The sequence below is a fragment of the Castor canadensis genome, chromosome 11 (genome assembly GCF_047511655.1).
Source record: "Castor canadensis chromosome 11, mCasCan1.hap1v2, whole genome shotgun sequence".
Classification (NCBI taxonomy): domain Eukaryota; kingdom Metazoa; phylum Chordata; class Mammalia; order Rodentia; family Castoridae; genus Castor; species Castor canadensis.
This window is the reverse complement of record NC_133396.1, coordinates 19,955,963-20,081,364: the sequence shown is the minus strand read 5'-3', so window position 1 is coordinate 20,081,364 and position 125,402 is coordinate 19,955,963. Positions and strand designations below refer to the sequence as shown.

The 125,402-nt window shown below is 44.6% G+C and overlaps 7 protein-coding genes and 1 long non-coding RNA gene across 10 annotated transcripts; 7 read left to right on the top strand and 1 right to left on the bottom strand.

The window, feature by feature from the left end:
* The first annotated feature begins 3,736 nt into the window (after window positions 1–3,736).
* Window positions 3,737–8,163, top strand: Krt13 (keratin 13). Its single transcript, XM_020152068.2, has 8 exons — window positions 3,737–4,262; window positions 5,286–5,368; window positions 5,538–5,694; window positions 5,882–6,043; window positions 6,145–6,270; window positions 6,363–6,583; window positions 7,288–7,313; window positions 7,748–8,163. Exons 1-8 carry the CDS (start codon window positions 3,816–3,818, stop codon window positions 7,894–7,896), a joined length of 1,371 nt encoding a protein of 456 aa, XP_020007657.2. The 5' UTR covers window positions 3,737–3,815; the 3' UTR covers window positions 7,897–8,163.
* Window positions 8,164–18,485: 10,322 nt separating this feature from the next.
* Krt36 (keratin 36) lies at window positions 18,486–22,284 on the top strand. Its single transcript, XM_020152062.2, has 7 exons — window positions 18,486–19,010; window positions 19,653–19,735; window positions 20,003–20,159; window positions 20,648–20,809; window positions 20,894–21,019; window positions 21,182–21,402; window positions 21,858–22,284. Exons 1-7 carry the CDS (start codon window positions 18,552–18,554, stop codon window positions 22,051–22,053), a joined length of 1,404 nt encoding a protein of 467 aa, XP_020007651.2. The 5' UTR covers window positions 18,486–18,551; the 3' UTR covers window positions 22,054–22,284.
* Window positions 22,285–29,796: 7,512 nt separating this feature from the next.
* On the top strand, window positions 29,797–33,475 carry Krt35 (keratin 35). The gene is made up of 7 exons (XM_020152063.2): window positions 29,797–30,267; window positions 31,070–31,152; window positions 31,320–31,476; window positions 31,589–31,750; window positions 31,996–32,121; window positions 32,598–32,818; window positions 33,036–33,475. Exons 1-7 carry the CDS (start codon window positions 29,797–29,799, stop codon window positions 33,181–33,183), a joined length of 1,368 nt encoding a protein of 455 aa, XP_020007652.1. The 3' UTR covers window positions 33,184–33,475.
* A 5,620-nt stretch (window positions 33,476–39,095) lies between these two features.
* Window positions 39,096–45,426, top strand: Krt32 (keratin 32). The gene is made up of 7 exons (XM_020152065.2): window positions 39,096–39,617; window positions 40,253–40,335; window positions 40,503–40,659; window positions 41,918–42,079; window positions 42,162–42,287; window positions 42,968–43,188; window positions 44,971–45,426. The coding sequence occupies exons 1-7, from the start codon at window positions 39,147–39,149 to the stop codon at window positions 45,098–45,100; spliced, it is 1,350 nt and encodes a 449-aa protein (XP_020007654.2). The 5' UTR covers window positions 39,096–39,146; the 3' UTR covers window positions 45,101–45,426.
* Window positions 42,069–79,590, bottom strand: LOC141413726 (uncharacterized). Of its 3 annotated transcripts, none has more exons than XR_012438558.1 (3): window positions 77,904–79,590; window positions 42,938–43,084; window positions 42,069–42,462 (listed from the first exon to the last, which is right to left on the bottom strand). It is a non-coding gene; the product is annotated as an uncharacterized lncRNA (long non-coding RNA). The 3 variants fall into 3 exon arrangements; XR_012438557.1 differs by having other exon boundaries at window positions 42,069–42,441; window positions 77,904–79,586; XR_012438559.1 differs by having other exon boundaries at window positions 42,069–42,337; window positions 77,904–79,586.
* Window positions 79,591–80,549: 959 nt separating this feature from the next.
* Window positions 80,550–84,336, top strand: LOC141413725 (keratin, type I cuticular Ha3-I-like). The gene is made up of 7 exons (XM_074045706.1): window positions 80,550–80,970; window positions 81,162–81,244; window positions 81,561–81,717; window positions 82,468–82,629; window positions 82,721–82,846; window positions 83,018–83,238; window positions 83,871–84,336. The coding sequence occupies exons 1-7, from the start codon at window positions 80,623–80,625 to the stop codon at window positions 84,031–84,033; spliced, it is 1,260 nt and encodes a 419-aa protein (XP_073901807.1). The 5' UTR covers window positions 80,550–80,622; the 3' UTR covers window positions 84,034–84,336.
* Window positions 84,337–93,100: 8,764 nt separating this feature from the next.
* On the top strand, window positions 93,101–96,999 carry LOC141413724 (keratin, type I cuticular Ha4). Its single transcript, XM_074045705.1, has 7 exons — window positions 93,101–93,508; window positions 93,612–93,694; window positions 94,372–94,528; window positions 95,343–95,504; window positions 95,596–95,721; window positions 95,893–96,113; window positions 96,534–96,999. The coding sequence occupies exons 1-7, from the start codon at window positions 93,161–93,163 to the stop codon at window positions 96,619–96,621; spliced, it is 1,185 nt and encodes a 394-aa protein (XP_073901806.1). The 5' UTR covers window positions 93,101–93,160; the 3' UTR covers window positions 96,622–96,999.
* An 8,780-nt stretch (window positions 97,000–105,779) lies between these two features.
* LOC141413723 (keratin, type I cuticular Ha3-II) lies at window positions 105,780–111,691 on the top strand. The gene is made up of 7 exons (XM_074045704.1): window positions 105,780–106,200; window positions 107,683–107,765; window positions 108,703–108,859; window positions 110,058–110,219; window positions 110,311–110,436; window positions 110,608–110,828; window positions 111,237–111,691. Exons 1-7 carry the CDS (start codon window positions 105,853–105,855, stop codon window positions 111,352–111,354), a joined length of 1,215 nt encoding a protein of 404 aa, XP_073901805.1. The 5' UTR covers window positions 105,780–105,852; the 3' UTR covers window positions 111,355–111,691.
* Window positions 111,692–125,402: the final 13,711 nt, after the last annotated feature.

The following is a 125,402-nucleotide window of genomic DNA, read 5'->3' as shown; positions in this document are numbered from 1 at the left end:
GGGAGGGGGGTGAGAGGGAGAGACGATGCGGGCAAGGTGACTAATGCACAATGTAAGTCTAATCGAATTCTTTCCCTGTGTAATGAGATATATATAAAGAAAGTGGTTTGCAGGCAGTAAAGATGCAGACCCTGGAGCCAGATGGCTTTGACACACCATTGAGTTTCTGAGTTTAGTCAGTGGATTTAACTTCTCTGGCCTCAGTTTCCTCATCTGAAAGAAGGTATGATATTATAGTAAGATCATGTCTGCAGAATGTTCAACGTAGCACTCAATGAACGTTAGCTAGTGCTATTTTTATCATCTTTGAACATAAATAGAATATGTATAGAGTAAAATCAAACTGCTTTTCTTCCCTCTCTCTACTTACCCTCAACACAGAACTCTTCTGTGATCTGACGTATAGGTTTTCCTGCACATTTAAGAAATTCTCTGACACCACCTGAGTATCCTGCAAGTCAGCTCAATTCTGACACTAACCAGAATTAGTGTAGACCTTATTAAGGGTTCAGTTCCATAAGCTTGTCCCCCGATTCAGATGCCAATTGTAAGCAGTAGCACCCCAGGGTACCCACAACTTCTGTCCTACTTGGCTATAAGGCACAGGTGCCAGGTATGACCCCCTTCAAAAAGCCCACAGATCCAAGAAAACAGTGTGCTTATTGTCAATTTATTACAAAAGATATTTTAAAGGTTATGAATAAGCAACCAGAGGATCCTGCATACATAGGTGAGGTTTGGAAGGGTCCCACGTGCAGGATCTGCTGTCCCCATAGAAGCTCTCTGAACCCCATAGTTTAGGGATTTGCGAGGAGGTTTCATCATGCAGGCATGATCATTGCTCAATCTCCAGCCCCTCTCTTCTTTCTAGAGGATGGGGTGAGTGGGTAGGGCTGAAAGTCATTCTGGTAACCAACTTCTATCCATGAACACTCTAAGAATCACCTCAGTAGAGCAAAGATACTCTTGTCACCAGGAAATTGTGAGGAGATTTCTTAGCACCCCTATAATAGCTCAGGAAAGTACTAAAGATTTTAGGAGCTCTATGCTAGGAACATGGGACAAAGATGAACAAAATGTCCTATTTTACTATAAATCACAATATCACAGAACAAGATACTCAGACAGCACGTACCTGTGTTCATGGCAAGGCTGTCAATCCACCATAAGGTGGGGTAGAGAGAGACAGATTTAAACCTTGGACTTCAAGACGTCCTTGGGCAAGTGATTTACCTTCCCTGAACGTCAGTTGCCTCATCTAAAAAATGGGGCTAATAAAACCCCCTCCATTTCTGGAAGACTAAACGACCATGTGTTTACATGAATACAGAAACATGAATACAGTTATCTCTCTTCTTCCCTGGAACTATAACCGGAGAGGGGACTGAATTTGCTGTTATTTTGCCCCAAAGCAAAGCAAAAAGCACTGTTCCCATGAGGCCCAGTATGGGGAGAGGGAAAACTGGGTTCCTGGGATGGATCTGTCCCTAGTTTCCTCCAGGAGGCTCCAGCATGTGTCCCCAAGCTCTGTTGGCTTTAGAGGTCACCATGGATCAGAGGAAGGCATTCCTGTGGCAAGGAATCCTTGCTCAGGAGGGAGGAGCCATGCCCTGACCCTGCAAAGAAAGGCATGTCATGACCACGTTGTGTTTGTTCTGCCGGGGTTTTGGAGGATCTATGGCATTGTTATTCTGAGAGGCGTTGGCCCCACCTACTTGACAGCCCCAGGAGGATTGGGGCACTGTCACCCCTGGCTTGGCAGGTTCCATTAATCACCTTCTTGTCAGTTTTGATCCTCCACTGAGAGAGCCAGAACTCCTGCTATGGGCTGAATCACACCTTTTCAGAGAGAGAGCTGAGCCATCAACTTGGGGCAGGAGGGCCAGGCAGGGTCAGGGGTCAGCTTGAATCCTGACCTCACTGTGGTATGCATTTGAGCACCCCAGCACACCCTGGCTCTCCCTAGAATTGCCACCTGCCTGCTGGGTGAACCCAGGCTGGCTTCCATACCTAAAACACAAAGGGTGACAAAGTCCTGACTCAAATCTTTTTCTTTTGCTCTTGCTGAATCAGGGAGGGGGTGTTCCAGGACAACCTCATGCCTGTGCCACCCCACCACAGCTCCTGGACTGGTACTGTCCAGACCTTAGTGGCTGCTATGGGCTAGAACATTGCTCCTGAGAGGCCATTCATGGCAACTGTGGTCCTTTGGTGTGTGGGGGCTGGGAGCATCAGGCAGGGGTCCTCCTGTCAGCCCTGGATACTTTTCTTCTAAAGTGGGCTCTGAGTGGCCACCTCAAAGCCTTTTCTTCTGTCTGAATGGTGAGGCATTTTCTGGTAGTGTTACTACACAGTTCCTGAGTTTCTCAGCCACACTCTGGGTCTGGGCCCTCCTTTAGTCAAACGACAAATGTCACACAAGAGGGCCCCACTCAGGCACTATTAAAGCTTTTCCCAATTTGAATGGGCCTCTGAAGCAATTAATATGATTGATTTTAACCCATGCATTGGGTTAATCCAGGGCTTCTCAACCCCCCACCATGGACCTTTTGATAACTCTTCATTAGAATGACTGTTCTGTGTATTTAGTAGTGTTCTTGGTCTTTACACAATCTATTCTAGAAGTACCCCCCACCCCAGTTGTGACAACCAAAATATCTCTAGACATTGTCAAGTGTGTCTTGGGAAGCAAAGCAGCCCCTGGCAGAGAACCTCAGAACTTACCTCTAGTGACAGAAGTTGGAGGGTTGGTTATGTCAGAAGTGTGGGTAATTACTGGAAAAGGTACAAAGGATTACCTCTTCCATCTTATGGAGCTCTGGAAAGTTCTGGGTGGTGGTTACACAGGGGCAGGCATAGGCAAAATTCATCAAGTTGGGCACTTAGGATTTATGTACTTCATTATATTAAAAATATACCTAAAAATGAGTCTTCATGCCAGGCACAACCAGATTGGGGTTCAGTTCTGTTCCTTCCCTCAAGGCTTGGTTTTCTTATGTGTAAAGTGAGGATAATATGGACTCACCTCATGTGATGCTACAAAAATTAAATAAGATAGAGAGTGTAAAGTACTGCAGCTAGTGCCTGCATGTGGAAGGGCTCTGGGAATATTAACTATTACAATGTACAGGGTCACTTCTTCTTGTGCCTCTGTTTCCTCGGCTATGTTTGGTCCTTCAGGACCTGGAAGGTCTCTTGCCACAGTCTTAAAGCCATTTATTTCTCTATCTAAACATGTTCAAGACAGTTGAATCTGTAAGACCAACAACACTAGCTATCAGAACTATTGGATGCACTGGCATAGATGAAGTACTAAGAGATTCTATAACAGAAAAGAAGAAGATTCTATAACAGAAAGAAGAGAGGCTGAGGGCTATGGCGACTTCACAAAACACAAGGCCACTTTACAGTCCCCTTTCTTCCCTGGCAGACCATTGCAGCTCACTCCCCATTCTAATACCGGGTGGGGCTGACAGCCTGGGAGTGAGTTCCTTGCATGCAGAGGTGAAGCAGAATTCATTTGTCAAAAGGTAGTCTCAAGCAGAACACTGTTCCCTCTGAATCATCCCTTTTGTTAAGGATTTAAAAAAAATCCACCCCAAAAGGCACAACCCACCCTTGAGAGCAGAGATAACTGGGCTTGTGGGAATTGAAGTGCAGTTGGCACCAAGTCAGAGGGTGGGGAAGGGAGGAGAGAGGATGTCCCACCTCCACAGAGGGTGCATAAAAGGCATCCACACCAGGGAAGAGCCACAGTCCTCGGCTCAGGCCAAACCAAGCTCCTATCCGCACCTACTCTCACTCTTGCTCCCACCATGAGCTGTCGCCTGCAGAGCTCCTCCACCAGCTATGGAGGTGGTTTTGGGGGTGGCTCTTGCCAGCTTGGAGGAGGCCGCAGTATCTCTACCTGTTCTAGCCGTTTTGTCTCTGGAGGATCTGCTGGAGGCTATGGGGGTGGCATGAGCTGTGGCTTTGGTGGAAGCTTTGGTGGTGGCTTTGGTGGTGGCTTTGGTGGAGGTTTTGGCAGTGGTTTTGGCGACTTTGGTGGTGGCGATGGCAGCCTCCTCTCTGGCAACGAGAAGGTGACCATGCAGAACCTCAATGACCGCCTGGCTGTCTACCTGGAAAAGGTGCGTGCTCTGGAGCAGGCCAACACAGAGCTGGAGGTGAAGATCCGTGACTGGCATTTGAAGCAGAGTCCAACTAGTCCAGAGCGGGACTATAGCACCTACTACAAGACCATTTCTGAACTCCGGGAGAAGGTGAGCCTGTGGATGCTAAGAAGGGTTCCTTAGTGCAGGGCGGAGTCTCCAAGTCCAGGCCATGCAATGTCTCAGGGACCAGGTGTGAATGGAATTCACATCCTTGTTACAGAGGACAGTTGTCATCTTGCACTACCAAGGGTGTACTCCTGATGGGCTTTTTCATGTTATGCCTTCTCAAGTGCGACTTCTCCATGGTTCATGTTCATTGAGGCTATTATGCGTGTCAAAAAGTTTTATGGCTCCTTGGACAATTATGTTATTGGCGACTTAACTGCTATAATTTTCACCTGCTGAGATATTTGGAATCTTGGCAGTTTTAAAAACCACTATGAATGGCAAAAATCAACAGATAAAAAGAGGCATTGTCATTTATTGTTCTGGAAATAATTGTTTATTTTGGAGGGAGAGCATTTAAACTCTTATTCTCAATTGGTGATGACTAAGTGGGGAAGAAGGAGGCAGATGTTTTGGCAGTGCAGAGCCAGGATGCCCTCAGTGAGGCCTATCTACCATACGGTGACACCAGCTTGTCAGAACAGAGATCCACCAGCCTGGGCTTAGCCCCAGTTTCAAGTGCTTTACACTGTACTATTTGGACAAGAAATTCAAATGAATTGCTAGAGCTGTCATGAGAGAGAGCTAGCTGGGAGGCTGGTTCTAGGGATGTTAGAAGAGATGTGGAGTCACGCTGTATTCCTTCTGACCTGAAGGAGTAGATTCTCAAGACAGTGGCTCAGAGAGGTGGCCGGTCTGAGGCTGATGAGATCTGACTACTCAAAGATGTACCGAGCGGGGTGCATCCTCTGAAATGCACATCCTGGATTTTCCCCATCATGACCAGATGTAGAATGCCAAGTTCACAGGAGCCGGCCTCACTTCTCCCTTTATAGAGAAGGAACCAAGGCTCAGAGAGAAGTGTTTTGTCCCAGCTCAAGGACAGTGAAGAGGCAGAGTCTTGTCCATGTTTTGCTCCCCAAGCACATGGGCCCTTCAGAGGTTACATTCTTCTGTGTATTGCAGATCCTGGCAGCCACCATTGACAACAATCGGGTCCTGCTGGAGATTGATAATGCCAGGCTGGCTGCAGATGACTTCAGGCTCAAGTGAGTTTATTTTCCTCATTGTCTTATTTTAGACCAATGTTCATCTGACTGGGGACACTGCAACATTCAGGACTGAAGGTCTTGGAGAAGTAGTAGCACCCAGTTCAGGGGAAGGGGTGGTATCTAATATCATTTATGTCTTACTTAAATTTTATTTTTAATGTTTCAGGTATGAGAACGAGCTGGCCCTGCGCCAGGGTGTGGAAGCCGACATCAATGGCCTGCGCAGGGTGCTGGATGAGCTGACCCTGTCCAAGACTGACCTGGAGATGCAGATTGAGAGCCTGAATGAGGAGCTGGCCTATATGAAGAAGAACCATGAGGAGGTGAGAGGGGATGCCAGTCCTGCCATGGGATGAGTCACCTCCAGTGATAAAGGGCAACTTCTGCTGCAGCCTGATGTAGCCCTCCACCATAGGATATAGAAGCACTTCCCAAGGCACTCTGCCAGCACTAAGAGCCAAGGAGTGGGAGGATGAGGAACATCACACATGTTCCCTTTCCTCCCTACAGGAGATGAAGGAGTTCAGCAACCAGGTGGTAGGCCAGGTCAACGTAGAGATGGATGCCACCCCAGGCATTGACCTGACCCGTGTGCTGGCTGAGATGAGGGAGCAGTACGAGATCATGGCAGAGAAGAACCGCCGGGATGCTGAGGAATGGTTCCAGAGCAAGGTACCGGCTCTCTTACCACATGTAGCCAGATGGTGTCAGGCAGACATGGTCTCTTGGTTGGGAGTTTGTAGCTGACGGCCTTCTTCCTGCTTGACTTTCAGAGTGTGGAGCTGAACAAGGAGGTGTCCTCTAATGCTGCCATGATTCAGACCAGCAAGACAGAGATCACAGAGCTTAGGCGGACACTTCAGGGCCTGGAGATTGAGCTGCAGTCTCAGCTGAGCATGGTACCCCTCTGCCTTTGGCCAGCAGCCCCTACCTCTAGGTCTCTCCCTCTAGCCTGACTCCCATTGTAATGTTTTCCTTTTTGTCCCACTAGAAAGCCGGGCTGGAAAGCACCTTGGCGGAGACAGAGTGCCGCTACGCCCTGCAGCTGCAGCAGATCCAGGAGCTCATCACCAGCCTTGAGGCCCAGCTGAGTGAGCTCCGCAGTGAGATGGAGTGCCAAAACCAGGAGTACAACATGCTTTTGGACATCAAGACTCGGCTGGAGCAGGAGATCGCCACCTACCGCAGCCTGCTCGAGGGCCAGGACGCCAGGTAGGTTCTGCAGTTGCTCTCTTGAGACATCCGCAGTGGATGTCAGAGCAGGCAGGGCCTTGGAGGTCAGAGAGGGGATGAATTCCTGTCTGTATATAGCTTGGAAGATCTGGGGTCAGAGCTCCCCTCTTTTCTCCAATCAAAGGGCCTTTCTGCAGCACGCTGCAGGCTTGGCACCTTTGAACTTTCGAATTCAGGCCTCTGTTTGGATTGGCAGAAAAAGGGGTATGGAGGGAACATCTTAGTACTGGAAAACTATTAGCTCTGATGCAGTCCTGCCAAGCAAAGACTTTAAGATGGCGATTTGTGCTGGGGGTGTAGTTTAGTGTAGAGTGGTTGCCTAGCCTGTAAGGGGTTCTGGGTTCGATATCCAGTATCAACCAAGTCTTTTTTATTGGGCTCAAGGGTGGTTCAGGAACTGAGTAAACCAGAGAGAGGATAAAACTGCTGGCTAATACCCTGAATCTTGGGACTAATATCTCGTTTTGAGGGATTTTAGACAAACAAATGGATAGGCAGGACAGGCAGACAGGCAGGCAGGTCTGTGGACACTTGGTACTTCTGTCCCTTGGACTGGAGGCACTATTAGGGGAAGAATCCAACCAGGGCTCCAAATAAAGATCTGAGCCAGTCTATCAGAGGGACGGTGAAGCAGCTGTCCTCGGTCACCGTCTGATCACTGCTCTCTCTCTCCTCCCTTCCAGGATGACAGGCTTCACCTCCTCTGGAGGTAAGGAGATTGCTTTATGGGAGGCGGGTTGTGTTCCTGATGGGGGTGGACAGTGGGGCATTGCTGGCTCCCAAGTGTAGGGATAGAGGAAGTTGAGGTGGAAGTGGTCACTTGCTTAACCATTTTCTTTTCTTTTCTTTTTTAAATTGTTTTATTATTCATATGTGCATACAAGGCTTGGGTCATTTCTCCCCCATGCCCCCACCCCCTCCCTTACCACCCACTCCACCCCCCATTTTCTTTGCAAAATAGATGTCTCTGCCCCATAGAGTCCCTGGGTTGTCTTGGAGAAAGTCACTACTGGGGATAATAACAAAATCCCCATCAACATACCTCCTAACTAATTAAGAGTTTGTGAGCCCTCCCAGGGATCTTGATCTGGCTGGGGTGGGTTTTCTCCAGCTTGAGCACCTCTTGTCTCTTCTGTGTCCCAGGAAACATCAGTTATAGCAGCACCACCACTATTGGCGGCACCACCTCTACTGCCAACGCCAACGCCAACACCAAAACCAATGGCAACGCCTCCGTCTCTGCCTCTGCCTCTGTCTCTGGTCGCCGCATTTCAGATGTTCACAGGTCTTAACTCTGCCTGGTATCCCTCCCTTTGCTTCAGCAGCTGTGGGAGGAGTGAGCTGCTGGTGCCCTGAAGGAGAGAGAGGGACTGCAGGATGGGAGGCCCAGTCCCTCTGCTCCCAGGACTCCCTGGCCCTGACATCTCTGAAGGTGGACCCTCCCTGCTCTTCTTTTCTGATGGAATTCCTCTCCTCTCCCACCTATTTTTTGGTTTCTTCACTTCTCTATGAAAAAGAACAGATCATTCAATAAAGTTTTCTGCCTTTTTGCAAACGTATTTTTGCTTCTGGCTTGGTTTCTGAGGGTGACTCCAGCTGAGGCTCTGATTTGGGGCTGTGGGTAGACACAGATGGGCTAAGCAGCTAGTCCAGACTCTGATAGGTCAAGGGCTTCCCAAGTAAAAAGGACAGGAGGCACATGGGTCCCCGAGCATACAAAGGCAACAACAGCAAACATAGAGGACACAGTGGTTTCCAGGTAATGGAGCCCAGCAAACATGAATGAATGGAACTTACCAGAAGCAAAGCAGGGGCCAGTAAGCCAGTTCAACAGCCCTATAGGATAGCTAGCAATAGAGGCAGCAAGGGGGTTATAATGGAGTGGGAGATGGGGAAACTTGGGGGGAAGGTAAAGAAGACTCTGGACAGGCTACACAGGCCAATCAAGGGGTGTTTTAGAGGAAAGGAGTTGGGGACATGTTTCCCAGCTGCTGCCTCCATGCTTTTTTTGTATAGGGTGCTTCCTTTTAGGCTGATGGCTCTATTTTGGCCAGAGCAGCCAGTTTTGCTGTCCTTTCTGGCTCACCACAAAGTTCTGCAACTCCAAACATCTCAGGGAACCAACTCATGACTCACCCAGGTGTCTCAGCTGGCATTGATTTCCCTTACCTCCTCTACACTCTCTGCTGTCTCCTGCCTGAGGTCTGGCTCAGAGTTGTAGCTTCCTCTGGCTTTGCTAACCCCTTGCACCCTGACTTGTCCCATGGATTCTGCACAGACATCTTTTCCTTACTCCACTCTCCCCTTGGGCCATCTTGAACATGTCCATGGTTCCAGTTGTTTGGATGTTTGATGGCTCCCAAGCCATCAAACAGGGCCCAACAGGGCTTTCTCAACAACAGACTCACCTGTCCCACCTTGTGCAGGCATCACTTCCTAAACTCTATATATTCAGGGGAACTCCTGTCACCCTCCCTATGCTTACTCTAGAGGACACAGAGATTCAATCCAGAAGCCAGGTATCATCTTGGCCTCTTTTCTCTCTCAGACCCTCCACGAGTCCTTCCCATGGACATTGTTTCAGCTATAATGTCCTCCCTGGCCCTAACAAGCTGGGAAGGTTGCCACAGTCTACTTGCTGGCTTCCCTGCCTCCAGTTTGACCTTGCCCTTCATCCAGGCTCCACGTTGTAGCTGGGGTGATTGCTTGAAACTCAGTCTCCCTTCAGTTTAGAGTGGTCCTGTGGCTCCCCATTTGCTACTGAGGACAGCCCAGATTGCTCACTGCCCACAGGCCAGGTAATCTAATCTTTTCCTGCCTCTCCAGTGAGCCCCAAAGTCCTGCCATCACAAACTACTCTTGGTGAAGCAGCCACATGGCTGGACATCTGGGGACCTTGTTCCACGAGTGATCTCATTCTAATCCTTCCTTTTCCTTTTCCTCTCAATACTTCCATGTTTGTGTTATTGCAGATTTCCAGGTTTTTAGTCAAAACTCAGACTGAGATGGGCACCCCTCCTTCATGGTATGGTGTGCGGTACACCTGGTGCTCACCTGCGTGTACCTACCTGACAACGCACTACAAGGGGCAGGGCTGGGTCTTCCCATCTTGGGACCTAGCAACCTGCTGGAGCATTGGGCTCAGCCAATGGTTGTCAAGGGAAGAGATGAACAAATAAGTTGGCTCTGGCACCATTTGAGCGTTGTTACAGGTTTTAGGACATAGGGTAGGAGGAGATCTGGCACCCTTGCCATCACCCCATCCTTTCCTCTCCCCACTCCCCACCATGTAGCTTATTCTCTAACTCCTCCCTAAGCCTGTTTGTGGGCTACAGTCACTTTAAGTGGCTTATGCACCCCAGGGTCTCCCAGACATGCTGGACCTAGCTTGCCAAGTCAGAAGAAAGGTGTCTGTTCTCCACTTATTCCAGAACCCACCTGGCCCCCCGCCCCCCAATAGACCAAGGTGGGGCTCAGTTCAACCTCGCATACCCTGAACTCTGCTAGGAGCTAACGGATTGTAGAAAAACAGGATGTTTATTATCTTCTGTGTACCAGGCACTGTAATGGGTCCAGGAGAAAGAGACAGATAAAAACCACTCTCTGTCTTTAAGGAGTTCTCAAACTAATAGGAACTAATAGCACTTCATCTTCTGCTAAGTGCTACCGCCCCTGTAGGTTGTTAAAGTCAACTGCTTAGAAAGGTCCCTGACACACAGTAAGTGCTCAATGAATAATACCTCTGGCCATGACCTTTCTGCTTCTCTCTCTCTCTTTTTTTTTTTTACCTTGAGTTCCTTGAGGGCAGGGAGTGTCACAGTCATCCACATCCTCATGCCTAGTATGTTATAGGAGATAAATGACCATATTGAATGGAGGAATGAGGGAATGAATAAAGTAAGCACTGGGAAACTAAAGAGATAAGTAAGTACACTGTACAAGGAAAGGAGCCCCTACCAGACAGAGAGGGCTGGGTCCCCAAAGCTGAGCTACTCATGCCTGGTCTAAGACAGCCTGGGGTTCTGATTCCAGGTCTTGCTGGGCCCAGGGCAGCCTCTGTCCCTGAGTCATAGGTCAAGGTTATTTAGGGCTACCCTTACCCCCTTCCTGAGCTGGTGTTGGGCTCACAAGGGTGTGAAAGAAGTTGTTCAAGTGGAGCAGTGACATGAGCTTGACTTTAGATCTGGTGGGGACTCTGATCTTGGAGCATTTTACCTGTATCCCAGGGAGGTTATTGAGAAGTTGTTCCCATCTGAGGACCTCGGTGGCCTCATCAGGATTCCTGCAAAATCAGGGCAGGTCAGGTCAGGTCAAGAGCAGGCACTTTTGTCCAAGTCAATCCAGGAGCCTTCCTGAGCTGGAGAGGAAGGTCGCTCCAGCTCTCTGGTCTGAGAAGTGGGAGTGGAGAATTCTGCCTTTCTGCCTAGGACTCCATCTATCCCCTTAGTCATCTGCAGGGGTGGCATTTGAGGGAGGGTGGAGTATTAGACCTGGGTCCATAGTTCCCCTCGCTAGAGTTTATCTCAAGTGCTCGGTACACCCTAGGCTCATATCACTGCTTCCTGCAGCTGTGAGCAAACAGCTCTGTTCCCTTGGTGTCTGATTCATCTAGCTCTGTGTCAGTGATTGTGAATGAGTGCATGTTAATGCAAGAGACCTGGGGAGAGAGGGGATAAGAGTAGAGGGGGAAAAGACAAAGCACTCAACACCGCACATTCTACCAAGCTCCTTCACAGACTTTATTTCATTTCAACTTTACAATAATCTCGTAAATTGGCACTGTGTTGTGCCCATTTGACGTATAGAAACACTGAGGCCCACACCTATTAAGTGACCCACCTAGGGTGACAGCTGGAATCCAAGATGCTAGTTGGTCCTTCGTCAAAGATCGTATGTTCAGCTCCTGGAATCTGGGGGAAGAAATGAGGCTCTCTCTCAGGCTCCAATGCTTAGGGGAAAGGAACTGAACACGGGATGTTCCCGTGGTGTCTGGGCGCCTCAGCACTGTCAGGTTTCAGAGGGAAGAGCATGACATGCAGTAGATGCTGCATCAAGGTGGCTAAATACCCTGCTACTTATAAAGCTCCCGGAGTCTCTTCACCTTGAGCAAAAGGCACCTCCCATTCCGCAAGGCTCCGCCCCGACTTAATGGGCCAGTGCACTTTTGCCCTTCCCATAGGGTTGTCTATCCTACCCAGGTCCTGTAGGGGGCAGACTCATGCCAGAAAGCAGGCCACCTGCTGGGTCCCAGGCTGGAGGGACAGGCTCCTAGAACACGGTCCCAAGAGGCCTCCATCTCCAATGTTGGGCAGAAAATTTGGGCACTTTGGGAACAGGGCATGACTGAGGGCAGAGATCCAGGCCTGAGACTCCTTTGGTGACTGTTACCTCTCTCTGGTTTGGGTGACAGCTTTGGGAATCCAAAAAGACCCAGAATATAAGAAAGGGTATCTCATTGTCCCAAACCAGAGAAACCTATGGGTAGACTAGGAAGCAGTGTCACAGTAGGGCTATGGTTGACAGGGGGTGACAAGGTACTGTTCCAGTATCTTCCATGTCACTGTCAGAGTCTGTGTGTCTCAGGAGCTGCCTGGGAACCTGCATCCTTTGGATGGTGTTCCTGGGGCTGTTGGTGTCTGGGGTAGAGCAGGACATGTAGGGTGTACCCTTTGAGTAACTCCTAGGGGCTCTGGGAGAGCTGGGGACACTTGTCTCCTTCCACAGAGTTTTGGAGGGGACAATGAGTAGGTGGCACTACTGAGACTCATATAGGCACCTGTTGGGGTGGACATTTGGGGGAGTTGGCAAGGACGGGGCATTCACTTGCTGGTCTACTTTTATGAACAGAAATAATAGCCCTATGTCTTCTTTCATCCAAGCATCTCGGAGCAGCTTGAAAGTAAAACCCACAGCACAGAGCACGGTTAATGACAGCCTGGAGCCTAAGGCCTGGCCACAGATATGCTGTTGTTAGCAAGAAGAGCATTAGATCGGCGGCATACCAGCCTCTGTAAATGCAGACTACTGAATCCAATCAAACAGGGTGTTTAGGGAATTTGTTTTGTGGTTCAGTTAAATGATCCTTGAATCAAGGGGACGCGGGACACTGAGGTACCAGTTCCCAGTGGGCCTGACGGTGCGTTTCCCACAAACCACAGGTTCTATAAGCAATAAGGGAGAGAAAGGATGCTCTGGAATTCTCCAGACCATAAAAGCTGGGTAAGGGATGTGAGGGACTTAGTGGCTCTGAGCAGGAGGCCCTGGACTCTTCCAGATGGGAGCTGTCAGTGAGTGCAGATGTGCAGAAAGAGCTGGCCCATTGGGCAAGAGGGCTGTGGGCCCTGGGATATGAAGGCAGAATTTGGCTGCAAGAGGACTGGAGAGGTATGACTTCGGACTGGAACATGGTGGTTTTCTGGGTACCTACCATGGCAATAGCCATTTGGTGCAGAATCTCAAGGTCTTGGGTAATTGCCAAAACCAGGGAGAGAGAAAAAAACACGTTTGTATTTTGGAGGAGATGAGATTTCTAGAGTATTCTGGGCCTGGCAAAGGGGGAGTTTCCAGGCCTAATCAGGGTAAGGTCAAGGCTGTGGGGTTCAGGACCATGCTAGGGGCAGGCTGTGGGGGAGCTGAACACCCATGAGCCTTGTTGAGTCTAGAGTTTTGGGAGGAATGACTGTTGAGGGCTCTGGCCATTCTTCACCAGCTGTCTTGAAGATCCTTGTGGTAAGGCAGCCAGGGAGTGGGGGAATGGCCTCCTTGGTCATTTAGTGGTATTCAGGCTATCCTGAGCCTGGTAAGGCCTGGTGACAGTGGACATAGGTGGAGGTTTGGAGCACCTGGCAGAGCGGGAAATGGAAGAGAGAGACTGGCAAACCCTGCTTAGGAAGGTCTGAGTCACCCTGCTGAAGGCAGCTGGGATCAGGGTGGAAAGTCATCCAGATGGTCAGGACCAGAGGGAGGACAACTTATTTTCTGTAGCTTCAAGTACTGCTCACTGGGCCTAGAAAGGCAAAAATGGCAGCTGCTGAGTCCAGGGTATAAAGGAACCGAAAGGCATGTTCTTCCAAGGGAAGCCTGATATACCTGTCTCCAGTATTATGCAGTGACACACAGTGACAAGCCACAAGAGAGGAGGAAAGGGACAACTGCATGTCACTTGGTCAAGGCTCTCAAACAGTGATCTTTCTCACTGATGGCTGTCACACAGCTGAATCGATATTGCAGATAGATACTAATATAAATGTGTTCCAAAATTACACGTATTTTTAGCTGTTAAGTCTGGCAATCCTGTCCTCCTCAGGTCTGTGAGTGACCTTGAGTCTTTTACCACCAAAACTGAGTGACACCTTTCTTGGATCCTTTGGAAAAATTAAATCAGTAGTTAGAAATATCTTAATTGTAAGTCTTTTTTTTTAGTTCCCATGCCTGTTCCTGCATGTCTGGACTAGAATCTGACATAAGCTGACAGCAGATTTGTCAGGAGCTGTGGAAATGGTTATTTGACAGAATATATAGTAACTGGGCTTTTCTGGGGAGGGGCCAAGAATCCCAGGTGCTTTGTGGCTTGAACAAATTGAATTCTTTGTTACAAGGTAAAAGAAGCTGTGTGGGGGAAAATCAGCTGTGGGTCCTCAGAATACTGGGTGGGTCCTGGGTAGGATCTGAAGGCATTTCTTACATGCCTTGTATCCTGGGAAATTCTCTAGGATCTGTGCGTGACCTCAAGGCTGACATGAGCACTATGAGAAGGCTGAAGCAACAGGCTGCAAGAGATGCCACTGGCCTTCTTGAGTGATCTAGTGCCCACTGGCAGGTGGCCTGGTCTGCTTCCTCTGCTGCTTTTTGGGGTTTGTTGGTGATGGTGGATAGCACATTCTGTCCAAAGTCCAGAAAGGCAGAGAAAGAGAGACCCTGCTTGGACATTTCCTCCTTGGACATATTGTGACAGGCCATCCTGTGCTCTCTGCATTGAAGGGGCTGCTCAGAGCTGGGCAGTAGTGGATTTAGGCTTGATGTCTTGGATCTTGGTCCATGCAGAACTTTGGCTTTCTGATAGAAGCTTATTTAAAGGTGGGCAAAGACATAGCTACAGACACAGCAGGTAATCTTGAACTTGATGGCCTTCCAATATGTGCTTGGGAAAAGCCAGTCTTTTCTGTTCACACAGCAGCATTTCCTCTCCTTCTCTGTCATGGTGGACAGAGAATATCCTTTGAGCACTCTAACTGGCACATGTGCCTGCAAGTGGAGTGGGAGCTTTGGGGGGAACTTCTAGAGTAAGGGTAACAGGACAGACAGAGAAACCTGGCCAAGGGGACTACTGCACCTCTGGACACAGTCCTGGTTACTGCCTCTTTGAGAAGTTGTCTTTTGTTGGACATCCATGTTAGGCTGCAACAATCAGTATCCCATTAAACCAGGGCAAGTAGTTTGTGCCCTGAAAATATCACTTGACCTTGGTTCATACTTCTGTGGGTTCTCTGAGCAGTTTTGATCCTTGAAATCTGTGAAATAATTTCCAGTTTATCAAGTGCTTTTTTGCTGTAGTTTTTACAATATTGTGGACTTTGACATGAGCTCCATTCACTTGTTTGGAAGACTGAGGCTCAGAGGAACTGAGTAGCTTGGACCCAGGGCTCTTGTCCCTGTGTTCTCTAAGTTCCTTCTGCAAAGTGAAGTCTTTGGTTCAGTTGGCAGAGATGTGATTTCAGCCTGAACATACGGGGATGTCTACTTGGTGTTCAATGACAGTGCACTTCTGAAAGGGCCCTTCTTGGAAGTAGCCCTGGAAGGTAAATCAATGTGGTCATTCTACACACACCATTGTTCTTGTGGGCTGAGATGTTAGAGGCAAAAGGAGAGCCTGAAATCCTTGGGTGTTTTGAAAGAAAAGAAAACTCAATCATGAAATAAGTTTAATCTCCTTAGCTCCTCTTTATTCTGTAGTTGAGTGACACAGAAAGGTCGAGGTTATAGAGGATGGTGAATGAGTCACAGTTACATTCAAACAACTCCTGGGCCCCGTGGGCTGTATGTGGGCACCAAATCCTATCATGTCTGAGCTAGAAGAAACCCCAGCTCATCGTCCAGGCCCTCCTTTGTTCAGGCGAGGCAGTCTGAGGCCCACAGTGGATAGGGCTCATACTGGGAACTGGTACAGAGCTGGACCTAGAGGCCAGGTCTTCTGACCCTTAGGCCAGTACACTTTTGATTGACATTAGAAAGAATGGTCTCAGAATAGGATCCTATTTTGAGCTAAAACCTGATGAACGTCTCCTTCCATTCCTCCTGGTTTACTCAACACTGAATACTGGTTGTTCTATGGAGCTGGGTTATCATGGGAGGAGATGTTTTCCTAGAGCTCTCCTGGGAGATGACTGACCTGTGAGCCTGGTTCTCTACTGTGAATCGAGTATTTGTTCCTATAGGCCTCACTTCTTCCTGTGATGTTACAGCTGCCAGGGTTGGAGAAGGCAGAATTCCTCCCTCAAATCCCCTCCATACTTCACTCCTGGAGGTGGCCATGGAACCTACAACACAGATAAGGCAGGGGACTGAGTGTGACTGAAAACCCATCTCCTTTGTCTAGCTTGTCACCTGCTCACAGTTAGTTTTCTAGATTGCTTTCCCTACAGCCCTGGCCCATGTTGGCCTTGCTGATGCATAGATGAGAATGGCAAGACCATTGGTGCAGCAGACACCTTACTTAGTTGCCCTGAGAGAAATCAAGAACCACAATACAGGGACTGAAAAAGAAAATTAAAGAAAACAGAAAAGATTAGATGCCAATCAGCTAGAGACTCCAAATAGAGAACCATGCTACTGCCCTCAAGTCAATTTTGCAGGACAGGTACTCTGTGTCACACATGGGGCAAATTGGGACTTGGGTATATGAAGGACTTGTTTGGGTGGCCCCAAAAGAGGCAGCAGACTCTGTGCTAGTTGTCCTGGAAAACAAAGTGGAAGACTTAAAGGAGATAAGTTCGGAGCCCAGGCTCTGTCCTGATAATCCAGTGATTCTCAACTGGAGGCTATTTTTCCACCCTCCCCTTCCTGGGGGCTTTGGAACTGTCCAGACATTTTTGGTTATCACAACCAGGGCAAGGAGTTGCTACTGGCATTAGATGGTGGAGGCCAGGAATATTGCCAAACATTTTGCAAGGCACATAGCAGCCCCAAACAACTTGGAATTACCCAGCCCACAGTGTCAACAGTGCTGGGTCGAGAAGCCCTGCAACAGGATAATCCTAGGCCCTACAGGAAAGCTGGGAGACCGGCAGCAGTGAGGAAGTCATTGTTGAGGCAGCTGGAGCTCTGGAGAAGAGGATGTCCCTGCTCCCCCTCTCCCAGGAGGGGATACATGGAGCTGCCCCTGGGAAGACTGCTCTCAGTCACCTTAGTGTCCATCACATTGGGCGAGGTGTGTCTGCTACAGTCAATCCTCCTCCTTGAGTAATTTCACAGGGAAGCTTATAAAGTATTTTAAGAGGTTGGGAATTACAACTTCAGAAGCACATAAATGCTTCCATAAACGCCAGCCTTGCAAACCAAACATCTGAGAGAAAAATGAGCAGGTTCCCCAAGCCTTGGGAAACTCCATGTTTCAAGGTGGAAGAACCTAGTTTATCTTTGGTCCTTAACTCTCAGCTTGCTTAAGTATCTATCTGGCAGTATTTGGTTTCTTTCTTCTTATACCTTCTTTGACACTGGCCATCTCTGTGCCCTGTTGAGGTCTGAGCAGACTAGTTCAGAAAGCTGAGGGCCACAAAGCAAACTGCCTTCCAGCCCCAGCCATTGGTCCAAACACATGGATCCATAGTGGCAGAAGACTCTCCATGTGATGAGCACATGGACTGTCTAAGGATTGACTATGGGATACCTTCTTCCCCCCACTGCCACCATACTGAACCTGGTGGGTGCAAAGGCCTCAGCAACCCCACTGAAGTGCCCACACCTATGATCCTATGCTGGCCCCATCATACACTATCATCAAAGACTGTCCTTATAGCCTAACCAACACTTCTATAGCACCCAGTGGCTTTCAAAATGTTTTTACTTGTGTCTTGTTTGATCCTCCTTATATTTGTGTGAAGCAGGCAGGACAGGGTGATGATTTGTACGGTTCCATTAAGTACACTGAAGATCCCAGAGAAGAAGGGATATGCTCAGTGTCATAGGACAAACAGAGGTAGGATTTGAACATCAGCCTCCTATTTCTTAATTCTGATCTCAGTTGTGCAGGGAAGCAGTGGGGCAAAAGCGTAGGATTTGGAGTTTGAGAGCTCTGGTTTCAGATCCAAGCTTTTCTACTCACTTCCTGATCACCTTGAGCAAGCTTTTAAACCACTGTGAGCCTCAGTTTCCACACTGGTAAAATGAAGTCACTGTTAGCCACCCCCCAGGATTATTTTAAGGTGTAAATGAAAGATGTATGTATTAGCCTGGCACACAATAAGTGCATCAAGAATTTCAGTTCCCTTTGCTCCCTTTTCTCTGCCCAGTGGCCCAGGCATAGATGAGCAGCTCTGAAGGTGGGGATAGGGTATGGGGGTAACAGATTGGGCTCCTCAGGGGAAGGCAGGTAGGGAGGGCAGGAACCAAATGTCATGTATGAGGCCACTCCCAGTTTATGGGATCTGGGGCGAAGACTCTTTGAAGTGGCAATAAAATTCAGTCTGCTAGGAAATAACAACAGCTGAGAGTCCTGACTTAGCAAACCAAATTCAACATTTTTTTTTAACAAGGAAAGGAATTCTGGATGGGTAGCAAAAATCACATTCTAATGAGATTAGTTTTCTGGGGATAGGAAAGGGCTTTCCCAAGAGCCAAAGATGTGTAACATGCCAACACCCCATGGAAAGTATATATAAGTGTTCCAGAGAGGCCTGGAGAGTACAGAACTCAAGCTCCTTGTTAAGCTGCAACCTTCCTCACTAGCATCATGGCCACCCAGATCTGCACTCCGACCTTCTCCACTGGGTCTGTCAAGGGTCTTTGCAGCACGGCAGGTGGCTTCTCCCGGGTGTCCTCCATCCGCTCTGTGGGCTCCTGCAGGATCCCTGGTCTGGCTGGTGCTGCGGGATCCATCTCTTCCTTTAGGACAGGCCTCTCTGGCCTTGGGAGTTACTTGCCTAGCCCCTACCTGTCTGCTGGGAACCAGTCCTCTGCCTTTGTTGGGAGCGGCAGCTGGTTCGGCGAGGGCTCCTTCAATGGCAATGAGAAGGAGACCATGCAGTTCCTCAATGACCGCCTGGCCAACTACCTGGAGAAGGTGCGCCAGCTAGAGCGGGAGAACGCTGAGCTGGAGAGCCGCATCCGTGAGTGGTATGAGAGTCAGATCCCATACATCTGCCCGGACTACCAGTCCTACTTCAAGACCATTGAGGACTTCCAGCAGAAGGTAATAGGGACCTGGCACCTCTCCAGCTGAGCAGCCCAACTCCTGGGAGGCATCTATGTCATCCCCAAACCTTTCCAGATGGGACTGCAGTTTATAGGGATTTTTTTTTCTGTAAGGGTGAGCTTTTCTCTCTAGGGCCTTGGATTCCTGGGGAACCCAGCTTCCTTTGCTGGTCTCTCACATGTACCCTGTTGCTGGCCATTCTTCACTTCCCCTCACTGTCTCAGCTTAGGGAGGGAAGGGACATGGACCAAGCCCTGGGTACAACATTGTGCCTTACACTTTTCCATTTGGAGAGATAGGAATTATTGGACCCATCTAATAGATAGGGAGGTTGAATTTTGAGAGGCTTAACAACTTGTCCAAAATCGCTTAGCTGACCTCATGTCTGCTTTACTCTTGTATATCCTTCTGGGCCACCCTGGAGGAGACAGATGTCAGGATTGATGGTTACTGATGGCTTTGTAATGTCCCTCCTGTGGCCAATGCTCCCTCTAGGCCTGGGATCCAGGTTCTGGGCAGGGAACCAGAATGTGCTGCCTGTACTTGGAAGCATGGCCTCTGTGAGCTGGGTCATCCCCTTTCTGTCACCCTCACACTGCTGGGCCTTCTCCAGCTCATGGGAAGCCTCTTGTTCTGCAGATCCTGCTGACCAAATCTGAGAACGCCAGGCTGGTTCTGCAAATTGACAATGCCAAGTTGGCTGCTGACGACTTCAGGACTAAGTGAGTGAGTGGCTCAACCAGGGGAGGCTTGCTGTGCTGCCTGGCCTCTGTCCCCCATCTTTGGGTGCTAGTGAGGTGGGAATAAGACCAGATGGACCTATAAATGGGAAGATGTGGCATAGGCCCTGGATCCCTTCCGGGTCAAGGGAAAAGACTACTATGCTTCTGACCCTGAATCAACCATTACAGCTGGCAGAAGAGAACTGGGGCTCCCTGCCTGGGTTTGGCTTCCCTTGCTGCAGATTTGGCAGGGCTCTGTGTTTGCAGGTATGAGACGGAGCTGTCCCTGAGGCAGCTGGTGGAGGCCGATATCAATGGCCTACGCAGGATCCTGGATGAGCTGACCCTGTGCAAGGCTGACCTGGAGGCACAGGTGGAGTCCCTGAAGGAGGAGCTGCTGTGCCTTAAGAAGAACCACGAGGAGGTGAGGCTGGTGCCACCTGACCTTCAATGGTTCCTGGGCAGCTTAGGAGTCCCTGCTGGCCTTTGGGCCTATTGTTTGCTAGGAAGTGGATGAAACACTTTGCATTTCCTTTCATTCCTACAGTAATCCAGAGTTAGATACTATTACAAGCTCCATTTTACAGACAAGAAGACTGAGGCACACAGAACTTAAGTCATTTGCCTGTGGTCACACAGTGTCCATACCTTCCTCATGACACTAAAACTCCATTTAGGCTACAGTGACCGATAACAGTTCTATTTGCCAGGTGTTTGTACCATCTCATTTAAATCTCCCAGCTCCCGAGGAGGTAGGTACATGCTCATGGGGAGAACTGGGCTCAGCGAAGTTAAGTATCCTCTCTAATAGCACACGCTGGCATGGAGGGAGGAGAGTTTGAACTCAGATCAGGTGAATTCCCAAACAGGCATTCTTTTCACAACTTTAGCCATCTCACTTCCTAACTGTAGGAAGTCAATTCACTCCGTTGCCAACTTGGGGACCGTCTGAATGTGGAGGTAGATGCTGCCCCACCGGTGGACCTCAACAAGATATTGGATGACATGAGATGTCAGTATGAGACTCTGGTAGAGAATAACCGCAGAGACGTGGAGTCCTGGTTCAACACCCAGGTTGGCTGCAGCTCTAGGGGGTGGGGTGGCCCCAAGGAGCTTTACTTGGTCTCACGATGCTCTGCATCTCCTCTTATACTATAGACTGAGGAGCTGAGCCAGCAGGTGGTGTCCAGCTCGGAGCAGCTGCAGTGCTGCCAGACAGAGATCATTGAGCTGAGGCGCACGGTCAATGGCCTGGAAATTGAGCTGCAGGCCCAGCAGAGCATGGTAGGTGGCCTCTGCCTGAGTGACTGGCCATAGCTCATGGCGGACCCCCTGACTTCCCATCCTCAGCATGTGGCCTGATCACAGCCACATGCAGATACCCAGGGTTGGGATAGGGTCTGGGGTGGGATTCCTTCTGCTTGACAGCTTTTTTTCCCATTGCAGCGGAATTCCTTGGAATCCACGCTGGCAGAGACAGAGGCCCGCTACAGCTCCCAGCTGGGCCAGATGCAGTGCCTGATCAGCAATGTGGAGTCCCAGCTGGCTGAGATCCGCTGTGACCTGGAGAGGCAGAATCAGGAGTACCAGGTGCTGCTGGATGTCAAGGCCCGGCTGGAATCAGAGATTGCCACCTACCGCCGGCTGCTGGAGGGTGAAGACTGCAAGTGAGTGGCCAGCCGACCCTGAGAGCCGGGCTGGGGGATGGGCTCCACTCAACCCTCAATGTGTCAGGCTCTGAAGTGGTTTTAGCAAAGATGAAGGTGATGGTGACAAAGCTGCGGTAGATTTCTTCTGATCTTTCTGGGTCCCAGTGAACATGCCAACCCAACCCCCCCCATACCCCCTTTGAACCATTTTTTTGTTGTTATTTATTTTTGTGGGGGATTCAACTGAGGGTGTTGAGCAAGATAGGCAAGTGCTCTACAACAGAGCTAACCTCCCACCCCTTGGACCATTGGAAGTTCTTAGTCTTCTGTTTCTCAGGGATTTCAGAGGCACTGAAATGGTTTGAGGCTATTTGTTTTCATTACCTACCCAATAGCTCACTAAATCTGTTTACCATACATCTAAGTCCAGTGATCCAATGCCAAGTTCACCCTGAATGTTTTATTTTCTGCAGGCTTCCTGCCCACCCTTGTGCCACGGAATGTAAACCTGCTGTGAGAGTTCCTTATGTCTCCTCTGTGCCCTGTGTCCCAACTGGGCCCTGCACCCCAGCTCCCCAAGTTAGCACTCAGATCCGTACCATCACTGAAGAGATCAGAGATGGGAAAGTCATCTCTTCCAGGGAGCATGTGACGCCTCATCCGCTGTGAGCAGCCATGAGGCTCTCTGGGCAGTGCCTGAGCCACAGGAAGGAGGACACCCCTATGGCTCCTGGTTACTAAATGATCCCACCCTTCTGTAGAAGGGCCCTCCGCTTAGCAGGTTTTTCTACCAAAGTTCTTCTTCTATTGTGCTTCTGGTCTTAGCTGCACTTTTCATGCTATGCAAAACCAGGTTCCCCTGGAAATGTACCCAATAAAGTGTGTTCTCTTGGATAGCAATCTTGGCCCTGGCTGGTTCTGTTGGATCTTATGTGGTTAGTAGTGGGGTGTTTGAACAGGGGATGCAGTGAAGTTGCTGGGTTTGGTTTCAGGGCTGTCTTTTCTGGCTCTGAGTGGTAGGAAGTAACAGTGATTCAACATATTTAACAGAACCTAGGGATTCCCTAGGCCCTGCTCAACCAGAACAGACACTGACGCCATTGGGACAGGTGCTGACAACAGCTTCCCTCTCAGCCCTGCCTGAGGGTGCCCACTTAGGGCACCTGAGAAGAGTCAAAGTCTCCCTATCTAGTCCTCCTCAGTATCCCTGTCTCGATTGGGTGGTTACCTCTTCTCTTTCCACCTTCTCCTCCCTTTCCTAGTCCCTATCTTCTTGCTGCATGACACTGGGGATTGTTCAGGAGAGGGACCAACCAGACAGGGAAAAATTCCAGGCAGCTAGTCAGAGCCACCCACACCAGGGAGTGGCATTAGGATGAGCTGGAAGGGAAGGCAGAGGGCCAGGTGAAGTGAAGGGTGCCAGGGACAGTGCAGTGCAGGGGCTCAAACATAGAGTGTGGGAAGGGACCAGCCAGACCTTGAGCAAGGTTCAGAGTGCCTGGATTCTAGCCAGGCACCAGTGGCTCATGCCTGTTATCCTAGTTACCTGGGAGGATGAGATTGGGAGGATTGTGGTTTCCGGGCAGCTGGGCCAAATGGTCTTGAGACTCCATCTCTAAAACAACCAGAGCAAAATGGACTGGAAATGTGGCTTAAGCAGTAGAGTGCCTGCTTTGCAAGCTCAAAGCCTTGAGTTCAAACCTCAGTCCCACCAAATAAAGAAGAAAGAAAATAAAGAAGGAATGCCCTGAATTCTACTGCTGAGCTATGTAAGTCCGGCTGTGGGGGCCTAACCAGGCTAGGCCCTGGATACCCTGCTGGTCAGAGAAGCATGGCCTGTGAGAATTTTGAGGGCCCCACACTGCCCCTTTGTCCCTCAACTCATTGTTCAGTTGACAGCACAGGTTCAGAGAGGGAAGTGACTTGCCCTAAATCACACAGTGATGAGAGCTGGCCATTATCCAGCTATTCTGTCTTTGCCTCTGGTTCATACTTGAGGCTAATTCCTCCATGAGAAGACCCTGCCCTGCCTGTGTCACCAGGTAAATTGGTGCTAAACCCAAACACTTAACCTCCTACTGCACAAGCCAGAGGTGCGGCAAAGGCATCTCCGACCCCAGGGGAAAGATGTGCACAGGCAGAACCAAAGCACACTGCTCACTGCCTGGCTCTGCTGCTCTGCAGTGGGTGCCCAGTTATGTAATTTTATTTTTCTGGCTCAGTGGTTCCATCGCAAAACGGAGTTGCCAAGAGGCAGTACTGGACAATGTGTGTGCATCCCCCAAAATGTGGTAGCTATTAGTGTTGGTGTCAATAAAGACGAGGAGTCCCTTGATGGAGTGGGGAACAGGAAGCCCAATGGGTGGGCCAAGCACTTTGCTTTGGGGTGGAAGGATGTGGGTGTGGGAGGTGCTATAAACGGCATGCTTCACACTGGACAGTGAACCTAAAACCTCTGCTTCAGTGGACCCAGAGGGCTAGTCCATATAATTCTTACCCCTGCCTTGTTCCCTCTCTTCTTCACCCATTTTGCTGCCTGAGGTCTGCACCCTTGGCTGTGGTCCATAGCTGAAGGGATGGGGTGGAAGGGCGGGCATGTGCACAGAGCATCACGCTCCTGTGTGGAAATAGCCAGAGGTCAAGGAATGGATTGAGCCTTCTGTTTGGGAAGCAGCCTTACCACTGTCTCTGAGCAGACAGATCACATGGTAGAGTTGTGACCTGACAGGTAATCATGCCACCAATGCCTTGCTTCCTACAGGGCTTTCTTTTTCCTTTTTTTCTTCTTTGTTCCCAGACAGGATCTCTTTATGTAGCTGGTTTCAAACTCACAATCCTCCTATCTCTACCTCCTGAGTGCTGGGATTACAGATGTGCACCACCATGTCCAGCTCAGTACACTTTTTATAATCACTCTACAGGTTGTAGAGGGTACTCACAGGCTCATTTCATGCATACGACAGTCCTATGTGCTTTTGGGCATTCTATTTATACATCTTTACTTTGATTTTTATTGTATTAGCCAAGCACCAGCATCAGTATAGGAATATCTCCTATGCTTAGCCTCACACTCCCTTTTAACTGAGCTCCAACTGGGGCCACTGAGTGATGTGCAAGGCAGAATACAACACTACTATGCAGTAGGTACTGACACATCCAAAGTCACACAGTGAGTCAGGCATGGTGACACAGGCTTGCAATCCCAACACTCAGGAGACTGAAGCAGGAGGGTCAAGACTTCAAGGCTAGTCGGAGCCACACAGCAAGTTTCAGGCCAGCCTAGGTTACAAAGGGAGCCCTGTTTCAAAGACAAAGAAAAAAACCCAAAACAATGACAATAAAAGATAAAGTCACACAGTGAGTGACAGTCCTAGAACACTTTCTCAGATCTTTTGAGTCTAATTCTATTATTCTTGAGAGAGAGAAGAAGAAGAAGAAAGAAGAAGAAGAAGAAGAAGAAGAAGAAGAAGAAGAAGAAGAAGAAGAAGAAGAAGAAGAAGAAGAAGAAGAAGAGGAAGAAGAGGAAGAAGAAGAGGAAGAAGAGGAAGAAGAGGAAGAAGAAGAGGAAGAAGAGGAAGAAGAGGAAGAAGAGGAAGAAGAGGAAGAAGAAGAAGAAGAGGAAGAAGAGGAAGAAGAGGAAGAAGAAGAAGAAGAAGAAGAAGAAGAAGAGGAAGAAGAGGAAGAAGAAGAAGAAGAAGAAGAAGAAGGAGGAGGAGGAGGAGGAGGAGGAGGAGGAGGAGGAGGAGGAGGAAGAAGAAGAAGAAGAAGAAGAAGAAGAAGAAGAAGAAGAAGAAGAAGAAGAAGAAGAAGAAGAAGAAGAAGAAGAAGAAGAAGAAGGAGAGAGATGATGTGAAACATCATATTTTCCCTAGAGTGGTTTCAAGGCAGTTGATCTCTTTTGTACGTTCTAGATTTATCTGGCCATCTTCCTCGTTTACACATATTCATGTTTCAATGAGGAGGTAATGTGCCCCACTCATAGCAAATACTGTGCCAGACAATGCCAGGCTCGGCTAGGGAGAAGTAGAGGCATTGGAAACAGTTGGGTGTTTTCATGCTTCTCAGGCCCTGAATTTACACTAGTGGGCAACAGGAACAGTTACCACAGAGGTCCCATCCAGGTATGGAGACCTCCACCCCACACTCCCAGGATGAGCTCCAGGGATGAGGGTAACAGGTGTGGAGCAGGGTTTGGGGTTCTTAGGAAGGGGGAAGATTGTTGAAAGTTGGGATGACAGGGAAGACTTTAGGGCAGATTTGTATTTGATGTAAGTCTTTAAGGATGAGCAGAAAAAGGAAGAAGGAGGGCAAAGAGTATTTTAGGGCATGACTGAGTGTATCCATGGCTTGTGATGGTGACATTAGGGACCCTATCTAAGCAGAGTGCAGAGATCCTGGAAGAAAAATTATTAAGTTGCTATAATGAAACACCCTGAAAGCTGTTGATTAATAGGGGGTAGGGGGTAGGGGGTAAGGGTAAGGAAGTAATAGAAGGGGTTAATCTGGTTAAAGTACAATATATTCATGGGTGAAACACCATGGTGAAACCCCTTCAAACAAGGAAAATATACATTTAAAAAATGAAAGACTAGAATGAAGAGTAGGCTCTCATGGGGGATGTGAGGGGGAAGGGTAAATGGAGAGGGCAAAGGAGGGGGAACAAGGTAGATGTACTTTTTATACTTGTATGAAAATAGAATGATGAAACTTGTTGAGATTATTTTAAGTAGTGGTGAGGGGGGTGAGAGAGAATGATGGAGGGGATGAATCTAACCAAGGTGTATTGTAAGCATATATGGAAATGGGACAATGAAACCTCTCTGTACAACTAATATATCCTAATAAAAATGTTTAAAAAAGATAATTGGTAAACAATGTTTTTGATGATAAGTGATTCTAAGTAGGTATTTTGTTCTTTTGAAATGAATGCTAAGAGTGAAACAATTTATAGGACACTTTACAGCTTAAAAAATTACTTGTATTTTTTTTTGTGCTACTGGGGTTTGAATTCAGGGCCCCATACTTGTAAGGTAGGGGCTCTACCAACTTGAGCCACTCCCTTTCTGTGGCTCAACCCAAAGCTCAGTTCTGTGTTGGGTATTTTTGAGATACAGTCTTGTGTTTGCCCAGGCTGGCTTCAAACTGTGATCCTCCTGATCTCTGCCTCCTGTGTAGTTAGGATTTCAGGCATGAGCCACCAGTGCCTGGCACTTATATGTTTTTTTTAAAAACTGAATTATCTAAAACATCTTATCAAGAATTTGTAGCACACCTTTAGGACTAAATTGGCTCAAAGGACATATTTCCTTTGGGCAGTTGGCTTTTGTCCTCTTCCAGAGGGCCTGGCTTGTTTGGGTAGGTGCAGTTCCCTGCAGAGATGCCTAATTCCTTCCCATCTTGGAATCTCTACCTCTTTATTTCTAAAAAGTAGGATTCCTAAGGCTGACTGTTTTTCTCCCTTCCTACTTACTTTTTTGTCTTTCTTTCTTCTTTCTCTCCCTTTCTATGCTCCCTTACTCTTATAATCCTTTCTTTCTTTCCTAAATTAACACAGTTGAACATGAGCAAATCATTTATCCCACTCATTCATTCATTCATTCATTCATTACTCATTCTGAGACATATAGGAGCCCAGGACTATGCTTGTCTCTATAGGGGATATGGCTAATACCCAAGTCAATCTCTACCCAGTGCTCTGGGAAGATGAGACTGAAATGCAAGACAATCAGAGACAGCAGCCAATGGAGGGCCAAGAGATCCTCCACCAGTCACTACTATGGGTGCTCAGCATTAGGAGGGCATAGGAGGGCTAAAGCAGGGAGCAGGCTCCAGGGAGAAGGGCTGCTGGGACTGGACCCCAGAGGCAGTGGAGTAGGCCCAAGGTCTGAAGCCAGAAGGCCCGGGCTGTTGTCTCTCTGAAAGCCCTTGTGGATCTTGGATAAATCATTCATTGAGTCCTCCTGTGGAAGTCAGCACTCTTCTATTCATGTCTGTGTTACCTGGGGAGCTTCAAGGAGAGAGCATACCTTGAAAAAGGGCTGGTTCTGCTGACTGCTGTTCACTGGCTGTGTGACCTCAGGCAGACTCCTGAAACATTCCAGGTCTCAGTTTACTTGTCTAATAAATGGGGCTATCAGTGATGCTGATCTCATGAGGTTGTTGTGAGGACTAAATGAGAGAATGCATGGAGAAAGTGAGCACAGGACCCAGCAGGTGCCAAGTGCTCAGTGAAGGATGGTTGGTCCCATTGACTGTTCGGGAGAGCATTCAAATCTGAATCACATTTGGTCCCCTTCTGGGCAGCACAGGTGCAAAAGACTGCCTGGGAATCCACGTGACCCTGGGGCTATGCAGAAAGCACAGGGTTTTCCAGGCTTCCTTCTATGGCTTCTCTGGGCTGATGGCTCCAGGGTGGCCCTTGCTGAACCTAGAGCCTGTTCCCAGGAGACTGTGGATTAGTAGGGCGAGGTGGAGCCCATCATCCACACGGGTGGGAAACAAACATCCAAGGAGACTCAGCCTGGCCCTCAGCTCAGCTGCATGCTTTGCACTGAGGCATCGATCCCCAGGGAGGAGAGGTTGAGACAGCCAATGGGATGCTAAATTGTGCTGGGTGGGTGCTGTCATGTAGAAAGGGCATAGTGACTAATCGGAGCTCTATATCTGGAGGCCCCAAATCCACGCACCTGGCTCATGGGACGGTGACCTGTGTGCTCAGAGCTCATCCACGCTCTGTAATGACAGCTGCTTGGCGTCGCCAGTCCCAGTACAAGACCACACTTGTACCAGGACCAGCAATCACAGCAGCTGCCGCTATGAGTGCTTACCAAGAGCAGGTGTTGTTGGAGATTCATCAAACATATTATGTAACCTGCGGGAACAGGTATATTATGTTCTTCCCAGTTTATGAAGAGGAAACAGAGACCCAGAGAAGTGAAAGAAGTTGGTTTGTGGTGGGGCTGGGAATTGAACTCACAAGTTCAGAAGTAACCATAATGCTGTGCTGCTTCTCCTGGGACACCAAATGGTGCAGGCCATCGCCTGGGGGAGTCCACCCTGACTCTCTCTGTTCTCCATGGACCCCATCGTGTCCAGGAGCCTGGGATAGGATTCCAGGTTTTGCTAGTCACCAGCTGGGAGCACTAAGCAAGTTCTCGTCATCTCTGCCAAAGCTTCAAAGTAGGGACCATAAGCCCAGGATCACAGAGCAATTCTGGGGATTAAGTGAGACCACACCTGGGGAAACACTGAGTGTCATGCCTGGGTCACTGCTGGTGCTCAGCTCACCATCATTTTCCTTATGGAATGATAATCAGTGTCCCTATGAGAGTAAGTAGGACCCCAAATCGCAGGGCAAACCAGGAGGCAAGCCCCACAGGGTCTCACCTGATGAGGAGACCCACCACCAGCTCTACCTCCCCTATCACTCAGCCCTCAGTCTGTCTTCCAGGTGTCACTTGCTTTCAGATTGGATTTGTTAGATGTGTCATCAAGCTTTCCAGGCATTGGCTCACCCAGCTCCCACAGTAGAGACAAGCCTGAGAAGGCCAGGCTCTTTGTGCCTACTGAAGAAGCCTGGGAATCAAGGACACACCCTTACCTCCCCCTTCCTCAGGCAACCAGAAGGAAAGTCTTCTCAATTTTCCATCCATTGCTGGGGAAGTCATGCTCTCCTAGACATGACCTGTTCATGTCACCAAGAACAAGTGTCCAATGAGCTGATTGGTCATTTTGGCTGGAGCTGAAGCTACATAACCTGAATGAACTTCCAGGCAAGGGAGGGGGTAGGGGAGTGTCCATCAAAGCTCTGCTGTACTGAGAGTGACCAGATGTCCCATTTTGTCAAGGATTCAGAGTTCCTTATAATCAAAATCAGAACAGTCTTGGGGACACTGGAAGAGTTGGTCACTATGGCCATATCTTCTGAGTCAATTCAAGAGCCTTTTATATCTGTGCAGGGCTGTAAGACCACTGCCTTCCTGCTACCTTCAGGCCTGATGTTCCCTGGAGCCAGCCCATCAAAGGAGACAAAGCAAGGCAGTAGCTGGGCTCCCACGCCTGCTTAACGAGGAGGCTGAGGTCTTGGCTCTGATGACAGGCGGCTTTGAAGAACCGACAGAGAGACTTAGTCTTCCCAGGGACATGGGGTGGTGGGGGTGAGTCTCCGTGTAGTCACCAGTCCAACGGGGCTTCTATTTTATGAGGCCATGAAATGTTCAGGGGAAGCTAAATAACAGGTTAATGAGGGGTTTTGATAGAAAGCGGTATTAACTTTAATGAGGAGAAAACACTTTGTAAGGGCCAACCAACACCCTCTGGGGCAGAGGTATAAAGCCTGGCAGAGGAGCGGCTTCTCCACGTTGGGGTTTCTAGTCTCTGAGATCTACCACTTGCATCTGGGCTGTTGCAGCAATGGCTTCCAAATGCCTCAAGGCCAGCTTCTCCTCTGGATCCCTCAAGAGCCCAGGTGGGGCTAGAAGTGGTTCAACACGTGTGTCCGAGATGTACTCCAGCAGCTCTTGCAAGCTCCCGAGTCTCTCCCGAGGGGCTCGGAGTTTCTCTGTGTGCTCATTAGGGCTGGGCAGAAGTGGCTACCGGGCCTCCAGCTGCCTCCCTGCTCTCTGCCTCCCCAATGGGAGCTTTGCTACCAGCTACAGTGTGGGTGGAGGCTGGTTTGGGGAGGGCATCCTCACCGGCAATGAGAAGGAGACTATGCAGTCCCTGAACGACCGCCTGGCCAGCTACCTGGAGAAGGTGCACCAGCTGGAGCAGGAGAATGCCAGCCTGGAGAGCCGCATCCGTGAATGGTGTGAGCAACAAGTGCCCTACATGTGTCCTGACTACCAGTCCTACTTCCGGACCATTGAGGAGCTCCAGAAGAAGGTGAGAGGTTCAGAGTGGCTTTGGTTGCCCAGAAGCCTGTAGTCACCAGCTTTGCATTGAAAGCCAGGACCTGTGTAGTGGTAGCCCTGCTCCCCTGGGACATGTTCTGTGGCCTCTTTTGTTCCTCCCAATAACCATATGAGGGAAGTGTCATCAGCCCATCACACAGATGAGAACATAGAGATTCAGGTTGGTTAAATGACCCAGGTGGCAATTAGTAGAGCCAGAGCTTGAATTTGGGATGTGTGAACCAACAGCTGGTGTGATCTTTGGTACCCTTGTCTGCTTTTATGAGTTTTAATTTCCTCATTTTCAAAGGTAAGTGGATTGGATTTGATGTGATTATTACAGATTAATTTTCCTATCAGTGACTCGGAGAAGTTTCTTTCTTGCCCATCCCACATCTCCTGAAAGTCACAGCTGGATCCTGAAAGGGTCCATTTATGATCAGAGAATCATAGGGTATTCTGATGACAATGATATGCTTCAGGTTTCCAGCAGGTCTGGGAGACAGAAAGGCAGGAAAACACCTCATTCCACCATCTGGGCCTTTTCTGCAGCATGTCCACATCCTGTGTTCTGGGCCCAGGTTACAGGTCACAGACAGACCACAGCGGGAGGGCCCTTAGAGATTTCACAGTCTCATCCCTCCAGCTGCCTGCAATCTCTTATGGAGCCTCAAACTTTCAGCAGCCCAGGATGAGCCACTACACCCGTCTAGGGGCAGTTCCTGCTAGATCTGGTGTGCTTTCACCAGCAGAATGCCCATGCTTATACTGAGATCACTTCTTTATGTCCCCAGACACTGTGCAGCAAGTCTGAGAATGCTAGGCTGGTGGTGCAGATTGACAACGCCAAGCTGGCTGCAGATGACTTCAGGACCAAGTGAGTGGTCCTGCTCACTCTTGGTTGGGGGCTGGCCTCAGGGTCTCGGCTACATTCAATCACTGAGGCACAAAGGCAAGGTTCATAGTACCAGGCCAGTCTTTGTTGGGTCCTGACTTATATACAAAATGAAATGCTGCTGCAGACAACTTGTTCTGTGCCTGCAGGTATGAAACAGAGGTGTCCCTGCGGCAGCTGGTGGAAGCTGATATCAATGGCTTGCGTAGGATCTTGGATGACCTGACCCTGTGTAAGGCAGACCTTGAGGCACAGGTGGAGGCCCTGAAGGAGGAGCTACTTTGCCTCAAGAAGAACCATGAGGAGGTAAGTGTGGGGGAGGAGTTGAGCATGGGGCAGAGGTAAGCATGTGGGAGGAGGTGAACACAGGGGATGCAATCAACTGGAAAGTTAATGCTGACCCTGGTCTGTGTCACAGGAAGTGAACTCACTGCGTTGCCAGCTTGGTGATCGGCTCAACGTCGAGGTAGATGCCGCTCCTCCTGTTGACTTGAACCGTGTTCTGGATGAAATGAGGTGCCAGTATGAGACTCTGGTGGAGAATAACCGCAGGGATGCTGAGGACTGGTTTGACAACCAGGTAGGTACCTGGAAGCAGGCAGTGCAACAGAGGCACATGTCTGTTGCATGGGAGTGACCCTGGGGCACTAGTCTCTATTTTGACCTCACTGTGCAACCTTGGCCAGGTTTCTAAGCAACAAGTGTGAAATGATCTGGGTGATCTGGAAGGCCCTTCTTGAATGATGATTCTAAATAGCCCCTGTAGACGTTTGAAACTGAGATCCCAGGGTTTCTGACCAGGGCTTGTGTGTATGTGTGTTTCAGACTGAGGAGCTAAACCAGCAGGTGGTGTCCAGCTCAGAGCAGCTGCAGTCCTGCCAGGCAGAGATCATGGAGCTGAGACGCACTGTCAATGCCCTGGAGATCGAGCTGCAGGCCCAGCAGAGCATGGTGAGCTCTAAGGTTGGGGAGGAGCTTCTTCTTGACCAAGCCTAGAAATGCACATCCCTCCAGCTTCCGTGTTCTGACCAGAGGCAGGATCCAGGGGTTCAAGTTCTTGATCAGCAGTGCAGAGAAGAGGAATGAGGGACAAGCCCCAATCACAAACTCCCTAGTGTCAAAAGACAAGAGATCTGTAGTACCCGACATGTTTTGGCAGTAGCTCCTCCACTTGTGTAAACAGATCCATTTTCTGAGTAACTGTCAGCTACTCAAAGATGCCATTTAACAGGGAGATACTCTATGGATCGAAGAGGCTGGTTGGGCCATCTCAAATGAGATGTCTGACTGTGGTTTGTTCCAGCTTAAAGTGATGCTCTGAGCTCCTGTTCTGGGATTCTGAAGCCTACTGAGACCCAGATGGATCTTATTTGCTCTTTTTCTGACCTCTAAACTCCTTCTTCCTTCCATAACCCTTGCCCTCTCAGAGAGATGCTTTGGACACCACCCTGGCAGAGACGGAGGCCCGCTACAGCTCCCAGCTGTCCCAGATGCAGTGCCTGATCAGCAGTGTGGAGTCCCAACTGGGTGAGATCCGGGCTGACCTGGAGCGTCAGAACCAGGAGTACCAGGTGTTGCTGGATGTCCGGGCCCGGCTGGAGTGCGAGATCAACACGTACCGGGGCTTGCTGGAGAGCGAGGACAGCAAGTGAGTATCACTGTATTTTCTCTCCTCTTCTGAACAGTCTCCATAGTTCTGGGATGGGGGGGGCACTACATGGTGTTCGTCCTGGGGTCTCCATTTCTCTTTCGGTAAGGGGGCAGGATTCGGTGATTTTCAAGTTGGCACATTCTGGGATGTGTTCAGAGTTATCAAAAATAACACCTGGAAAACCATAGTAACCTGACTCTTTTTGGTCTCCTAGGCTCCCATGCAACCCGTGTGCCCCTGACTACTCACCCTCTAAGTCAAGCCTCCCCTGTCTTCCTGCTGCTTCCTGTGGTCCTGGTGCAGCCCGCACAGCCTGCAGCCCCCGCCCTGTTTGTGTGCCCTGCCCAGGGGGCCGGTTCTGAGAGTAGCTGACCCAGAAGGTTTTACAGTCCCTTATCTCTATGGAGAGCCCAGACCCAGGCCCAGGCCCTGATAGGGCTCACTACAAATACATGCCTTAAAGTTTCTTAGAGCTGTCACTGAGGCTGGCTACCCAAAGGCCTCAACACTTATCATTTCAATGGGCACAAGATCTCTGTTCTGAGGATGATTCCTGGGTCGGGCTTCCTTTCTGGGTGTGTTCCAGTAGGTTCTGAAGTGCAATGCAGGGTGTCTGTTGGTAGAACAATAAAGGGTGTTTGTTCTGGCTCTGGATGACTGACTCACATTGTTCCTGTGTTGGTTTGTGTCCTGCTGGGTTCAGGGAGTGAGAGTGTTGGGCAGATGAACATGGGATGTTTGGCCAAGGGTGACTTTGGGGATGACAGGGTCCTTATGACCCTGATCAGGGTAGCTAGAAGCCTATAGCTTATAGCCAGCCTAATTTTTGGCTGGCTTCCCTGATGAAGACCTTTCTCTAAGATTTCAACGTGGTGACAGGTGTTACCAGACCTTTCTACTCTCCCTCTTAGTATGCATGGCCACCCTTGGGATTCCAGCACAGGACTGGTAAAAGTAAGATCTGTTTAAAGGGAAGCTTTTTAGGTCCTCATCAGTGCCTCACATCCAGGATACTTTTACGGGTACATTCTTATCACCTCCCCTCTTCCCTTTGCAGTCCTTTCATAAAGCCCTTCTGATTCAGCAGCAATCCTTAGCAATGCATGTCCTACCACACACATGAGATGGAGAGTGAGCTGGCCTTTGGGACTTAACTCAGATGCTCTTGCCCTTAGGAAGCTTCTGCACATTCTCCTGTGTTCTTGGCATCCGATGAGGCATACAACAAGTCAAATGGATATGGGAGCTCTAGCATCTTGGCCTCAAGGCTCTCATTCATGCCCAGAATATCTTCCTTAGCAGGCTAGGCAAGCACCAAGTTCTACCAATCCCAATGCAAAAGGGACAGGGGTGAAGGTAGCAATTTCTAAGCTAGAGAGAAGGACATGTGCTCTTCAAAGATGTCAAGAGTACCTGCTAAGAAGCCTGAGTGATATTTAGAGGGCTGTCATAATGCAAAGGTGGGGAACAGACTGGTGAAAGGATGCTAATGAGGCAAGCCCAAGACCTGCCCCTTCTGTATGTCTGTAGAGTTTACCCTGATTCAACTGTTGATTCTTCCCCTTTTAGCCCCCTGTACAAGAGGCCTTTGGCCTCTGTCAACTCCCTGCTTCTGGCAATCTGACCACCCTAGCTTTGGTTTTCTGGGAACACTTTGGCTGATTTTGCAAAGGTTTAGTCTTCCAGTGGTCTCAGGATTATTCATTTCATTCAACAAACCTTCACTGAGCACAGTGTGTTAGATACCAGGGGAAGGATTGGATCATGTGGGAGGGAGGCCTTGGGATGGCATAGTAAGGACACTCACTTTTTCTGTCCCTTTCCACTTCAGTGGTGGGAGGAGGCTAAGACATTAGTGTAAGGAATGTGGGCTCAGGGCATGGGGTCAGATGGATCTGGGTTCAAATTCCAGCCCCATCTGTTACTGTATGTAGGAGCACTACTAGGCCAAAGTCCCTTTCTCAATCTCAGTTTACTACTGAGAAAAATAGAGAACATGACACCTACTATGCTGTAAACCCCTGATACTTGGCTGAGCATACAAAGGGCATTTGGAAAACTGTCAACATTTACTCTTTCTTCTAGTTGGATGACTGGATTACAGTGAGACTGGGACTTCACTTCTGAGGTTTCCTTCCAGGCAGCAATGCCCAGTCAAATCAGCCAGCTATGGTGGATATGCCAGTTATGTGATTTGTCATTTAATTCCAGCTCTGAACTGGAGTCATGGGGATGTTATGACAGTACTAGATGCTCTCTTGAGCACATGGCTCCAAGAGAAGTCTGTTTTGTATAAGTCACACTCTTCTTCTTTATGGTACTCTTGGTGGCACAAGCCACCATTCCATTCCAAGTCCCTCCTAGATAGAGCTAACCAGATTGTGGGCCACCTTGCCTCTAATTATTATTTACTTCATTTGCTTGTGCTTATAAAATGGTAACACTGTTTTCACCCAGCTAGTTCTCAGCCTTGTCTGCATACTGGAATGACCTGGAGAACTTTAAAAAACACTCATAGCCAGGTGCCAGTGGCTCATGCCTATAATCCTAGCTACTTGAGAGACTGAGATTGGGAAGATCATGATTTGAGGCCAGCCCAGGCGAACATGGGCTCTTTCATCTGTTCCTTTCAGCATGACTGAGAACTGCTGGAGATTTTCAGGGGAACTGTTGTCAAGTCAGAGAAACCTCAGGAAAGTGGAGCAAAAAACTACCAAGTCCATAAGAAAGAGTTAAGTGTAGCCAGGTGCTGGTGGCTCACACCTGTAATCCTAGCTACTTGGGAGGCTGAGATCTGGAGGAGCATGGTTTGAGGCTACCCAGGCAAATAGTTTGCAAGACCCCCATCTTCAAAATAACTAGAAAAAAATGAACTGGAGTCATGTTCAAGCAGTACAGCACCTACTTTGTAAGTGTGAAGCCCTGAGTTCAAACCTCAGTTCCACCAAAATGACAACAACAATAACAGAAAAAAAATGTCATGCCTTCTTTGACCCCCAGAAACTCTGCTTTGGTTGGTCTGGGATGTGGTCCAGTATGGAGATTTTTGAAAGCTGTGTAGATGACATTCATATGCAGCCAGGGTTGCATGATGATTCTCTAGATAGAGGGCCCTTGGGCAACACAACTGGGAGTACAGGGGGCTCAGGGCAGCTCTGAAACAGACCTTAGCACTACCAGGTCTGATCTTTAGTTTTGACTATACCTTAGTTCTGCCCTTCCTCACACCTTTAATTTCAAACATTTGAGCTGAATTTTTAATTTTCATATTTTTATATTCTAAGAAATTAAAAGTTCTCTGTTTATTCCTCTGTTATGACATTCAGTTCTTGTTTCATGAATATAACTGGTATACATATCTCTGAGGTTGTTATTAAAAAATATGCATAATTCTGGATTCTGCATTGTTTCTGTTTCCCCATTTTCCCTTTTCATTGTTTTGTTTGATCTCTGTTTTTAATGTTGGAAGTTTCCTTCAAATGTCTAGTGATCTTTTTGTACGTATTTAATGATGAGACACTAAAAACTGATAGAAGCTACCACGCATATGAGCAGGTTGACAAACTGGCATTTTGGATGAGAGAACTACCTAAATTCAGTTTTTCTAAGTCTTTTCTCTGGGGATATTGTTTTTTCAAAGGAGGAGCATCTGATTTTCTGCAGGAGAATTGGGGGTGGGACAGGGTAGAAACAGTCTTGGGACAGGTCCCGACAGACAACCTTGCTACCCTGTTTAAATAGGCCCTTTGCCATGGACCTACCAGCCTCACGCTCTCCCCAGCATTTCTTACTTGTTTCTCCCACTTCAGTAGCTTTCTCTGCATCACCTTCATCTCTTTTCTCTCTGAACAAATTTGCCTAGTAATTTGCTTTGGACTTAGAGAAGTTGAGGTACAGTGAACAAATGTTAGAATCATCTGAAAAGTGACTACGCCCTACTTGCTCTGTGACTACCTTTCCTGCCTCTCCACCAGAGCCTGAGAGATGCCCCCTAGATCTGGCATATTGGCTGTAACTGTGATCTTCTGGGTTTTTTTTTTTTTTTGGTGGAACTGGGGTTTGAACTCAGGGCTTCATGATTGCAAAGCAGGCTCTCTACCGCTTGAGCCACACCTCCAGTCCAACTGTGATCTTCTGTAGCTTTGAACATAGCGGCATCCTGCATAATGTAAAACCCTGCTTATGCCAAGCTTAAATTAAAAAAAAATATTTTGAGATAGGGTCTCACTATGCAGCCTCTAGTGAGGCAAGATCCTCTCCTCCACCTCCTGAGTGCTGGGATCACCAGCATCAGGCCAAGCACTTGAACTAAGTAGATTTTACTGAGGGTTTTCTGGTGACACTCTCCCATCATCTTGGTGTCTCTCCACCTCATTTTTTCCTTCTACGATTTTTCTGGGATCTTTAAATTCTTCTCTCCTTTTCCCTCTGATGTTTTGCCAGCCAAAATCATCACTTGGGGTCCCACCTTTTATCTCAAGAAATATTTTCAAGTAAAGATCATTTTCTTCCACAAGAGGAATTCCAGTGGCTACTGTTAACATACATACTTGTCTACCTCAGTGGTTTCCAAAATCACTTGGAGGTCCTGCTATACCCAGATTGCTGGGCCCCATTTTCAGAGTTGCTGACTCAGTAGGTCTGGAGTAGGCCTGAAAAATAATATTTCTAATATGTTCTTGAGTGATGTTGATGCTGCTGGTCTTAGGACTCCACTTTGAGAAGCACTGCTACAATCTATTATAATAATATTTTCCTTATGGTTTTTGAAGGGTGATGAGGAATAAATGGGCAAATGAATGCCAGGTACCCAGCATGGTGCCTGGCACTTGTGTACATCCAATGATTGCTAGTTATGATTGTGAAGGGTGGCTTGTTCCACGTGGCTGGCATCGCTACCACACACACATTCCATCTGGTGCCTCTGTCTTCTCCAAACAGTCCATTCAGACAAACCTCCTGGAATTATGGTTGTTATTGGAAACCAAACCCAGAGATAACTTAATCTAACCTTTTCAATTTTAAAGAAGCTGAGGCTCAGAGAGGCAAAGCGACTGTCTCAAGGTCACAGCACAAATTAGAAGGTGGACTTCTCTTAAGCAATGGGTGGTGCTTTCCTTTGTCTACCTCTTTATCAACACTTCTGGGAATATAACCTGAATACTTAATATTCTAACATTATATGGAGAAGAGTGTGAGTAAAAAAGTGGCTACATTACACACACACATATTAAACATTCATTGTGTAAGCAACCAGGGCTGAGGACTCTGGTCTAGCATGCTGCTTTAAGGAAATGCCCAAGGCTCCTATAACTGGGGACACCTGATGCTGATCTCCTGGCTTAGCTCATCCCAGGGCTGCAGAGTGTCCCTTTTCAAAGGAACTAATTCACACTGCTTCCACTCTCTGGAGTCACAAAGTAAGCCCTCCCTGTCTACCTCTGCAGGAAGTGAAAGCAGAGCCAGTTTCAGCCTGTTCAACCTCAGTCTCAACAGACAACAGTCAAACACTTGACAACTGTGTCCATGGCTCAGCAATCATTGAGTGGAGGCTCCAGAAGTGGTCAAGATAGAGCATCTGCCTCCTGGAGGTGTTCATGACATTGAATTGCTTTTCCAAGAGGAGGGGCCTAACCTTTCCCTTTCTCAGTTACATCCAACTGAAAAGATGTTTGGATTCCTAAACTTTCCATGCCTTAAGTTCATTCTCTCCTCGCTGATCTGATTTTCATGGGAGGATGATAATATGTTTATTCCTTTAGCCTTAAAGGGTTTCTTTCCTATCCCTCTAGATTTATGACACTGCCAGTATCAGGGCAGCTTCTATCACCCACACATTTCCGCATTAAGGGGCCAGGGCTCTTCCCACAGGAATGCCCTCATTAAAAAGGGGCAGCCACCTTTCTGTAGACCTGAAGGCTTCCTCAGGGTAGGTGCAAGTGGGGGCTCAGTGGGCAAGGCCAATGGTGACACAGAGCAGGCTACTAGCCACTCCCTGATAATGAGGGCCCAGGCATGGAGCAGATCCTTTGAACATGTGTCCTGATACTCTATCCTGGTGGCCAATGACAGAAGCCCAGAGTCCTGCTTTAGCCAAATGATAAGTTTGGCCTCTTTTATGAGGATAGGAACTCCTTATTGGAAACCAAATTACAAATTAATTAGCAGCTTCCTCTGCGACTGAGTGTAAACACCCCCTCCTCCCCTCCTCCATAATGACTTTCTAGTGCAAGCCCCCTCACTCCAAGGGTATAAAAAGGCCTGGGCAGGATGGAGTCTATAGACATCCAGAGAGCTGCAGCTGAGGAAGAAGGGCCTCCCCAACATGACATCCAACTGCTGTGTCACCAATACCTCACCAATCTCTGTTAAGGGTTGCTCCCGGCCTTCCTCTGTCTGCTCCAGCAGTGTGAGCTGCAGGCCTGAGTTGTGCCTAGGTTATGTCTGCCAGCCTATGGCATCCTGCATGCCTTCCATCTGCGTGCCTACCTACCGGCCAGCCAGCGGCCTCTCCAAGGCCTACCTGTCCAGCTCATGCCGGCCCAGCAGTTGCCGGCCAGCCAGTTCCATGGCTACCTGCAGCTTGTTCTGCGAGGGCTCCTTCAATGGTAACGAGAAGGAGACCATGCAGTCCCTGAATGACCGCCTGGCCAGCTACCTGGAGAAAGTGCGCCAGCTGGAGCAGGAGAATGCCAGCCTGGAGAGCAAGATCCAAGAGACCTGCCAGTCGCAGGTGCTCACCATGTGTCCTGACTACCAGTCCTACTTCCAGACCATTGAGGAACTCCAGCAGAAGGTGAGGGTGAGCAGCGAACAGACTTGCTGGGGAGGCATCTGGAAGAGCCAGTACTCCAGATTTGAACTGCTTTACTATATGAAACCATGTTCAGGGAAAAGAGACCTTTCTAGGGCATAGGATTATCTCATAATTTGGGTATTCAGTCAGAGCCCTTACATGCAGGAAGAGCCCTGGGATCTAGTCTGAGTTCTACCATTGAGTCACTGCATGACTTTGCGAAGTCCCTTCCCATTCTCTAGGCCTCAGTTTCCTCATCTGTAGAATGGGGGTTATAATGGCCATATCTAATAGGATTCTAAGATGATTCATGAGAAAATGCAGGTTAAGCACTTGAAACAACATTTATAGCTGAGTGTCAGTAAATGTCACATGAGTGACTTTAGACAGAATGGAGTTCTTTCTTTCTGTATCGCCCTGCATCCAAAATGGGGCATTTAAATTTATGGAGACCAAAGTGCTTAAAAAATGACTCTCAAGTTCTCTAAGGACAACTAGAGTTCCAGTGGGGAGGGGCTTCCTCAAAGAAGGCTGCAGGGCTGTGAGCCCTGACTTCACTACTGTCTTCCCCTTACTGGGTTCTTTTCCCTTCTTTTCATCCTGGGCTAACCCACTCCGTGTGCCTTGATCCACAGGTTCTGTGCACCAAGGCAGAGAATGCCAGAATGATCGTGCACATTGATAATGCCAAACTGGCAGCTGATGACTTCAGGACCAAGTGAGCTTGGCTAGGGAACCAGGGGGTAGGGGGATTTTCTCCCCATATACCTTGGGTTTGCTTTCCATTACCTTCACAAAAAGTTGGAAAGTGCCTGCAGTTCAAGGCCTTCCCTGGGTACTGTCTACAGTTTCTCCCCTCAAGTTGTTGGTTCTGACCTTGTGCAGGTATGAAACGGAGCTGGCCCTGCGGCAGCTGGTGGAGGCCGACACCAATGGTCTGCGTAGGATCCTGGATGATCTGACCCTGAGCAAGGCTGACCTGGAGGCACAGGTGGAGTCTCTGAAGGAGGAGCTGTTGTACCTCAAGAGGAACCATGAGGAGGTGAGACCAGAAGTCAAGTTGAGGTGGCCATAGAGGCAGAATGGGAAGAATGTAGGGGCTTGGGGTTGGGTAGATGTGGATTAAAATTGCTAGGCCTGCCACATATTATTTCTGTGACTTTACCCAATTTATATAACCTTTCTGAGTCCCCATCCTCTATAGTATGGGGCTAACACTATCACAAGGGATATTTTGAGGATTTAGTGAATATGACATGGATTACGGATTTGATACAGGCTATCGGCATGGAACACCTGTTTCTTGGTAGGTGCTCAGAAATGTAGCTCCTGCCACATGCTGGCTCATAGTGACTTCATTTGTCTTTTTCCTCTGTCATATCAGAGGTAGAGTGGTACTGTGAAGCCAGGGGCAGGTTATATTCTAAACTCACAACCAAAGTCCTGTCTGACTTTGCTGGGGTAACTGCTGGGGGTTGGGAGTCCCTCTCTTCCAAGAGAGTGTTAGACTGCAGTGGTTTTTGTCTCTTTTCTGTCCCAACCCTCACTCATTTTGTTTGCATGTAAGATTATGTAGCTGGACCACAGGGAAGCCCTTCACTTCCTCTTTCCTTATCTCCTACAGGTCCTTGTAGGGAAAAGTCCTCTATCCTGTGCACCTGTAGGCTGCAAAACCCACCCAAATCATGAGTTTTTCTTTTCCTCCTTCCCTGGGAGGACTTCCCTACTTGGGATTTGAACGAACAAGTGGATCCTGGCTGGGTTTCTTTAGGCTCAAGTGTAAAGTAACAATCTGTCACCATGCACTCACTCACAGAGGCACCCTAGGGCACCTGACTCATCCCACTTAAACCAGGGAGCTGGGAACCGCGTCAAGAAGCCACTAATGAGGCATTATCACATACTTGGGCCACCTCAGTGACAACTTTCTCTTGCTGGCGGGAGGCCCTAGTTTTAACTTAGGTTTTGACCTAACGGATGCCAGGCTCCACTACTTTCCTTCCCAGATGAACAGGGCTGGGAGGATGATGGGGAAACCAGGGACATGGGTTTCTCGTTTTAGCCCAAATGAATCAAATGAACCTTGCCGCTGCTCTTGTCAGGGTGAGAAGAGGTGTCACGGGTTGTCTGGCTGGAACTGGAAGACCATTAAGATACTGCAGGGTGGATTGCAGTCCTTGAAGGGCCCCTCTAATGCTGATGTTGAGATCTTCAGTAGTTTTTTTGTACCTTTTCATGTCTTCCCAGGGAGGTGAGTTGGCTCTGTGTGACTTTTCACACTTGTCCTTGTGCCTTTTCAGGAAGTCGGTGTCCTCCGACACCAGCTTGGTGACCGCCTTAACATTGAGGTGGATGCTGCGCCCCCTGTGGACCTGACTAGGATGCTGGAGGAGATGAGATGTCAGTATGAGACCATGGTGGAGACCAACCACAGGGATGTAGAGGAATGGTTTAACATGCAGGTGGGTGTACCTCTCACAGGGGCCTGGGCTCCTCAGTGTCCCGGAGAAGATGCTCCCAGCTTTGTCTTTTCCCCTATTGCAGATGGAGGAGCTTAACAAGCAGGTGGCCACAAGCTCTGAGCAGCTTCAGAGCTACCAGTCAGACATCATAGATCTGAGACGAACGGTCAACACGCTGGAGATTGAGCTGCAGGCCCAGCACAGCCTGGTGAGGATTGCTGCTGGGTGACTCAACCCAGCTCAGGATCCCGGGCAGCACTGGGTGTGGGTGCAGGCATGCAGGAAGGAGGAAGAAGAGGGGTGGATTCAGCCATCAGTATCCTTCCTTCCTCTTGGAGGGAGCTTTCTCTCAAGACCCATTTCTGAGACAAAAGGGCACGCACCTGGTCAAATGTGGGTTAGGGGGACACTGTCGAACGTGACTCCCCTAGAAGGCCTGTTTTCTGTTTAGCCTGCCCTTCCAACTCCTGGTTCTCAAAATCACCCATAGATATTTAAAAAGTCCTGATACCTAGGTTCCTCAACAGGACCAGAGTCTCTGGCAATGGAGCCTGGGTATTTTAAAAAACAACCACTGTTCTAGATGATGCCATAGGGAAGGCACTTAGTAAGCCTCAAATCCAAAGCCGGAAGCCAGCCTACAGTTTCAGGGTATCAGGGTATCAGGGTATCAGATTTAGGACTTGGGTTCAAACTCTGGTTCCATCATAAACCTTCTGTTTAACCTTGAACAAGTCATTTGACTTTTCTGGGCTCCCAGTCCTGTGGTGACTTAGGTAGATGGGTAATTCCCAACACCACATTAAGACTTTAGTTCTTCTTGGTTTTGTCTGAACCAGGCTGTGGAAAATAGCTTACCTGTCATGTTATATCTTTCCTTTGCCTTAGAGGGACTCTCTGGAAAACACGCTGACAGAGACGGAGGCCCGCTACACCTCCCAGCTGGGCCAGATGCAGTGCCTGATCAGCAACGTGGAGTCCCAGCTGGCTGACATCCGCTGTGACCTGGAACGGCAGAACCAGGAGTATAAGGTGCTGTTGGATGTCAAAGCCCGGCTGGAGTGTGAGATCAACACATATCGGGGCCTGCTGGAGAGCGAGGACAGCAAGTATGTGGGCTCTGGAGAGGCTCTGGAGAGATTCATGTCAGGGTTGGGGGAGGTTATAGGAAGCAAGGGCAATAGGTAGCTGAATGTGATTGAGCTGTGGTGGGCAGCAGGACAGGAACAGTCAGTTGGGGCCCATTTATGAACAACTACAGAGGTCATGCTACTGGTGGCAGGGGCTTTATTTTATAGGCAAGTGGAAGGCCTTTCGTTTTTTGAGGAGGGAATGATAGAATCTGCTTTACCACTCATCTTCCCATTAGCTGGTATGTATCTAGAATACAGAGACTACAGGATGTATTTGACTTGTGCACTTGGCACAGAGTAGTGCTCAGTAAATATTTCTTGACTGAGTCAATTAAAAACTCAAAGTGGCTTTTTGGGAAGATCACCCTGAGAGCAGTGGGAAGAATGAGGTTGAGGGGGACCTGGGAAGGGACACTGCTCAGGAGGCCCTGGCCCTGGCCTATGTAAGCAATGGGGAGGGCCTGATCAGAACAGAGGAGACATTAGCCTCAACACTGGGCAGACAGGATCAGCAGGACTTGCTGGTTATCTGACACAGAAGATGGTGAGGCTGATTCCTCTTGTAGCAAATTTCTACATTTAGCCTTGCTTTGCTGTCATTCAGAATCTTATCCCCTAGGGCATTTATTGAAAAGTCAGACTTCTATAAGGACCAGACTTCTACAAGGACCCTCATGATGAGGGTCACGTGGGGACTGTGGAAACCAGGGAGCTTGTGTGGCCTCCAGGGAGGGAAGGGCAGTGCTGCCCCTCACAGTCAGTTGTACTGAGTAAGACGCAGGTCTAGTGCTGCTGGGTCTTCTGAATCAGAGAAGCAGGCAATCTGGATTTTTAAAAAGGTGAACTCTTCTGATTTTTAATTCAAAAAATTAAAAAAAAAAAAGGAGTTCTAGGCAAATTAAACACATTTTAAGCTGTGTGTGATCCTCAGGCTTCCTGTTGCATCTCTGCACTGTTTGGGCTCTGTCCAACATTCAGTGTGTGGTTTCTGGTTTTGAGCCCTGGCCTGTCAGTCTCTGAAGTCATCCTGTTTCCTTTTGCCATGTGATCATTCCACACTCATTTATTATTTCTTCTTATTCAACACATTATTACCAAGTGTCAGGTACGCAGGGTAGGTGCATGCACACACACTTAGTTACTGATGTCACAATAGAATAATTAGTGACCACTATGGAAGGAGGTATGTGGTGCCATTGTGGGTTTGGCCCAGAGATGGGGAGAGGCTTTAGGGAGGATATGATAATTGAGTCGAGCTCTTAAGGGACAGAAAGAATTAATCAGGTAAGGGGTGAGGAAGAGTGACTTAGAAACAGGAGACATGGCATAAGTTTTGTGACCCGAGTAGTGTGGTCCACTGAGGAACTAGTAGAAGGCTTGAGCTCAGAGAGCACCAGTGCTATGAGGTGAGGCTGGGGTAAGAGGTGGGAGCAGGGCCATGCAGGGCCAGATAAGGAAGCTGCTCCTCATGCAGCACAAGTGGGAGCCGCGGAAGGTCTTATGCAGGACAAGGACATGATAATATTGGTGTCTATAGGAGATTACTCTGCTCCCTAAACTGACAGTTGTTAGGAGAGGCCAAAGTGGAGGTATTGAGGTAACAGAGGCAAAGATGATGGAGGTCAGGACAAGGCAGACTGGGTAGGGAAAGTACATAGTGGATCCATCTGAGAGGTGTCTAGGGGTAAGAATTGGTAAGATATGCTGCTTAGTTGGGCTTCTCCACTAATCCTGCCCCACTGTGACTTTCTCCTGCAGGCTGCCCTGTAATCCATGTTCCACTCCCTCCTGCCCACCTTGTGTGCAGTCTGCAGGTGTGCCGCGCTCTGTCTATGTGCCTCGCACTGTCTGTGTGCCTTGCTCACCCTGTCCCCCTGGCCGCTACTGAAGTCCCTCAGCTTTTCTCAGAGTGTGGGTCCTGGAGTCTCCTCAGGTCAAGCCTGATCATAGTTCAGTGAGCACTAAAAGAGCAGAACCAGCCTCAACCAGCAAGGATACCCTGAGAAGGAGTAGGAAGTGGACCATCTGCAACACCTTCTGAGACTACAGGGCACCCTCGCCCCCATTGCTTCAAAACTTCCTCCTCTGTTTCCATGGGCAAATGGTTCTTTTTAGTGATGCTTCTGGTTGTCTATGTTGCCTCAAAGAACACGTGTTCTTAGTTAACTGGAAAATAAAGCCTCATTCAATGGCCCTGCCAGTGTGTCTTTATTTATTGCTTTCACTGGTGTATTCATAAGCCAATTCTACTCAATTGGGCTCAAGAGGAAGGTGCCCAGATTTTATATTAATTTTTAATGCTTCTTCTGTTTCCACACAGGCTCAAGAGGTGTTCACTAAAAAGGCCTGTATGGGATAACCCAGTTAAAACTAGACAATTAGTCCAGGGCCAAGTAATAAAGGAATAAAGAGAGATGGGAGATAGATGATTATGACAAAACCTAGGCCAAACTACTGTAATTGAGAAAAATACCTACTCCTAAATCTCATTATAGCTGGGACACTGGGATCATTCATTCAAGAAATCCTCACCAGTGCCTACTAGGTTCAGGTTCTGCATTAGAGGCCGGCTAACCAAATGATGGTCCCCAGACACCCTGCTAATAGTGCCTCATTTAACCCTGGTGACAATCTATGAACAAGGTACCATTATTTTGTACATTTTATAAATGAGGAAATTGAGTCTCACAGGGCTTAAGAGGCTTACCCAAGAGTTAAGCAGCTAGTAAGTGGTAGACCCAGGGCTCAAATGGAAAGCTTTTAGGCTCCAGAGATGCTTACACTCAGAATGTTCACTATTTACAAACTACCGCTGGCTGCAGGGGATACCAAAAAATGCACGTGATCCTCACCATCCAGGAGGGGGAGCTAAGACCAGTGCATGTAAGGCCCCACTCCTTCCTCAGTAAGAGCCCAAAAATAATAGTTCCAGGAACAACAATAATAATGGCTGCCACCTACTGCATTCTTATAATGCCCCCAAATACTGTGTTAAACATCTTACAAAAATTAACACATGTAGCTTTCATGATCAGCTTGTTAGATTGGCACTGTATCCATTTTAGACATAGGAAACTGAGGCACAGAAAGTGATTAAGTCAGATGTCAAGGATTACATGCAAGGACAAAGATTTAACCCAAGTCTACCTGCACAGCAGCACTGCTTTAACCATCGTGTTACACTGCCAAGTTCCTACTAACAAAGATTGGGAGAAAGTGTTAGTTTGAGGATCCCAAAAGGCTTCTTGCAGCTGGTGGCATTTGAGAAAGGTTGTGGAGGGAGCATAAGTAGGTAGATATGTGTGTGGGGTCTGCAGGGGAGCATCTGCCACACTTGGGAGGCCTTGAGTGGGCTCCTGGGTGAGAGATTGATGGGAATGAATCTCAAGCACGAGGAGGCACCAGGCTGTGGGGGGCCTTGGGCACCCCACAAGAGCCTGGATTCTCTCCCTAAGGCAGTGGGTGGGCTGCTGCAGGATATGAGCCCAAGGATGACATGACTCAAGTGGTATTTTAGAAAGATTCATCAAGATGCAGACAGGATAGCTGGAAGGCAGGAGGAAAGCTGACCGACAGTCTATGGAAGAAGCCAGTAGGTTTCCACCAAGGCAATGGTGGTGGCGTGGAAAAACAGGGCTCAATTTGAGAGAACAGGTGAAGGACCTGCCTTGACAATGGACTGGCATGGCAGGTAAAGAGGAAAGAGCTTGGAATACTTTTCTGAACCTCACCCTCCAAACACACAACTCTTCCTTAATGAGCTGAGTGATGTTTCTATCAAGTATCTGCCCTCTGACTTTGCCAAGAAATGATGAGCCACGGATTGGATCCTGAAACTGCCCAGGGGCTCTCTGGACAAGATCCCTCATGCCTGCCCGGAAGACAAGGCCATTAGCTTGACAGTGGAGACACAAAAATTCTTCTCAGCCAGTTGTGGTTACTGGTTGGTGAGTGGGTAAAATTTTAATGTGCTGTGGTGCCAAGGGAGAGGGGCTTCTGGCTAATTGGATTTCTTCCTAACTGTGAGCAAACTGGTAATCTTTTCTGTGCTTGGTAGATTCTTAGCTAGAATAGACCAAATCTTTGGTTCTAGAATCCTAGGTATGTCCAAAACAACTACATATGGCTATTTGTATTATATTTTAATTAAGCACAATTAAAATAAATCAATTCACCAGTTGCACTAACTCTATGTGGCTATGTGCACATTGTCTTAATTGGTACCAACTAGGATAATACAGATATGGAATATTTCCGACATCAAAAAAAGAGCTATTGGACTAGCTGCCCTAGTCTGCCAGACCAGTAGGAGCCTTCCAGATGATGTGGCCCAGGCTCTTATATTTTACAGATGAAGAGTCAAAGACCCAAGGGGAAGGAAAGATGTGCTCACAGACTCACAACCAACAGGTGCAAATTGAAGCCAAGTCTTTTGATGCCAAGCCCAACAGGTCTCTCTAAGCTCTTTATGCTTTCTGCAAATACCCGAGGCTTATTATTATTTCATGGCAATAAATATTTCCCTGTTCTCATTCCTTATTTCCCTAAGGAAATGGAGACAGTTTATCTGAGATGCTGAAACTCTTCCCTGGGAATATAGTTGCTTTTAAAAATAACTAGCAACCACCCAACTCAGAATCTCCATGACCTTTTGACATTTGGCACAGGGTAAGAGCAGACCTTAGGCTGTGGGCAAGAGCTGAGTAGGAGCAATTGGATAGGAGTCATATAGGTAAGCCAGGAGTCCAGGTCTCTAGACCCTTTGGAGACTTCTGTGGGCTTCTTTTCCCCCCAGCACACATTGTCCAATCCAACTTGGCCCAGCACTACACCTGAATATCACTGCAACTTGCACTGCAACTTGTCTGACCACCCAAATACCTGTTAAAGCTTTTTGTATAAAACTAAGCCCTGTAGTACAGGGCTAGGAGTACTCCCAGTACTGGAGACAGATGACCAGCATCTTCCATGTCTGGGTGGTACTTTAAGGGGACTATCCTTCTGCCCAGCCTGCCCCTTACTGATGTGTGAAGAAGCCATGGGTGCGGGCTTTGGAAAATATTTATGTCCCACTAGCACCAGGACTTCTTGGAGTGTTCCATACATGTACATTCTCAGAGGAACCCTGTCTTCATATCAAAGCATTTGGATTTAATTAACCCTGGTTTATAGGGAAATGTAGGCAGAGCCATGGTTAAGTAATGAAAACTCTGGTATATTTGATGTTGAGGTGAAACTCCCACAGGTATCAGGGATCCTCCCACAGTAGGACTGGGAAAGAAAGGATGTGGTTTTCAAGACACAACTTTCTCTAATGTCATGAAAGAGTCTGGGCCTGGTTCCTGCCACTCACTGCTCTACAGCAAGGCTTCTCTTCTGATGGTGAGACTGACAGCTGTCAGAAGCACTGCTCTTCTGGGAAGCTGACAATTCCTGCGAGAAAGACCAGCAATAGGCACAGTGGCTGGGAGACAGGATCGTTTGCAGACCCTGAATTGCAGTGAATGATTTATTTCCTCCCCTCTGTATTAAGAAAATATTTCTAATATGGTCAAAAAAGAATATGATTCTTCCAGGCTATCACTGGAAAAATCACTAATAATAAAACAATTCTCTTGCCCAGTATGGTGGTACATGCCTGCATGTGGTTTCCCTTAGCTATAACAATTAGACAAACACAAAGAGCATCATGGCACAATGAAAAAGATCAGTGGTTTGTCTTTAGAAACCCTGGGCTAGACTCGTAGTTCTGGTATTTACATGCTGTGTGATTCTGGCAGGTCTTTTAGTCTCTGTGTATCTTAGCCTCCTTCCCTTCAGAAATGGGAATAATTCTACCTGTTGTTGGGACGTAATGCCTGCAACAATGCCTATAGATTGTTAAGTGCTCAATAAATGGTAGTTAAGGAAAATTTGCTTAGGAAACAAACTACTTCTCTTCTTATTTCCCCAATGACAATGGCAGCTGAGTCACTTTTTGGAGCCATTCTGAAGCCCACATTTCAAAAACAAGAGCACAGAAGACTTGCTTTGCTTCAGAAAATCTGAACGGCCTCACAGTCTTGGCCTAAATGTCCTGGTGGAGAGGAGGCCCCAGTATTGAAGTCTGGTGTCCAGTCCTGGAGTTTGTTTATGTGATTCCCAGGTGCTCGCCCTGTGCCTCTGCCCTCGGGCTCCAGGAACATCTCCTGTGTGCTCTGAAGGATCCAATTTTTAGGCTTCATTCATTGTTTTGTGTAGAGGAAGGGGCAGCAAATGGCAGCCCACTGTCAAATCCAGCTGCTGACTGTTCTGGTGAATAAAGTTTTACGGAACACAGGCCCTCCCCTTCGTTTCTGGATTGTCTATGTCTGCTCTGTGTCACCATGGCAGAGTTGTGTAGTTGCAGTGCAGAGAGATAATATGACCTGCAAAGTCTAAAATATTACTAGCTGACTCCTTAACAGAAAAGGTTTGGCCATCTTGTAGAGGAAACAGAATGTGCCAAAGTTGGGAGCACACCGCCTAATCTAGTCTGAGTTGCTCTGTGCCTCTGTGGACTTCACAGCCTCAATCTGGTCTCTGGAGCATGGAAAGGCTGAATGGGCATACTAAGTGCCCTTTAGTTCTAATAACCTGACATCCCCCCATTCTATTGTTCAGACTTTCCAGGCATTCCCACGCAGAGATCAGAGGCCCCTGTGCCCAGGGAACTCTGCCTGTTTGGCAACAGAGCCCTGCTGCATCATAAAGCCAGTGTCATTAGAGATAGTCATATGGTCACTCAGGGAGCGAACTGAGCTTTCTGATGAGGTATCTTTCAAAGAGATAACCCAGAACATCTCTTTCAGCAGTGAAGGACATAACAGGGAATCTGAAGTAGTAACCCCCCCCCACCTTTTTTTTTTTTTTTTTAATGTGTGCTGGAGCTACTTACCTGGGGTCTGAAAAACTGCTGGTGGGTTGTTCTGATGGCAGCCAAACTGAGGATTTATGGGGGAGTAGGGAGCTTATGTGTTACGCCTATTTCCATGACAGCTCTGGGCATGGAAGCACTCTCACACCTGGGCACTTTTAACCATTCTGCAAATTGCTTTTCTGGGGCCCACCTGAAAGAGAGGAGCCCATGGAGTAGCCCTCTCCTTGAGCCTATAGATTCTGCCAGTCAAAGCCAATATCCCAGCATCCTGACCAGAGAAGAACAAATGTAGAGCAAAGTAGAGTGGCTGTGACTGCTCATCTGGCAGATCCAGAATGTACTAGGCTTTTGTCAACTGGTGGGGGCTGTGACTGCTCATCATGGCAGATCCAGAATGTACTAGGCTTTTGCCAACTGGTGGGGGCTGACATAGGCAGGTGCTGGAGGGTGCGAGTCTGGGCCAGGTGAACTGGAGGCCCAGGAGGGGTCCCTGAGAGAGGAATTGCTGCGTTTTAAAAAGAACCATGAGAAGGAATAAACATCTAGGAAGAGGGAGAGGCCAATTTAAGGTCGGCCAGGAAGAGCAATAAGGTTTCCTGGACTTGTGCTTGGGTGCTGTCCCCACTGGGCAGAGTCATCTTTCCCTCAGCTGATCTTGCCCCTGCTCTGAATTAAAGACCATGGACCTAGAATCTTGCAAAGGCAGTGATGGCAAAGGCTGTATGGATCTCTAGTGCAATGACCGCCCCGCCGCCCCCCTGCCCAGCAGCATTTGCAGGTAGAAGAATGAGAGGGGCCAAATAAGTTAGTCCTGTCTGTTTGGTTTCTTGGCCTTGGGGACTGTCACTAATTTCTACAACCAGGACAAGGGAGTCTACTCTCACTTAGTACTGGTCAAGGACAATAAAGGACCCCAGGTTCCTTGTTACCAGGTAGACGGTGGTGCTTCAGAGGAGACTCAGACCAGGGTTGAGAGCCGGCAAAGGGGGTCATGAGTCTAAATGACTTGGCTCACAGCCTGTTTGTGTGTCCCACAGTCCTGTCCTAACTCATAGTTCTAGGAAGAAATTGATCTTATCTGAGAACCTCTCCTCCCAGCACCCGTCTCTGTCTGCATGGGTACCACATCCACCCTTATGATTTCAGGAACCTCATCCTGGATGCTAGGCTCTGGGACTTCTGGATCAAGGATGAGTGAACCCATGGCAGTCTTCCTTCCTGAGAATGCCTGTGCTCTGCGGGTGATTGACATGTTAGATGGGTCCTCACATAATACAGAGGTGTGGCCCTACCTTCACAGCCCTCAACCATCCTTCAGAATCAACACTTTAATCTTGGCATTCACGTTGAAGACACTCAACAAATAGCAAGAGGACTGGTTCTTTGCCAAGCCCCAATGTCTGGGCTCCCATCCATACCCCTGATGGGTGTGGGGAAGACCTTGTAGGTAAACATGTTGTTAATTCTGCCATGAAGCATTGCTGTTTATACTAAGTAGTATAAACACTATATGAAGATAAATGAGTAATGAGAAAACTTGATTTTCAGAGTAGTTTGGATTTAAGAATTGCAGATAAGGACTTTTGGCCTTGTAGTATTTTATTAAAAGTAGCTTCATTAGCAAATGATAATTCTAGTTTCTGGGATGTGAATCTTCTCCAGTAACTCCCAGAATGGATTTCATAATCCTCGTTTGCCATAAGAGAAAATGAGAGCTCCATGGCTTAAATAAAACCTGCAATAAATCCAGAGTCTGCATTTCTGCCTAACTCCAAAGCTCTGCTTTTCATTCTAGCTCTTTTCCCATTCTTTCTGTTCTTGTTCTTCTAAGTCACTACTTCCCAACCTTGGCTGTACATTGGAGCCACCTGGAGAGCATTAAATAGACATACAACATCATGTCATTACTGTGTCATTACAGATGACATCATCAAAACATTACTGTGTTTGGGACTGTTGTCTGTCCTTAGAGCAGTGGTGATCAAATTTGAGTGTTCATCAGAGTTTCCTGGAGGGCTTTATTAAAACACAGATTACTGGGTCCCAACCCCAGAATTTCTGATTCAGTAGGTCTCAGGTGGGATCTGAGAATGCATTTTTCTAACAAATTCCCAGGCAATACTGATGCTGCTGGCTGGACAACCCAATTTTGAACTCAGGCCTCACACTTGCTAGGCAGGTGCTCTTATCACATGAGCCACTCTGCCAGTCCTGGACAACCCAATTTTGAGAACCACTGCCTTTGAGGACAACAAAGCTAGCTTAGGAAAATGTCCAGACACTGACATTTTTCAGTATAGTGTAAAATCAAATATAAATCTGTCCCTTTTTCCTTATCAACAGGCATCTTGTCTGTGTGGGCTTATTCCTGCCTAATGCTTGCTAACTGCCCCATGTGGGCCAGAGGATGTATCTGAGAAAGGGTAGAGGATGACTTTGGAGAAGGGCACACATCATTAGCAGAAAGGCTGTTCCCAGTGATGTACAAACAAACCAGCTGGTTCTACCCTTTCTAGAGGTTTCTGCAGGCCCTGCTTGAGTTTTCTTAGACCCATGGTGTACCTGGGACCTGGAGACAATAAGGGGGAACAGAGCATCTCAGTGACTGGTGAGATGTTGAGGCTGTGTATAGGCAGCACTAGGACCACGTTTATTTCTTCTTTTCTAAGGGTAGCTCTATTGCATGTGTCATCATATGTGATCTACTTTTGGTTTCCCTGTAGAATTTATAAAATAAAGTAATATTCAAGAAATCTAATATCATGAAGTTGAACTTGGAAAGTGGGGTCAAATGGAATGCAAGAGCTGGCTCTTATTGGCTCATAAGAGCTAATTTTGTGCATTTCTTTCCAACTCCTCATTCAGAGATATATTGGTAGGTTGGATAGTTAATTCACAGGCATAACCCTGGTTGTGAATCTACTTTCCTAAATTGCTTAAGAATCTATGATTGTAATTAATTGGTTCAGCATACAAGTGTCTTTGCTTGGTCAAACTATGTTTCTTCCTTCCTCACTTAATTAAACACATGCTGAGGGGTACCAACTCTGCAGCCAGGCTCTGTGGATATGGACAGAACCAGACCAATGGTGGGGAGGATGCTATCAGAAAGAGCGTGACCTGCCTGGGAAGCCAGAGAGGGCTTTTCTGAAAGAGAATGTGATCAATTGTCATATTTCCCACCATGAGGATCTTTGGACTATGCCAAAGACCTATTTTTACTCTAGCTGAAGCAGAATTCTAATGTTTCCATCATTTTTTATATTCATTATTTTGGGGAGGTATGGGGGTTTGAACTCAGGGCCTCGTGCTTACTAGGCAGGTGCTCCTACAGCTTGAGTCACTCCTCCAGCCCTCCATCATTTTTTAGAGCACTTTCAACTTTCCCAATCCATCTTCTGGAATCTCTTCCCCTAGTTATCTCCCACCAGAGCCTTACAAACCCTCTCCCTATGTGGATGGACTGCAGGGAAATTGGAGGAGCAAATGATGCTGTTGGAGGTAAGTTTGAAGCTCACAGGTGCTGCTGCATGGGCCCCTGATCCCTATGCCTGAGTGCAGAGGTGGAAGTTTGTGATTGCATATTAGATTACATCATGAAGAGTGTATGACAAAACCTGTTTCCCTACACTCCTGTCAGCACCATGTGCTATTATACAACTTAAAGTGATCTGATAAGGACAAAACAAGTACTCTTTATTCTTTTTGTTTGATTTCTTAATCATAAATGAGCATACATTCAAGTATAGATAAAGTCTTATTTTTAACTTGAACACAAAGGGTACTTTTCTCATTTGTCACTGTCAGCATTAGATACCTTGAATTGATATGCTCAGCCTTTTCTCTTATGTCTTCATGGTTTCCATGACCTGTGTTTTTCTGGTGTACCATTTTCTAACTCCTAGGAGACATGGCAGGACTAGGCTGTCTGCATAGTAGTTCTCTTAAATCTTTGCATCTATTGCAGTGTGTGATGGGTGATTGTCTCTACAAGGCTTGAGTCCCCCTACGTCTTCCTGCAGAAGGATCCATGATATCAAAAAAGTAAGCTGTGAGGTAGGCACATTTTGCAGGTGTTAGCTAGCCTGCAACTCCATACCTTTCTCTCCCATTGGTTGAGATACACCCATATGTTCAAACACTATGGTTTGAAAATAGCATCCTAAAACCTCACCTCCCCACTGTGGGCTGCAGTAAACCTCTTGCTTCCAGATATTGATAATTCTAAGGTCAGATCCCATGCAGGGAGTTTTGTGTACACAGGTGAGTGAAGGAGGGATGTAAGTTATAATTTCTCATACTCATCTTTACTCATCTTGCTACTGAACCTGGCTTATATTTGGACACGAGGGGCCAAAGGGACTCTTTGTAAATTGTTGGGAAGAAGTCAGATCTCTACTGCACATTCACCTTCTTTGAGAAAAACACGAATCAGTGGAACCAAGTGGGTCTACAAAGAGACATGCTATCAGCATCATTATGCAGAGCAGCGTATTCAGGAGAAGTCAAACCAGAGCCAGAAGATCCAGCTTTAGCAGGGAGGAATGTCAAAGCATCAGCAACAATGTCATAAAGTAACAAGTGACACATATCGTGAAATAGAAGAAATCATGGCTTGTAGCTCATGGAATGTATCCTGCCAGAGGAGAAGGTTGAAAGATGAATTCTATTTAGAAAATTAAAGCAAACAACTTCAAATGTCCAGTTCTGATTTACTGAGAAGGTTGTTGCTGAGTCATGAGGTGGAGAAGAATTACAAAGGGGAATTTGAAGGTGTAAAATGCACCCAGAGGTCTCTAAAGGATGAACTGGGGATGCCTCATAATGATAGTGTCTATACAGGGTTTTTCACTGGTGAGCACCAACTGACCCTTAAGTCAGTGCTGGCCACTAGTTATCATTCCTGGGAAACCCAATCTGGAGAGAATTATCCAATTCTGCGTTTCTTCTTGACAAGACTCTCATAGCCTGGATTTCATGCATACATAGCTAATCCTTAGAGAGATACATGTTTAACTTTTGCTCAATGCTCAGAACACTGAATATTCATTTTATCAAACATGTCATTATAATTGCTTTGGGCTCTTATTCTAAATTAGGTTTTTCTTACTCTTAGGGGCCGGTTTCTACTACTACTAACTTTGAGAGAAAACAGCAGTCCTGGCTTCCCAGTCCCAAGAGCTATCAGAATGTGGGGCATTTTGGAGACGGTCTTTGTCCTGGACATCTTCTTACTTAGCCTTGGAGAAACCCTGCCCTATTGCTTGGTATCCTGATATGTGTATTTTCTGAGACACAAAGATGGTAATATAGAATGTCAGATTTGTGTTTTACATCTTAAACTTCTTAGTTCTTACAATGACATGTTTGTTCTTCTTGGAGGTACGGTGACAGCAAAGGTGAATTGCACAGGAATAGGCCCTGGAGTTGGAGTTGGGAGGAGCTGAGACTGAGAACAGGTTTTTCCACTTTGTAATAGGTCGGTCTTAGAAAATGACTTCATTATCTCCGGTCCTCAGTGGCTTATTTATTTCCTTGAAAAGTTAAGATAAACCTACATCAGAGGACAGTAGTAAGGATTAAAAGAAGGGCACCAGTCAATCCCCTAAAACATGGTAGGTGCTGAATAACTGACTTTAGAGTCAGGGAAGCAAGGCATGAAGAGGGTCCACAGTGACAATGATAACTCCATGTCCTTTCACTTCATGGACCAGTTTATATTAGTGATTCAAAAATGTTACTGTTCATTTTTGTTTGTTTCTGGAATCTTGAGCTTGCCTGCTTTATCCAGGTCAGCTATGGTTCTGAGTTCCCCTCGTACTGATGAATTTCTCAGACATTGTTTAAAACAGTCACGTCTAAGCCAGGCGCTGTGACTCAAGTACATACTCCTAGCTACTCTGAAGGATGAGATCGGGAGAATTGTAGTTCAAGGATAGCCTGGGTAGCAAGTTCATGAGATCCCATCTTAACCAATGGCTGTAGCATGTTGTTGTCCTCAACTAGGCAGAGAAACACAAATAGGAGGATCGTGGTCCAGACTGGCTCAGGCATAAAGTGAGACTTTATCTCAAAAATAAACAAAGCAAAAAGGACTGGTAGCATGGTTCAAATGTTAAGAGTGCCTGTCTAGCAAGTGAAAGGCCTCGAGTTCAACCCCCAGTACTGGCAACAACTAAACAAAAAGAACAACAACAACAAAAACAAGAAAAAACCCGTGTCTGCCCTAGTTATGTTTGTTTCCTGGTGGTAGCAACTGTATCTTGCTTTACCAAGGAGAAATCAAGCAATAGCACAGGCCTGGTATGTAGGATGTTGCCAGGAGATTTGTGTTAAATGAATGAGTTTATCTAAGACTTATTGCTCCTCTAAAGGGCAAAGAATGATAGAGAGAAGAAATGTAAAACTTCTTGATAACCAAACACCAAAATGTCTACCAAAACCAAGTATCAGCTTCTCCCTGTATAGGGAAGGCTGGTTGAATCTGAACCCAAGTGAACACCTTTGTCACCATAGGGATTTGTCCCTTCTGCTTAGCCACTGACCAGTAGGACTGATATGCTTGCCTTCAGTAGGGGCATCAACAAAGAGGCCAACACCTAGTCAAGGTACAAGCACCTGATGGCTAAAAGAACTTTTGTCTCTTGAAAATGAACACAAGGACAAAGACCACACATCCTTTCTCATATGCAGAATCTAGACCTAAAACACACACACACCACACACACAAGCATGACTGCAATCAAGGGACTGTCTGAGGGAATGATGGGGGAGAGGGAAAAAGAATGATAGGATGTGGGAACAATGCTGAAATACATCGTGTCTATGTATAAAGGTGGCACAAAGCGATTCACTAAAAGTTGTTGAAAAATAGTAGGGGATGGGGAAGAGAGAGAGCAATAGAGGGGGTTAATCTGATCAATGTACAGTGCATGCATATGTAAAACCCCATGGTGTAAGCCTCTGTTATAATTTATATATACTAATAGCTAACCTGATACGAGACAGCAAAGAGGCTCTTTAAATGAGGTGAGGAACTGCTGATGGAAACTTGATAGCTGAGCAACGGGATGACAGCACAAGGATAGGTAGATAATCAGGCAGTGAAGTTATAGCACATGAGCCAACACCCACCCAGGGTGGGACATAAGAGCAGAAGAGGTTTTCAGACTCTGTGGCTTGCCTTCTCAGGTGGTCGGAAGTTCTTCCACGGCTTCAGCCCAGCACTGTGACTTCTTCCTGCATCAGCTCATCCTACTTTCTGGGAAACACCAAGATTCTTAGAGAAATAATTATTTTCAAGTCCTCCACTGATGCTAGGGGCTGCCTGGGGCAAAGGCCAAGACTGCCTCCCTGGGTTTCTTGGCTACCCTGGCATATACCAAATGAGTTTGACTCCTCTGGGCAGATCCAGCCTCTGTCTGTCCCACAGCTGCCATACAGCTTGCTTATTGCCAGTGACCTGCAATAATCTCAAAAGCATCAGAATCTGTGGGACATGCAGTGAAAGAGCCTGAGTGGTCATGAGAAGGAGACCAGGCAGTCCATGAATGACTGCCTGTTCAGCTACCTGGAGAAGGTTCACCAGCTGGAGTGGGAGAAAGCAGAGCTGGAGAGCCATGTCCAAGACTTGAGCAAATGCCACGAGACAAGTGTGTTCTTAGATTACCATCTTATCTCAAGGCTAGGAAGAGCTCTAGCCCCAAATGAGGTTTGAATAGCTTTGGGTATGCTGGATCTCAGGAAGGGAGAAGGACACGGCAGACAAAAAGCCACTTAAGATCCAAAGAGCTTTTAGTTCTTGGATTATTTTGAGACATGAGTGTAGATACCACACAGAGACCTAGAGTCCAGAGAATGGTATTTTGTACGTGAACTGTCTTCTTGGCATTCCTCAGATCCTGTGCAGCAAGGCTGAGAATGTCAGGTTGATTATACAAGTTGACAATACCAAGGTAATCTGTTGATGACTTCAGAATCAAGCAAGAGAGCACAGAGGATTACTCTCTTCTGCTGTATTTCCACATGACTATCACAGTGCTTGCTTTATAGTAGGTGTTCAACAAATAGTTTTTTGGGCAATGCTGGGATTTGAACTCAGGCCTCATGCTTGATAGGCAGGTGCTCTACCACTTGAGCTATACCTGCAATCCTTTTTCCTTTAGTTATTTTTCAGGTAGGGTCTTGTGTTTTTTGCCCAGACTGAACTGTAGCCCCCCAAATAGTTTTTGACTAGATGAATGAATAAATCAGTGAGTAAGTGTCCACTTCCCTTTTCTCCTAACCTTAATGTGGCCTGTTTCTAGAAATGGCCATTATACAGCATGGAAGAGAAGAAAGGCACTAAGGCAAAAAAGAGGAGAAATAGTCTAGATTGGTTAAGTCCTGTGTCATCCCCCAAATTCCTCATATCTAGAGGATAAGGGAGTTTGTTCTGTAGCCAGAGGCACAATTGAGTCACTGCAATATTAGACTGAGCTAATGTTGTTGACAAGGTCACTGATCCTTGGCCAAATCCATCAGTGGGAAGAAGAGTCATCAGAACTCCCTGGTACTAAGAGTTGTAGCTGAGTCAATGAGAAAGGGGCAAAAAGGGAAAATAACCAATCCAAGTGGTAAAGTAGTAAACTGAAATTCCAGAGTCTCTTTTAGCTACCCTTTCTGCTGAATGACTTCTATTATAGCAGAATGCACACTGCATTTGAAGCCAGAACTTAAGTTAACTTAACTCAACCTAGATTTAGTCCATGTATTTATTTTTGACCAGGAACATAATTTTGGACTACCTACTTATTCTCTGTGAGCCTCACTTTCCCATCTAGTCAATGGGCATAATGATACTGTCCTGACTATGACCTTTGTAGACAAAGGGTCAAACATAGTGAATGTCGATCAAGTGAACAAATGAGGATCCAAGGTGATGAAGGATCCAAGGTGGGAGGTGGAGACATCTGAGAGGGGATCCTGTTGGCATTCTTGTTGACCCCACATCTCCTGTGACAGAAAGCATGAGTTCTTTCTGTACCAGCTAGTAGAGGTGGACCCTTGTGGGATGCACAAGCTCCTGGATGACCTGAGTCTAGCCAAGGTTGACCTGGTGGCCAAGCAGGAGTCTCTGAAGGAGGAGCATTTCTGCTCAAAACAACCATGAGCAGGTGCTGCCCTGTGAGCTCAGAATTATGGGGTAGAGTTCAGGGCAGATGAGAAAGCACCCCTGTCCTTTGACTTTCAGATTACAACCTGGGTTCAGGTAACATCAGGAGAAAATGTTCATACGGGTCTGAGAGTCTAGCCCTCCTCTGCAATGTGGCAGACCTGCCTTGTGAATTAGGAAGGTCTCCAAATGGGCTCTTCCCATTGGACCAGACTTTCACACCAGCATGAGTGTGGGGGCTCCCCTCCTACTGCTTGCCAGGGGAAAAGTTCAGGTGCTATCTGCTCTTTCAAAGCCCCTTCTCACTCAGTGTGCATCCTTGCAGGAATCTCATACTCCGAGGTGGGGGACAAGCTTCTGATTGAGCTGGACACTGAGCTCACTATGAACTAAAATAAGAAGCTAGAGGAGATGAAGTGTCAGCACAAGGCCATGGTTAAGCCAAATGGTTAGGAGTGGAGCAGTGGTTCCAAACTTAGGCAAAGGCTGTGCTATAGAGTAGGGAGGCCTCCTGGCTCTGTTCTAATTCATTGAGCTGACCTGCTGTTTGACCCACTATGCATCAGTCTGAAATCATCAGCCTGTGGACCACATCCTGCAGGCCACATCCTGCTGCAATGTGCTACGGTGCTTCCTGTTGGAGATACTGGAGCTGAGACACACGCTAAATGCCCTGAGCTCGATCACCAAGCCCAGCACAACCTGGTACATGTCCTCCTTCACCCTTAGCACACTGTGGATGCCACACACCACGGCCTGGTAATAGCATCTAGGAAGACTCACTAATTAGTTCCTTAAACTGAATTTCTTAGTCAGAGCTCAGAATTTGGGTATCTCTTCATGGTGGAGAGGCCTTGTGGTTAAGTTTGGTTTGACCCAGCGAAATGGTTCCCATGAAAAGTCAATTTCACTTCTTTTAGAATAAAGTACAAAGTTAAGGTACTCATTCAACAAGATTTTTCTGGCTGCCACTTTTTGCCAAGTATTGGATGAATATGACATAGATTTTTTTGGTGAAAAGTCATAGACATATTGACAATAATTTTTCCAGAACTCTGGAAATGTCTTGGAAGTTCTTAGAATTGGCCTCAGGCCTGGTGAGTTTTGCCATGATTTTTTACCACTGAATTTTGTGGCATCTGGGTCTATTATACCATTACCTCTTATTATAGAAAGACCATGTAAACTCCTGCGTGAAACCAAGGCTGTTGGCTCTGAGCTGCCCAGATGAATGGCCTTGTCAGCAATGTGGAGGGGCAATTGTCCAAGATCAGGGCCCACCTGGAACCACAGAGCCAGGAGTACTAGGTGCTGCTGGACATCAGAACCTGTTTGAAGAGCAAGATCAACATGCACCAGAACCTTCTGGAGAGCAAGGACTGCAAGTATGTGATCTAGATAATTCCTGGCCAAGCCACACATCCCTGACTTTCAGGTGATTTCTCAGAGATAACTGAAGTGATTACAGACCTCAGTGTGAGGAACCTTTCCTCTGCATATTCGCCTAGGGACTTATTCACCTCTCCTATGTTCATAGGATGTTACATATTGTCCTTTATTCACTCCCTCCTCAGTGAACCCCCTCAGGACTCCTGTGTCCAAAGACACAGATGAGATGGCAGTGGAACTGTTGACATTGATTCTTTCAGTCTGTATACCTGGTTGGTATCCTTGCCCTTTGGTCTTACTTTGTCCATCCATCACCGAGGCATTTTTATTTCCTTTGTCTAACTCTTTCTTCTCTCCTAGCAGACTCCCTGCCATATACTCTATTCCTGCCTCCATTGGTCTAAGCTGTACCTCCGCCCCTACTCATGGTCCTCCCTTGGCCAGTGAAGCCAGTACTGGGAGCTGATTCTGAGTTCCAGTGATGGAGGTTACAACTGGTGGAACTGAGAGTAGGATATCCTCTTTCCTATTACTTTGTATTCCTTTCAGAAATACCAGACTTACTGGAGACATTTTCACTAAATAATAAGTAGCATATCCTTCTAAGTAATGGCTTTTGTTTGTGCCTTTCTCTATCTCCCTCTCTTTTTTTGCAATGCTGAATTTTGATTCCACTCCATTGTTTCAGGATCTCCTAAAATGCACCAAGGCTCCTGCATCAAGTGGCTGGCAAGCCTCCTTCCATACCAAGTACTGTCTTTCTGGGGCTCTGTTTGTGTGGTGTGATAAAGGATCCCGGCCCTCAAGGCCCTCAAGGATATTAATTGGCCCTGACATGTCACTGCCAGTTGCTCTGTTGGGTGCTGGGGGTCTTAGCCTTTGGACAAAGGCCTTTCTTTTTTTGACATTGAATGTGCACTTACCTTTCCTGTGGATCTCTGTAGACTGGTGAAAGGAAGCTATGCTATTTGCCAAGTTTGAATTCTTTTGGAACAGCTCAGAGCTAACATGTCCCTACTGTGCTTTTGGCATCTTTGGCCTCTTGGTATTTTTGTCTAAGAGCAAAATCACAACACTTACGGTTCCAATCTAGTCAAAGGGAGGTCATGTTGGGAATTGCCTTGGCTAAATTGCCAAGTTTTTCCTGTCACTCAAATTGGCCCTTTTCATGAAGTATGGAATTCCTGCTCAGTGGCTTAGGCATGGAGTCCCAGCATGGGCACTGGGGACAGTTGTGTTGGCCCTGGCTCACTTCCCCAGAACAGTTCCCTCTAGAGAGATGCTGCCACTGATGTGTAGATTTTCTACTTCTGCTGCTTTGCAAGTGCTGGTGGTAAGGGCTGCATTTGCCATCAGAACACTCTTGGTCCCCATTTGCCTCTTACTTGAGGCTCTGGCACAGGCCAAGGTGGTTTCCAGCGGGACACAATTGAAGAACAGGTAGAAGAGCAGCCCCTGAGGGGCTGCGCTAGTCAATCCAGTTTTTGGCAGGCACAGAGTATATCTAAAGGAAAGAAACTCTCAGATTCCAGCTCAACTATGTACCTTGGTGCCAAAGGTGAAATAAGTCTTTCTTTGTGGTGAGATCATATAGCAGAAAGAGAGTATTCTTTAAAGTTGGGCAGAATTAGGTTCAAATTCCACTTCAGTGCACTGGTGCAGTGACATTGGCGAACTCACTAGACTCTAGTGAGACCCATTCCTCACTTGTAGAAGCAGAATAATTGCAATGTCCTTTCACTATGGTTGAGGGGTTAGCCATACAATGTTCCTGCCAGGTAGAAGGTGTTTGGTGGATATTTGCTTATTGGGGTTTCCTGGGAACAAGCAGGTAAAGTCTTTTGTTCTTCAGCAGGACAGAAGAGCTGAAGGAGAAATCTCTACTAACAGTGCCAGAGGCCCTAGTCATCCACGGTGGTGGCCTGGAAGTTTGATCATAGCTCTTATCCAACTTATAAGCAGCAATGAAACCAGCCACAGTTGTACTGGAACTCTTGTTTCTCACTCTGAGTGGCCTACCTGAAACCAGGAAAAGAATTCTTTGTGTTGTCTTAGGACAACAAAGGGGGCATTCCTTCTAATAAATAATTCATAAGAATCTTGTTTTAAGGAGTGGGTATGACCCTTACATATGACAGGGCCATGAGGACTCAGGGCTCCCACTGGTAGCAAATCCCAAATCTCTTTTCTTCTCACAAGGTGACTCTCCTATCTGCACATATGTTTCCTTCTCTGGTGTCCCCACTCCACCATGTCCTCATGGACTGAATCTCCACGAATCTAGATATGATGACTGGTTTTCCTTTGGTCACAACGAGGCAATCAGGTTGTTTTCAGGTGGCTCTTGTTTTTCTTCCCCTGAGAACTTTGCTCCCTTAGTTTAGGACCAGATCTAGTTTTGGGCCACCTAGTACTGGGCCCATCAGGCTTCAGTTTACCATTCCTGCACCACTAGTGTGCCAATCCATCATGTCTCTTCTGAGGATTCACATGATAACACCAATTGGATCTCCCCAGACCTTCCACTCATGGGTTTTTGACTCTAAGTGCAATTTTCCACAAAGCCCAGTGAAGTGGAAAGGGTGGCCAGCTATCAGCCCTTGGAAGTTGACACTTTAGTCACTGAAAGAACCTTGGGGGAGGACCCCACTGCTGCTCCCACCCTGTCTCCACTGGAAGGCCGAGGAAACTAAGGTGGAATTCTGGGCTAGAGAATTTTACTTAGTGGTATGTATGTGTGTGTTCTATGTTGTGTAATACCTAAGGCAAATGTGTGTATTCTCTCTCCTCTTTCTCAACATCCTCCCTTCATCTTTTTGACAAGAATAAAATAAAAAAATACCTCATCTTTTTGCTTAATGTTGTTTTAACTTCTAAAAATATAGATGCCAGGCAGGCATGGTGGCTCACACACATAATCCCAGTTCTCTGGGTAGTGGAGATTGAGATAATCACCTGGCAAAAAGTTCATGAGACTGCATCTATAGATGGGAGTGTGGCATGTGCCTGTCATTCCAGCTGCACAGGGAACCACAAATAGGTGGATTGTTGTCTAGGCCAGCTCCAGAATAAAGTAAGACCAGTCAGAAAAATAGCCAATGTAAAAAGGGCTGGTGACATGGCTCAAGTGGTAGAGTGCCTGCCTAGCAAGTACAAGACACTGAGTTCAATCCCCAGTACTATCAAAAAAACTTCTATGGATATATATTTATATAAATGCCAAATGTCTATCATGACTAAAAGACAGCCTCTTTAGAACACAGGTGATGCTTGTTTTCAAATGACACTCCCTCTAACCAAAATATTTTCTCTGCTACCTATTTTGGAGATTCCAAACATCACTTCACTTCCCCTCTTGGACATGGACTATACCACTGAGAATGACAGTCGCTATTCAGGTGTGAGCCTGCAGGCCAAACCAACCAGTGCTACCTGCCTACCAGGGCTAGCAAGTCTTAGTGGGAGTCAGAGGACAATTTCTCAGTGATTCTAGACAATTCTGAGGCTCCCTCCTGGCCTAGATCTTCATCTCTAACCCCTGAATGCAGTGCCTTCCCTTCAGCTGGCTCTTTCCCTTGATCTCCAGGCTTCCTTGAAGCACACGATTATCTCAGGAACCTAGGAGGGATTTCAGGTCATCTTTGGTTTCTCTTCTTCCTTTGATCTCATATGCGTAAGCTGCTCAGCTCGGTGGAATCTTTTGGGACATCCCTGTCCTCCCTGTCTTCCCTACCAGTGGCACTGCTGGTGGATGGTTTTGGTTTTCATCGCACCCTGCTATGATTCTTGTAGACGCTTCTCCTGCCCTGTCTCTGTGCTATGTGCATTCTGTGCACATCACTGGCTGCTGCTCTTTGGGGTTCCATTTATGGAGTGCACATTAGGCCTGAGGTGCTATGCCGTGAGCTAGAGAGTCCACAAAGGGTGCGTAGCGGGCACTGGATTAATTTTCCTACACTGTTCCTTTGATGATCTCTCTCATTTTCCCCAACACCTCCAGGGGACTCTGTTCTATCCCTTGCTGTATTTCTGGCTCTTCAGGTGAGTTTGTGCCTGTTTGCTGAATGAACTGAATGGATGTCTGGTATCTAGCTTGGCTTGGTATTCAGTCCAACCTCCACTCTCTAGCCCCTTCTAGGTTGCCCAAGAGAGCAAAAAGAACTAGGTCTTGAGAGTCAGGCAGGCAGGGGTTAACAGTTCAAGGACTGTGCTTTCTTTCTAGTTTTGTGAGTTCAGTCAAGCTACTTAATAAAGCTCCAAGCTTTATTTTCTTTATTTTTGTAACTACTTTGCAAGGCGGTTGTAAGGATTAAAATGTGATTATGTGTAAAGCACATAGTGTAAAACCTTTTGGCACATAGTAGGCAGTCAACATTTATATGGTAGTGCAAATCTGGAGAGAGAGAGAGAGAGAGAGAGAGAGAGAGAGAGAGAGAGAGAGAGAGAGAGAGAGAGAGAAAGATGGATTCAATGAAATACTGCTGTGCCAAACCTGATTCTCAGCACATGACAGATGTTAATAAATATTACTTCACTTGATATTTATCAAACATTGTACCTCATACCACCTGGTCTCTTCCCACAGGCTTAATAGTGTCTGTTATAAGAATGGAAGCACACTATGTCCTTAGCCTAGATGAACATAAACTTCAGTATTACAGAGTTTAAAAATGGTATTTTGGCTCTTTATGTACACATTTTTTGTGCCAGTGAAACCTGTTCCTTTGGGTGTCCAATGCATGGGGAAAGCCTCTTGTTGGCTACATCCTTGCGTTCCTGAAGTGGTGCCCAGCCCCCTCTGAACCCAACTTACGTGTTTTTGCTTTCAAATGTTCACTTATGCTCCTGTTCTTTTCCAGAAAACCCTCTCTGTCTATCTAAGTCTTCTTTATCTTTGAATTCTAGATAGTCTCTTTTGTGCCTCTCCTGTATCTCTAAGGCCTCTTCTTTCTGAGGTACAAGATCTTGCTCTCCTACTCTGAGGTTTGTGAGAGGTAAGAATGTCTCATTTATCACATAGTGTCTTGAGAAGAGTTGTGACAAACCAAGAGCTCATAAATATTGTGTATTTAGAGCAGATGACCAGAAGGTGAACCATGTCTTGCAAATATCACCCACATCTGTACACAGAGTAATTATGTGAAAGTGTCCCCGTGGTCTCACTGACTGTTTATGGGACCGACTTGTGGCTAGGCATCATCATGGCTGAACTGCTGGTGGTACCAGCACAGTGCACATGAAAGCCCCAGGCAAAAAGGTCTTCAGGGCCACCTGTTGGCAGTCTTTTCATCTAACCTCAGCAGAAACTTAAAAGTGATAGGAACTACAAGGAGTGGATACAGAGGAATATACCCAAGATGGCATGCGGACATCGAACCAAGCTAATGAAGCGCCAGGAAGGAGAAATGTCATACCCGTCACAGAGTGCTGATGATGATGAGGATGATTGGATTATGGGATCCTATGGGTAGAACTAGAAAATGAAGTAGCTAAAGGGAAAATTCTCTGACTTGTTAACATATCTCCAGCACCAGCATGCCTGGCTGGTGATAAAGGTATTAAACGAATGCCTGTTGAATGAATGAAGGAAAGAAGGAATAAAGGAAGGAAAGTAGGTACTAAATGAATGTCTGTTGAATGAATAAATGAAGAAAGGAATAAAGGAAGGAAGGAACAAATGAAAGCAATAGGCAGAAGTAACAAGGAAGTACTTTTGTGTTTGCATGAAGGACCTTCTAACAGTTCCCTATATCGTGAGCTCCTTAAGGCAGGGCTGTTTATCTCTGGATCCCAGTATCTTGAGCAAAGCCTGCAAAGCCATGAGTTCAGGGCCTGAGTTGATGACATGGGTCATCCTGGATAATGCTGGACTAGACAAGTAACTGGAGGGAAGTCTTCAAGGAGATTTAATGCCAAAAGGTCCAAGAGGTTGAGATTCTGTGTTAGGGCTAGGTAAGTTATGTGCTGTTACCTCAAGGGCCCACATGGTGAATTAATTCACCCTAGGAATGGGGTCAGCACAGGGTCTTTGCTAGCACAGACTGGAAGCTGGCTAGCTGCCTTTTTCTAGTGTTTACTGAACAACTGGCCACTGGCTGTTTGTTTTAAAAATAAAGGAGGTTATGAAGTTCCTGATGCTCTGAGTACATCTGAAGAGTCAGAAAATTTAAATTTTGTTCTAGATTCTCCCAAGTAATGGGCAACCTATGTAGGTATATTTAAAAATGCCAAAGATGAATGATCAAAATTGTTGAATGTGTATCTTCTGTAAACAAGGTGAGGAGGGACTTGGTCCAGTGAGAGGGTCAGTTGGAAGGGGAGTTATTTGGAAAGGAGGGCAAAACCCTGAGAACAGATACCATAAAGTATCAATCACTGCTAATATTAATTTGTCTCTAGGCACCATAATATTATTTTATTTCTTGGGAATAATACATTAGTTTCATTCATGAGTTTTCTTCCTACTTCCCAAATTCTTATCTGCTTTATAATTGCCCAAATCAGTTTTATTTGTTATATTTTCATTTATAATGTGGTCCAAAATACTTTTTAAATTTCTTATTGGATTTATTCAACCCATGAGTTATTAAAAACACCAAAGCCAATTTGCCATTGAGGTTTCTTTTTCATTGTTTTAACTTTGTGCTTCCCCTTAATACTTATAAAGGAAATTTCCATCTCATTTCTGTCACTTTCCTTCAAAAGGAACCTGGCTGTTTATTTTCATTTCTCCTATTTAAGGATGGGAAGATTCCTATCTGTGACTCACCATTACCTAAAGAGTCTTTATGGGCTGCCCTGGAACTCCAGGCTTCCCACAACCTGTATTAAACTCAATTTTCCGGTGCTCACTGATACGTTTGCATTGTCAGTGCCAACACAATTGGACTGTTTCCCATTCCCAAGCATGTTTGGGTCTGTTTATTTCGTTCTCTATGAGAGATCCTCTCTCTCCTAATCCGTTGTGGAAAACATCATTCAAAACACACGTTAAAACCACCCTACTCCACGAAGTCTTTTTCTGGTCTCTCAATGTGCTCTCTTCCACCTTGAAACTTTCAAACTCCTTTTTTTTTTTTTTAATTTAAACTATCAGTTTTATTACCCATATAACATCAAGGTTATTGTCTTATTTTCCCTCATTTAAAAATATAACTCCCACACTCAAGCAGTACTTGTCTTAGACTGGGTGCTCCAGACACACGGACTAAAACAAATCATGATTTTTCACCTTTCTGCAGTGTGCTTGATAGACTAATATCAAGATGCCAAGATGGAAATATTCTTTCTCTTCTCAAAAATTTTAAAGTGAATTTATTTTAACTGATACATAAAAACATAAAAGCTATATATATTTATGGGAGTACCTTGTGATTTTTTTTGGTGGTACTGGTATTTGAACTCAGGGCCTACATGCTTGCTAGGCAGGCGCTCTTACCGCTTGAGCCACTTCACCAGCCCCCCTGTGATGTTTTGATGCATGTATACATAGTGCAATGTTTAAACCAGGGCAAATGTATCTTTTTCCTCAAACATTTATCACTTCTCCAGTTTTGTTTTTTCAGTGCTGGGGATGGAACCCAGAGCCTTGTGCATGCTAGGCATGTGCTCTACCACTGAGCTGCATCCCCAGCCCAGCCACTTATCATTTCTTTAAGGTGAAAACATTTAGAATCATTTCTTTTAGCTTCTTGTAATAGACCCTACATTATCATTATCTACAGTCACCCTATAGTGTAACAACATACTACAGCTTCTTTCTCCTATCTATACACCTATCTAACTGTGACTTAGTACACTGGTGGATCTAGTTCCATCCCTCCCTCCCCCGTCTCTCCCCAGCCTCTGCTAATCACCAGAGGCTACTCTGAACTTCTATGAGATCAACTTTTCTTTTTTTTTTTTTTGAGACAGTGTGCTACTTTGGTCTCAGACTCCTCAGTGTTGGAATTACAGGTTTGCACTACCACATTCAGCTTGAGAGCAACTTTTTAGATTCCATATGTGGGGAAGACTCTGAGGTAAAAGAAAAGAATACAGGAAGGAGAGAGATTTTGAGGAGACTTCTTCTTCTTCTTGTACTTACGAGGTTTGAACTTAGGGCCTCAAGTGGACTAGGCAGGGACTTTATCACTTGAGCCCCCTGCCATCCCTGAGGAGTCTCTGATTCTTGATTATTTCACAGACATTAACAGAGAGAAGGGGAAAGAGTTCTCAGGCACAGAGAGAGGCAGCTTAAAGACATCATCTCCTCTGTTTGCTAGCATCCTACAGCAAGGGGAAGCTTCGTGTCTGCAGTAAGAGCTCTTTCATGAGCTCATTAACTCTATAGGAAACAAAAATCACTGACTAAGGTCTGGAGTGTGGCTCAAGTGGTAGAGCATCTGCTTTGCAAGCATGAAGCTCTGAGTTCAAACCCCAATCCCACCCAAAAAGAGAAACATAAAGAACACAGCCTGTTCTCAAAAATCACTGACTAATAGAGTGTATAAAGAATAATGGACATGACTATTGATGAGGAAAATGCAAATTTTCTTGCACTAACACCCACTACATAAAGTCTATGAGAGCAGAAGCTTTCTGCTTCAAGCAAACCCAACAGTGGGTTTAACTTTACTTCCATGATTTCTAATCATTGTAGTCCCCACTTTAGTGGGAGGGGGGTCTTCAGAGGCTGAGGCTGTCTCCCTGGCCCTATTGGCCACCCTGGTTTATGCCAACCAAGTTCAGGTCTCTGGGGTGAACTTGGTTCTATATGCCCTAGGGTGACAACATTGCTTTGATAGGGACCTGTAACATTCCAGGCAACATCATAATCTGATGAACCTACAGTGAAAGAGCCTGAATGGCAGGAGGAAGACACCGTGTAGTCCCAGAATGACTGGCTGGTCAGCCAGCTGGACCAGGAGAATGTAGAGCTGGAGGCTAACAACTAAGAGTCAAGCAAAGGCAATGAGTCTGATTCAGAGGTTAGGCAGAGAGTTAGGCAACCTGATGACTGAGAATGATGACTTGGATGTTGATAAGGAGACATATCCTGGACTGGCAACATTAATGGTACAACTTGTGACATACTGCAAGGTCTTGCTGATCCACAAACCCCAGCCCATGGAAAATGACAGCCCAAGTCTGACCATCCAAGGCTATGAACTCTCCTGCCTGACATGTGAGAGGAGTTGATGATGCATAACTCAGTCTCCAAAAGATACATAATTCAGTTTTCTGAGCCTGACCACCCCCATGTCTGTGGACCTCAACAAAATCTTATGATCTTCCAGCACAGCGTTCCTTCTTGAGCCTGCCTACCTTCCCATCTGGAGAGTGTGCTTTTGTTCTGCTTTCACTTTGTATTAACAAACCTGCTCCTGTACAAGGCAAAGTTTGTGGTGCAATTAATCTCATTTACTCGATGGGGCCTGATCCGGCTCGATTTTGTGAATAGAGTTTTATTGGTACTTGGCCATAGCCATGGCCATTCACTCATGCCTTGTGTGCTACAATGGTAGACACACAATGACAATGACAGAGACTACATGGTCTAAAATATGTGTTATATAGCCTTTTATGGAAAAAGATTTCTGCCCCTTGTACCAGATATTCAGGGCCTGAATAGGCAATGGGAACAGCCACAGCTGGAATGCTGTTTGACTTGTGGGGAAAGCATCTGCAGTGAAGGTGCATGGGAATGTGCAGAGGATGGAATGCAGGATTTGTCTCCCTAGGATTCTGAGTTCATACTTGCTTACTTTCAGTACTTACAATTCTAAAATTGCAGTTACATAGACAGTATTAATTTCATAAATTCTAGTACCAGTGAGCCAGGTGAGAGGACAGTTTTCTAATATTCCTGACTTTCAATGCACTGGCTTGTTGAACCAATGTCTACCCATTCACGAGCATGGCCTCTTATGATGTCCCCCTTGACTGACCAGTCAATGCTTCTTGAGAGCCTACATCTTAGGTTTGAAACAAGAAGACAACAAATGTCAAAAATAGGGGCTATAGAAACCTGGCTTGATTCAGAGAAGAACTTTGGGGAGGAAGAACAATCAGACTAAGGAACTTCTTATTTAGAATCAGTCCCACTTTATTTAAAGTTATATAGCCAGTCTATAGCTCTGTAGCCTAGATTTCAGCTCTTCTTGTTTATATTAGGTTGAGCATCACATCTGGCAAAATAAACTCAAGTCTTTGTAATGTGCTTATTTTGCTATTGCCTTCCATCTCCCAGTTCCATAGGCTCCATGCCTTCATCCATTGCCAAGAACCCTCTTTCACATTCTCCCTCCTATAACACAAAAGTGTCTCTTACATGGCTGGGAGTTTGTATGGTCCAAAGGGATGTTGTAGTTTGAATCTCAGCTGTAGATGGCTCTGGGAACAGGAAGTTGCTGCTGAACCTACTTTGCTTCATTGGATCCTGTGTACCAAATCTGAGAACAAGCTGGTCATGCTTGTTCTCAAGCAACCAGGTTGGTTGCAGATGACTTCAGGATAAGGGAGTTGGGGTAGGAAAGGGAGGGGGAGGAACCAGATGCCCATCTTGGCTGCTTCTTTCTTGGGATGTAGTTGGCAAGACCCACTAGCTACAGCAAGAGAAAACAAAGGGCATTAAACCCAAGATCCTGAAAAGAAAATCTACTCTCCAATTGCTCACTTTTAAAGTTCACAGCATATTTTTGAATGCATCATGCATTTGAGTCTGTTGTAAGAATGTTGTGAAATAGGCAGAGCAGAGATGGTGTCTCCTTTGCAGGTGAGGATACTGAGGTTCAGAGTGCTCCAGTGACTTGCCAGAAGTCATGTGATTACTAATTGACAGAACTGGTATTTGGCCTCAAATTTCCAACCAGCTTTTCCTACTTTGATACTTCTTCCTATGAAGCTCTGCTGCCTCGGTAAGGATGTTTTCATGTTGCTGCTTAACTAATTGATGAGTGCTAATAATTCATGATGGAAATCGTTCTCTGCAGCCTGAGACAGAGGCATGAGAAGGTCAGAAGAGAGTTCCTGGGAGCAATCAAGGGGACTAAGTTTTATGTTCTTTCTTCAAGGCACTGTGGAAGTCTCAGTCTTTCAAAGCTAAAGAAAGCCATTCCCTTCCTCTCACTATGGCAATTTGACTTTTTCTCTAAGAGAGAATCCAGGGTCTCTTTCATCAGTAGTTCGGATAAGCAGCTATATGAGGCAGCAGAACTAGGAGTACCAGGTGCTGCTACAGGGAAAGATCAACACATACCCCAAACAAAGATGTTGCCTGTGTCAATGCCCTGTGTGACAGCAGAGACATTTTTGGGAGTGACTTTAAAGAAGCCCTGGATGCCATATGGGGTGGCACTGCAGACCCTATCTTTGGGGACAAAGTTGCTGCTCAGTAGCAACTGATGAGTGCAAAACAGCCCGGCCATTGATGAGGGTGGCAGGAGCTTTTTAGTTACGCACATCATGCTCCCAGCTGCTGGTTTGTTCCACAGAGGCCTGACATACCGAGAGCTCAGTGCGTTTAGGTTTAGGTAAATTGTCTCTGGAAGAAGGACCACAGTAACAGAGACTTTTTTTTTTAAATTTGGTGTTGCTCTATCACTTGAGCCATGTCTCTAGCTCTTGACACTTTTTTTTGGTGGTAACCAAAAAAAAGTTGTGGGGTTTGAACTCAGGGCCTCGTGCTTGCCTACTCAAACCACTTGAGCCACTCTGCCATCTAGTAAAAGAGATTCTTCATACGCCCAGCGTTTTAAATGGTTATTAAGGGAGTGTGTACTTGCTCTTCCATTTTAGATCCTCAACAACCCTGTGAAAAGGATAAGGATCACATTCCTGTAAGCAATTAGGTGCATGGTTAGGAGCTTTGTTTAAATTAAGAGTGACTGACACCTGGCTCACTCTTGCCCCAACTGGCCTTTTTGTTATCTCTCTGACCTACTCTATCCACCTGGTACTTGTACTCAGGTACTCGTGAGTTTTGGCTTCAGTTCCACTGTGAACTCTGGGCAAGTCACTGTCCTTTTCAGGTTAAAGTTATCTCAAAGGTCTAAAATTCTGCTTTGCTCTCAAATTCAGAAGTATCTTCAAACATTTGTCTTTCACACACTTCTTGGCCCCATGTTTCAAACACTTCCTTTTCCTCTCTGAAGTCTCCCTTAAAAACCAGGCATGACCTCAGCCTCCAGCACCCCTGTCCAGTTCCTGTAGCCTGTCCCCCCTGGTGCTCTACCTTTCCAGGCCTCCTTCAATGCAGACATACTCATCAGTCCAACAGGCTGGAAATAAAGACCATCTCAGTTCTATTGGCTCCACTTTCCAGGCCTGCTACCAAGGCCTTACTTTGCCAGTTGGACACGGGACTGAAGGGAGGTGATGACTCTAGGGATGGGCATTTGCATCCAGTGGCCCAGGTGCTATACCTGGATATGGGCTTCCTCTCTTTAGGAAGTCTAGAGTGTTCTGTAACCTCCGGACCATTTAGAGATGTGGCAGGCAGTGTCATTTTCATTTTGCTATTAAACTCTACATATGCAGCATAATGAGCTCAGAGTCTGCTGGTTTCAGGTTCTTTCTCCCATGAGGGCAGCCTTGCTGGTCTCCTGGAGCCAGCCACTCCCGTAGAAGTAGGGGCTGTGCTTTCTCACCAGGGGTCCTGGGAGATGACAAAGTAGGTGAGGACGGGTCTTTAAAATACAACTGAGCAAAATGACCAGGATGAGATGTCCTCAACTCTTGCCCTGACCAAGCCGATTTGGAGCCAGATTCATAGACAGAGCTTTTCAAATACATGTTAAGTAAAATTCCTCTTTTACTGGATGAAACCACCTGGTCCTGGAAAAGATCAAGTCAAAGGCCCCCTCCCATGTACCATACTTAAATTAAGTTTTTGTGGTTGCAAGTGCACTGTGCTGAAGCTTTACGGACAAGGTGGCCCAGGGTCCCACAATAACCCTGCAGAGTGGCTGTTATTTTCAGCTAGTGGTTGAGTCAAGCCTTAGCTTCAGTCTCTGAATTAGACCCAAAGACCATTTCTTGGAAGCTTTGAAGGGGAAAAACATTATACAAGAGAAGCTTTAGGGTGATGGTTCCAAATATGTGGACTTCCAACCAGTGGCACTAGCATCATGAGAACAGGTTGGACATGCAGATTTTTGAGCCTTATCCCAGACTTTCTGAATCAGCAGTCCATTTTATCGAGTCTTCTGATGTACATTCAAGTTTGAGAACAACTGGATTAAGGTTATACAGGGGGAGTAAGACCCTGTCTGCCCAGAGACTCCTGAAAGGGTTGGACTTACTCTCCTGCTGTGTCCCATGGATGAGGGATCCCTCATGTCATTGAGACAGTGCCCCTCTCCTTCACATTCAGAAACTCTGAAAATGATAAATGGTGGTAATTGTTGAGCCTGCCAGACTGTCAGTCTACAAAGGTCCGGACAAGTTGACCCACCCAACCTTCCTGACATATTCCAACTGCTGAGTTCTTCTGGCGGCTGCCTGGCCTGGAATTTGCAGGCAATAGATACATGAAGCTAAATATGGACACATAAGCTCCATATTTAGGCAGCCATGGCCAAGGACTGGCACATCGCTTATACTCAGAGCTGGCCAGAGATGAGAAGGGCGCTTTCTATCACTGGAGACATTCAAGCAGAGGCTTTACAACCACCTGGAGCAAATGTTGAGAAGAGCACTCAGGTATCTGATGGGGCTGGATGTGATGGTAGCAGAGGGTCTTCTAGCTTACACAATCTGTGTATGGACAGTTACCAAACTTACTTGAGGAGCAGTTTTTTTTTAATCTTCTCTCTGTTCTCTGTGAGCTCTCTGAAACACAGTAGCTTGCCAAGAAGCTTTTAAGTATAGCTGATAGTTGTTTAATCCAGCCCATCAGGATGCAAGGCTCTGCTGCAGGAGTGATCATATCTCCAGCCTCAATGATAGAGATTAAGTGAGAATCTGACTGCTCTGCTTCCAATTACTCTTATCCTGAGAATCCTATTTATTGGCCACTGTTCATGTGGACACACTGATTTTCTTGGGAGGCCTCAGGCTGTCATTCGCTTCCCTCCACAATGATCTTCTTTTTTCCCTGAAATGGTGGAATATTTAGGCACAGGTGACACACCCCTGAGATTATTTACCAAGAGTAGGTTGCAATAAGAAAGAGCAATGTTGATTAGTCTTAATTTAGTACCTGGCTCATCCACCCTCACCTCCTCCTTTGTACTTAAATAGCTCCTTTCATCTAACAAGTTCAAAGCTGTCCAACAAAATAAACCTACTTATTCTTGCTCCATCACAGAGTAAGCCAGCATCATTCTTCCCATTTAAGGGAGAGAGAGAGAGATGGTGAGTCATTCGGTGGTTGAGGGATTCTTCTGGTGGCATGACATGAGTCAGTGGAGCCCCAGGGGTATTGACCTCTGCTTCTTAAGTCCATACCTAACGCCTTGACTGTCATTTATAATAAGGCGATTAGGTGTGATGAGACTCAGTGCGTGCATATGTGCATATGTGTGAAGTGGTTTGGACTCCTTGGAAGAAATGCTGGGCCCCGAGGATTATTATGCTTGGAGTGTGCGTGTGTGTGCGTGTGTGTGTGTGTGTGTGTGTGTAACAAAACAGCCCATCATTACCCACACCAACACCAGAATCATCATCATCGTTTTCGTCATCATCACATATCATCATCATTGTCACTGAAGCACACATCCATTGGGCTCTCACTATGAGCCAGGCACTGATCTAAATTATAGATAGGCTTAGGTGCATAAACAATCCTTACAGCAATCCGATGAAATCGGTATTACTGTTTTTGTTTTGCAGATGAGGAGCCAAGGCTCAGATAGGTTAAGCAACATGTTTAAGGTCACATGGCTATTGGGTGCTGAAGGCAGGAACCAGACCCAGACCATCTGCCTCCAGCAACTTCCCTCTAACTACTGTGCTTTCCAGATGCCAAGTTTCAGATCTGTCCGTAGGAGGACAGAACCATAATTACCCCGTTGTTTTGTTTCCTTTCCTTTAAGAAACGAGAATGTTTCTGTTACTGGAAACATTTCTGAGAATTTGTGCAACCAAGAGTGGTGCAAGGAATGAGAGTTCTGTAGTATGTCACAGCAACTTGAAGCTTGAGGTCCCTGACAATTGTAATCACTGAAGAAGTTTAATCTGCCCCCTGCCTTTACCAAAACCACAGTGCCTATTGAGGAAGAGAAGAGAAATGTCTGAATTTCTCATAAATGTTCATTGTTTTGCCAACATTGTTTTACGAAGCATATGTACTATCTAATTCAAGTCCCAAATAACCTTGATAGAAGCAGAACAGGCATCACCAACCCCACTGTGCAGTAGAAGTTCAGGCCTAGAGAGGTGAAAACGACTTCTCCCAGTTTTCACAGAGCACTCAGACCCACGTCTTCTTAGTTTGGTCTACTGCTCTTTTCCTGCACCCAGCTATTAATGGTCTTGGTGAAGAGACCTCTGAATGAAGCTTCGCATCCAGTCCATTCTCAAATGCTGGGATGGACTTCACAGAGAAAATCCTCCTAGGATCTGGGATCTTCCTAAGGAAAACCTTCCTGGGGCTCTCTCCTATCCAAACTCAACATTTCAGGCTGAGCTTTGGTCAGCTCCTGGCTTTTCCTTTGCTGGTGACTGTACTCAAATCTCCCTTGCCCCCCTTTCCCACTCTTCCCCCTAGATCTTGGACATCCTCTATAACCTGTTTTGGTCGCTCACATTGGCCTCCAACCCACTCCACTCTCATGAGCTCTCTAGTCCCTAGGGGGCGGAGTGGTGCCAATTCACCAGCAGCTCCATGTGCTGCCTTTATTTTCCTCCACTACCCTTATTCTCTTTCCTACTTCCTCTTTCAAATGGGCTTGATGTACAGTGTCTCCTTTCTTTCTCTGCCCCCTACCACAACCCTGAAATGGTCTCTCACACTGCACCTGCTCAAAGCCTCTTTAGTTCTTAAAAATCTTTCCTCCTGGTAAGCCATGGATTTGATGCCTAGCCATTATCACTGTCCATCCTCAGGTCTCCAAGGCAACAAGACCCAAATAAAAAAATAACTAATACCAAATAGCAAAATACTAATTACCAGGCCTGGATGAAGAAAGATTCTTGGAGGGATTAGGATTCTAATGAGATCAGTTCTTTTAATTCTACCTATGAATCACCTAAAGAGCAGAACACAAACAAATCTTCTTTGAGAAACAGGCAAATAATCTGAATCAGCTCCATCCCTTCACCCCATGGTTGAGAACAATGAACTGGATTGAAGTGGCTCAACTGGAGTTTGGAGCAGGGGCATATATGGGAAGAAGTGGTGGGGGGTAGGAGAAGGACTTCTGTAGGGAGCTGAAGGGTCCAGTTATATTGCTTTCTGTTAACTGTGCACCTGTCTGCCTGGTCAGAAATTCTGAGAGCTCCAGAAGGGCAGGGGCATGTCATATTCTCCCCAGCCCCAGCTATGTCCCCTGATTGTGGGACTATGTCAAATACACAATGGATGTTCAAAAAATATTATGCTCACATAATATCACATGTGTAGTTATTTATTTATTTATTTGGTAGTGCTGGGGCTTGAGCTCAGGGCCTACACTCTGAGCCACTCCACCAGCCCTTTTTTTGTGATGGGTTTTTTGAGATAGGGTCTCAAGAACTATTTTGCCTGGGCTGGCTTTGAACCACCATCCTCCTGATCTCTGCTTCCTGAGTAGCTAAGGTTACAGGCATGAACCACTGGTGCCCAGCTATGCAGTTTTTAAAATTACATTAAATACAGATATATTTCCAAATGTTCACCTCATCCCCTCTTTGTAGCTCATCTCCTTACCTTCTGATTATGTCTTGTATACTTTTGGGATTCATAATGTCCTGGATTGTTCATAAATAGGTAATCCTTTCCCAGAACTGTGATCCTTCTGTTTCAATTCAGTTCTGTGCTAAGTATATAGAAGTTACCTAATCAATGTATTTTGAATTAAATTGAACCAGAAAAAGGAAGGTAGATCTGACAGTTTGTTGATTGCTCAATTTTTCTCAGAATGAATAAAGCTTGCAAATATTCCAGTCAGGAAATTAAGACAGTACATGAAATCCACTCCTATGTGAAGTCATGGGAACTTTACAACCCTAGGGTCCCTTTACCCCCATTAATTCGAGAAGCAAATTCACTCAAGCCTATTGCTATTTTGAAAACACTGCAAGAAAGAGTATAGAACCACAAGGAATGGAAGCCTTGTGTTTACTCACCAACCAGTCTGTCTGTGTTCTCCATCCTGTAGGGCAGCCAGCCAGGAAACAAGCAATCCTTAGGAGTAAGCAGCAGGCAACAGGGGTAACCTGTTCTCCCCTGTATCTTCGGTGTGGCTGCTGGTTGGCACAGCAGCCTATCTGCTCCTTTCCCCTTTCTCTTCACTACGATCCTGACTAATTCAGGAAGAGGTAGCATTGTTTCCTTTTGCCTTTACACTGTCGGAGGGCAGACAACAGTGAATCTCTCAGTCACAGACAAATCTCAGACTGGACCATGGAGATAACGCTCTCTTCTGCACACCTTGGGATCACTGTGGATCTTTCAGAGGCCTCAGAAGCTGTGGTTCTGTGGCCACAGATATTTCATGAGTCATCTTCATTTATATCCCACAAGACATTCAGCAGGGTGGGCTGCTTTTCTGTCCATCAATTTAGCTTGTATTGGTGACTTTTCAGCTTTGTATTCTTCACGTCAGCCCACTTGAAGGGGGCTTTCTTTGTCTGAGTGGTGTGGTTCTGCATAGTTCTGAGGATTCCTTTCAGTCGTCCTTGCTTTTTTTCTATGCATAGTCTTTTTTTTTTTTTAATTAAACACATCTCTCCTTGTCTCCTTCTCTCCGATCTGTCTGCATTGTCAGGAGTTTTATTTTTGCTTTTTTGTGTCAACTCAATCCTTGAATCTTCTTATATGTAGAATCTAAACATTCTCCTTTGGAGAAAGCCTCCATAAGGCTACACTGATCAATCAGTAGATAAGATCACAGAGGGTGGAGAATGTTGCTGGTATTTAATCTTTGTTCAGGGTAAATCCTCCGGTGGGGGAGAAGACAGTGTTGAGGAGACAGCTCCTTGCTGGCAAGCCAGTACATTGTAGCAGCCTGGCAAGAATTGGGAAACAAGAGGCCAGTGATGGTTCCTACAACTGAGTGCTCATTGGTTGGAAGCAGAGGCTTTTCTATGCATCCCAAGCCCAGATGAAAGGGGACAGAAGTTCTCTGCTGACTGCTGCTGTCTGGCCTTGTGTTCTTCCTCTGGAAAGTCTCAGTGGTACCTTCCTCCAGATTCACCTATTTCTCCCCCTTTAATTGTCTTGGAAGAAAACAAAGAAATTTTGATTTTATTACAAGTTTGGGGGCTGCTTTGTAGTGCTATGGGGATTTCCAGCTGAATGGCATTGTAATAAGAGGTGATAATGGTTTGGAGAGTGCCAATGCAGGACCTTTTATCTGAGACTCAAGCCACATGAATACTACCATGAAAGCTCAGTGGGAAGAAGGACTCCCATAAGTTGTCAGTAAAATGGCAGCTCTGGCTGACAGCCAAAGCCACAGTGGAGTTTGGGGTGCTGCTCTGGAGCTGCAAATGGTACCTGGTGGTGCCTATAATTGTGCAACTTCTACCTGTTTCCAACTTTGGTGGCTTCTTCCTCAGATCTTCTGGTCCCTTCTCTCATTCTCAAATCAACCCCTAACAACTCCAGTTTGCCTCACAAGCTTGTGGTGTGTCTCAGTGTTTTCTTTCTTGGTGCCTAGGCTCTTAGGTTCAATGACACAACCACAGTCCTCCCTTGGTACTTTTATGCCCTTGGTTCTTAAAGCACATTGCATGTAAACCAGTAGGGTTGCAGATGGGACACCCAAGACAGAACATGGTGCATCTTTCCTGTGTATCCATTTCACTTAGAGAACTGGGTAAAATGTTAGAAAGTTTAACTGGAAATTTAACAAGTGATTTTTTTAATGTTAAATTTCATGCAACATATTATGGAATGTAAGGTCTATTCACCTAAGTTTAAGAGCAAATGATTTGTGCCCAAGTATGGCCCTTTCAGCTATCTCCTGACTTTCCTAATGGACACTGCTTTGATGGGATGGCTACCCAGTGGAAAAGTTTAATGGACATTCCTTTATTCCTTTCACATCTGCCTGCAGATACTATTACTAGACAGCTTAAATGCACTTACACATGGACTCTCTCAGCCTGTATTTTTCAACTCTCTTTCAAAATTATCTGTTCTCAGATTAATTTTCAAAAACTCTATTTAAAATTTTCTTCTGGACAATTCTCTTAAGTGATAACAGGGGGCATTATATGGTTCTGAAAATCCCAAGCAGCCTCCAGACTTTTCAGCCATGACCCAAATTAATCCTTATTATCCTCCTCAATCACCCATTCTGAGCCTGGGATGCTATCTCATTCAGACATTCTCAAAAAGCAGAGGGAAAGAGATCAGACTGGTGACATTTAATGCAACTAACCCTAACTTCCTCAAACAAAGCTGTGTGTCTCCCTAGAAATGCCAGGTGGGCCAGGATGTGAGTTTGAGTACAGGCCTGCAGGATCATGTGACACAAAAAATGTCATTGGATGGACCAACACCCAATTAATGAGGGGCTGGACTGTGTGGCCTCTTTGAAGGCCTACCACAGAACTCTGATTTCATGGGTGTAGAGCCTGAAGAAGAGTCCTGACTTAGCAAGAAGCCCAAGTAAAGAATTTTATGGGACAAGGGACTCTTCTGAGGAAGGCAAATAACAGACTGAAGGAAAGGGCGTCTGAAAACCAGTGAAGAAGTACAAAGAAAGAAGGCATCACATACTATGTCCACACCCTCTGTGGAGGGGTATAAATGCTCTCCAGAGGCAAGGAGACCCACAGCTCTGAGGCTTGGAGAACTTGTCTGTCTTTAGTGCGGCACCTCACTCCCTCCAGCACCATGCCATACAACTTCTGCCTGCCCACCTTCAGCTGCCGCTCCAGCTGCTCCTCCCGGCCCTGCATACCCCCCAGCTGCCACAGCTGCACCCTGCCTGGCGCCTGCAACATCCCCGCCAATGTGAGCAACTGCAACTGGTTCTGCGAGGGCTCCTTCAATGGCAACGAGAAGGAGACCATGCAGTTCCTGAACGACCGCCTGGCCAGCTACCTGGAGAAGGTGCGCCAGCTGGAGCGGGACAATGCCGAGCTGGAAAGCCGCATCCAGGAGCGCAACCAGCAGCAGGATCCCTTGGTGTGCCCTGCCTACCAGGCCTACTTCCGGACCATTGAGGAGCTCCAGCAGAAGGTGGGGGCCTTGATGTCATCTCTCAGTAAGGGAAACTTGCTGTAGTTCTTAGCCTGGGGGAGAAAAGTGTTTCTTGTGTCTATACAGTCATGACTATTGCCTTCTCTTTACCTTCAAAATAACTTTTTAAGACATTTGAAAGAAGTTAATGGTTTCATTAACAACCCACTAAGCAACCTTTCCCTCCCCAGATCCTGTGCACCAAGTCTGAGAATGCCAGGCTTGTGGTACAGATTGACAATGCCAAGCTGGCAGCAGATGACTTCAGAACCAAGTGAGTTATTTGGAATGCTAGGCTAGTGGCCTTTTCTTTTATTTAACCTCTAGTCAAAGAAAGAGATTTCCATAGTTTTAGTAAACGATCCATCAGTTGTGAAGTATTCTTCAGAAGATTGGGGGAAACCAAGAAAAGGTATCATAAAAGTATATGAGGACAATATTGGGTCTTGGTAGACACTCCAAGGATCCTCTGTCTCCTGGGTTTACTTATTGCAGAAAATGGGAAGACAAGGCAAAAGGGGTTATGTAGGATCATTCCTGTGAATTGTGAAGACCTACCGGTTGCTGTTCTTGACCCTATCCTTGTGTAGGTATGAGACGGAGCTGTCCCTGAGGCAGCTGGTGGAGTCGGACATCAACGGCCTGCGCAGGATCCTGGATGAGCTGACCCTGTGCAAGTCTGACCTGGAGGCACAGGTGGAGTCCCTGAAGGAGGAGCTGCTGTGCCTGAAGAGGAACCATGAGGAGGTGAGACCAGAAATGACAGCCACAGACTGAGGGTGGCTTTAGGGTCTTAGATCAGTAGGGCTGTAAGTATGAAGCTGGGGATACCTTTATAAATTCACTTTAGAAACACCAAGACCTTATGAGGAAAGAAAAATTTGAGATAAAACCTGTTCATGTTCCCAGACTGCATATGTCTTTCACTCAAACCTGTGCCCCTTTGTTCCCCGGAACGCCACCATTTGCTGGTAATTGCTCACCAGATTGTAGAATGAGTCCTAGCATTATTATATTAATGCCGAGCAAAGTAATTTTTCTTCTCCAGAGGCTAAAAAATTAAAGCTGAGGAAAATGTGCTCCACTTTTCCAGTCCTGGTGAAGAATCAGTGGCGAGTCCCTCCTCTCTCTGGAGGGGTCATGACATGATTTTACTTACCTGACAGCAAGAATTGTTGACTATATAATCTGAAATTGTATAGTCAACATTTTGCATTGTGAGGTTCTCCAGCCAATCTTTAATCTGGGAAAGTCTATTATTCAGCATCAGCCATGAAAATCCTTGGGGATTCTTTTTGAAGCCAACTGCCATGGCACAACAATGGTAAGGCAAGAACTGTGCCACATGGAGTGCAGGTCATTTTGCTTTGAGCTGTTACAGTTGCTCTGCTCAAAGTTTCTTTCCTGAGCAAATAGAACTGGGCTTCAACAAGCAGTATCATCTCTGAGAGTCCATTCTTCATCGAGGAGAGTAACTTGTGTTTTTTGCTTCCATAGGAAGTCAACACCCTGCGCTGCCAGCTGGGAGACCGCCTCAACGTGGAGGTGGACGCTGAGCCCAGTGTGGACCTGAACCGTGTGCTGAACGAGACCAGGTGTCAGTATGAGGCCCTGGTGGAAACCAACCGCAGGGAGGTGGAGGAATGGTTCACCAAACAGGTGGGCATCTAAGCACATGGATGGTCAAGATTTGAGGCTCCCAGGTCCTGAGTGGACCGTCACCCTGTCTCCTTCCCTTTTGGTGTTTCAGACTGAGGAGCTGAACAAGCAGGTGGTGTCCAGCTCAGAGCAGCTGCAGTCCTACCAGGCAGAGATCATCGAGCTGAGGCGCACAGTCAATGCCCTGGAGATCGAGCTGCAGGCCCAGCACAACCTGGTGTGTATTGTTCAGACTGCTGGGGAGCGGTGTGAAGACGGGGAGGCAGAGTCACTGGGATGCCCTATGGGCCCCACACTCTCCTCAGTTCCTGAAGCTGCGAGTTCTTTGGAAGTCTGAGGAGGGCTGTTTGAGGAGCGTCCACCTGACATCATGTCTTCCCCACCACAGAGAAACTCCCTGGAAAACACACTGACAGAGAGCGAGGCCCGCTACAGCTCCCAGCTGTCCCAGGTGCAGTGCCTGATCAGCAATGTGGAGTCCCAGCTGGGTGAGATCCGGGCTGACCTGGAGCGTCAGAACCAGGAGTACCAGGTGCTGCTGGATGTCCGGGCCCGGCTGGAGTGCGAGATCAACACGTACCGGGGCCTGCTGGAGAGTGAGGACTGCAAGTGAGTGCATTGCTGGAGGTGTCTGATATAGGCACACACAGGAGTTTAGTACTTATGTGGACTCTAGAGAATGCATACCTTAGAAAGGAAGTCATGCTTTCACACCAGACATGCTCAAGCAAAACTCAGAAATCATATGATGGCCATGATTAAAAACAGCAAATGGTTTGATAACTAGAATCATTTGATGTACTAACTGAAATTGCAGAGCCAATTCTTTGTATTCTGTTGTGATAATGTGTATGATCACATGGTATGTGATCACCATGCCTTACGTTCTACAGTACTTTTTTGTGAGTGGGTACATTTCTGTACGTTACCTTATCTGATCATCTATACACTCCTAGGAAGGCTGGATCAGTATTCTCCCTGTCCTATACATGAGGTAATATAGGGCTTGGAGAAGGTAAGAAACTTGTTCAGCTAGAAGTCAGTTTTGATGTTTCTGCCCAGTACTTATGGCTTCTATGTTAGGGAGAGCTTTAGCAATTTGTAGTTTTACAGCAGAGGGAGTTGGAGTTTTCTCTGTTCCAGGCCAGGCTGAGTCCTGAGAGGTTGTCCAGTCTTTGGGTCTCTCTGGTATATGATGAAATATCTTCAGCTCACCGTTCTGTATCCTTTTCTGTCTCCAGGCTGCCCAGCAACCCTTGTGCCACCAGCAACGCATGCGGCAAGCCCATTGGGCCCTGTGTCTCTAACCCCTGCACCCCCTGTGCTCCCCCTGCCCCCTGTGCCCCCTGCACGCCTTGTGTCCCACGCCCCCGCTGTGGGCCCTGCAACTCCTTCGTGCGCTAGAGCCCAGGGAATGCCAAAGGGACAAGGATGCAGGGCTTAGGGCTCCAGAGCTTTGACCTGGCTCCGGGTCATTCAACAGAAAGGGCCTGAAAACAAACTGAATGGCTAGAGCAGCCCCAGGGAGATGGCCAAGAAATTTCACCTGAAGCCTCCAGCCACCACAATCTGCTCTAGATCATTCTCTCCTTGCCCTTCCCGTCATCAGAATCTGCTTCTTTCTTTGCTCGGCCAGAGAACTCTCTGAAGTGCCACTGGCCCTCCCTTGTAACCTCCTAATAAATGCCATATTCCTGGCAAAGCAGATGTCTTTCTCATTGGTATTCATTTGTTGCAATGCACTCATGACTTAAGGACTCTATAAAAAGCCACTTGAAAGATCATATAATGGCCTGACTCTTGGAGACAAGGGCTGTTCCATACTTGGTGGGCAGGTGGCTGGCCTGACACCCTGCACCCATGGGTGAGGCAGAGAAAGCAGGACAGCTGTGATCCTATGGTCTATCTTCTGTTGGCCATTTCTGGATTTTTCTCTTGACCTGGACAGCTCCCAGAGCTGCTTCTGTCCAAATATGCACTGAGGAGACATGGGCAAGGGACTGCAAAGAAGCTCTGGAAAACTCATTTTTTCTCAGCAGGAGTTTGGGTCCAGGGCTGTATGAGTCTGGGTTATTGATGGTCCAGGCAGTATCAGGAGCACCCCACAAAGGGACCCTCTGGCTTTCCCTGCCATCCCCAACACTCCCTCCTTTTCCTCGTGTGTAGATCAATAACCTGGACTTCCAGCTGCTCTACTTGCCTCCCCTGTCTGGGTTTCAGAGATTCCATCAATCTTCATTTGATTGGCCTTTCTCATTTCAATCCCACTAGGGCCTGTTCAATTCCTACTCTGCAGATGTTGGGTGGCTGTGTGGGAAGAGACATATAAAGACAGTTCCCAAATGCAAGTAGTTTACAATTTATTAAAACCAGTCCTGAAGTAGTGCTACGATAAAGCACAGTCCCTGGCACTAGGTTTGGTGCTTAAAGCAAACATCTGAGTACTGAAAAGAATGAACTCCAGTGATAGCATCAGTATTTATCAAGAAAGTGCGTCTTTCTTTAATTCTAAAGATGATCTACACAAGTGACCAGCATTGACTTCCTAATACCTCAGAGGACTGTTTTGATGGCATCAACCTACCTTGGTGAACACAGTCCTATGAGCTCAAATAATCAAATGAATCAAAATTATATATTTTCCACAGAGGCTGTAGCATTTAAAACTCCTACCAGAAACACACAGGGTTCCAATCCTTTCCAATGACACTTGCTATTTCTTTTTTGTTTGTTTAAAAAATAATATCCATCCTAATGGATGTGAAGTGGTATCTTACTGTGGTTTTGATTTACATTTCCATTTGATTTACATTGTTTGAATTTTTTTTGAGATAGAGTCTTTCTATGTTGCTCAGGTTAGCCTCAACTTGTGATCTTCTTGCCTCAGCCTTCCAAGTAGTTGGGATTATAGGCATATGCCACTATGCCCAGTGTTTGCATTTCCCTAATGATTTAATGATGTTGGAAATCTTATGTGCTTATTGGTTATTTGTATTTCTTCTTTGGAGAAATGTCAGTTCATTTCTTTTGCTCATTTTAAAGTTGGGTTTTTTTTTCTTATTGAGTTATAGGAGTCCATTGTAAACTTTGGACATTAATCCCTCTTAGATATATGATTTGCAGATATTTTCTCCCACTATGTGAGCTTCTTTTTTACTCTCTTAATGGGGTCTTCTGATGTGCAAAAGTTTTTAATTTTTATGAAGTTCATTTTATTTATTTTTACAGACCCAAAAAATCATTGAAAAATCTCATGTTATGAAGTGTTCTCTGTTCTCTCCTATGAGTTTTGTAGTTTTAGCTCTTGTGTTTAGGCCTTGTATCCTTTTCGAGTTAAGTGGTATAAGGTAAGTGTCAGCTTCATTGCTTTGCTTGTGAATTATGAGTTTTCTCAGCCCCACTTATTGAAAAGACTTTCTTTTCCCTACTGACTTTGACAAAAATCATTTGATCGTAAGTGTGTGGACTGATTTCTGAGCTCTTAATTCTATTCTGTTGGTCTATATAATTTTCTTTCTTCTTTTTTGAGACAGGGACTCACCAGGCTGGCTTCAAACTTGCAAACTTCCTATGTCAGCTTCCCAAGTGCTGGGATCATAGGACTGTGTCACCATGAGTGACTTCTATTGGTCTGTAAAGACTGTCGTTGTGCCAATATCATGATCTTCTGCTTGCCATAGATTTGTATTAAGTTTTGAAATCATGAAGTATGAGCATCAACCTCTTAAAAAACTTTTGGCTTTTGTGGGTTACATGTGACCCAATATGAACCTTAGAATGGGGTTTTCTATTTATGCAACATGTATCACTGGGATTTTGATTGAGATTTCTTTTGCTAGTATTATCATCTTGATAACAGTGAATCTTCTAGTTCAAGTACCCAGGATGTCTTCTACTTATTTGTGTCTTCTTTAACTTCTTTCGGTTATGATTTGTAGTTTTCCCCATACCAGTCTTTTGTCACTTGGGCTAAACTTATTCCAAAGTATTTTATTTTTTGATGCCATTGTAAATGTACTTTTAAAAATTTCCTTTTTGGAGTTTTCATTGTTAGTATATAGAAATACAATGTGATACCTTAATTTTAACACAGCACAAGATCCTGATTTGAGACCAGTTTTGGACTTCTGTCTTACAGTACTTACAGGACTTTAAGTAATATGTGTGAGCTATTTTGATATTTTGAGTCACTAACTTTGTGGTAATTCATGACAGTAAGAAATTAATACAGCTCTCATCTATCAAATATCTACTGGGGGTTAGGCAAAATACTAGGATATTATCTTAATCTTTATAACAATGCTGAAGTTTAAATCCATTTTACAGGTGAGAAAACTGAGCTTTGGAAACTTGCTCAAAGTCACATTTGGTTATTAGCAATGAAGGGACTTGAATCAGATTCTATCTATAATTATACACAAGACACCATCTATAAAATATGAAGAATGGTTTTTAAAATAGCAAAGCCAAATGAATATATTTAGATCAGTGGCATTCTTTAAAGTTGTTCTCTTCACACAGATTCCTGGCAAAGTCTCCTCAGGAATTGTCCTTAAAGTCAACTATGAGTCATAATCATATTTAGTTTGCTTATTTTTACTTATCTAACTTGATGCTCCATCTTATTCACAGTTTATCTCTGAATGGCTTCAAAAAAGTCAAACTGACCCTCAAAGGACAAAGGTTTACTACCAGCAAACTGGGTATTAAAAGATGGAGATCTTGCCCAGACAGAAAGCTCTAAACATCGTTTTCTTTGAGTAGTAGAGACAGCATCTGCAATAAAGGAATATTCAGCCTATGAAGAAAACTTAGAGGATCTGTAAATTTCACCATGCTTTTTAAATATAAAAATCCTAGTCCTTGTAGCTACATCTTAATTTTGTAAATAAAGGTGTTCTACACCCCCTTAAATACTTCCTAGTAGCTTTTAAAATTATTTCCAGGTGCTCCACCATCATCATCATCAAAGGAAGCAGGACAGCAGCTCCAAGTCTTTTTTGTGCTTGGTTATCACCCAGGGAACATTAAAAAATGTTGAAACCAAACAGGGGCCTGGCTCAAGTGGTGGAGCACTTACCTAGCAGGTATGAGGCCTTAAGTTCAATCCTCAGTACCTAAAAAAAAGTTTAGGCCTGAGTCTGCCTTCGGACTGTCTGATTTAATTGGTCTGAGGTTTAGCCTGGTCCTTGGAATTTTAGAAGCTATATAGGTGATGAGTTTCTGCTGAGCCAGGTTGAGACTCACTAATAGAGCCTGGATTCTAGTCAGAGCCATCAGTTCTTTAACCCTTGAACAAGTCTTGTGACTTCTTTGAGGTTTACTTTCCACCAAGGTAGAGGTAACCATCTCCATCTACTTGATACACTTGGCAAGAGGAACATAGAAAATTGTGTTTATGAAATCAGATATTTTTATTAGGACTATTAATAGTTTTGATGGTTGCTGACCTAATGCATAGCTGAGCTTCTTAAGGGTAGAAAAGCATGGCCACACACACAAACACACAGACACACAGACACATACATAGACACACACACACATACACACTTCTTTTCTTCCTTCTCAGTCTCATGCCCAACAGTGGAATTTTTATCCTGTCCTCTTGTTCCCACTACCATTTTTTCTTCTTTAAATGCTGCAATGTAAGTATGTGCTCTATTCAGTATTATTTGGTATTCTTTGGCTCCAGGCTTGTCTTGGGCATTTCCAATGCTCTTTGGTCTGAATTCTTAGCCAACTGTGCTTATCACTCTTGGACATTTTTTATTTTCCAGGCTTACCTCCTCCTGAATAATTTTTCAGGTTCTTTTACTTTCCATTTCCCAACAAATTTTATATTTGCTGTAGGATAGAGCAAAGGGACTCTTTCCATCCTTGTATTTGAGGTCAAAGCTATCATGTGAGTTCTTTGATGCCTGAAGCTGCTGTCAGCATTTTCAGGAAGTACAGCAGGCTGTCCAGGAGTGGTCAGCATTTTCCTCTATAAAAGCTGATCACTTGCTAGCATCATGCTTATGACAAGCCAGTGGCATTTGTCACTTTTTAACCCCCAGTTTTCTGAGGAGTAAAGCAATGCTCAGGAAGCCTAGACATCTTCTCATCTGTGAACTTAGAGCTAGCATTGGAATCCACTATCTTTCTTCTGCATTTTCTTCCAGTTCTTGTATTTATCACACCTTGGCCTATGTCAGTGACTTATCTTCCACCTCACAATTGGCATGCTGGACCAGGAAGACTTGAGTCTACTTATGTATGTCATTTTGGATAAGTTAAGTCTTCTCACAGTGTTTCCAAATCTTTGATACATGATGATAATAAAGGAATCTGAACATGTAGTGTTTGGGATCAGTATGGAATGCTATGTGTGAAGGTGCCTGGTAGGCTATGTGACTAGAAAGTGATCTATTGGTATTTTCTTCCTTCCTCCTTCACCGTCTGAGCTTTCTCCATAAATCCAGGTCATTCTAGCTTTAGAATTCTTTAGTCCTAGGAAACAAAACTTACTTCTGCAGTAAACTTTCATAGATTTACATAGTCAGGGTTAGTCAGGTGGGCTTTCTTTCTCCCATGTTCTAAATCATGTTAGGTCATATGAATATGAATTTTCATTTGCTTAGGTGCTCAGAAAAAGCAATCTAGTTTATAACTTGAACATTATAAATAACTGTCAGAAAACATGTTTATAGATATACATTAATAAATCATGACATCAATAACATATAGCATGTGTGAGAAGTAAAAGTATAGTTTTGTATGCAATTGAAATTAGGTTGCTATCAACTTAAAACAGACTACATTATCATGGGAACAAGTCAAAGTTGCTTTATATATGCCCCATAGTAATCACAAAATGCCTGTAGGATTTACACAAAAGAAAAAGAGAAAGGAATAAAAGTTTATCAATACAAAAAGATCAGTGAAACACAAAAGAAGACAGCAAGAGAGGAAAAGAGGGATAAAAAACCATACATGATAGATTAAGCAATAAGATGGCAATAGTAAGTCCTTCCTTATCAATAATTACTTTAAATGTAAATGAATAGCCCCCTCCCCCCATTAAAAGACATAGAGTAACTGAATGGTAAAAAAAAAAAATCAAGATTCAAGAGTCTGATTTTGCAGTAGAAACTGTAAGAAAGCTACTTTGGAAAGGGAAGGAGTGAAAGGGAAATGATGCCAAAAATTGATGCAAATGGTAAGCAAAAGAAAGCAAGGTGGCCATATGTGTATCAGACAAATAGACCTTAAGTAAGAAATTGTCACAAGAGGCAAATTTACCAGGAAGCTAAAATAATGATAAATATATATTCAGGAAATCTAAGTATAAAGCAAGTATTAACAGAACTAGGGAGAAATAGACAAACGTACAGTAACAGTAGGAGACTTAAAACTCCTGCTTTCAATAGTGGATAGAATATGCAGATGGACAACCAATGAGGAAACACTGGATTTGAAGAACCCTAGAGACAGAAGTTGTGCCTCAAGTTATAGAGTGCCTGCCTCTAGCAAGCCTGAGGCCCTGAGTTCAAACCCTAGTACTGCCAAAAAAAAAAAAAAGAATGAAAAAAGAAATGAAGAACCCTAGAGAACAAATGGAACTAACAAACATATTGGACATACAGATTAACAGACAAAACAGAACAGACCTATAGATATACAGACTGACAGGTCACTCCCCCTAGTAGAAGTAAAGGAGAAGGAGAAGGAGGAAGAGGAGGAGGAGGAGGAGGAGCCCACAGTTGGTCTTTATTTACAGAAATAAATCCAAGTTTAAAATACCTGTAGGATAAGGAAAATGTTAATATAGACCAATGAAAAGTACAAATAAATTACACAACAATTTTAAATTGTAAGTTTGAATTTTCATGTAGACTTTACTGGTATTTCTTTTTTTCAAATTTTACTTTTGAATTAGTATATATTACTAACACAAGGGGATTTCATTGTGATCATTCCATTCATGTGGACAGTGTACTTTGAACAAGTTCATGTCCTCAGAATGCATATTCTTCTTATATGCATGCAGAATACTCCCCAGCATACATCATGTTAGGTCATAAAACAAGCCTTAACAAATTTAAGATTGAAATAATACCAAGTTTCATTTCCAACCACAATGGAATAACAGAAGGAAAGCTAGACAATTCACAAAATGTGAAAATTAAATAACATACTATAGGTGACCAAAGAGGAAATCAAAACAGAAATTAGAAAATACATTGACCCAAAGGAAGATGAAAACAATCTACCAAAACTTATGGACTGCAGTAAAAGCAGCATGAAGAGGGAAGTTCATACTGTTAAATGCCTGCGCTAAGAAAGAACAAAGATCTCAAGCAATATAATTTATACCTCAAGGAACTAGATAAAAGAACAAACTAAGCCCCAAATTAGCAGAAGGACAGAAATGATGAAGATTAGAACAGAAATAAATAAAAATAGGTAATAGGAAAAAATTAACTAAAATGCTATCCTTTGTGTTCTCCAGAGGCCTATGTGATAAAGGCTTGGTCTCTGGGGTGGAGTTATCAGGAGATGGTGGAACCTTTACAAGGTGGAGCCCAGTGGGAGGTCTTTTAGGTCATTGGGATGTGCCCTGAAAGACTGGTTGTGGTACTCTGGCCTATTTCTCTTTCTTTTTGCTCCCTAGCTCATGATTTAAGTGATTTTGCTCCACCATGCACTCCAGCTATGATATACTGCCTCATCACAGGCCCAAAGCAATGGGACAGGAAATGCCAACGCTGTGAGCCAAAACATTTACTCTTTATAAAATGATTACCTCAGGTACTGTGTCAAAGTAACAAAAAACTAACTAACACAAACTAAGAGCTGGTTTTTAAAAAAAAGATAAGTGAAATTTGTAGACCTTTAACTAGACTAAGAAAAAAAGAGAAGACTCAAATAATTAAAATCAAAGGCACACTTTTCTACTCCTTTCACACCGCCTCTGAAATTTGGACACAACTTTCTTTAAATGACTTATTTTCTTCTACAAATAATCTTTTGGAACTTCTTTCTGAATAATAACTGAGTTTGTTATAGAACATAGGATATACATGGGGTATTCTGTTAAGATTCATTTTTGGGTAACAGGAAGATTCCCAGGGGAATGGAAGAGTTAAAGGGCAATAATTGCAGAGGTGATGGAGAAGAACACTTGTCAGAGACAGTGTCTATTTCTTAGGGAAGATAGAGTCAAGCTGCATTCTCAGAGGCACTGTGACCTGGGAGCATCCCAGATGGTTCACCTGTATGGGTGCAAGTCTAAGAATCAGCTGAGAGAAATGTCCAGAGACTTTGAGCTAAAGTATCACAAGTAACTTTCAATACCTCATTCTGGCTTTCCTTTCTTGGAGATTCTGAAGTATTATTCGTTCGTATTTAAACTTCAGCACTGGCAATTGAACACTTTCAGTCTTCTGAACTCTTCCCAGTATAATATTCCTTCTAGATACTGCTTCTCACACTCATTTTTAGATAGACTGCTTCAGGGCACTTTGGCAATTTTTTTTCTGAATAGGGCCATATAGTAAGTATTTTAGGCTTTTCTGTCCCTACAATCTCTGTTATGCCGTGTCTGTCACTGTAGCACAAAAGCATCCAGGGACAATATCAAAAGTGACTATTCCATTAAAAAATTAACTATAAAAATGCAGCCATATATATAATAATATATAAAGTATATATAAAATTATATATATATAATATAGCTTGAACTTGTTCTCAACATATATATATTTCCCTCAAGCTACATGCACACAACCTCAGAAAACTCACCTAACGACCCTAACCTCTTAAAGTTTCCCCAGTCTCCCAAGATTGCCACCTGAGAATCAAGTCATGCACAACTTGTGGCCTGTAGTTGACCAGTCCTCCATTTACAACTATTCCTATCCATCCATCCAGCTTCCATTTCCCAACCAGCAATATGCAATTGCCTCTTCACGTATTGGCAAATTCCCTAAGCCCCAGCCATTGGCAAGGCTCTGGATCCTACAGCTAACACATGGTGACTTTCTGCTACAAAGACAAGTTCAACTGGATGCAGAGACGTGGGCAGATTTTGGATGAGAGGGCTGCCTGGAAGAGCGGTCACCTAAAGCTCTCTTTCCAGGGAACACAATGGCAGAAGTTCATGGAAGAGGAGTCTGCGATTCTCCAACAACTCCACCCCGTGTCCTGGCTGTCTTCCCCTCTGAGTAATGAGATGAGCCTCTTGGGACTGTGATGATTCTGCCTCCTTTGAAGCTATCTGATGAACTCTGATTTCATCAACCACTAGGATCCAGGAAGAGCCTGGTGTGACACAAGCTGAATGGAATAATTTTATGGGATGAGGGGGGACTCTTTGGAAGCATCTAACTAGCATATTTTGAAGAAAAATTAGCTGAACCATTAGGAAAGGAAACTATGCTATTTTCTTGGTCCCCACCCACCATTAGGGTATAAAAGGACCACGGAGGAAGGAGAGACTCAAACCTCACTCACATCTACCTCCAGCTTTTCCATCACCTCTCCCAGTACCATGGCTTGCAACTGCTGTCTGCCCAACCTGAGCTGCCGCTCCAGTTGCTCCTCCCGGCCCTGCATACCCCCCAGCTGCCACAGCTGCACCCTGCCAGGCGCCTGCAATATCCCCGCCAATGTGAGTAACTGTAATTGGTTCTGTGAGGGTTCCTTCAATGGCAGTGAGAAGGAGACCATGCAGTCCCTGAACGACCGCCTGGCCAGCTACCTGGAGAAGGTGCGCCAGCTGGAGCGGGACAATGCCGAGCTGGAGAGACGCATCCTTGAGCGGAGCCAGCAGCAGGATCCCTTGGTGTGCCCTGCCTACCAGGCCTACTTCCGGACCATTGAGGAGCTCCAGCAGAAGGTGAGAGAGTGGGATATGTGGGGATCCAGCACCAAATGATTTTCTTTGAACAGTGAGACATTCTCAAGTTCAAGTGGACCTCATGTTAGAACCGTTTTTTCAGATTCTGTGTGCCAAGTCTGAGAACGCCAGGCTGGTGGTGCAGATCGACAATGCCAAGCTAGCCTCCGATGACTTCAGAACCAAGTATGTTGAGCCTTTTTGGGACAAATGACCTCCAAGACCCGCTATGGCTCTTCCATGGTTCTATGGGTCCCTTATCTGAAATGCTTGGGACCAGAAATGTTTTGGATTTTGGATTTCTTTTTAAATTTTAGAATGCTTGCATGAAATATCTTGGGGATAGGCCCAAGTATAAGCACAAAATTTATTTATGTTTCATATACATCTTAGACATATAACCTGAAGGTAATTTTGTACAATATTTTTAGTGTATCTGTGTTTTGACTTTGATCTGTCACATAAGATCAGGTGTGGAATTTTTCAGAGTTTTGGGTGTTTGAGTATTTCAGCTTTTGGAATTTTGATTAAGAATGTTCAACCTGTATTGGTATTTCTGGAAGGGTTTTTTAAACCCCTCCAATTCAGAAATTGAAGCTAATTGTTCTTTGGAAATGGATTGATTTGGTGATCTATTAACCAACAAAATTAAGAACTTCCTCATGGGTTCCAGTGTGCACCTTTTGTGTTAGGGTGAGTCAAGGGAGCTCTCCAACCTCACAGCATGAGGGAAATATGGAAGAGAGGCAGAACACTGCATAAGTTTGAAAAGACCTTGGCTAATCCTATCCAAACAAGACACAGAAGAGGAAGGTGGCCTTATTTCCTGGCTCTTATCCTCTAACTCTGATCTGTTTGTGCAGGTATGAGACCGAGTTGTCCCTGAGGCAGCTGGTGGAGTCTGACATCAACGGCCTGCGCAGGATCCTGGATGAGCTGACCCTGTGCAAGTCTGACCTGGAGGCCCAGGTGGAGTCCCTGAGGGAGGAGCTGCTGTCCCTCAAGAGGAATCATGAGGAGGTATGAAGAAGAATTTAAAAAGCAGGCTTCAAAGCTTTTGAGCTAAGCCTTCAGCACTGGAAATCAGGGGAAAATAACTTAGGCCCCGTGAGTTCTCTGAAGAACTATAGCTATAGAAGGATGATGCTGTACCCACAGGAAGCAGTGAGATGAGCTGCTAATTCACAATCACACAAGTGAAGGTTGGGCAGGTGCTGGAGATGCTGAGGAAGGACATCCATTGATTAAGCCATGCTCTCTGCTGGTTACTGTTAGTTCTTGAATTTGGTGGTGGGGATGGAGGAAAAACAAGAAAAAGGAAAGATGTCCTAGTCCCTTTCTTCAGTGAGCTCACAGTCTAGTGTGGAAGAACAGCCATGTAACCACAGGGATATAACACAAGTTAGAGTGATGTAAGTGCTCTGTAAGACGTGCACTCAGCATGAATGAGTCAGTCTCCTCAGACAGGAGCTAGGGAACTCTTCTCAGAAACAGGGAGGAGGGCTTCAATACTTGGGTATTTCCACCTATGGGAAGAGATTGAGCAGACAGAAGTGGTCGATCAGGATATATCTGAGTGTGACTGGGTACGTACGTGGTACCTAAAGAGGTGGAATGGGAAATGCGGAAGGACTTGCACATGTCTTATAAGAAATGTGAAGTTGTTTCAGTTTTTTTGGGAAATGATTGGTGTGATCCCTGCTTGAGTTTATCGCTATACATTTACATTTGTTAATCTTTGGAATGAACATGAGTTCCTAGGTTGTGCTCACTTCTCTACAGCAGGAAGATAGATTTCATTCAGTGGGCTCATTCTTTCCCTCTCCTCCATCAGGAAGTCAACACCCTGCGCTGCCAGCTGGGAGACCGCCTCAACGTGGAGGTGGACGCTGAGCCCAGTGTGGACCTGAACCGTGTGCTGAACGAGACCAGGTGTCAGTATGAGGCCCTGGTGGAAACCAACCGCAGGGAGGTGGAGGAATGGTTCACCAAACAGGTGGGCATCTAAGCACATGCATGGTCAAGATTTGAGGCTCCCAGGTCCTGAGTGGACCGTCACCCTGTCTCCTTCCCTTTTGGTGTTTCAGACTGAGGAGCTGAACAAGCAGGTGGTGTCCAGCTCAGAGCAGCTGCAGTCCTGCCAGGCAGAGATCATCGAGCTGAGGCGCACAGTCAATGCCCTGGAGATCGAGCTGCAGGCCCAGCACAACCTGGTGTGTATTGTTCAGACTGCTGGGGAGCGGTGTGAAGACGGGGAGGCAGAGTCACTGGGATGCCCTATGGGCCCCACACTCTCCTCAGTTCTTGAAGCTGCGAGTTCTTTGGAAGTCTGAGGAGGGCTGTTTGAGGAGCGTCCACCTGACATCATGTCTTCCCCACCACAGAGAAACTCCCTGGAAAACACACTGACAGAGAGCGAGGCCCGCTACAGCTCCCAGCTGTCCCAGGTGCAGTGCCTGATCAGCAATGTGGAGTCCCAGCTGGGTGAGATCCGGGCTGACCTGGAGCGTCAGAACCAGGAGTACCAGGTGCTGCTGGATGTCCGGGCCCGGCTGGAGTGCGAGATCAACACGTACCGAAGCCTGCTGGAGAGTGAGGACTGCAAGTGAGTATGGGGTGAAGGATTTCTGGGATAACACGTATGGTGGAAGTAAAAAGACAATTGGAGGCACACATTTGATGGACGTATTTTCAAACAACGCATTATCAATTGAGTGTCTACTATGTACTCAGTGATTCATGATAGCTACACAAATGTGGATGAGCAAAGGAGAAAGCAACAGCCCCTGCCTCTGGTGACTGCCATTGGAGAGGTGGTAGCAGAGAGATTGCTAGTCACAACTATGTCTGTTGGGTAAGACAGAACATTTCATTAACATGAAAGCCCAATCAAAATTTTACCTCTATTCATGACATTTTGGGAGGAGAATTCATAGGTTGTCTCCTTAAGCACAGGTATTATGTGTACCTTACTTTTCTCTCCCCTCCCTTCCCCAATTCACTGTAAACCTCTGTGTTCCCCTAGCCTTCCCTGCAACCCATGTGCTACAACCAATGCTAGTGGCAACTCCTGTGGACCGTGTGGCAGCTGTCAAAAGCGTTGCTGTAACTGAACAACTTTTATCCTCTTTGAAGACATCAGTGATCAAGCATGGGAACCATCCTCAGGTCCTCTCTTTGCCAGGGCTCAGTTCCCATTAAGAAACCTCATCATGCCAACTGTGATTTCTAGACACTGACATACTTTCCAGACCTAGAAAACAAGGACACATCATCAACTTTCAATGACTGGAAAACTCTTTTGTGTTGAAGGTTGTCTCTCTTTGTTTCTGAAGGTGTTCAGCTCCCTATAATCTGAGGTCTGGGTGTTACTTTAGGGTGTTGCCTGCACATGCTACCATTTCCTGCTTTCCTTTCTTTGGTTTTCTCTGGAATGCAAGGAGGCTACTTCATTTACTTCTCAATAAACTTCATTTCTCTGGCATAGTAAAGGTGTTTCTCATTTATATTCATACTTCGTAAAGCACTCATCATGACTGTGTCATAAAAATGCCTTACACTAGGAGGTTGAAATGACTGACTCAGGTATATACTCCACCAGACACAATGATGGAGAGGGAGAGATGTACTCCTGGTGGGCTGTCACCAAGGGGAGGCCATGCAAGAGACCTGGCTGTCAACATCCATGCTTACCTTGCTGTGGCTGCAGGGCCCTTGGTTATTCTGAGAATCATGCCCAGATTTCATTGCTATCTCCCACTGTCACCCCCATTAGACTTCCCCTTTTCCTAAACTATCTAAACAGTAGCTTCTGTAAAAACTGCCCAGAAAGTAGTGATCCTCTCCTCTCACCTCTCTGCTGTACCTGTATCATCAACGTTAACATTTAGAAATGTACCTTCATTGATTTCCATAGCCGTGAACCCCCTGGGTCCTCTTGTGATACCTCTGATCACCTGTGCTATTTTCTGATTGGATGTCTTCTCCTTTTTTGGTCCCAAGTGGAGGGAACACTTAGATCCTCAGCCCTTTGTTTTTTTCTTCTATGTCCTTGTTCCTGGAAGATTAGCACCTCATTTGGTGGTGACTCCCAAATCTCACTCTCAGATCAAGTTCCAGGTTTTCATTTGTCCATTGGACAGTTTCACTTGGTATCAGTCCATCCCATATGCTTAATTGGACTAAGACTTACCTTTGCCAAGGTGGTTCACCTCATTACCTACTTGTTATACCTAAGACATTGGCCTCTAAAAAGACTCTTTAAATGCAATCAATTGTATCTCCTTATTTTTCCCTTCTTCAACTTTATTCCTTCCTGTAGGTCTTATCTTTAATAATCTTCTAAACTCTTTGCCATTTCACTTCCCAGAAAGATTAATGTTTGTTAAGAATCCTTAATAGCCAGTTGCTGGAGGCTCACACCTGTAACCCTAGCTACTCAGGAGGCAGAGATCAGGAGGATCGGTTTGAAGCCAGCCTGGGCAAACAGTTTGTGTGACCCAGAATCCCTCAATAAATATTAATCCTACGATACCCACTCACTTGCCTCATCTTCAAATTGTTTTATTCTTGAATTTTTAAAACTTTCAAGTCTATAGATCACAACCACAATGATCTATTCAATGTAACTCTCTCTGTTTGATGAAACCATAATCTATTATCTATTGTGAGAGTAGGGAAATGAGAAACACAAATAAGTGAACCTGAGTTCTGGCCCACAGCATGTTTACAGCCTAGAATGGATGAGACAAAGAGATAGTTATCATAGGCAAATGCAAAGTTGGCTCAAGGAAGGTGTAAGTAAAGAATTACAGATTTCAGAGGTGCGAGAGAATGGTAAGAGGAGGCTGCAAGAAAAAGGTAGCATTCAATGAGTGTTTTTTAAAAACTCAAGTGTTCAGTTCATTTAAAATTTGTCTGTCTTGTTGACTGTAGGCCCTTCAACAGAGATAACATCATCACCTCGTTAAAGCGTAGTGTGAACCCTGGACTACTATAAGTGCAAGAAATAAGAAACACTAACATTAATGAGGATTCATGATAAAGTTATTAAAATTTTATATACTTCTCATAGTTCTGACTTCAATCAGATTTTACAGCGTGATATTAGCATAGTTCTCAAATAAAGTTTGATGGGATATGTTTGGACAGATGAGTGTGTATAGGTCTGAGAAGAGGGAAAGTTTTTCCAAGTGTGAATTTTGCCTGGTAAGGAGATAAGGGATCAAGTGGTATATTTAGAGCCCTGACGGTCCAATTCCTACCTTGGGAAAAATGCAGAAGATGAAACTTCAAGGTAGTTAGGTAAGCCATATTTGATAGTGCTTTGAATAGCTATCCATGAGATTTTCTTATAAGGAATGTTGCCATATGATAAATCTGGCAATGGTGTGTAGACTGAGTCATGATGGGTCCTAGAAGCTGGTAGACTTAGGAATAGAAGGATAGAAGGAAATGCAATTAGGAAGCTGGTGAGAGGCTGAGAGGCACTGAGGACTGAGTTGGGTAGGTGGTAGGGCAGAAGATGAGGGGTTGTTGGACACATAGCTAGGATACGGAAGCTGATTGGAGGTAGAGAAACAATGGAGAAAAAAAGGAGAAAATAAGTACTGACCAAATACTGTATTAGGCTTCTCAGAGAAATTGAACCATAGGATTCTCTCTCTCTCTCTTTCTTTCTCTCTCTCTCTGCCGTTATGGACTGGCTCATGTCATTATGAGAATTCCTACAATTCTACCTACAAGCAGGTGGCTCAGAAAGGTCGGCAGTATAGCTCCATTTTAAGCCCAAACACCTGAGAACCAGGGGAGCCAATGGAATAGATCAGTGTTTGAAGGTATCCAGCAGGATTAGATGGACATCCCAGCTCAAGAAAGGAGAGTGACTTCAATCTTCTTATACATTTTTTTGTTCTAGTTGGACCCTCAGCAGATAAGAAGATGCCCACTCAACACTGGTGAAGGTGACCTTCAAATGTAATCTCTGCCAGAAACACTCACACAGCCACACCCAGAAATAATATTTAGCAGCTATCTGGCCATCCCTTGGCCCAGTCAAGTTGACACATAAAATTAATCAACACAAACACTTACTATGGGTCTGAAGTTGTTTCTTCTTTTCTTTTCTTTTCTTTTTAGTGGTTTTGGGGTTTGAACTCAGGGCCTTGAGCTTGCTAGGCAAATGCTCTTACCACTTGAGTCACTCTGCCAGCACATCTGAAGTTTTTTTTTTTTTTGGCACTGGGGCTTGAACTCAGGACCTTCACCTTGAGCCACTCCACCAGCTCTTTTTGTGATGGCTATTTTTGAGGTAGGGTCTCGGGAACTGTTTGCCCTGGGCTGGCTTCAAACCTTGATTCTCCTGATCTCTGCCTCCTGAATAGATAGGCTTACAGGCACGAGCCACTGGCGCCTGGCAGGTCTGAAGTTTTTATGCCTCAGAGAATGAAACAACAGTGGATCTCTGGTGGAGAGAGCTTGATAAGAATGACTGGGTTTGGAGATGTCAGAGAGTTATCTATATAAAGATGGAAGTTAGAGCTGTAGGAGTTAAGGCTGTCAAAGAAAGATGGTAGAGGATAGAAGAATTTTGGGGACCACTGATAGAAATGACAGCTGACTTGGTGCTCTCCAAAGTTCCTGACATGAAATTCATCCCTATTTTGTCAGGTCTCTGAGGCTAGGTGACATCTGGTTATAGCAGTTGGAGAGCGAAATGGAGGAACAACCGACATGACAAAAGTCAGTTTCATTGAGAGGTAGTCAACAGCATCAAGGTAAAAGAAGATGAGAATCAGGCAAATCTACTGGTAACTATAAAGAGACAGGGTGTGTGGGAGGCTGGGGAGAAAGCCATATTTTAGTAGCTCCTTCATGCTTGTCTCAAATCACCAGATTGAGAGCTTAATGTGAAAATTCACCTCAACTTCTTCATATTTAACATGCAGTGTACTTTATCCTCTGCATACTGTTAAAAATGTTTTGGCATCTGCTCTTTCCCTTCACCTGCAGAGGAATCTACATAAACAGGTCTTCATTCCTAAATGGTCCCCTGAATCCATCTATCCTGGAAAGACTTTTACCATTAAATTACATTGTTCTGGATTGCTTCATGTTCTTCTCTTCTAGTTTGTAGTGAGTACAATTAAAAACATAGCACGGATGAACTATGTATTTTTCTGACTTGATTTGATATCCTGAAATCTCTCACTCTATTCGCATTGGAAATCGAGGACTGAGTATAAGAGAAACAATGACAAATCTGTGGAGTTTGTGGCACTAGTCACTGAGTCCCATTTTGAGGTGCCTTATCTTTTCTCAGGTTACCTGCTATAGTTTGGATCTTAAATGTCTCCCCATAGCCCATGTATTAAAGGCTTGGTCCCTAAGGTGCCACTATTGGAAAGTGATGGAAATTTCAAGAGGTGGGGCCTATTGGAAGGTTTTTAGGTCATTGGGGGTATTCCCTGAAGAGTATTATGGTTCCCCAGTATTTTCCTTATTCTCTTTTGCTTCTCAGTCATGAGATGAGTGGTTTTACTCTATTATGTGCTCTTACCATGATGTGTTGCTTCACAACAGGCCCAAAGTAATGGGGTCAACTGATCATGGATAGTACTTCCAAGAGTTGAGGAAAAATAAATCTTTTCTCTTTATATATTATTCAGTGCAGGTATTTTGTTGTAGTAATGGAAAGCTGACTAACATATCATCTTACTACTGACACGATTTGCTCTCTAGCTCTTTTCTTGGTCCTGCATTGGAAGCTCTGGTTAACAGAGCCAAGGCTGTTGGCCTAGCTCCTAAATTACCCACCATACATTTTTCCCTTACAGTAGTGAGGCTGGGGTATTGAGAAAGTGCTCACAGTCACCTTTATGAAACAGCCTGAGCTAGCACTATATTCTGCTCTCATAGGCAACTCTAACTCTGTTCCAGCATTGTGGGATTGGCACTGTAGTGTTTCTACTTTTCTAATCCCCTCTGAAATCCTTTTCTGGCATGAATCAGTCTTCCTGTCTTGTTTGAGCCTAGTGATACTGCGTCTGACCTCTCCTTGGTTAACATATAGTTAATCTGTGAGTATCCAATATGTTACTTTGGATTTTCAAAAGAATACATTTTATTCTTCTTCTAGTGAGTATTTCAAACTCCAGGACACGGCCATCATGGGGATGGCTTTAGGAAGGAGGAGAGAAACCCTCTTTATAACTTTAAAGTCTTGTGATAAGGAAGGGGGCAATAGCAGATCTGTCCTGACTCTACTCCATGGTCAAATACAGTTGGTGAGTTTTCATGTGATCTCTCACATGCAAATAGCTTTGGCTTCCATAATAAATAGTATCCTTAAATTTCAAAAGCAGTTTGCTCACATCTGGAGAACAGAAGCCTCAACCACAGCGTCTGCTACAATTATATAGGCAGTTGTAAAGCCTTTTGGGTTGTTAGAATTTGATTGTCTCATCACGTTTATTGAAAGGTCTTTGGCCAAAGACAATATCATCATTTATGCAAGGGAAAGAATTTATGTAAAGGTAGATAAGTACAATAAGTGGAATAAGTAAAAAGCAATCGCCTCCAAGAATTCTCAGGAAGCAAATTGAAATCTCTTTTCTCCATAGACCCAAGTCCTCTCAACTATCATTATCTAATGGCCATGTAATTATGCAGCAAACTTAGTTATTTCTAATCAAGATGTGTTTTCTAAATTCTGTCCTCCATTTTTGAAAATACAAGGATTCTTACCTCTGGATTATTTCATTCTGATGAAGTAGAAGCTATAGGAATAGTTATATGAATTGTCATGGATATATTTGCTTTACAGTAATCCTACCTTATTTGTGGATTTATTACACAGGGTTTTGACCAAGTGTGGTCAAAAAAAGAAAAGAAATCTTAAAACCAAAAAATCTGAACTCCTGTACACACATTATGCAGCTGAGTTAATGCAGAGAAGTTTTCAGTCAGTCCCACATTATTGTCAGTTGTGTTCAAATTGTTGTATGATCTGCTGAGTGTTTCTATGTCCTTAGTTTTGTAAAATATGCCTCCTCCAAAGCAAATGTTGCTTCAAAATCAAGGTAAAAGTTAATGCACTTGCCAGGAGCTAGTGGCTCATACCTGTAATCATAGCTACTTGGGAGGCTGAGATTGGGAGGGAGGCTGAGATCAGGAAGATGGCAGTTCAAGGCTAGCCCAGACAAAAAAGTTCATGAAGACCCCACCTCCTGCCGTCTCAACTAATAGCCATGGCAAGCATTTGTCATCCCAGCTACATGGGAGGCTGAGGTTGGGAGGATTGCCATTAGAGGCCAGCCTAGGCAAAAAGATCATGAGATCCTGTTTCAACAGAAAAAGCTGGGCATAGTATTGTGTGCCTGTCACCCCAGTTACTGCAAGTAGCATAACTAGGAGGATTGTGTTCTGGGCTAGACCTGGCAAAAAGTGAGACCCCACTTCAAAAATAATCAGAGCAAAATGGGCTGTATGTATGGCTCAAGTGGTAGAGCACCTGCCTAGCAAGGATAAACCACAGTACCTAACCCCCCAAAAAAAGAAGTGCTTAATTTAAGTGATAAAGGGAAAATTTGAGATTTGTTGAAAGGTGGCATTCTTTAGCAGAAGTTTGGCAGTGTTACGGGAAAAATGAATTCAGCATCTGCAGCAAAGTATTGAACTCTATGCATCCTGAGCATTTGTGGTTTGTCCTCATCGGTGGTCTTCTTGGAACCATATGCCCATGGATACCAAGGGTCTACTATGCTCCTTCCCTATTCTTCAAAAAGTGACATTTTCTGGGGTTTTCTCTTTTGAAACTTGGGATAAAGGAAGAAAAACGGTAGGTAATTAGAGAAAATTAGAGAAAAACTAATGAATCCAGCTATTTGCTTTATGTTAGTTGCTCTCATCCAACAGGACCTTCAGCAGTTTGTTATTGATCTTAGGCTAACATAACCATTGTGCATCTCACTGATAGTGGGATCATTTTAAAGTAGAGAATCAGGCAGGAGGGCAGAGAGTTGTAGATTGTGAACATGGGTGAGGGTATCAGTGTCTTTAATGAATTCGCTTTAGGAGACCACACATTTGCTACAAAGCTTCTGTCCTTTCCAAAATCACCTTTGAAGCTCCTCCTTGGATATGACTTTCAAAATTACTCAAGAAAATGCACATTATTATTTTATAGTTACAACTTGTTTCTGACCTGTTGAAGATGCTATTCAGCTTGGTTGTTTACCTTACTCACTAGGCTTGGTTCCAAATGACACCTGGCTGTTTATAAAACTAAATACAGCCTAAGAAGATGCAGATTTGCCTTCCATGAGGATAAAGAAAAGAATGTGTTCCTGGCTATAGAGATAAGTTTGAAGAAAAGGTGATCTGAGTGATGACTGTATGGCAGGAACTAGCATAGATCTCCCCAAAAGAGCAACTTAAGAAATGTCTTTCATATTTGGAGCTCTGATAGATTAAAGATGAAATCTTTGCAGTTCATAGTTCCATCTGGAATAGCATGGGGGCAGAACATCTGCTTGCCCAAATGTACTGCTTATCGTGAGATTCCCACCTTAGCACGTGGAAATATGGTGACTTTGGAGGATCACATCCTTTGGAGAACTAGGCTCAGATATTTCTACATTAGATTGACCATCGGTTTCCTTTTCTTAAAGCATCTAGTCGGTATGATACATTTTCACTTAGTAGACTTCCATTAGAATAGAAATATTTGGTTCTTTATATTTCTGTGTTTATTTTTCTAATTTTGTGCTTTTTCATTTTTATTAGCATATATTCATTGTCTAAGGGGATTCATTGTGGCAATTCCCAATAGTCTTACACTGTACATTGATTAGATTGTCCCCACCCTTTTCCCCCTGCAACTCCCTCCCGGACTCGCTTAAAGCAATTGCAAGAATTTTCATCATTCTATTTCATGTATGTATATGAAGTCTATCAACAATATTCCCTCACCTTCATCTCCTCCTTTCACCCTCCCCCCTCCGACAAGTACCTTCCCAAACCACTGTACCTATTTTACAGTCCTTTCTGGTTCTTTAAAGAGAAGAACAGACTTATTTCATGGTTTATTCTAATTTAGGAGGGGATATTGTGTACTGATTGAACTCCATGGAGCGCAACACATTTTCACATTATTACATCTTATAGTGAAGATTGGAAGGGAAACATAGCATGGTATGGTAGAGAGAACATGGCTATCAGAACTGGGAAGATCTGCATTTGGATCCTGGCTTCATGATGTAGGAGCTCATGATGTGTGACCTTGAACAACATCTCAGAGGCAAACCCTCACAGGATTTTGTGAGGCCTGAAGGAGGTAACACATGTGAGGCACAGTGCCTGGTGCACAGGGGGTGCTCAGCAAGCAGGAGCCATCACCAGTTAGGTTATACTGAGTGTAAGCACTTAGTAGATTGCTTCATGAATAATAGGTTCTCCAAAAATGTTAGTTTTCTTAATCTGATAAAGACTGAATGATAGAAATGGATCCTGGGGGGCTTCCTGTAGTCCCATAGGAAGGTGTAGAGTTGTCTCCTTCTGACTGGAAAGAATGGCAAAGAGACACTGAATTGAATGTAAGACTTGTAAGTTTTCTGATCTTAGCTTCTAGAAGTCCTTAGTAAAAATCTGGTTTCCAAGCCAGGCACCAGTGGCTCACAGCTGTAATTCTAAACTACTCAGGAGGCAGAGATCAAGAGGATCACGGTTCAAAGCCAGACCCAGGCAAATAGTTTGTGAGACCCTATCTTGGAAAAAACCCTTCACAAAAAAGGGCTGGTGGAGTGATTCAAGGTGTAGGACCTGATTTCAAACCCTAGTGCTGCAAAAAAAAAAAAAAAAAAATCTGGTTTCCAGAGGCTTCCTTACATGGTTTTTCCCATAGAGTCCTAACTGGGTATAGTTGGATAAGGCCAACTCTTTCCTTGTTTAGTAGAAAGAGATCAAAAGTGTCCCGGACTCTAGGGGACAGGGTACAGTTGCCACTCTAAATGCCCCATGAATAAGTGCTGTTGTTGGCAAAGGTGGTTACTTTGAAGCCAAACCATGAAGCTCTTACTGAACTAAACCAGCATGATTGGTGAGGAGTCCTGACTTAGCAGGAAGCCAGAATAAAGCATTTTATGAGGTACGGGACTCACGCGAGGTGACTAAATAACAAATGGAAAAATTGGTAATGAGGGTGAAGGGGGCGGGGGTAATGTTTTACGTGGTTACCACACCCACTACTGACAGAATATAAAGCCCTGGAGAGGACCAGGATTTACACCAGAGACAAGAAATCAGGTTTTGAGGCTGACTTTCAGAGCTCTGCTCCCTCCAGCACCATGCCATACAACTTCTGCCTGCCCACCTTCAGCTGCCGCTCCAGCTGCTCCTCCCGGCCCTGCATACCCCCCAGCTGCCACAGCTGCACCCTGCCTGGCGCCTGCAACATCCCCGCCAATGTGAGCAACTGCAACTGGTTCTGCGAGGGCTCCTTCAACGGCAACGAGAAGGAGACCATGCAGTTCTTGAACGACCGCCTGGCCAGCTACCTGGAGAAGGTGCGCCAGCTGGAGCGGGACAATGCCGAGCTGGAGAGACGCATCCAGGAGCGCAACCAGCAGCAGGATCCCTTGGTGTGCCCTGCCTACCAGGCCTACTTCCGGACCATTGAGGAGCTCCAGCAGAAGGTGAGCGGCTGGGCGCTGTAGTGCCAATTTAATGAAATATTTATCTAAATTTAACATTGACTTCTGAATGAATAGAAGGCTGTTTACAGCTAATATTGAGAATGATAAATCCATAGAATTCACTTGTTTAGGTAAGACATTAAATAGTTTTTGAAAACCTATTTTGCAGTCATCTCCAAGGAAGGATACAGACTAGGACAGGGTAAGGTATTAGCACATAATTTATCATAACCATCTTCAATTGCTTCTTACCTAAAACCAGATTATCTGATTTTTAGATGTTATAATATTCTAATTTCATTTTCAGAGAATTACAACATTTAAAAAATAATGTGCACCTGAATATTTTTTTTGAGTGAGGGATTTCTTGAGTGAATCCTCAAATATTTAAAGCCTTTCAAAGCTGTAGTAAAAGACACTGTCTTGTCTTTGGTACACCAAGGGAGCCATTTACTCTAGAAGCCTCACTAGTATATATATAGACACATATACCATTCATTCTCTAGAGAAGGCTTGTGTACAAATGACAATACAGCATCATAAATACAGAAGTGAGAGCAGGAGTAGAGTCTGCATAGAGGTGGGACTTGGAGGGCTCCCTAAAAGAGCCAATATCCAAGTGGAATTTGAAGGATGAGTAGGAGTGTATATCCAGTTGTACAAGCCCTTGGTTCTTGCTGGGAATTGTTCCATAATTCTGTCAAAGTATCAGAATATCAGAAAGGGGTCATGTGATTTGAATGCCATTATTCATTTACCCACAGTTGGCCAGTGTTAGGTACAGTGCGGGGTGGGTTATAAAATGCTGAGAAAGATAGTCTCTTTCCTTCAGGAGCTCACAGTTCAATAGGGCAGAGAGATGTGGAAACAAATGACCACAGCAAGGGCCATGAGAAGTGTTGCTGGAGAAGTGCAAAGTATATGGAGGAAGGGGCCGCCTGTGGGGAGGTGGGGAAGGCAGGGGATGTGGATTATGCAGGGTGTCTTGCCTAGTGGGGCATCTAGAACATTCCATGGAGGGAAGACACTTCACGGAAAGCATGGTCAAGTGCACAATAAGAGAAGAGTGGAGAGGTCACCACGGCTGGAACGAAGGTGGTGAAAGGGTAGGATAACCAACTTATCTTGGTTTGCCTGGGCCTTGTACCGTTTCAGTATCTTAGGACCCCCTCAGTTCCGATTAAACTGGGATGATTGGCCACCCTACCTGAGCTTTGGTATCCAGTGAGCTCAGTTCATACAGGAAACCAGAAGCTGACCTGGAAGAGTAAAGTCCATAATGAAGGACATGTTTCACCTTGACACTTCCGCTTTTGGAATGCTCAGCTTTCTGAATGAATCCTCCTTATATCCTCAAACTGAAAATATAAGAGGACACAAAATTATTGGGAAGGATTGTGGCTGAAAGAAATAGCTTTTCACTTGAAGGCACAAGACATTCCTTTTTAGTGTGACTCATTTCACAATGAATTCTGTCCCCAGATTCTGTGCAGCAAGTCTGAGAACGCCAGGCTGGTGGTGCAGATTGACAATGCCAAGCTGGCTGCGGATGACTTCAGGACCAAGTGAGCCTTTTGTAATGACTGAAACAGTCTAGAACCAGGTCAAATGGCAAAATGATGAACTCCCTATCCTGGGAGTGTTCTGGCAGAAGCTTCTGGATGATACTGGGAGAATTTGTGCGTTGGGTAGTTAGGTGAATAGTCAAAGTATCTCATTGAGTGCCAAGATTCTGCATTTTAAATTTAGTTTGAAGGAGTGTAAGAAACCACCCATTCTTTCCTGCTTTGAACTCAACACCCAGAACAAATTTAAAAGTGAATTTCACATTAGTCTCTCAGTATAGATTAGTCACTCTCATTCCATCATAAAGAAATTGATTCACAAAATAAGAGGTCAAAATTCATTTCTTTCAGAGAATTACTCAATATTTTTAGGTATGACCACTGTAAATATAAGAATCCTTTGCATTTTTGTGGGAACTTACACTTTATGATTTTGCATGTATCATTTCTTCATCTTCAGTGTAACTCTGTGAAGTTTTAGTTTTGTCTTTATTTTACAACCAAGGCTCAGAGAGATCAAGGAATCTATCCATGCCATTTAATGGCAAGGACAGACCTAAGTGACTTCTAGTTAGTGCTTCTCTTATAACACTAGATTGTTTTTGGGGTGGCTGCAAATGAAGGAGGGATAAACTATAGCAGAATTACAAAATGCAGTGACTCAAGAGGGCAAAGCTGGTGGGGCTTCATTGATAGTTGCTTGTGAATCAGATTCTTAATACAAATGTAGTTAATGATAGATGAAACTACACACAGACATCTCACCAATACCTTCTCTGTAGATCTCAGGGAGATAGTAGGTCTCCTTACACATATAGTGTTCTTTCTTTTATAAAACTAAAAACAAATCTTAAAATATAATGAATTTGATGAGATCAAAGTTCAGGAAAAAAAGTCTTCCTTTTTGACCTCCTTTGAACTTTGGCTGTATATGAAGGTATCAGACGGAGTTGTCCCTGAAGCAGCTGGTGGAGTCGGACATCAACGGCCTGCGCAGAATCCTGGATGAGCTGACCCTGTGCAAGGCTGACCTGGAGGCCCAGGTGGAGTCCCTGAAGGAGGAGCTGCTCTGCCTCAAGCAGAACCATGAGCAGGTAAGAAAATCCCAGCCCCCGGCATCACAATACTCAGAGCTCCCTGACTCCCCTGAGCAGGGTAAGGTAGGCCTTGACTTGCTAAGCACTTTATAGCTAATGTGACATTTTTCTGGTTGCTCAAAGCATAGTTGGGGGATTGTTGGGGAATGAGTCACAATCTGACTTCTTTTGCATGGAGTGTGGTCAGCTGACCTGTTTTCACTTGGGGCCAGATGTGCGGCCAAAAACCTACAAAAGATCTTTATTACCTTCTGAAGAGATATCAAATTAATGACCAAGATTGGAAGGAGATCACAAACTTTATTATTTTCTATGTCACTGACATAACTAGCATCCAAGTTGGATAAATGGATGGGGTGATGGATGGATGAATAGGAGGGAAAAATGGGAGAAATGAAGAAACTCAAATAATGGTTGATTTGGATCTCATGTTGAATGCAATATTAGGAAATCATATGCTTCAAACATGTTTTTTTGAGGAGGAAACAAGCTCTAATACTGTATGGAGATAGGAGACCTGAGATGAATGGAAGGCATTAAACATGGTTTCTCTCTATATGTATTTTAAATTAAAAATTTATTATTATTCTTTATTAGTTGTACAAGGGGGCTTCATTGTGATATTTCTGGATATGCTTACATTATATATGGTTGTGTTCACCCCACCATCTCTCCTTCATCTCCCTCCCCTGCCTGCTTAAAAGAATTACAAAAGGTTTCATTGTCCTATTTCATATAAGTATGTAAAGTACATCAACTGTATTCAGTCTCACTTATCTCCTCCATTCACCTGCCCCCCTTCCACCAGTACCCACCCCTTCACAGGAATGAATATTTTCCTGTGAAGGAAACTCACAGGAGTTTCTCAGTGATATCTCAGCTGCTGGTTCCTCTGTATTTAAGTAACAACAATTATTAAACAAATTGTTGTGCTGGACTTATATTGAACAAAGGAAAACTCAGAAAGAAATATTAGCAATAATTTAATCAAGGGCCCTCATGAAATAGATGAGGAAAGGGATTCAAAGAGGAGGCCAGAGTCACCAGAGTTAACCGACCAGGGTTTTTACATCAACTGGACTTCCATCCACGTCTCCTAATTTCTGTGTAACCCTTCCTCCACCACTGTAGACTTTGTTATAGTTTACTTATAGATTTCATTCAGTGGGCTCATTCTTTCCCTCTCCTCCATCAGGAAGTCAACACCCTGCGCTGCCAGCTGGGAGACCGCCTCAACGTGGAGGTGGACGCTGAGCCCAGTGTGGACCTGAACCGTGTGCTGAACGAGACCAGGTGTCAGTATGAGGCCCTGGTGGAAACCAACCGCAGGGAGGTGGAGGAATGGTTCACCAAACAGGTGGGCATCTAAGCACATGCATGGTCAAGATTTGAGGCTCCCAGGTCCTGAGTGGACCGTCACCCTGTCTCCTTCCCTTTTGGTGTTTCAGACTGAGGAGCTGAACAAGCAGGTGGTGTCCAGCTCAGAGCAGCTGCAGTCCTGCCAGGCAGAGATCATCGAGCTGAGGCGCACAGTCAATGCCCTGGAGATCGAGCTGCAGGCCCAGCACAACCTGGTGTGTATTGTTCAGACTGCTGGGGAGCGGTGTGAAGACGGGGAGGCAGAGTCACTGGGATGCCCTATGGGCCCCACACTCTCCTCAGTTCTTGAAGCTGCGAGTTCTTTGGAAGTCTGAGGAGGGCTGTTTGAGGAGCGTCCACCTGACATCATGTCTTCCCCACCACAGAGAAACTCCCTGGAAAACACACTGACAGAGAGCGAGGCCCGCTACAGCTCCCAGCTGTCCCAGGTGCAGTGCCTGATCAGCAATGTGGAGTCCCAGCTGGGTGAGATCCGGGCTGACCTGGAGCGTCAGAACCAGGAGTACCAGGTGCTGCTGGATGTCCGGGCCCGGCTGGAGTGCGAGATCAACACGTACCGGGGCCTGCTGGAGAGCGAGGACTGCAAGTGAGTTTGACAGATCTCCGTTCCCACCACTACAAGGCACTTGAGTATCCCAGGGGAAGACGACTCAGTATTCAATAGGGTACACAGTTGCTGGCTTACATAGTGTGTTTATGAACACATGGGTTTGGAAGTTTTGCGTCTATGTGGTAGGTATTACCAATCCCATTTTATAGTGGGGAAGCCATGGTTAGAGGGAGGAAATGACACCTCTTTTTCTACGGTTCTCCAGTGTTCCTTGCTCTCTTCTGGCATTGCCTCTGAACTTTGTAGAAGGAGTGATTCAAACAAGGCTTGCCCCCTTAAGACATCCGGGAATGGTTCTGCTTGTTTCATGTCTTCTTGTGTTGAGTCTCCTCTCTTTTTAAATGACCGTTCTCGTGCTGATGAGCTAATAATTTTACATCCTAGGCTACCCTGCAACCCCTGTGCCACCACCAACGCCTGTGACAAGCCCATTGGACCCTGTGTCATCAATCCTTGTGCTACAAGGTCCCGCTGTGGGCCCTGCAGCACATTTGGGTGTTAAATACCCTGGGGCCAGCAGGAGGATTGCGTGAAGCCAGGAAAACCATCAACAACTAGTTCAGCCTCTCTGACCCCGCGCGCAGCATCGCCATGAATCACGGCCCAGAAGGAGAATAAATGCCATGTGCTGTGGCCTGGCTCTGAGCCCAGACCTACTGGAACCTCTTCATCCAAGGCTTCTCTCTTATTGCCTGTGTTCTGGTGGTCTGAGAGGTTTGAGCTATGAAACAGCCATACAAGGTGTCTTATGGTTTTCTCTGCTGCTTCTACCCTTCTTGCAGTACCCCAAACATCCTAATAAACATTCCTCTTGCAAACAGACATGATTCTCATTTGTATTCATCCCTTTCAAAGTGTTCACTCAGTGTGTGCTTCTTATAAAGCTGCTTGAAAGCAGGAGAGGACTTAATAGTTTAACTCTGTCCTTAAAGGTCTTCATCATGATTCATTAACATGCCGTAAGCACAGTGAGCACCAGTATACACTCAGTTTGGCATTAACTAGGCAGGAACACTAAGCCAAGAATGTGATAAATACAGTCGTTATGGGACTTTACTCAGTAAAATGCAGTGGTTGGCATTTCTAGAAGGTTCTATGGTTTTTTTTTTTCAAGTCCCTATAAGAAAAGGACAGGAGCTAATATTTACTGAATACTTACTGTGCACCAGAAGCTCTGTCACTTCTTGTTTCTCTTACATGGCAAGGAAGGGCGAGGCTATGTCTGATCCCTGAGTTCAGTTGCCACATGGTAGTTCCATGTGAGGTGTGACTAGGAGAAAATGAAGCTGATCTCAAGAAAGTGCCTGAGCTTACACATCCTCCCCTGGAGACATGGTGCTATTAGAGCTCAAAACATCTCTGCAACTCTCCTCTGGGAAATACGGAATAGCTCACAGTTAGTGAAATGGGCTAGTCTTCAGGTTGAATATCCAACAGATTTTAGAAAAGTGCTTCCCTTCTCATCGGAATTTTTAACCACTGGAATTGAATTTGAATTTTGAGACCTTCTCCACAAAGTTATTTAGAAAAGTCTCTGGTGTTTGCAAATGCTCAGGTGACACACATTCTTCTGTTCTGCTCCTACTAGTGCCCACTGATGTCTAGCCAAGTTTAATGGCTGCCATCCCTCTGTGTGCTGTGGTCTGTGCCAAGTCCAATGGCCCAGTCCACAGATTGACCAACCTTCTAGTTGTCTCTCTCCTGCTGTGATGATGCCAGCTCCAACTTCAGGCTTAAATTCTTGTGTCCTCATATTGTAATTCTGAATGTTGCTCTTCCTTTGTGGTTGATGCTGGAACTCAGGTGTCAGTCTTTGAAGACCATCTGAATGACACTCCATGCCATCCTCAAAATGTCCCAGCTCCAGTTTGTGGACTCCAGCCTCTCTTTTAAGGCAATTTCATTCCCAGGAGTCGCCTCCATGCCTCACACAAATCACTGTGTCAGATTTATCCCATCAGTTCACCTATACACCAGGACCACTATCCACTGATGGTGACTTTGCAGTCACCTTTATCAGGGGCAGGTGCCTCCCAAGCACCCTGTCCTATGCCTTGTGAGCGAGAGCTCAATTTTCTCAACATGGTAAATAACTGTGATCTTATTGTTTAGTGTGGAAAGTGTTGAACAAAACTTTGTCTTTATGTTTGTGAGCCATGTTGAGAAAACTGGGTTTAGTGGGTGCTGTTCTTAGTTCTTGTGTCTGTACCATGCTTTTTTTGGTGGAGAAGAGAAGGGAGTGCCAGGGCAATTACTTTTTCTCAGAACACAGCCAATTCAGTTTCTAAGGTATCTGGGTAGGATTCAGCATTACTATTTAGCTCACACAGTCAGCAAGACACAATGACTTAAAATCCATCATCACACAATTAAGATATGTGGCTGACCACCGAATGTGACAAGGCAATGCTGCTATTTCTTACTTTAAGTGGCCGTGAAAAATTTCAAATATATAAAATTACAAAAACTAGAGACACACTTGTGAGTCTATCACCAGGATTTAAGAGATGTTAATCTTGTGAAGTATTTATATCATCTTTCTGTTTTAATTTTTAAAGAAATGTAATGTCATAAATTGAGTCAAAGTGCCATTTTCCATTCCCTCCCCCACCCGCTAAACTTGATGGTGTATCATTCTTCAATTATAAAATATTTCTAAAAAACGTTCTGAAATGTTTTTGTGTGCATTTTGGGAGGGGGGTTTCAGTTTAGAAGTTTAAATTAGAAAATTTGAATGGAATAAATCTTGCCATTAACTTTTCCCATTCAACATTATGCTTCTGAGATTTATCTATTATGTTAATACTTATTGTTCTTTTTTCTTACTTTGATTTTGCATTATTCCATAATGCATGTTTTTATATAGTCACAATTGATGGAAAGTTAAGATATTTCTTTCTTGCTTTTTCTTTTTAACCATTACAACAGTGTTGCAGGAACATCCTTGTTAATATATGAGAGTTTCTCCAGAGCAGTGGTTCTCAAAGTGTGGCCCTTGGCCTGGGGATGTAGCTACCTGGTAAAGTGCTTGCCCAGTTTGTGTAAGGCCCTGGGTTCAGTCCTCACTACTGAAAAGGAAAGTATGGTCCTGGGAACCTGGTTACCTGTTAGAAATACTGATCTCCAGCCCCATCTCAACCTTTCAAACTCAGAAATTTTGAGTGGGGCCAATGAATCTGTTTTAACAGCACTTTGGAAGATTTAATTACTTTTAAATTTGAGGATCGTCATTAGACAGTTCATTGGCAATGTTTGTTCATAGCAAATGGTGGGAAAATAGTATCCTTTTGATATAGTTTGCAGTTTTTTGATTTCTAGCGAAATTAAGAATTTAAAATATTTTTATTGGTCATTCACGGTTCTTCCTGTTGAGTTGAAATTTAATTCAACTCAACAAGTAATCATTGATTGCTTATCATGGTGCCTGTTGGGTAGAGCAGAGAACAAAACAAAGACCTGGCCTCAAGGAGCTTACTTTCAAGTGGAAGAAGACAGGCAATACAAAGGGACACTACCACCACCATGTCAAGGGGTTTGCTTTAAAAAGGAAAATAAAGCAAGATAAGAGACAGGAGGCAGCCTTTGAACGGTGGTCAGGGTACTTTATATCTGATGAGAAAAAAATAGGGGTCCGTCTAATTACATTTAATTTTATTACTGACTCTTTTCGACTTATTTTTTAAAATCTGATTTTTTGCTGTCTATTAAGCATGATTTTCCCCTCATTTTCTGACATTCATTGAATTTTGCCATATTTTTATATTTATTCTTTACCTTTAATTGTGCATATTTTATTTAACACTAATTTTAACTTATTTTTATCTTCTTGCATAAAAAATGTGGTCCCTGTAAGTGTGTATTTATTTCCTTTCCTTTAAGTTCTATCTTTTTTTATGCTAGAAAACTGCTGTTATTATTGTTTAGAATTATCTACAGGTACCTGTTCACTTGTTTACGGAATTGCTTCTTGTACTTATTTCCTTCTCTTCGTTTTCAGTTCCTTGTTCTCTGAAATACATTCTTCAGTTGTTCTTATGGAGTCCAAGTGATGAATTTCTCAGTTATTGTCTGAAAATGACTATTAAATGTCACTCTTAAATGGCAGAGTAGTTGGTAGAGAATTCTAGGTAGACAGGCATTTCCTTCAGCATTTTGAAGGCGTTATCGTTTGGATTCTGTTGTTGATGATGTAAGTCTGTGGACAATGTGCGTTTCCATTGTTGGTTATCCTTTTGCTTTTACTCTTTGTGCCTAAAATTATCCCTTTGATTAGCATTGTGCAGCTTTTCTACATTATGTCAAAGTGTGGGTTTGGTTTTGTCTTCTTAAGTAAGACTTACATGATTCTTGAACTGACTTATGTATTTCAATAACTGTTGAAAGCTCTCAGCCATTATCTTTTTTGAATAGTACTTCTAATTCTTTTCCATTTTCTTCTGAATTACCTTTTACAAATTGTTTTACTGATGTACAATTAATATACCACATATAATTCATATACCATAAAATTTAGCTACATAAAGTATAAAATTAAATGGTGTTTTAAAATATTTTTGTAGTTATAACATAACTACAATTTTAGAACATTTCATCATCCCTCAAGTGAAACCTGTATTCATTAGTAGTCACTTCCATTCTCCCTCCACAAAGTCCTCCTGCTTTGTTCTTCTTTTTCAAGATTGTTTTAGCTCTTCTGGATCTTACATTTCTCAAGATTTTTAGGTTCAATTTTTCAGTTTCTGTGAATAACTTTGCTGGACTACAGGTTTGTCTATTCTGGGTATCTCATATCTTCATTTCATATAAATGAAATTATATGATTGATGGTATTCTGTGATTGGTTTCTTTTCCATAACCTAATGTTTCAAATTCCACCCCTGTAATAACATGGAACATGTATTCTGGCCATTGAATGTTTGGGTTCTTTTTACTTTTTGGTTACTAGAGTAATGCTGCTATAAACCATTTTGTTCAAGTTTTAGTGTGAATTTATATTGTCATTTATCTTGAGTATATAACTTGGGGTGAAATTGCTAGGTTACATCATAATTCTGTGGTTAAAATTTTGTGTAGCTGCCAAACTCTTTCCTGTTATGTTTGTATCATTTGCTATTCTCACAGACCATATATGAAGATTCTAATTTCTGCACATTCTCATCAACACTTGTGATTTTCCATTTTGTTAAAAAAATTACAGCCATCCTAACACATGCATCTCGTCGCAATTTTGATTTGCATTTCTTCAATGACTGGTGAGGCTCAGCTTCTCTTCATGTGCTCATTGAGTGTTTATGTATCTTTGGAGAAATATCAGATCATTTGCCCATTTAAAAACCTGGCTTATTCATCTTTTACTATTGAATTGTAAAAGTTCTATATATTCTTATCAAATATATGATTTGCAAATACTATTATAAGTTACTTTTTAGTTTTTTTTTTTTTTTTGGTGGTGGTACCAAGGGTTTAATTCAGGGTCTTGCACTTGCTAGGCAGGTGCTGTACCACCAAGGGCCCCAGTCCTTTTTGCTTTAGTTATTTTTGGGACAGGGTCTTGTGTTTTTGCCCAGGCTGATCTGGACCACGATCCTCCTATTTATGCTTCCCATGTAGCTGGATGACAAGCACGTACCATCACATCCAGCTTTTATTGGTTTAGATGGGGTCTTGCTCGGTCTGGCATCAAACTGTGATTCTGAGTAGCTGGGATTACAGGTGTGAGCCACCTGGCCCCCTTTCACTGTCTTGATTAAAATAGTGTGTTCACAGCACAAGAATTTTAAAGTTTGAAGTCTAATCTATTTTTTTTGGTGGTTTTGGGGATGATCTCAGGATCTCACACATTACGGTAGGCAAACACTCTATCACTGAGCTATATCTCCAGCCCATTTTTAATTCTACCACTTGTGATTTTGGTGTGGTATCAAGGAAACTATTGCCTAACCCAGGATCATGGAAATTTACTCCTCTCTTTTCTCCTAAATTTTATTCTTAGCTCTTACATTTAGCCTTTGCTACATTTTTGAGTCATATATTTTTGTCCATGGCATAAAGAAGGGGTCAAACTTTATTCTTTTGCATGTGGGTGTCCATTTGTTCAGGCATCATTTAGTGAAGACAGCATTCTTTCCCCTATTAATTATATTGGCATGTATGTTGAGTGTAGCTTTGTAGCAAGTTTTTTTTAACTTTTTTTTTTATTATTCATATGTGCATACAAGGCTTGGGTCATTTCTCCCCCCTGCTCCCATCCCCTCCCTTCCCACCCACTCCGCCCCCTCCTTCTCCCCCCTACCCCCTCAATACCCAGCAGAAACTATTTTGCCCTTATTTCTAGTTTTGTTGTAGAGAGAGTATAAGCCATAATAGGAAGGAACAAGGGTTTTTGCTGGTTGAGATAAGGATAGCTATTTAGGGAGTTGACTCACATTAATTTCCTGTGCATGTGTGTTACCTTCTAGGTTAATTCTTTTTGATGTAACCTTTTTCTCTAGTACCTGGTCCCCTTTTCCTATTGGCCTCAGTTGCTTTTAAGGTATCTGCTTTAGTTTCTCTGCGTTAAGGGCAACAAATGCTAACTAATTTTTTAGGTGTCTTACCTATCCTCACCCCTCCCTTGTGTGCTCTTGCTTTTATCATGTGTTCAAAGTCCAACCCCCTTGTTGTGTTTGCCCTTGATCTAATGTCCACATATGAGGGAGAACATACGATTTTTGGTCTTTTGGGCCAGGCTAACCTCACTCAGAATGATGTTCTCCAATTCCATCCATTTACCAGCGAATGATAACATTTTGTTCTTCTTCATGGCTGCATAAAATTCCACTGTGTGTAGATACCACATTTTCTTAATCCATTCGTCGGTGGTGGGGCATCTTGGCTGTTTCCATAACTTGGCTATTGTGAATAGTGCCGCACTAAACATGGGTGTGCAGGTGCCTCTGGAGTAACCTGTGTCACAGTCTTTTGGGTATATCCCCAAGAGTGGTATTGCTGGATCAAATGGTAGATCGATGTCTAGATTTTAAGTAGCCTCCAAATTTTTTTCCAGAGTGGTTGTACTAGTTTACATTCCCACCAACAGTGTATGAGGGTTCCTTTTTCCCCGCATCCTCGCCAACACCTGTTGTTGGTGGTGTTGCTAATGATGGCTATTCTAACAGGGGTGAGGTGGAATCTTAGTGTGGTTTTAATTTGCATTTCCTTTATTGCTAGAGATGGTGAGCATTTTTCATGTGTTTTTTGGCCATTTGAATTTCTTCTTTTGAGAAAGTTCTGTTTAGTTCACTTGCCCATTTCTTTATTGGTTCATTAGTTTTGGGAGAATTTAGTTTTTTAAGTTCCCTATATATTCTGGTTATCAGTCCTTTGTCTGATGTATAGCTGGCAAATATCTTCTCCCACTCTGTGGGTGTTCTCTTCAGTTTAGAGACCATTTCTTTTGATGAACAGAAGCTTTTTAGTTTTATGAGGTCCCATTTATCTATGCTATCTCTTAGTTGCTGTGCTGCTGGGGTTTCGTTGAGAAATTTCTTACTTATACCTTCTACCTCTAGAGTATTTCCTACTCTTTCCTGTATCAACTTTAGAGTTTGTGGTCTGATATTAAGATCCTTGATCCATTTTGAGTTAATCTTGGTATAGGGTGATATACATGGATCTAGTTTCAGTTTTTTGCAGACTGCTAACCAGTTTTCCCAGCAGTTTTTGTTGAAGAGGCTGCTATTTCTCCATCGTATATTTTTAGCTCCTTTGTCAAAGACAAGTTGGTTATAGTTGTGTGGCTTTATATCTGAGTCCTCTATTCTGTTCCACTGGTCTTCATGTCTGTTTTTGTGCCAGTACCATGCTGTTTTTATTGTTATTGCTTTGTAATATAGTTTGAAGTCAGATATTGTGATACCTCCTGCATTGTTCTTTTGACTGAGTATTGCCTTGGCTATTCGTGGCTTCCTGTGTTTCCATATAAATTTCACGGTAGATTTTTCGATCTCTTTAATGAATGTCATTGGAATTTTGATGGGAATTGCATTAAACATGTAGATTAGTTTTGGGAGTATTGACATTTTTACTATGTTGATTCTACCAATCCATGAGCATGGGAGATCTCTCCACTTTCTATAGTCTTCCTCAATCTCTTTCTTCAGAAGTGTATAGTTTTCCTTGTAGCAAGTTTTAAAATCAGGAAATGTGAGTCCTCCTACTTTGTTCTTCTTTTTAAATATCATTTTAGCTCTTCTGGGTCTTAAATTTCTCAGGATTTTTAGGTTGAACCTTTCAGTTTCTGTGGAATTTTGGTAGGTGTTTTGTTAAAACTTCAGATCAATTTGAGGAATATTGTCATCTTACCTGTCAAGCACACCGGAGCATCTCTCCTGTAACACAGAAGTGTACAAGAAAGGGGGACCATGCTGTTTACCAGCTGCCCTGACTGGGTCTTCCCTAGGGGAGGAGCTAGACAAGCTGTGAAATATAGGATCTGTTGATGTGCATTGGGTGCTGGGATGGGTGGAGACTCCCTCTGAGCTGTGAGGCCCATGGTGCTTCTGGAAAGTAGAACTGTGAAGGATAAGGGCAGACCCTTGCAGAAACTCCATAACTTTCCAATGTTCTTACCAAGTTTCCATGTTTTTTTGTTTTTGTTGCTGTTGAATTAATGCATCTCAGTTGGTTGTAAACTCTTTAATCAGTCTCTAGAGATTTTGTTTGATTTTTCTTTGCTAATTTTGAGTGGATTAATAGATGTCTTTCTTAAGGAGCAGTTTTCCTGATCTCTACATATCACCATTCCTGGACTCCTTTAAATAGATGTTGGGCCTTCACATCTTAGCTTGGCTCTCATATCTTCTGTCTTTAAATCTGTCTGTGCAATATTTTGAAACATTTCCTTAGCTATCTTTTCCAGTTTACTTATTCTCTTTTTACCTATGTCTAATTTGATGTTTAACCTATCAATTGAGATTTCAAACTTATTTTATTTTAGCATTTTAGAAACTAAGGGTTTTATTATTAATTTCTCCATAGACTTGGCTTTAATAAATGCAATTCTAACAGAGATAGCAGCACTTTACTTGGATTTATAAGAAAGGATTATTTCAGTTATTAAAGCTTATAAAAATTTAATACATAAAGTGATTGAGCACATAAAAGAAATGAGAATGATGATGCAGAAATGTATACTCTTTATCTTAACAGAAATGAATAAATGCAACATTGTACTTGAAAAACAATCATCAGATCCCTCCCGCCAAAAAAACTATTTTGGGACTTAATTATCAAAGTGAATTTGTCAGTTGAAGAAAAAAGAAAACAAAAACAAACACCGAATTTATCAACTACTGAAAGTTTGTCAAAGGATGTTTGTGAAGCTTTGTTGAACAACTATTAATAAAATTAAGCTTTTAAAATACATATGACAATGAAATAATTGCTGTGACTTAATCAGTAAGAATGGTGTTAACTATTTAAAAATGTCCAGATATGAGAACTAGGACTTTGATTTTAATTATAGTTCTGTTCAATTAAGAGAAAACTCAGTACCTCGAAAAATATTTTTGATGTCAAAAGAAAATCTCAACTTCTTGAAGCTGTAAGAGACACACTTTAAAATTTTTGTTTCTAAAATTTCTGTTTAATTAAAAAAAACTTATGACTGTTCTTTTTATAGAGTGTCGACCTTTGATTTGGTATTTTGTTCTGTAAACTCCTTAAACATCGTTACGTAATATTTAGGACTTCAATCTCCTGATTTTCATGTCTTCTCTTCCTTGGTCATCATGAATTATTTCTTTGTGTGTTTGGTAATTTATCAGTCTGGGGGTTCTTCAATCATATGGGTAGCATAGATACAATCCCCAAATCTTGGTGATACACAGATCCATTTAGAAATCTCAAAGGAGAATTTTATTATTATTATTTTAAATTTAGAGCCCAGTAAGAGGTAGTTCAACTTAAAGAAACTTCCTATAATAATAAGCTTCTTTTATTTTTCTAGTCTACTTTTCACCACAGGTGCAGGCTTTTCTTTCTTTCTTTCTTTTTGGTGATACTGAAGTTTGAACTCAGGGTCTTGTGCTTGCTGGGCGAGCACTCTACCATTTGAGCCATTCCACCAGCTTTTTTATGCTTTTTTTTTTAAGTTATTTTTCAGATGAGGTCTTGTGTTTTTGTCTGGGTTGGCCTTGCACGTCAATCCCTACTTATATCTCTATGTAGCTGGGATTGCAGGTGTGAGCCACCATATCTATCTGGGACTTAGATTTTTCAGTTGACTCACTTCTAACCTCTTATAAAGACAGAGACTTAGTCCTCTGTTCCTCATTTCTCAAGTCTAATTTATATTTTTCAATATGTCACCAACTCTCCGTGTGATTTTTGGTTGTTATTTTCCCTTCAGGTCAAAGTTATCCTATTTGTGAAATGAGAGGGTTGGGTGAAATTATGAAATGACTAGTTAAGTCTTTGGCAGCTCCAACGTTCTAAGATTCTAGGTTTCATCTGACTTTGACACAATTTCCAGAAAAGAAAGTTCCTTGTCCCTTATATGATATCCATTGTAAGGGTGTAGCTGAGTGTGAGGCCACTGATCTCCTTAGACTGTGGTCTGGCAGTCGTCTGGCAGAGAATTTCTCTAAGGGTTGTTCCTTTGGTGTCACCATCACCTGACGCTCAGACCTCAGGTCAGTGAATTCATGAGCTACAGGCCATTTGGTTTCCCTTCATCACTTCCTAACAACTTACCTTCTGACTTGGCAAAGTCAGCAGTTACCACAACTCTGTGAATGCCAATCGTGACAAAACCTCTATTTCCAGAATAACAAGCTCAGTTGCAACTCATTGATTACATTAGAACAGGAATCTGGCCTGGCCCCGGTTTTTTTTTTTTTTTTTTTTAAATAGCTAATTAACTTTTTAGAAGAGTTGCAAGGGTTTTCTTTTGGAATTTTTAATGTAAATTATATTTTGTTTTCTTGTGCAAAGGTAATACATGTTTTCCAAAAAAAAATTGGAGAGGATAAAAAAAGTGTACAGAAGCTCCTGCTCCCCCCAAAAGCATGTTCACTTCTTTCCTTCCTTCCTTCTTTTCTTCTTTCCTTCCTCCCTCTCTCTTTCTTTCCTTCCTTTCTCACTCTCTTTCCTCCTTTCCTGCCTTTCTTCCTTCCATTCCTTTTTTTTCTTTGAGAAAGTCTTTCTATGTAATGCAAGCCTTGAACTTAGGCTCCTCCTGCCTTGGCTTATCAATTGCTGGAATTATAGGTATGAATCACTATGCCCAATCAAGCACTCCTATTTCTAATATTTAAAAGCAGCTAGTATGATCACTGTAGTATGTTTCTTTTTAGTCCTCAATTGTTCTTATTGTTAATATAATTTAAAATTTTGTTATGATTATATTTTTGAACCTTTTTCTTGGCTAAGTATAGGGCTGTTGAGCAAGGTAGCCATTGTTTGACCAATTGTTTTCTCCTAATTTGCTCCAAAAGTAGTACATACAATTCTATATCTGATGGGATATAATTGTGTACAAATTTCTTCAAATTGCTGGATATATTTATATAATCAACTTAGAAGTAACAATGAAGTCAGGGAGACAATAATACACCTCAGTATTGCTGAATTCTATCATTATTCCCACATGCAGCCTTAATTCTTCTTCAACAGAGCATAGCTATGCATAATAAGATTACATTTTCCTGTTTTTTTCCCTTCTCTTCCTTTGATTTATTTTTTTAATGCTTTCTTTTTTGTTGTGCTGGGTGGGGGTACATTGTGGCATTTACAAATGCTCTTAAAATGTATCAACTATATCATACTTGGATTCATCCCCTCCCTGGTTCTCTTTTCCCCCCGCCTCCTGCATCCCTGGAATAGTTTCAACAGGTATTATTTTTGAATTTGCATACATTTGTACACAGTATTTGCACCATATTCACCCTCTTACCCTCTTTCCTCCCCACCTCCCCACCACTGTTACCCCTCCCACTCCTGGCTGGACCTATTCTACTCTCCTGTTCTCCAATTTTGTAAAGGAAAAAAGGAAAAAAAGGACATTTTTGTTTGTTTGAGATAAAGGTAGCTACACAGGGAGTTTCCTTGTGATACTTTCATGTATATACATATTATAACTCCGATTGGTTCATCTCATCTATTTCCTTCATTTTACCTCAGTCCCTTTCTTTTGGTTTAAGAGTTCTGTATTCATTCTTGTATAGAGTGTACACCAACCACATTCATCTCCTTAGTGTCCTTCTTTTACCCTACTCCTCTCATGTGACCTCTCCTTGGTGTGATCAGTGTTTCCTAATATTGCTGTATTTGTATTAGGACTATATTCCACATATGAGAGAGAGCATGCAGCTTTTGGCCTTCTGAGCCTGGCTAACTTCACTTAAGATTATGTTCTCAAGTTTCATCCATTTACTTGCAAATGACAAAATTTCATTCTTTTTGTGGCTGAGTAAAATCCCATTGTGTATAAACACCACATTTTCTTCATACATTCGTAGATAGTTGGACATCTTGGCTGTTTCTATAGCTTAGCTATTGTGAATAGTGCTTCAGTAAACATGAGTGTGCCTTTGTTGTAACCTGACTCATATTCCTTCAGGAATATCCCTAGGAGTGGTATTGCTGGATCATATCACTAAAACTATTTTTAGATTTTTGAGGAACCTCCATACTGCTTTCCATAGTGGTTGTACTAAGTTACATTCCCACCAGCAGCATATGAGGGTTTCTTTTTCCCCACATTCTCACCAATGTTTGTTGTTGTTTGTCTTCTTGAGGGTAACTATCCTAACAGGAGTGAGGTAGAATCTTAACGTGGTTTTGATCTGCATTTCCTTTATGGCCAGAGATGGTGAGCATTTTTTCATGTGTTCTTAAGTCATTTGGACTTCTTCCTTTGAAAAGGCTCTGTTCAGTTCATATGCCCATTTCTTTCTTGGGTCATTGATATTTTGGGAGTTTAGTTTTTTGAGTTTCCTGTATATTCTGGTTATCAGTCCTTTGTCTGCTGTATAGCTGGCAAAGATTTTCTCTCATTCTGTGGGCAGCCTTTTCAATTTAGAAACTATTTCTTTTGTTGTGCAGAAGCTTTTAAATTTCATGTAGTCCCATTTGTCAATCCTTTCTCTTAGTGGCTGAGCCATCTGATTTCTAATGAGGAAGTCATTTCCTATGCTTATTTCTTCCAGTGTAGTCCCTGCTCTTTCCTGCACTCGCTTCAAAGTTTCAGGTCTTATATTAAGGTCCTTAGTCCATTTTGAGTTGATACTTGTACATGGTGAAAGACATGAGTCTAGTTTCAGTTTTCTGCAGTCTGCCTTTGATTTCTACCCTTATGTAATGGCAGATCAAATTGGTTGTGAAATTATTCAACATTTCCATAGCATGGTGATGGCTAGGAGTGCATTGGGGATTAGTAGATTTAGGTTCTACTTACATGATTCTGAGCAAATCGTTTCTTTATTCTGAAACTCAGTTTCCCCGTTTTTAAAAGAAGGGATCATGGGTAAAGTGATCATTAAGATCCCTGACATCTTTCTTGTTCTAAGATTTTCCTTCTCTCTTTTGACCCTTTTGGCATTTGGGATCTACATTGGGAGATGGAAAGGAGGAAAGGAAGAGTCAAATGCAAACACAAAGCAATCAGGCTTTTGATCTGCAGCTCTAGTTGAGTGTTTGAATAGGCTGCAGAGCATCCTTATCTGAGTTCTGCTTTGTTCTCTGCTGTGAGGACAGTGAGGAGCCCCTTTCCTCCCTAGGCAATGTGTGCCTCCCCAGGCACACCAGATTGTTTTTTGTCTATCTTTAGGATATCAAGTAAGACTTATCTTATGTCTTACAACAAATCAGAAGCAGTGTCACATACATGAACAGTTCAGATTGCTTATGCATCTTGAATGATTGTTCCTAAATCACAAACTATGATGAATCATTAAGTTCAAACAAGCTCCGCATCTCTAAGCTGTTTCAAGCACACTCAATTGCTGTATGAAAGTCCGATTGCTAAGACCAAAGCTCCCACACATTATAATCAGGGGTAAATGGATTGTGGAAGAACTTCTCTAAGGAATGAACATTCAACTCAGCATGTATGAAATCTCAGTTTACCAAAGTTCAGAGTGGGCATGACTTTAAGAACACAGGGGCGGTGTACAGCAGGCACACCTGTGTGATCCTGTGAGGGTCCTGATAACTTTTGGTCCACTCAGTCAAGACCCTCTCCAGGGTCCTGATCTCATGTGGTCCCTCGGCTGCACTCAGCAGCTCTCACATGCCCTCCTCTTTTTTTTTTTTTTTTTTTTTAAGTTTGTTTATTTATTTATTAAATTTTTTTATATTTTGGCAGTGCTGGGGCTAGAACCCAGGGCCTCATGCATACTAGGCAGGTACTCTGCCACTCAGCTACACCACAGTCTTTTCTTTTTTTTTTTTCATTTTTCTTTTATTATTCATATGTGCATACAAGGCTTGGTTCATTTCTCCCCCCTGCCCCCACCCCCTCCCTTACCACCCACTCCGCCCCCTCCCTCTCCCCCCCCAATACCCAGC

Coding starts and splice junctions, on each gene's coding strand:
- Krt13 (XM_020152068.2), top strand. CDS start 3,816: ATGAGCTGTCGCCTGCAGAGCTCCTCCACCAGCTATGGAGGTGGTTTT. Junction 5,369..5,537: donor GCAGATGACTTCAGGCTCAA/GTGAGTTTATTT, acceptor TTAATGTTTCAG/GTATGAGAACGAGCTGGCCC. Junction 6,044..6,144: donor AGGAATGGTTCCAGAGCAAG/GTACCGGCTCTC, acceptor CTTGACTTTCAG/AGTGTGGAGCTGAACAAGGA.
- Krt36 (XM_020152062.2), top strand. CDS start 18,552: ATGGCCACCCAGATCTGCACTCCGACCTTCTCCACTGGGTCTGTCAAG. Junction 20,160..20,647: donor TTAAGAAGAACCACGAGGAG/GTGAGGCTGGTG, acceptor TCCTAACTGTAG/GAAGTCAATTCACTCCGTTG. Junction 21,020..21,181: donor TGCAGGCCCAGCAGAGCATG/GTAGGTGGCCTC, acceptor TTCCCATTGCAG/CGGAATTCCTTGGAATCCAC.
- Krt35 (XM_020152063.2), top strand. CDS start 29,797: ATGGCTTCCAAATGCCTCAAGGCCAGCTTCTCCTCTGGATCCCTCAAG. Junction 30,268..31,069: donor TTGAGGAGCTCCAGAAGAAG/GTGAGAGGTTCA, acceptor TTATGTCCCCAG/ACACTGTGCAGCAAGTCTGA. Junction 31,477..31,588: donor TCAAGAAGAACCATGAGGAG/GTAAGTGTGGGG, acceptor TCTGTGTCACAG/GAAGTGAACTCACTGCGTTG.
- Krt32 (XM_020152065.2), top strand. CDS start 39,147: ATGACATCCAACTGCTGTGTCACCAATACCTCACCAATCTCTGTTAAG. Junction 39,618..40,252: donor TTGAGGAACTCCAGCAGAAG/GTGAGGGTGAGC, acceptor CTTGATCCACAG/GTTCTGTGCACCAAGGCAGA. Junction 40,336..40,502: donor GCTGATGACTTCAGGACCAA/GTGAGCTTGGCT, acceptor GACCTTGTGCAG/GTATGAAACGGAGCTGGCCC.
- LOC141413725 (XM_074045706.1), top strand. CDS start 80,623: ATGCCATACAACTTCTGCCTGCCCACCTTCAGCTGCCGCTCCAGCTGC. Junction 81,245..81,560: donor GCAGATGACTTCAGAACCAA/GTGAGTTATTTG, acceptor ATCCTTGTGTAG/GTATGAGACGGAGCTGTCCC. Junction 82,630..82,720: donor AGGAATGGTTCACCAAACAG/GTGGGCATCTAA, acceptor TTGGTGTTTCAG/ACTGAGGAGCTGAACAAGCA.
- LOC141413724 (XM_074045705.1), top strand. CDS start 93,161: ATGGCTTGCAACTGCTGTCTGCCCAACCTGAGCTGCCGCTCCAGTTGC. Junction 95,722..95,892: donor TGCAGGCCCAGCACAACCTG/GTGTGTATTGTT, acceptor TCCCCACCACAG/AGAAACTCCCTGGAAAACAC. Junction 96,114..96,533: donor CTGGAGAGTGAGGACTGCAA/GTGAGTATGGGG, acceptor GTGTTCCCCTAG/CCTTCCCTGCAACCCATGTG.
- LOC141413723 (XM_074045704.1), top strand. CDS start 105,853: ATGCCATACAACTTCTGCCTGCCCACCTTCAGCTGCCGCTCCAGCTGC. Junction 110,220..110,310: donor AGGAATGGTTCACCAAACAG/GTGGGCATCTAA, acceptor TTGGTGTTTCAG/ACTGAGGAGCTGAACAAGCA. Junction 110,437..110,607: donor TGCAGGCCCAGCACAACCTG/GTGTGTATTGTT, acceptor TCCCCACCACAG/AGAAACTCCCTGGAAAACAC.